General features: G+C 36.8%; 2 long non-coding RNA genes across 2 annotated transcripts; both read right to left on the reverse strand.

Moving 5' to 3' along the window:
• Positions 1 to 53,588: 53,588 nt before the first annotated feature.
• Positions 53,589 to 71,020, reverse strand: LOC146762781 (uncharacterized). The gene is made up of 3 exons (XR_014948591.1): positions 70,917 to 71,020; positions 56,171 to 56,259; positions 53,589 to 53,875 (listed from the first exon to the last, which is right to left on the reverse strand). It is a non-coding gene; the product is annotated as an uncharacterized LOC146762781 (long non-coding RNA).
• A 14,445-nt stretch (positions 71,021 to 85,465) lies between these two features.
• Positions 85,466 to 87,079, reverse strand: LOC146762782 (uncharacterized). The gene is made up of 2 exons (XR_014948589.1): positions 86,415 to 87,079; positions 85,466 to 85,933 (listed from the first exon to the last, which is right to left on the reverse strand). It is a non-coding gene; the product is annotated as an uncharacterized LOC146762782 (long non-coding RNA).
• Between the last annotated feature and the right edge of the window lie 57,100 nt (positions 87,080 to 144,179).

Below are 144,179 nucleotides of genomic sequence, written 5' to 3' on the forward strand. Positions count from 1 at the left end.
ATAAATAGTCATAAATCAAGTATTAATTAATATCTCTTTGCTGACCTTCATGGGCTTCTGTCAGCCTGTTTCTTCAGCTTGTCAAAGTTTCTGGGAACAGCAGACCTGCTTTCCACTAATTTTGTATAATCCGTAAACTTGAATATGGTGTGCTCCATCCCTTCACTGATCTAACCAATGAAAACATTAAACAGTATCAGTCCCCAAAATGCCCCATTAAGAATAGTATCCATACAAGAACTCAACTGTTAAATGCAGAGAAATTAAAAGTGATATCACAAAATCTACTTTTACAATACAGCTCCTGAGAACTAAGGTTTATTTTCTTAATGTTACTGAGCATTTCAGAATGAATGTCAAACAACGAACACAATTGAATATAGAAGCGGGACAGATCTGAAGGTTGGAACTTACACTTATCAGTATCATTAGTATAACTACTACCATTATCACTATTTTCAATGCTAGAATGATTTAGACATACACATTTAACCTCATTCACATCAATATATGCCTGAATTTAAGGAAATGATTCACTATATTAAAAAACAAACAAACAAAATCAACAAAACCTTGAAACATAATTTTTGCAAAATTCAGAGCTCTGATATATATTTGTTGTTTCATCTCCTAATAAAGGATTTGCTCATCTGTGACAGGGATATTAAAGCAATTTACCATAAGTGTTCTTCCCTCCTTTCAAGTTTTATCCAAGCAGCAACCCTTGATTAATATAAATTATCATAGCTCTGTGGTTATAGTAGCCTTTACAATTTTCATTAGAAACCTCAAAAAAGGCAAATTTATAGACAGTTCTGAAATTTTAAAATTATAATAGTCATCCCTTCCTCCATGGACTGAGAGTACAGCAAATGTTAATCATAATACTAAAATTCTACCACAGTAGGTAAATTTTATCATGGAATCACTGCAGTGCTTCAGTGAGGTGAACAGGTAATGCTTCAGCTCAGGGAAACAACTACATTTCCAGCAGTTTCCAAGTACATGCTTCTGAATGTGTTTGGAATGACAAGTAAGGAAGTGTTTTAGGCTCTTATCTCCAGATAATAAAATACAGCCTTGGGAGAAGAAAATCTATTTGCCTTTCTTACTTTCCAGCTAAAATAGATATCTTCCAGGCCCATACAACACAAAATCATTTACATACGCGTATTTTGTATCTTGGTCCACATAAATGAACCTCATATTTTCCATGAGACAAAGTTACTTTAATTTTCTTTTCTTTTTTCTATTTTTTTTTTAAATTTTCCTTCACCCTCCACATACTGCAATGATGCAAAACCCCAAAATTGTCACTGAAGAGCAAACCTCATACAGTTTAAAGAGTTATAATAATGCAGCTTGATTAACAGGTGGAGTAAACTCAGAATAAGAGTTTCATTCCAGAGGCGGCATCTCATATTTCCAATTGCAACATCCTTCATTTGTACATATACATAAAAAGTATACACACTAAGCATATTCCTATTAATGATTGCTTCCATTTTCCTCCTTCCTATTAATCTGTGAGATGTGATTGAAACACTAAGCAGAAGGTATCCAAATACATTCCAGGGCTAACTTTCTTGGTGTTTTATGTTTAAAATTGCTTCAGTGAACAGTTAACACATCCTACTAAACAGCATAATCGTATGTGATGAGAGATTCTTGTAAAAACAAAAATACCTATATGCCTTCAGAAAAGCTACATGTATGATATTTCATTAGCTGTATTTTTAGGCTCTAGCGTATTGGTGGAATATCTCACTTGTCAAATGCTTAACTTTGAAAGGCTGTTTCATCTTACCTTTGAACCCAGTGAGTTTGCACTAAAAGAGCAACTCATTATTATTTTCACTATATACCTGTCTGATGCTTTATCTCCCTACTTCATCTTTTTAATATTGACAAATTACCATGAATCATAACAGATATTCCAAATTGGTGAGATATAGTTTTTAATTCTGTTTATTAATATGTTATAGTAAAAACAAACTGCAAATCTTCTAATCTTTGGAAGACAGAAAGAATCACTTATCTTGGTTCACTGAGAACAGGCTGGAGATTAGCTGTAACCACAACCTATTAAACAAAACCATGAACAATTACTATAGAGTACTAACCAATTGCACGTGTCTAGTCCTTAGCTGCTGAGTTAAAATGCCAAGTTAAAAGATCATCAAGTTAAACACCAAAATGCTTGTTTACAAATGTGGTCTGACATTTCAGGTGACAGGCTCTCCCTCTGGTTCTAAATATTATTTTCATTTCAATCACAGAATTGACAAGAGTCTACCCAATAGTTCATAGGACTTTCCTGAATTTTGATGTGAAAGAAGAGGCTGAAGTTACAAGTGTCTTTTTAGGAGGGATACTTTTAAAGCAATAGGAAAGCAGGACACTCTTAACACAAATACTGGACTCAGAAAGATTAAGATTTGGATCTTTATTTGTTCTTCAAGTGTCTGGAAAGTTGGATTTCCCTATTTAGTATTAATGCTGTTTTACTTTCAGCTGGTAGGATAGAATTTGTACAGAAATAGAAACAGTAGAACTTCTAACACACAGATGCTACTGCACCACCTATAGATCTGTCCCAACTTGTGTCTCTCTCCATCCTGTTTTCTCTTATTCTTTGTGTTGTCTTCCATTTACAAAGATCATGATAGGAAGAATGGAAAGTAAAGATCTGAAAGTGCTGAGGACTGTAAGTGAAGAAAAAACCATTAGCTAAACACAAGTTAGCCTGTTCAAAGATTAATCTCCAAAATATGCTGGGGGACCAGTAGCTGATTGTATTCATTAACCGGTGAGATTTGCCTGAGAAAAATACATTTCTTTTCTACCCTATTGTTGGTTAGCTTTACTGCACTTAAAAGATAGTTGAAGATAGTTGTAAGCTCCAGCACATAATTCCTTTTTAATACCACTACTGGAGAACTCACCATTTGATTTCTTCTTAAGCTGAAAGCAGATCACTGTATTAGGTATTCATGGCTAGTTGCTAGCAATGCTCACTGTGTTTTTTCTATGGTTTTTCTTTCTTTTCTTTTCTTTTCTTTTCTTTCCTTTTCTTTTCTTTTCTTTTCTTTTCTTTTCTTTTCTTTTCTTTTCTTTTCTTTTCTTTTCTTTTCTTTTCTTTTCTTTCTTTTCTTTTCTTTTCTTTTCTTTTCTTTTCTTTTCTTTTCTTTTCTTTTCTTTTCTTTTCTTTTCTTTTCTTTTCTTTTCTTTTCTTTTCCTTTCTTTTCTTTTTTCTTTTTTTTTTCTTTTTTTTTTTTTTTTTTTTTTAAATTGGCTTCTTCAGAAGCATTCAACTTTAATATCTACGAAGAATTAGACCATAACATTGATATTAATACTTGGGAAAAAAAACGCATTTTGCTATATTGTAATTGTGTAGCATGGTTCCTCATGCAATTTTGGTCTGAGCTAACTAACACACTTCCAGACATCATGGTTTGATGACTGCAGAAAAAAGGATAAATATTCCAAAATGGGCACTTTGGACACAGCTTCCATGTTTTGGGATCTGAGGCAGATGAGTTGTACAAACTTCATCAATGCCACACAAGACTCAGAGCCAAGAAACAGCCCTCAGCACCCTTTATTTTTTAGAATAAATGTGTTCTGTAAACTTATTTCTTAGTAATTGGTAGATGTGATGACAATAACAGTCAATTGTTTGGGCATAGCATGGACCAGGGTATTCCTGAGCCCTGGTGCTATGGCTATGGGAACTCCCCACACAGTCATCAGGGCAGGGCCTGACAATCATAGCCTATGCTGTCCTCCCAGACAGAAGCATGAGAGCATGACAGCAAATCCAGCCCTGAATTCCTGGAACCTCAGCAGGACCAACGCTGAGATGTGTGCCCACAGGTGGGGCTGGTTTAGCAATACCCAGAGCTAGGCAGAACTGGACTGTGGGAAGCTAGAGACTGGCCCCAGCGTAGCCTTTCTGAGGCAGTGGCTGACATATGGTCCTCGGCCATGATAGGAGCCCAGTGGGGCTGGACAGGGGCAGTCAGGCTCATTAATGTCCACAAGGCCTTGGCACCAGTTCCACTAGGAGTTTATTCCTGCAAATATTTATTTTTATGAGTAATTCAACAAGTTTTCTTCTTTATAATGTATGAAAACAAAATGGATAGGAAAAGCCACAGCAAAACTGCTGACATTTCTTCATGGCTGTGCAGCCTTCTATTAAAAAAAAGCTATTTATTTTGAATGTGGAAATCTATGAGTTCAAGTAAAGATCACCATAAAGGAGGTGACCCACAAGATACTAAAATTGCCTCTTCTCTCTTCTATTAGCACCTGAAGGCCTCCACCATGAGTGGTTTCCAGAGTGACAGTGAGCGATAGTAGAACCGGAGTAAAACTGACCTTTTTTTATGCACGTGCCATAACTTTTGATTGTCTTACTGAATCAATAACCAATGCCAAAAGCAGCATTTAAAACAATTTATCATGAACTTCCCACAGTGTTGCAGGTATTGGTGATCTCATGAAGTACCCGCATCCAGAACAAAGGAGCAGAAAATTTAGCAGAAAGTATTTGCTAAATCCAGCTCAATAAGGTTGTTTGTTTTGTTTTGTTTTTCTGAAATACTGGTTCTGTTAAATTTCTTACAAGCTAAGGTTTTGGTGCAAGGAGATGATTTGATAATTATTCTTTTGACACTGTATTTGAACTAAGTGAATATATATGAAGGAATATTCTTTGTTACAAAACAAGTGTATAGATTGTTCAAATCATTCTAAGCAGAAGGAATACTAAAGGAACACAGTTCTGCAAAGTATTCTCAGAACTTGTATGTTGCATGCCCTTGCATATTAGTGTTAATATCCAGAGAAAAATTATGCTTGCTGTGCTTTGACTTTAACTCAAATAACCTATCAGTAGCTATAAATTATCACAGAATCATAGAATTATAAAATGACTAAGGATGGAAGGGACCTTAAGGCTCACCCAGTCCCAATACCTGTCCCACAGGCAGTGCCTCCCACCAGCTTAGCTGCCCAGAGTCCAATCCAACCTGACCTTGAGTACCTCCAGGGATGGGGCATCCACAACTTCTCTGGGTAAACTGTTCCAGTGCTTCACCATCCTCTGAGTAAAAAAATCCCTCCAAATCTAAATCTTCCTTCCTTTACTTTAAAATTATTGTTACAGCTGAACCATATCTAAATAAATCATTTCTAAGGGAAAAGTTAATTTACAATAACCTGACACATGTGGCACTAAAATAAGGTAACAATATTCAGAAGTCTCAAGTCAGTGGTAGTAGTTTTGGGTAGAGGTGATGATTTGTCAAGCCGCCTGAATTCCCTCACCATTGCTTATCCCAGGAAGCCCAGCATGGGTCACAGGTAGCATAGTGAGGCTGCCTGACTACACATAGCAACATATTTGCAGAATAAAGGTTGAGTATTGCCACTGACCAGAATTTCAATGCTCACATTACAGTTTCATGACGCTTCATAAGCTAGCACAGAACAAATTCAACAAGGTTTTTTCCTGCTGTCTCCAAGGAACTAGTGAGAAGTAATCCTGTTCTTGGAAGGAGGAGAAAAAGGAGAAACAAAAGAAGGTTTGAGTAATTTTTTTTTTTCTTTTTCATTTTAAAAAAAAAAAAAAAAAAAAAAAAAAAGCAGTAAGGAGCACCATTTTTTTTATTATTTTATTTTTTTATATTTTTTTACTCTCACAGTTCACCTTTAGGCTCAATTACCAGTTTAACCAACCAGGCAAATTCCAATTCTGAAAGTCTCCTAATTCCATTTTGCTTTAGCTTTAGTGCTAATTGAAGCTGCTGCACTTTCTTTGGTTGAGGTGAACTGCTCTACTGAGGTTCCTGTAAGAAAATTGTTCCACTGTTTCCAAAGAAGAGCTGAACCATGCAGAATTTTCTGTAAAACAGAAAATAATAAGCACTATACTAGTTTTGTTAAGTTTCTACATAAAACTGATCCTATACTGAAATACCAATCTGAGAAAGCAGTAACGGGGATCTGGCAGAATTATCTCATGTAAAGAAGTGAATATTAACTATTTAAAACTAAAGTAAGAAGTTTAACTTTCTCTTCTTATTTCTCCTCTTCTGTAAATATATAAATGCATTTCTATTAATGTGGCAAAAGTTATGTCTAAGTAGACGTTAGTAGGCTTAACTGAAAACACTAGAGCATTTCAAACAAAATGGCATATGCATATCTATAGAGGCAAATAGAAATTTATTTACAGTGAAAAAAAACAAAAAAAAAAAAAACCACCAAAAATATTTTTTGCAATTTGAATCATAGAATTTTAGATTGGTTTGGGTTGGAATGGACCATTAAAATAATCTAATTCCAACTCTTTCCTGCCTCAGGCAGGATTTCCAGACACCAACTCAAACTGCCCAGGACCACATCCAGCCTGGCCTTGAACACTCCAGAGGTGGGACACAAACAGCCTCTCCAGGCAAACTGTTCCTGTGCCTCATCATCAACTGAGTAACTAATTTCCTCCTAATAACAAATCTAAATCTCTTCTCTTTTAGTTTAAAATTGTAATTTTCAAATACTGATTTATCCAGTGCTACCTTTACATCTGTAGATGAAAAATATGACAGTTAACATATGTATATGAATTCTTTAATATTAATCATATGTACCTTTTAAGTAGTGAAATGGCACATGTGGCTGATAGTCTTCCCAAATAAAGTTCCAGTGTTATTTCTTTTAAAGCTCATAATTAACACAGATCAAATACCAGAGGATATACTACACTGTTCACTCTACAGAACATTCCTATGTTGATGGGAAGATTGTCTGCTTAGCTGCAGGAGTCTTTTAATTCTGTAACATGTTTTCTGTAAGGAAATAGGTGAGGAGACAATGTTAAGTACTCAAAGAGTTGCACTGAAAGTAGATCAGTCTGGTGTCTTCATTGAATACCTCTGGATCCAAATGCAATACCTAGTGATTACGGGGAATATGTATAAGTGTCTAAGTATTTGTCAGCTATTATTTACCTCGTCAGTATCACTGCTGCAGTCTTTGCGTTCATAGGGAAAGGTACTTCTGGAAATGACATTACAATTGCAGCAAAATTGAAACGGTTCCTGGAAAACACCTCCACATATCTGAGATATCTCAATCCATTTATAACATGTTAAATTATTTCTAGTTGATAGCCTTGCAGAGAAAAAATGCTATTTCCATTGCACAACAGCAATTTCTGATCATCAGGGCAATGCATAAAATAAAAGTTCACCTCAGTGATAGAGATACATTTTCAAATATTCATAACTTTGTGGAAGAAGTATTTTTAGCTATAAAATTCTACACAAGTGTTCTGCCTGCGAGTTCTTCTGTATATATATGAAGAAAGCTGCCCAGTGGATGTATATGAGAAGAAATAAATGTTGTTTTTTTGTGTTTTTTTTTTTTTTTAATAGCATTCCTGGCTCTGCCAGCTACCAGAGATTTGTGGAGATGGGTCAGATTTGTTTGCAAATACACCAGGTGTATCTGGTATTTCATGTCTAACCTTGAACCTTCCTAATCCTGCCATACACAAAAATTCATATAGAAAAGTGCACATACCCTATAGAATCATCTTTTGAAATATGCTTTCCTTCTATTTTTGAAATAGTAACTGCTTTGAGATCAACAGTCCTCAATCTTCCCCACTGCTTTATTGAATCTCTTCTCCTATCTCAGAACTGCAGGAAAAGTAACAAGCCCCTGGAGTTGGAGACTCTAAAATAGATGGCCAAATAGGTATTTTAATCATTTTATAAAAATTTCCTTCCTTTTCCAACTTCAGTACTTTTGTCGCCAAAGATAGAGTGATAAGTGCACATCCCTCAATGAGATCTTTTTGTTCATCCTTCTGTGTTGAGCCTCAACACCTAGATTTCCAACAGCTCAAAGCAGATCTGACACATCTCTTTAATAGGGCGGTGGGACATGACATATGTATGCTACAGCCTTGGGCTGCCTTCTCTAATTGAAGAAATGTCCAGTATAGGGACAAGTATGACAAGGCCTTGCATTGTCAAAAACTTTAAGGAGAATCCTCAGTGATTCAGATTGAACGCTTTTAAACATTTTCAAGCAGCAGCAACAGCTCATCTGTCCTGTAAAAAGACTCTATGCCAACAATAGCATGATTCACATAAGGAATTTCTGATACCCTTGTCAGCACATCTATTAGTATCTAAATTACAACGAGATAAGAATCAGGTTCCTCTATGGATTTGATAGGAAAGAAAAGAGTTTCCCAGTCTTTCCCAAAATGAAGAAAGTATGAAGAGAACATGACAATTAAAAAAGATGATAAAAGTACGTTAAATATCCATCAAAGATTCAGAAAACTGTCATTGGCTCATCTTACTAACATGTCTCCTTTGACAGATACTGTTCTCCTAAAAGAAAAATAAAATACACTTTAGATTTCTCCTGGATAATGATAGTAAGGGTTCATATGATCTAGAGAAATACAATTGTGTTATCAGGACTACAAATTTACTTCCTTCTGAAAAATGTAGCAGGTTTCCTAACACCATGACTGACTCCAAAATTGTTGTTTGGCACTAGGCTCAGCATTTTCATAAGAATTTTAATATTATGCTGTGTTTACTCTGCTGCTATCAGTAAGATCCTCCTCTTCCCCTGAAACTCCATGTTTCAAAGCCTACCTGAAAGTCTAATTTCAGGCAGAAAAGAATTTTTTTTTTCACTATAGATGGTTGATAGGGAAAAAAAATAAAATACTGCCAGTACAAGCTTCTTGTTCTATACTTGCAAATGTCAATATGACAGCACCACAGTGAATATCTTGCCTTCATTTCATGAGCAATTCAGGAGTTCTACTGCAAATACTTTGACACTACACAAAGTCATATTAGAGAATAGGTAAGCATAAATGGGTGGTGACTTTCATCGCTTGTGGGTCTGCAAAATGGATTTGACCCACAAGTTGACAGAAATGAGATGCTCTTCAAAATACATAATTTAGCTATTCAGCATAGAATTGTAAAGATCATTCAGAGTCTCTTGTTCCCATGGTTTATATCCATAGCTAATTCTGATTATTGCATCAGAAAAAGCCTTCTTCCTTCTGGAATCAAGCTCAGATATATGTCACAGAAGTCCAGAATTCTGTTTCCCCCAATCCAACTCTACAAGGAACACATTCCTATCAGGGGGAAACACAGATTTCCTTTGCATTTTAAGCAAGGCACAGGGAAAAAAAAAAAAAAAAAAAAAAAAAAAGGGATCTGGTGAAAACTTGTATCTCAGCTATGTAGACAAGGGAATGTAGGAGATATGTTCACAGTAAGTGCCTGTACTAAGCAAATTGGATGGAAAACACAATTTTATTTGACGGTACCTCTGAGACACCATAGTTTCATTTGACTTATGCCCTGGCTTTTTATTTAATGTTTTCAGACATAGCATGCAGATAGGGGATTTAGGTTCAGTAGAAAAAATTTCTTTCTTCACAAGAAAAAACATTCTGCATTGTTGCAGTAACCTGAAAAATAACTAGGCCCAAAGCACTGTTTTATTTTTCTTTGGTTATTTTGTTTATTTATTTTTGGTTTTTTTTTTCTTTTTTCCATTTCTGAGGATACTCTTGCTTTTTTTTTGTAGTGAACTAATGTCATTATCTGCACAGCACTGACTCAGATTTTAGTCAGGTTTCAAGTTCTTCAGACACACCCAACAAACAACACCTTACACAAAGTGAATAAAAGAAGTAAAGATGTATGGGGTGCGCATACGAAAATATAAGTGATCTCTTAAACCACACAGAGGCATTACATGCTAAAGACAGGGTCTCTGAAGATTTGCAGACTGATAACTTTCTAGCCCTACACCATTCATGAAGAGCTAGCATTCCATACCATGTTAAGGCCAGTAGTCAAGATAAAACCACAACCAATTACTCTCAATTATTGCCTTGATAGCATTTCAAAAGAAGTTCATCAGCGGTGGTTATTCCCAAGTTAGCCAGGTAAACACCCAGAATAAAACAGTCATAACATTACTTTGGATAATACTGGAAACAAGTACTATTTATTGCTATTTCAAAGCTATACTATTACAAATGGAATACATAGTAGATAGAATTATAGGCCCCTTAATCAAGACATTCCATCAAAATACTCTTGCAAAAGAAAGTAAAATTTAACTTTCTTTGTTTCTTTAAGACTTGTTTGGTTCCCATTTACAGAACTTTAAACTATAGTACATAAAAGTATGTGAAAGAAAATGATATATTCAGTTCAGGAGTGGAAACTCAAAAGTCTCTTTTTTTCCAGGCATATTTTCTCTGGTTATCTCTTTCACTTCACAGCATGCCATTTTCTGTCCAAATAAATAGAGGTTATGTAAGAAAAGAATTATCATATTGTGCTCTACGGAAACATCTCTTAATACTAAACAATGGGTATTGTACAAACCAACATGCTACTTAAGCAATGTGGGACGCTAAATCCATTTGGTATCACACAGATCAAACCTGGGTGATTAATCACAGACTTAATAGGAAAGGTAAACAATCCATCCTCATTGCAGAGGAGAAAGCATACATCTTTTTAATCACAATGGGATTACAACATCCCATTCTCCATAGGTGTGCAGTTTTCTGTCATAAGCATCTTCTATGAATCATATGGAGTTATTATTCTTGTTTTAAACTAAATACAGAGCTGAAAATAACCATACAGTATTCAATTTCTGTTTGCTCAGAGAAAATAAATAGTTATTTTATATGCAATTTGGACCACAATATTTCTTTTGCTTGTCTCATTTGGAAACGTTTCTTTTTTTCCAAACATTGCTATCAATATGCTATACATAAAACCACATATCAGTGGCATTTTAGCTTATTAACTAAACAGCAGTTAATTGCACTTGCACAGAAGGACTAGAGTTGAACACACCAGTATCACTATGTTCTATATTTTTGTACCAGTAGACGCAAAGCTCATGTACTGCAACCCTTTGATTTCTGGCAGATTTTCTATTCTAGTCATAACAAATGTAATTGAATTTATTAGAAGGAGAGGAGAGGAGAGGAGAGGAGAGGAGAGGAGAGGAGAGGAGAGGAGAGGAGAGGAGAGGAGAGGAGAGGAGAGGAGAGGAGAGGAGAGGAGAGGAGAGGAGAGGAGAGGAGAGGAGAGGAGAGGAGAGGAGAGGAGAGGAGAGGAGAGGAGAGGAGAGGAGAGGAGAGGAGAGGAGAGGAGAGGAGAGGAGAGGAGAGGAGAGGAGAGGAGAGGAGAGGGTTACTACATTACTATGCTGGAATATTCTTACATTTTGTTACAGGAAAATACACCACAGTGGATCTGACAGCCAGAATCAAGACTGCTGTATGCCCATGGCCCCACAGACAACAAGTACTGTGGTACTGTGGCTGGAGATATATTCCCAGTAGGCACACAGAACACTCATATTCACCACGTCATATAAGCATGTGTCATATTTCTTTGTATCAGATATCCAATTATCATACACGTACGTGTATCTGAGTCTATGTATCAACATACTTCTGCATCTATATGTATATTGAGATCAGATTCTCCTATTTATCCCAGTACAGGATTATTATGCATTTGGAGTAAACAAATTCTATGTTTATACACATATACTGGAAAATATGAAAGAAGGAAATTCTTGGAGATCAGATATGTATTAAACAGCTGGTGAGTTCAAAATAAGCTTTTGTAGAGCAAGAATTCCTGACAGTCTGTTGTCATTTATAACAGAAGTACTTGGTAATTGACTCAGAGGGAGACAATTTCATGTGCTGATTCAGGTAAGAAAAGTGGTAAATGCCAAATCTACCTTTTTGATAATGCAAAGGCAACATTCAATTAGGGTTAGCTGGTTACTGTTCTGCAGGTTCAGCTAACATTGCAATTATTGTTGTTTCATTCTGTTTCAAGTGAGAGAATGTGATGTCTAGTTGTATTTTAAAATGAATCCTTTCTGTCAATTTTGCTTTTCCTGCTTCATAGGTTCCTAATGATGGGTTGTACTGAAGTGTAAAGAAAGAAATATACTGTGTTTGGGAAACAATGCTTCTTCATACAGTAGAATTCAATATTCAATACAGGGTGCATGCAGTTACTCAGACACTATCAAGATACTGAACTGTTTCATGCATTAAAAAAAAAAAACAACAAAAAACACCTAGTACACCTTTTCTAGGGGGTATCTATTGATGATTCCATTTTGCCTTTTTAAAATCAAGTGTAAAACCTGTAGAATAAGTGATAAAGCCTGGAACATACAGAAAAGAAGCCTCTTCAGCATAGCTTAGTACACTCAGATTTAAACATCTGAGTTGGGTTACATTATATTTTCCTTTTTTGAAAGTTTCCTGAGTATACAGCAAAATGAATTCCTTTATGAGCTGCAAAGAGGCTGAGCATTTGTCAAATATAATGTGCCTCAAGAAGGAAACACAACTCCATACATACCAGTGCTCCTCTAATCTGACCTCTTTCTTTTGCAGACAATTCTATCCAATTGTTTGTTTTGATTGTTTTGTTTTCCTTTTCATGTATGAGCCAAGATTATGCCCTTACCTACAGCCAATATTTAGAATAGCTTTCCAGAGATGCCATGTCATTAGCTGGATGCAAATCTAATTAAGTGCAGACAGATCCTTGGGCTAGGAAAAGAGCAGTGTATTTTGTGATTACAAGGTTATAGTTTATTTGGCTTTCCTGCTTGTTATATATTCCATGTCCTCTTGAGTGGCAGTTCTTTAACATTATGTCGATTCAGTAATTTTTCAAACATTTTCATCAGTACAAACTGCATAATTGTTTAGGGGTTTTCTTTTGGATCATAAACGATTATTTATTTGTTTGTTTGTTTATTTTGTAAAATGTTAAGCCTTTTCTATCCTTCTAAACAAGGTTTTGATATTTTCAAGTAAGGTGTCTCATTTATATTGCTCCTTCATTTCGCTGCTGGTAGCATAACAAAATCTAAACTTAATTGTAAGTACTTATCTTGCACAAAACGGATCAATGTGCTCCATTACAAGCATCACATGAGAAAAACAGTCAAGTCTAATTGATTTCAAAGTTATGTGGTACAACAACCATTATAATATTTTCCTTAAATTGGTCTCAGTCAACGTTTACTACTTTCTAAAAAGTAGTCAGGGAGCTAATTACATGCTTCAGTTTTGTTTTTTTATTATTATTATTATTATTATTATTATTATTATTATTTATTATTATTATTATTATTTAAATCACTTGATTCATGCATATTAGAAACAACCTAGAAATATATGGTTTGGATCCATCAAAAAGAATAAGAATCCAAGAGTTTTTCTTCCTGGACTTAAAGTTTCTTTCTGTTTTTGCACTGAATCTTCTTAACCTGTGCTCACACCCAGCCTCGTCAGTCTTACTGCCAGCCCTAACTGTTCCTGAAGTGTGAGGTGGACTTTCATGAGCAGATGATTATATAAAAGTTAAAATAAGATGGTTTTAGAAGAACTAAGTGATTCCACATATTATCTCAAAGACCTGTAGCTCCAGACAGAACAGTTCAAATAATTCATTTTTTTTCTTTGATAAAAATGTAGGTGTTAACCTTTTGAGAAGTCTTTTTTTTCTACAGTGTCAGTAGCAACTCCAACCTGTCAGTTCAGCAGTACTTTACAACTACTGTAGCTCACTTGGTGTGTGATAGAGAAGTGAGCAGCAAGAATGATACTCAGGCTCTTCCAGGGCTGTGAAAAATGTGATATGAGTGGTCAGTTGTAAGTATAGTTCCAAAATATGGTTGAATGAGAACAGCTTCAAGGCGGAGAAGATAATAAATAAAAAAATGATTGCAAAGTGGAAAAGTTCATCTATAATATGAGAATTGGTTCAGGGCACATAGGCTTAACGACTCTCTCTGTCTCAGATGGCCTCAGAGGCATTAGGAAAATCACTTAATCTGTTCCTAGCTATGATATAGAGAGATATAGAGAGAGTAATCTTTTTTCACTTGATTTTTTTCACCTTTCTTTTCCGTTTAGATTTGAAGTTGCTTGTTATTTTTTCTTACATTCCACCTGCATACGTCTTTTAACATTGTCTTCCACAAGTCCCAGATTGATTAAATGATAAAATCTACATAGGGTTTATAAAAGTCTAGACAGATTTTACAGATATAGGCAGACTAGATAAATAGACTGAAAGCAATCTGAACAGCCAAGTTCTGAGAGTTGAGGCCAGTGGCACAAACTCCAGCTGGCAATCAGGCACTAATGGTATCCCCTCTTGGAGAAGAGGCAATAGCAGGGCCAATAGTATTTAGCATCTTTATTAATGATCTTGATAATTGGACAAAGAGCAACCCTAGCAAATTTGCAGATGATTGATATAAAACTGAGAAGAGTAATTGACTATATTGTGTGGGCACACCAATGAGCCAAAATCAGAGCAGTTAGAAGAGACTGCAGCCTGTGAAGGATTCTCACCAGAACAGAGGAAAAGCAAAAGAGGGCCAGACCAGCAGAAGGAAACTACTGTCACTCCTTTCAGCACAGGTTATCTTGCTGAGTATAACCCGCATCAGTAACAAGGTAGGAGGAATATGGGGTAAAACCTAGCCTAGGAGAGGGAAAGAAGTGGTGTTTTCCCTAACTGTGTAAGTATTTTTGTTTTGTTGTTTTTGTTGTTGCTTTAGTTTCTCAAAATTAAAATCAGTATTCGAATATTTATATTAACTGGCAATAAGCTAAGCTAAATTCATCAAAAGCAAGGCTCTCCTGCCTATATCAGTAATTGGTAAGTGATCTTACTGTCTTTATTTTGACCCACATGAGCAATAAGCTAAGCTAAATTCATCAAAAGCAAGGCTCTCCTGCCTATATCAGTAATTGGTAAGTGATCTTACTGTCTTTATTTTGACCCACATGATTTCTCACCCTCCTTCATTCTATTTCTTCTCATCCTGCTGGCAAGGGACAGTGAGTGAGTGACAGTGAGCACTTGGAACAGGCTAAAAATAAGGAGATTTGTGTTAAGAAGAGGGGAGCAATTACCCCCAAAATAAAGAGATTTGTGTTTTGTTTTGCCTTTGTAATTATTAAAAACAAAACAAAACAAAACAAAAACAAGGTTGAGTTTAAGAAGTGGGCATATGTAAATCTAATGAGGTTCAACAAGGCCAAGTGCAAAGTCCTGTACTTGGGTTAGGGCAATCCCAGATATGTGTACAGACTGGGAGAAGAACTGACTGAGAGCAGGCCTGTTGCTCTGTGGGTTCTGGTCAATGAAAAACTAAACAGGAGCCAATAGTATGTGAAAAGACCCAAAGGCCAACAGTATCCTAGGTGGCTTTAAAAGAGGGGAGTAGAGAGGAGGGGAGGAGAGGAGATTGCTTCCATGGAGTATTTTTCTATCTTTCTTTCTTATTCCAATCCCTCATAAAAATGTACAATGCAGTCTTCTCATGAAAACATGCCAACTATGACTTCTCAAATATATGACATTAATCAATGCTAAGATTTTGCTTTCTATATTGCCCTCATCACATCACTGTAGTTCTTTTCTAACAAGAATAATATGCACATTCCCTTTATTTTCCCATTCATTATTTTTAATTTCTTGACTGTTTTGTACTTTTTGTCCTCTGACTCATGCCCATGTCTTGCAGCAGCATTTTCTTTCACTCCCTCTACCCCAATTTTATCTCTGTATTTTCTCCATCCCAATTACTCCTCTGTAATTTTAAAAAAACTCACTGATATATGTATAGAGATTTATTTTTCTTTCTCTCCTTATTTCAGTCTTTTCTATCATCAGTCATCCCTTGAAGTACTTCTACATTTTCTTAAATTCAAGGTCCAATATTATACCATATATATACATATATATATATATATATATGTATATATATATATACAATATATATCTGCCTTCATAATACAAAGCCACCTTTGACTTTTGTGCTTTTTTGTGTTTTGCATTTAGTTGTGATATAGGATCTGTGAGCATTTCAAAGTATTTAAGATCATTGTGAATTTAAGAATGACTGTGAATACAAAATATCTAGAAAAACGAAAAAAAAAAATAAAATAAAAGAATTCCTAGGTATCTGTGGTATTGTGGTATGTGGATGTTAAAGAAAAGTATGTACTGGATGATTACATTTCCAGGGAACTTTGTGATATAAATATGTAACTTCCACTTCCTACTACTTTGTTCTGTGAAAAGCTTTCTGTGTTGTGTAGCACATTTCCCATTAAATCAGATGAAATAATAGTGGTGCATTTGAAATGTGCTCCCTATGAATCACAGAGTGTATTGTTTCTGCCAGCAGCTGACCATCCAATTGGACTGAGCTTTTCTTCTAAGATGAAATCCTCAGTGGGTATTAATCATTAAGGCTTAACTTAAGACAAAAAGAGCTACAATATTTTATACAGGCTGGGTAGCTCTTCTCAAGACAGTTTGCTCTCTCCACAGGCATCCAACACATTCTACCAGCTACACCAGGTGGTCTAAAATCTGACTATCTTGTGTTCGGTCTAAATAAGGACTATTTTTAACTCTTATGTAGGTTTGCATATATTAATAAAAAAAAAAAAAGAAAGAAATTTGAATGTTCCTGCTTTGTGTGCTATATAATAAGTTTAAATATGTATCATATTGCACTAGGCTTGAGTTGAATGTATAATATATTTTAGATGGGAGATTAGGTTAAAATTTATACATTTTTTATTAATAAGTCACTGTTTAAAACCTAAATGCAGTACTGGGATGGAATGTTTACTTCTGCAGGGAAGTGAAATGAAGTTGAAATGCATTATTTTTATATATATTGATATTATCTGCATTCTGTGATTATTGATGGGGGGGGGGGGGAATAAAAGAAAAATTGAGAAAAGGGAAAGGAAGAAGGGCATGCAAATACTGTGGAATGAACAACAAGAAGCAAAGGCAGCTGCAGCCTTCAGAAACTAACCTCTATTCTCTCCAATCTCTGCATCCCTTCTCCTGCAAGCCTATTTTATCTGCTATCAATAGGTGCAACTTTCAGTGCACCCTGCAGGTCTGACAGTGTAGGCAATGATTTTTCAGCTTATTCTTTTTGCATCAATGAATACTTACAAATCTAACATAAATCTAAAACTCTCTTAGTAACGTTGAATTATAATATCAGTATTTTTTAAACAACACATTTACATTAGGTGACTGAAAAATAACCCCATGCAACAAAAGAAAGAAAAAGAAAGGCACTTGCAGCAAGAAAACTGTTTGTGAAGAAGAATGAGGTATGAAAATTCAGGATCCCTAAGTCTGAAGAATGAGACAAAGACAGTTTTAGACTTTGAACAGAGATATGCTTAGTTTATCTAGTGTGCTTTCAATTTCTTTACTGCTATCTCCTGGAGGTAATTGAGTCAATTTCTCCCCTCCTCTATAGGTTTCTATAGGAACAAGAGTGCACACCTAGGCTTCAATGGCTTCTCTGGAGGGATACAGGTCTTACACAGGTCCAGCATAGACCTTGAGCAGCCTAGGGCACACCAGTTACAAACACCACTGCAGACAACATAAAATAGCCACGTAAAGATTGGTTTTGAAGTTCTACACATAGCACATGGAAAACTATTTGATCATATCAAGTCTGTGTAAACTAAAAATGCAAGCTCTCCATAGGGAGTGAAAGCATTTATTTCAGTGCTGACAGATATATTGTATTCTTGAGGCAGGGGTTAAAAACATTAGGGTTTTGTGTTTTGCTTTGTTTTGTTTCTTTCCCAAAATGTATTCTTAAGCAAATCAGGCAAACAACTCACCTTACCAAGCACCATGGGGAAACGAATATAGGGATTCATAAGTACTCTCCTAGTTTGTATGCATGACTCACTGTCTGGTGGCAAAAATCAATTTGCCTCTTTAAAAAGGCCCCCTTGGGGATAGAAGAATGCAGAGCTGTAATGGTTTACTGTCTTGAGTGTCTTTGTCTGATGACAAACAGAACTGGAATTGACAGCAGAGAGTTATACTCAGGAGCTAAAATGATTCATGTGTTGTGACTTTTTCCCTCACCTGGCTTTGCAAAACTGCACCTGCAAAACAGTGAATCTATGTCATTTATGTAGTCACCTCGATTGCATGCATCTCTGGTATTTACAGGCAATGACAGTACCTTGTGTCTCACTAGCTATTTATGTACTCTCGTATCCCATTGCAAATCAAGCCCTCTGCTGTCTCTGTGAACATACGTGCATTCCTAAATATTAGTCTATGCACAGCTGAGAAAGCATTGAGGATGTTTTAACTTGCATGTCACACAATGAAGTATATGGAAGAAAAGATGGGATTGTGCATAGAGTAGAGATTCTGTTAGACACAGACTCAGGAAATACAGGTTTAAATCACATTTAAATTGTTAATCTCCCATATGACTTTTGACACACGTTTTCATTTGTCTATGACTGCTGCCCTTTTACCTGGTCATGCTTCTTTTAATTAAGACATAAATAATTTGAAGTGCTGTTCACTTGTATTGTAGTTAGTGCAAAAGGGTGCTCTCTCTTTCAGACACAAGCTGCTTCTGCATTGCTATTAATAACATTAGTACCTTATCCTGTATAATTTGTATCTTCCAAATATCAGTAGAGCAATTCTAGGTGATATTATACATAATTCTGACCCAGTGCATTAGGATTTTTCTTAAGCTTGTGTATAAATAATATGTGTTGTTTGATTGTTAAAATATGCTTTTAAATCTCAAATAGGGCAGACAAAATCACAGTCTATGAGGAAAAAGAAAAAAAAAAAAGAATTCTTCCTTGTTCAATTGGTAAGTTCTTCCATCACTTGTAGGTTTCTCAATAAAGTGAAAATAAAAATGAAACTTTTGGAAAATCAAAGGAGAAAAGGAAGAAGAAAAGAAAATCTTCCTCTCCATCTCTCAAGATGTATATACTTTTAATTTGTGTAGCCATAAATTTATCATGGCAATGAAAATAACATAAGAAGTATGGTTTAAAAAAAAAGCAGAAAAAAAAAGTTAAAAATCACCTATCCACTCTGAAGACACTGAAGGTGACAAAAATATATCCCAAGATCACATTATGTTCAGAAATAGGCTGTCAGTATACAGATGACAAGTTTTGTTGGCATACTACACAGAAAAAAGAATTCAATCCAGTGCAAGTTAGTACTATGCATAAAGATATTTTGGATTGATTGTGCAAGCAGATGCTCTGAGAATTCAATCAAAAAATGTTTTTTGTCACCACTGTTCAAACAGACAAGCCAGCTTCATTCCCAGTTGAGATGAGAACAGGAATCCATTGCTTACTCTATTAACAATAGACAATTTTTCTAATAATGAATAGATTTTTTCCAGTCCTCTGATGAGATTGCTGAGTGCCAGATGTAGCTGTGTGAATTTATTATTATTATTATTTTTCTCTCTAGTGAGGGAGCAACAGTTTTTGTTCTGAAGAACTTATTTTAAATGCACCTAAAACAGGAGTCAACTTAAATGCTCACTAAACTATATATTCCTACAGTCAATGGTATATGCCTGTTTAACAGTGCAATGTGTATCTTCCGGTTATAGGCTAAGAAAGAAGATGGGAGGTAACAGAAAAAAACAAACAAACAAACAAACAACATCATACAAGAATGGAAATTCACTGGGAATTCACAGAGTCCATGAATCTATAAGTCCAGAGTCCTGTGAGAAACTGCTGGTGAGGTACAGTGACAGCAAAACATTTATATACTAACTTGTCTTTTCTCTGTTTGTAAATTGAAAAACATGCACTGAGAGCAAATGAAAAACAGAACAAGAAGTAAATACAAAAGCCTTTAGATTTATAGAACCCAACTACATTTTCCTAAAGCATACAAAATTCTTTCCTCAAGACTTAAAAATAACCACACAGAACAGAATATCCCAAGTTGGAAAGGGGATTCAAGCATCACTGAGTCCAACTCCTGCCTCCACACAGAGCCATTCAACATCCAAACCCTATGCACTGTCCAAACACTCCTTGAAGTCCAGCATCTCAGGGCTCTGCCCACTGCCCTTGGCAGGCTGTTCCATGCCCACAACCCACTGGTGGAACCCCTGTCCTCAACCTCCAGCTGCCCTCCCCCAGCACAGCTCCATGCTGTTCCCTTGGGCCCTGTCGCTGTCATAAAGAGCAGAGCTCAGTGCTTCCCCTCTGCTCCCTGTGAGGAGCTGCAGCCACCATCAGGCCTCCCCTCAGCTCCTCTGCTCTGGGCTGAGCAAACCAAGGGATCTAAGCTGCTTCTCGTACATCTTGCCCTCTAGACATTTCACCGTCTTCAAAACTGTTCTTTGGATGCTCTGTCTTGGTTTTATATACATATACTGCAGTGCCCAAACCCGCACTCTGTGCTCAAGGTGCAGCAATACAGCGCAGAGCAGTCAATCCCTCCCCTTGCCCAGCTGGCAGTTCCAGCCTGGTGCATCCCAGGTAACAGTTGGCCCCTTCGGCTGCCAGCATGTACAGATCCCTCAGATTCAACTTGCTGTCAGCTGGAAGCCCCAGGCCCCTTTCTGAGGAGCTGCTCTCCAGTTTCTCATCCCTCAGGCAGCAGGTGTATGCCAGGTGCAGACATTTATTTATGCTCTCAAAACCTCTATGGGGTTCTTCTCTTTTACCCTTTTTTTAATTTTTTATAATGTGAGTAAATCCTTGTACTAATTTGTACCACCAGAAATAAAGAAGAAAGGGTCAGGTTGCCCCAGCACTTTGTTCCTAAGCCTGTAGTTTTACCCTTTGAATAAAACTATTATGAGCTGGCATTGCATCATTTTACACGTCTGTTCCTTTGAGAAATCTCAAATGTATGCTAAAGTAGCAAGGTCAGTCACAAACTTATTATGACAGGTTTGCAGAACAAAGCTTTTATTGAAGAAACCCTACTCCTCTAAAAACATTTAATTTTTTTTTTTTTTTAAGACCTTTCTGAGTGTAATGTACTGTCTTCTTGCTTAATAGGCACATCCCATGGCCTTCTGGGCCAGCATAGCTTAGCAGGAAAGGGAGCTGCTGCTGGGAAAAAGCACACAAGAGAGATGAGTTGTAAAAGTGTAATTGACACACACACAGCGAAATATCCCAGAAGACTCAGAAGACCTCCCAGACTTGAAAACATTTACAACCAAGCACAGTGATTTATACCCTGATTCCAGTGAAATTACTCATGAGAACAAGTAATATGCTCAGTAGTAATTAACAAGCCCAATTTTTCTCTGTTATTTACACCATCTCTACAGTCTCTTCACACTGTCAAAGAGGTGTGAAAGAAGAAGGCCTGAGAACAGTGTTTCCTTTCATATTTTTTTTCCTCAAAGATGTTTTTTGTACTATCGAGTCAGCTTTGCAGAAAAAGATGTTGCCAACCAAGTAGAATCAAGTGTGAAACAAATATGTATACTCATGTTCCTTCTTCAGTCATCTCGTCATGTGTTCACTGATGGTTCCCCAATACAGCATAAAACTAACTGAGTTATGGAATTCAAAGTCTAATCAGTAACATTTAAATCCTGAAGTGGGCAAATTTGTCTATTTAGTTCTTTACTTTGTGTTGTTTTGTTTTTGTTTTGGCTATGCTTCTTCTTTTAAAACACATGCACACAAATCCTCAGTTCACAAGACTATCTGTAGTTTGCTGCATTGCCTCAGGTTTCCAGTGTGGTTAGCAAAACAATATTCATAATCACTAACAAGTGTCTCTACTAAAGGATAAATAGCCCCGATATTTTAGTTTTAAATACAATGGTTCGAGGTTCCCTATTCAAAATAATATTCAAGCTTTTGTTGAGCTTTCAAGCTTGTGCTCAATCCTATTAAAGACAATGGGACAAACAGGCACTTAATATCTCATTCGATTTCCCAAAACCAAGCTCTGTTTTAGCTACTTAAATGTGGATTTAAAGCTAAAGCTGCCACAGAATATGAAATATTATAAAATTACATTTCACCCTGTATTCCAAAGGGAGCGTGTATGACAGAATTCATTTAATATTGCATTGTGCTTCCATTACTGGGCAAAATAAGTGAGGAAGTTTGGGCTGAATTCAGACAGTATTTTATGTGCATTTGTAATTGTAGTTTTCAGGAAAGTTTTTTCTCTGCAGATTGTAGTTTTCAGGAAAGTTTTTTCTCTGCAGACTCAGAGAGTTATTTAAATTACAGCAATATCACGTTTTAAAAAAAAGTTTTCTGCCCTCTTTCTTTTTATTCCCAGTCTTTTCTCAGAACTTTGACACAGTTTTACATCGTTTTAGAGTTTGTTTTTTTTTAACTGTTTTTTTTCTGTCATTTTTATGAAGCCTTTTGCTATGATCATATCCACAGTTGTGTATGGTAGATTGACATGACTAATGTACATATGTACAACATCCATTTCAAGAGGAATCTATACAGCATGGTTTTGTCCTCAAGATACTCTGGGATTTACAAACTATTAGTTAGGTCCAAGTAATTCTCTGTTCTTTCGAAGCTCAGTTAGTAACAGATTTCTTTTACAATCTCTTCTTCAAAATACAATTTAATTTTCTCTAGTTAAAATCAACTTCATACATCTCAATATTGAAAACCATGAATAGAGATGGAGAAAAATTAAAACTGAGTATTTTTCAGTAACAAGAAACAAAATCTTTAATTATTGTTCAGCTCTATGGCATGATAACTTATTATTTCACTGCATCCAGGATCAAAAGTAATTTTTGAGATGTTCTCAATTCTAGCCAAGATTTGATAACAATTTTAAATAAATTATAGTCCTTGGTTATTGTCCTAAAAAGAAATCTGGCTTGACAATTTAGTTGTTTTTTACTGATAACTTCTTTCTCCTCACAGTGGATGACCCTAAAGACCTAAATTACCCTAAAGTGTAAAGAGGTCTCATTACACTGCTTATATATGTCAGAACAGTTTTCAGAAGGGAGAAAACTTAGGTTAGTAGCTTCTAGTAACTTCTGACATATAATTTTCTCCATCCTCGTTCTATTCCTTTCACTTTTGCCTCAGAGCCATAGTTTGTGTCCCAGAACTACCACAACGCTGATGCTACCTGAAGACTGAAGGATGGAACACTCAGGCGGAGGTTCAAGAAGGCAAGACTTCCAGGTGTTTTCTGAGTTTGACAAAGATCCACATCATGATAAAGAGTTTAGAAATTACTGTTTAGGGAAAACTGCATCAGGTTATCAAACAGATTCTAGTATAGATAATTCCTGGGAGAAAAAGCCTGCAGGGAAATATGATTTTATGATATTTCAGTTTCCAAGAAATCTCTTGCAGGCAGGACTTCTAACACATTGCATTCTTTCACAAGGTTGGAAAGACTTCACCCCTGCTAAGTCCACACTCCTGGACTTAGACTCCTTGATTCCCATTATTGACTTAAAGGATATTTTTGCTGTAGTACTATGGAAAGAACGTCTTCTCTCAGATTCTGCCCTTATCATTTTTATATATACTTCTATGGGCAGATTTTGGCAAAGACGTTTCAATTTTCCCTTTTCAGTGACCTAATATTATTTCACTTGAAATAATCTGAGTACACTTGGTAGCACAAGATTTTGATAAAAAATGCTGTTTGAAAAAAAAGTATCTTTTATGTCTAAGTCACACTGTCACTTTATATTAACTTTCTTATTCATTTCACCTTTATACTGTCCTCTGTATTCATCCATTTTTAACTAAGTTATCTTTTTTTAGTCTTGAAATAGATTTTAAAGAGAGAGGAGAGCCTGTCTTAGTGTGAAAGAAAGCTATTGCCCTGGCAATTAAAAGCAGCTTGAACTTTTAGTAAGCAGATGAAAATCTTTTAGAACCATGTTCATATTGTAAGCTAAAGAAAATAAGTAATTTTGGTACCACAATGTAGCCTTGTTCAGTGATTAGGCACCCTAAGTGGTTTTCTAGTACCAATAATTCCCTAGGCAGAAATGTTATTTTAAATGAAAATGTACATGATCAAATGAATATAATTTAAACATCATTAAATTTTGTCAGCTTTTTGCACTGTGTTTTAATTTTGAAGCTCTAAATGTGAATTTTCTGTTAATACAAACTGCTACTGCTCCACATTTCAAGAAATACAGTCAGCTAAAAACCACCGAACTAAAATCACTAAAGATTTTAATAATGATACTCAGCATCTCTAGATGCCTGTAGTGACTTGAGTGGGTTTTTTTAGTTATTATTGCTCAACTTTGTTTCACATCTGATAACCAGTTATAGATACTGATCAGCAAGATTTAGTGGTGTTTTATAACATTTCTCCTTTGGCTGTAGCAAGCTGAAGGCATTTAACTAATGTCATAGAGTCACAGAATTGTAGGGATTGGAAGATATCTCTGGAGATCATCTAGCCCAGCCCTCCATATTCAGGAGAGGGAACACATTGTCCCTCCTTGTGGCTTCTGACATCAGATATTTTTGATCACAGTTCCTTAGTTGCCAACAGAAATGATCCCTGAAAATATAATCCCTTCTAGCTTCAGAATCAGTAGACCCTAAACCCTGCTGCTGTGTTTATGTGCTCACTCTGCAAAGGTTTCTAAGTGCACTTCAGAGCACCGAGAGTCCTTACAAGAGCATACTCTGGCTGAATCTGCATATATCAGGAATTACAAACCACAAATGCAGTTTGAAAAGGCTGAAATTCCGAAGCAACATTTAAACATCTGGTATGTCATTACTTCGTAGCACAAGAGAAATCACACATATTGTCCAGTCAAGGTATGGAGAAAGTCAAATCATTAGGAAGATTTCTGTAATGCTGTTCCTTGCTCGTTTTTCCATGACTGTCTGTTATAGACAAAAGGTCAGCTGCAAAAAGATAAACAAAAATTCTAGACAGTTCTACACTGGTCCAAGCCCAGATTAATACTCTGTCAGTAGATCTACTCCCCAAGCCATAATATAATGAATTTAACAGGCCTCTATTCACTATACTAAGAGTTTCTACAGTGGGATTTTAAATTTCAGCATAATAACCTTACAAAGAATCATAGAATCACTGAGTTTGGAAAAGACCTTAAAGATCATTGAGCCCAACAGCAAAAAACCATATTACCCTAACTAACAACCCTCCTCTAAATCATGAGCACTACATCCTAATAGTTTTTAAATACATCCAGGGATGGTCACTTCCCTGGGAAGCCTATTGCTGTGCTTAACAGCCCTTTTTGTAATGAAGTAAATGGTTCCTGATATCCAACCTAAACTTACCCTGGCACAACTTGAGGCCATTTCCCCTCGTCTTGTCACCTGTCAACAGAGAAAAGACTAACCCTGATCTCACTGTAAGCACCTTTCAGATACTAAAAGAGAGCAATAAGGTCTCCCCTCAACCTCCTTTCCCCCAGACTAAACAGCCCCAGCTCCCTCAGCCTCTCCTCACAGGGCATATTCTCCAAGCCCTTCATAAGCCTTGTTGCCATTCTTCGGACCTGCTCCTGCATCTCCATGTCCCTTCTGTACTGAGGTGCCCAAAACTGAACACAGTACTTGAGGTGAGGCCTCACCAATGCCGAGTACAGGGGCAGGATGACTTCCCCAGTCCTGCTCACCACACCATTCCTGATACAAACCGGGATGCCATTGGCCTTCTTGTCCACCTGGGCACACTGCTGGCTCATATTCAGCCAACTGTCCATCAGCATACCAAGGTCCCTTTCCATCAGGGAGCTTTCCAGCCACTCCTCTCCAAGCCTGTAGGGTTCCCTGGGTTTGTTATGACCAAAATGCAGGACACAGCACTTGGCCCTATTGAAATTCATACAGTTTGCCTTGACCCATCAATCCAGTCTATCCAGGTCCCTTTGTAGTGCCCTTCTCCCCTCTGGCAGATCAAAACTCCATCCCAACTTTGTTTCATCTGCAAACGTACTGAGTATGTACTCACTCCCCTCATCAAGATCATTAATAAAGATGATTAAATAGAAGTGGCTCCAGTGCCAAGCCCTGGGGGACACCGCTCATGTCTGGCTGCCAGCTGGATTTAACTCCATGACCACAACTCTTTGGGCCTGGCCACCCAGCAGAGTTTATGCCCATCCAGACCATGGGCAGCCAGCTTCTCCACAAGGATTTTATGGGGGACAGTGTCAAAAGCCTTACTGAAGTCTAGGTAGACTACATCAACATCCTTACCCTCATCCACTAAGTGAGTCACCTTGTCATAAAATGAAATCAGGTTTGTCAAACAGGATCTACCATTCATAAAACCATGCTGACTGGACCTTATCCCCTGGTTGACTTTTAACTGGTTCCATCATGGCTCCTGAGATTATCTGTTACATAACCTTCCAGGCACATAAGATGGAGCAATACAGGATGAGGGTGTAACCATCATTGCTGATGTCAGTCACACCACAAATAATCCCTGGTGCTTTTAACTGATAGTGGGTTGGGTGCAGGGCTCCACTGTTAAGATACTGTAGTTGATGTTCCTTTAATTAAAGCTTTTTATCATCTTTTTATTTCATTCTGATAGGTCTGTAGCTATCAGGATCATCTTTCCAGCTCTTTTAGAAAATGGGCATCACATTTGCCAGTCTCCAGTCTGCTGGGACATCCCCAGTCAGACAGGATTGCCAAGGAATAATGGAGGGTGGCTTGGCAACCACATCTGTCAACTGCCTCCGTACTGTAGGGTGCAATCCATCTGGCCCCATGAACTTGTGAGCATCCAGCAGGCCCAAAACCATCTCATCATAGATCATGCAGGGCTTATTCTGTTCCCCATCCCTACCTACCAGCGCAGGAGGATGTGTTCCCAGGGTGTATCAAGTCTTACTATTAAAGTCTTGAAGAGCTTAAAGTCTACCCACTGGAAGTCCAAGGTGGCAGCTCTGCTGACTCCCATCTGTGGTTTAACAAAGATTTAGAAATGCAGTAATACATGTAAGGATACTACATCCACTTTCATTAGCCTGGCTTTCAGTAAGAAGTTTAACAACAAAAATGCATGAAAATCCCTCCCGTGAAACATGACATCTTCTAATTGCATTAAAGGAAGTTCTATAATTTCTTATTCTTTTTAAAATCAAAATTATTTGAGGTACTGATTTTCTCTTCATTTACTAATAGTTTTCTTGATGATCTTATAAATACTGAATAAAAATAACACATCATACTTCAGGCAGATGATCCCAAATTTTCTCCAGTATTCTGTCTTTCATAGACTTCATTAGCATAGACCAAGTCACCAACTTGCTAAATAAACAGAATATATAGATTACATATGTGTTGTTTTTTTTTTTTCATATGACTTGTTTCATTATGCAGAAAGTACTTAGGACCCATTTCAGCCTTTTCCTCTGCAAGAACAGAATGCTCCAATAAATAATGGCAAACTACAGCCAAAAACCTGTGTCTGTATGAGCTTGTCAAAACAATTAGACTTTTTTGCTTATTATTTTGAGAAAATCCAAGTGAAAAAGAGAAGCTGTGAGCAGTTTCAGAATTCTCAGTCCTTTATTAAGATTGTATAGTGATGTACAAAACAGCTTGTATGATTAGAGCTTTAAACTACCCAAAAAAAAAAAAAAGATTCAATTTATGCAAAGAATAGAAGAAAAAGGATAGTTTTCCAGTAATTATAAGTGGTAGTGTCCATTATTATTATTTAATAATTCATTAAAAAAGCTTGAAATTCTTTCTGGTTTACCTTCCCCACTGCACAGTTGGTAGCAGTACTAGGAAGACATGCTGACTTAGAAAGAGGGCTAGAGGACCCAGCATTTGGTGGTAGGGCTCACCAAAAGAAAGAATCACATAATGTTTCTTTTCCAGAATAGCACAACTGCCCTAGAATCTGCCTCTAGCTCTGAACAGTAGTGTTATGCCTTATAGATGCTCATCTATGCCTAAAATCTCCTGAAGTAAATCTCACTGAAGTAATGACTTCAGTGTTTTTAAGGACTGAGGAGATTTCCATCTCAGAAAATGCATCAAATATTGTTCTGCTGTTGAGTATTATTGCAAAATGCAAACATTAAGAGATAAGACAAAATAATCATAGAATCAGAATGGTTTGGGTTGGAAGGGATTTTTAAAATCACGTAGTTCCAGTCCACTGCTGTAGGCAGGGACACCTCCCCATAGACCAGGTTGTTCAAACCATTTCCCCTTGTTCTGTAGCGACATTCCCTTATAAAAAGTAAATTTATGAAAGAAGATGAGAACAATAAGAACACAGTCTTCTCCATTGTGCTACAAACTCTCTTTCCCCAGCCAGTCTTCTAACACCATTCAAAACCAAACAACTTATGGGTAGCTTGCTTGGCAGGTGGCTGAGCTGCAGCATCCTCACTGAAATAACCCACAGATGTTTGTGCCTTTCCTCCCAGCAGTGACCAGGCTTCAGAGCATTTTTCAAAGTGATCATATAAAGAAGAAGTACTGCATCAAGAATAGATTCTTCTCCTATATGCTTGATGTTTATTTCAGCCATACTACAGCCATTCTGTTCATAAAGGTTGTATACTCATGGCTTTCCTAGTTTAGGTTGTAATTTTAACCAGTTTAGAAGTACTAATATAACATCTGTGCATTATGATAACACTAAAAACTGCAGTACTGTAATCAGTAGGAAACTATGGATTCTAACTTTATCTTAGTCTACCAAATGAATGTAGGAATTTGTTATTTTCTTCCATCCAGAATAGGTAGCATAGATAATTGTTATATTGATTAGGGATAAGGACAGGACATAAAGACATTAAAATGCTTGCCATCAGCTAAACAGAGAATAGCAGTTGAATTGATCGCAGAAAGTAACTTGTGATGGCATGCAATTGCTTAATTAAGTACTGATAACTCAAGCTTCATTTATATCAACTCACTGTCTTAGAAATAATACCTAATTAGAGCAAATTTCTTTCTCTTTGCAGTTGTATGAACCATCTTGTTTAAGAAATCACCATAGAAATGGGAGAAGATTTTGGGAAAAATGGCTGCTGTATGTTGTTAAGAGTATCACAGTAAGAATCACCCAGGTTAAAGAAGAATGAATTCTGATGGAACCAGAACTAGCTTCAGCACACAGTAACCCGAGACTGAATAATCTCTCTTGCACTGAAGAACTGTTAAGAGAGAAGGAGCCCAAAGTAATGAACTAAATGAATACTATGGACAATGTGCATGGGTGGCCATAGAATACTGGAATAATATGATTACATTATAATATTACACATACATATTTAAAAAAAAAAAAGAAAAAGTGATGCTAATTACTAATTAAAGACCTGGAACCTGTGCATGATATCAATGCTATGTAATAAATTGTTTTAGTTTCATCTAGGGACAAATTGTTTTCTTCAGAGTATGTGATATGATGCTATGTTTTGGTTCTAAGAAAAAAACAGTGTTGATGATATACCGATGTTTCTGGTTGCCACTAAGCAGTATTGGACAGAACCAAGGCCATTGCAACTTCTCAGAGAAGGTCTGGGAGTGGAGCAAGGAACTAGAAGGGGGGCAAAATCAGGACAGCTGACTTAAACCGACCAAAGGGATATATCCTACCATATGACATAGTGCAAAAGAGAGTTTTGAAGGACAACGGAGTTCATCTCTCTTCCACTCACTGCAGGGGGCTAGCTGAGCATTCCTCCGTAGGTGGTTGTGAGCAATTGCTTGTGCATCACCAGCTATATACATTCAAATATACATCTATATATTCAAAACTGTATATATTCATAACTATTATCCTTTTCCTTTCTCTATCTTAGTAAATAGTTTTATCTCAGAAAAAAAAAGAAAAAAAATACCATCTGTGAGGCAATATATTATGATAAGGTAACATAAATTTCACACATGCAAATGATTTCTCCTCATCTAGGGCCACAAACTGACCACTAGGTGTGACTTACTGTATTTGTGGCAATGTTTTCATTATTTATCTTGTTTGCAGCTGTTTCCAGACTGTAAAACAGAAATATTTACAGACAGAGAAATAGATAGTATAAAAATTACAGGGCAGCCAATTCCTGCATGAAGATTTTCCTCAGAATAAATTTACCTGAGATTTTGAGAGCTTTTATGACCAAAAAGCTTTTGAATGAACACATGGGGAAGGGGAAAATAAAAGAGCACAGAAACCTGTTAGAAACATTGTGGGACCAAATTTGTGCAAAATATGATTAGAAGATGAAATTTCTTTTTATTCAGGGAAGTGATGGAATAATATTTTGGATTTATTTATTCTGATGTGCTATTCATTGTGGAATAGGTTGGCACCTGCTCATCTCCCCTAAAGGACGGGCTAAATACAATTGTGCTGCTCTCAGGAACCCCAGCAGGAAGATAACCTGTGCCAGCCTATTTTTTGTTGTAACTTATTTTCTCTCACTGGTCAGCAATTTGAAGGCCACTTGAATGGAAAAAAGAAGACAGCAGCTTATTGGCATCTGTTCTGCTGCCATGGTGATTCTTACAGTACAGGTGAATAGTGCATAGAATATCATGGAGGGATACTAGAAGGTAGGAGTAATCTCTTTATATAGAGCAAGAAATAATAGAAGAAAAGTCATGAAGGTCCATAACAGTGAAAAGAAGCAGCAGTTGGTATATCAGAGGACGCACTAGAAGTGAACCAGAGAGGCATAATAGGGATGACTGGCAAATTTATTAAATTGGCTTTATGTCATTTCAAGAAGCTGTTGTGGGATTAGGGACAGGGTTTTTTAGGTTGTTTTTCTCATAAACTCATAGACATAAAAATGCTAGCCAGCTCTAAAAAGGGGCATCAGTCATGCAGGCATTTAGCCAATGCCACCATTGGGCCCTATGAATGTCAGGTACTGTTCAAAAAACTAATTAGTGTGTTTTCCTTCAACATTTTGCTGAAAGAATGTTTCATTACCATGCAAATGCAGTTAACTCACAATGCAGGCTAATTGAATCCTTACAAAACATCCCATGCAAAACCCTTATCTTAACTCACTGAACAATAAATACTAAAGTCACTTTAGAAGATAGAATTGGTTGTAAGTAGCAGGACACAGACGGTCAGAGCATTTAAGGCTTTTATTATTTCAAATACTTTGAGTCCAAAAGTAATTCATCTTGTTACCTCTGTTAACACTGGATTGGCACTCACTGTAATCAGCTGGACTGATAGGTGAAGAGGGAACTCCTCTATCACCTTCAATGGAAACAGCTATCTCTGAACACGTTAAGAGTGACCAATTTTCATCGTAGTGATAGTAATAGAACAAGGGGAAACATTTTTAAACTAAAGAGGGGAGATTTAGATTAGAGGTCAGGTGGAAATTTTTCACTGAGACAGTGGTGAGGTGTGGGAACAGGCTATCCAAAGAAGCTGTAAATGCCTGGTCCTTGGAGGTGTTCAAGGCCAGGTTGGATGGGATCCTTGGCAACCTGATCTAGTGCCTGACATAGTGGTTGGCAGTCCTGCCCACAGCAGGGGAGTTGGAACCAGATGATTTTTCAGGTTCCTTCCAATCCAACCATTCCATGATTCTATGCCCACCTTACAGCTAGGCTTCCACTTGGCAAGTTTCCTGATTCAAGCTATACTGAATCATTGGTCTGAGACCAGCACCTGAGGTGCTAGACAAAGCTACCATGAATACTGCTTAGTTTTCCATGAGGTTCTGGTACCTGATGGACAGAAGTTTACAGCACTACAGCTCTGCTGAATCTAGATTCTGCTTCACATAATGAAAAGGTAGAATACTACATTTCATTTTCATTTGGACAACATGTAGTCACTATCTTCCAGCCAAGAGCAAAATGCGTAAGTACAGATGCAATAGAAGCAAGAAAGAGTCTATATCAGGCAAAAAGCACCATGCAAATATAAGCCTAATTGTACTGCTATTCTGAGCTGTAGGGCTGACATTCAGTACCACTTTACCTCAGTGTCTGCAGTTAATGGAGTTTATACTGATTCCATACAAGCACCAGAAGGCAAGTTCTAGAAATCCACTGTTTCTGAATATGGTATCAAGCTGGATGAAACAAAGGGTGGGAGGTTTTTTCTTGGCATCGGTCATATTTAAAAGTCTCACTATAATTAAAGCAGTAGCTGGATCCTGGAACTGCAGTGAAAACATTATTAATGTCACCACTGTGCCCAAGAGAAAATATTTTTCCCAGTTTCACAATAAAAGCGAACTAGACTTTCAGTCTATGCAAAGATTCAACAGTTTTTCATGTAGAAAACAAATAGTACTGGGATTATTCAAATACAATATTTTTGAGCATAATGATTCACTATCTATAAAATTGTGCAGATTAAACAGATGTGCTTTTAGACAGAAGCAATTTAGAGTCCTTTGAGACAGTAATATCCACTGCAGAGTTTCTTGTTTTGTCCTTGTCTCAAATAGTCTTAGCAATATGTTAGTAGACTCAACCTTGCTGCTGGAACTTGTGCTTACATACATGTACAAAGGAAAATCTTTTAGAGGCCTGATGACAGAACTGGGATGAAAATAGTAATTCTTGTCTACAGTAATTGTTTAAACATAAAATACCTTTTTTATCCAGTATTGAGATGAAAATGTCACCATTCAGAAAATTCTGTAACAATATGAACAAGGAGAAGAACATTAGCTTAGGGAAATCCAAGAACTCAGATTTTATCATTTCTGAAATTTCCTCTCCTACTTAAATAACTTTCTCTATTTTTAACATATTTTTTGTTTGTTTTTTGTTTGGGGGATTTTTGTTTGTTTGTTTGTTTGTTTGTTTTGGTTTTGGTTTTTTTAAAGATTGTTTTGTTTTGTTTTCTGGCTCTGTAAGAGCCTTTTACACTATTGTCTCAAAAGTTTGCTGAAATGGACAAGTTCAGGCAAGTCCTGACCAAGGTTCCAGAAATCCCGTTGTCTAAGGCAAGCCTTAGCCAAGGTTCCCGAAATCCCTAGAAATCCCTTTGTTTGAGGGTGACAGATGGACATGTCCAGGAGCTATGAAAGGGAGATAAGATGCTGATGAATGTCCCTAAAATGGTCTTTTTGTTGTGGCTTATCTCAAGGAAGATGGCAGTCTCTGAGGTACTCACATGACTCAGTCCGAAGCTTCCAGGAATGTCTCGAAGGCTGGATAGAAGTAGGATAAAAAGAGCACGGACAAACCATGAAGTTAGGTTTTCTGACACCCAATGCCTCACTATGGAAACAGGGAGGTTTTATGTCGTCAGATGCCTCACTACATTAATGCCTGTATGCTGAAGAACCTTTTAGGTTTTCTGACCTCAGATTCCTCGGTTGTCTTCCTGCTGCCGCCAACGAACTCTCCTGGGCCTACTGATCGAGACTGCTTCATGAGACCTCGCTACTTCGTAAGACCTCGCTACTCCTTGAGACCCCTCTGCTCCTTTCTACCGATCTGCTACTTTCAGCTTGCCACTCTGCTGCTGCTCTCCCCTATTTTGCCACAGATCAACAAAACAACGCGCAATGGGACACTGCTGAATCCAGGTGGTGACTATTCCCCGCTTTCACACAATTCTTGCCCTTTTTCCTACCTTTTCTATCACCCACTTTCCCATCCCCATCACTCTAACTGTGGTATTCGCTGCTCTCCCTTCCCCATCCCCTCAGTTGTCTATTATTTCTAATAAACTGGTCGTATCAACATTTGAATGTTTTTCTTCTTAATCTCGCACCAGGCATAACATATCAAAAGAACCTTGCCTCACTCCTAAATTGTAGCGAGACAAGCTCAAAATACTGAAATACAACAGTTTTTCTGAAGTATCTGAGCATTTCACTAAGGTTGAAGTGAGGCAGAACTGATCTCTGTTTTATTAGTCCTGTAAACTAAGATGTCTGTGTTTTTGCCTGTAACAAATAGTTTGCTGTGAATTTCCTAATCAGCACTAACGATTCAGTTGCTTATTTGAGAAAGACAAATCTCTTCTACTAATTTATCTGGCTCTTGTTCCTGGTTAGGTTATTTTGCAGCTCTCTTGCAGCTTGTGGCATTGTGTTTTCTCCCCTGAATAATGAAGACATGGAGGGTATTGGTACACCTCCTAGTCTGCTCTGGTGTAGGATGAAAACTTGGAAATTAGAACTACAACCAGGAGCATATTGACTTGATATCCTCATGAAGAAACAGTGTTTTGTGAAGTTCTGCTTTTTCTTGGCTCCTCTGACAGAAATTTGTTTATGAAAATAACAGAAAATGACTGTGGACCTTAAACTCTACTTTCTGAAATTTGGCTGTAACAGAAAAGCACAGTAAGGGTAAGATAAAGAGAAAATGAGACTGTAGGTGGATGCTGTGCAAATGTGAGGAGAAGGATGAACAGAGTGTGGACATGAGAAATGAAAGATCTTATGTGGCTATTGTCAAATAAAACATATTGAAAGAGCATCTTCACTGCTAAGTAAGTGCTTTCCACTGTGCAATAAAATAGGCTCTGATGAATTTGGAAAGAACAAACAGAAAAAAGGGTTTCATTTAGATTAAGGACATTAGAAATATTCATTCTGTCTCCACATCTCATATTTTGAGTTTCTAGAAAAGAGAAACAAAAAAACACCCTAGCTCACCAGAATTAATCTCACTTCACAACTAGAAAGAGGATTTTCTTTGAGATGGAATTGAAGTAAGGACAAAGTAAAATTCAGAACAGCAAGGCAAGCACTCACTACATTTTCTCTATGTGAAACTGTTCCAAAAACTCAGTGGTGCAAGATGCGCAGACTGTGTAAAACACTAAATTATTCATTCTATTTGTATTTAATGGTTCAAAAAACAGAACAAAATAACACACACACACAAACAAAAAACAACAAAACAAAACAGAAGCTGGTAAAATCACACACAAAATTTAATACACCTTTACATTCTTCTTACTTTAGACAGCAGTTGTTTGAACACCTGTATGCAAGCTAAATTATTTGTCACTAATTTTGTCTCCATCCAAGATTAGTGGAAGGGTGTATAGTTTTTCATTCCCATGAGATGCTTAGACTTTCACATACACGCAAGAAAACTGACTTTAATTTCTTGCTTAACAGAACCATTGAGACTGAGAATTCTTAAACAAAGCACATACTAACATGTCTCTTGTTTCCTTAGATTTCCATTGCTCCATTTACTTTTTAGAACTGCATCCCACTCCTATTGAAATGAATAATGAAACTTCCATTGATTTCAATTTGAAAGACTCTTGATAGCATTAATTAACCTCTAACTGTTGAAGAAGGGAAATCAGGGCTGCTTAGTGGAATCAGCAAAAGTTTTGTTCCTGGACCTGTCCTACACTTTTACAAGACTGTTGAAAATGCTGCTTAATGTCAGCTATTTTCTGGTTACAGTCTCAATATACTAGTCATACTATGCCTCTAATTTTGATTTAATCATAATAAAGATAGGACTAAAAAGGCAATTTAGAACATATCCCACCTTTAAAATCCTGTATGTCTTGTAGTAGCAGTCAGGTATCATTTAAACTTTGGAGGGAGTGAGAAAGAAAGAAATTCTAGTCAAGTTCATATTCTGTTTGATAGGAAGTCTCACAGTGTATGAAAGATCACACACTTCAGACACATTTACATCAAGGAACTGGGCTCCTCTGTTCCTGTTTCTGAAATGACTGGTAGGCTATGAATACTAAGACCATTTCTTCAGCTTCCATTGACTACACATCAACTACTTTCCTCCCACGCCTAAGCCAATTTTGTCACTCAGATTATCAGTGGAGCACACGACTGTCCTTTGCTTCTCTACCCATCACTTAAAAGTCCTGTTAACATTTGTTTAGTAACCAGCTCTGCTAACCTTCACCATATTGATGCCTTTTCCGTCCCTTACATGTTAATGATTTTACCTGATCGAGTTGATTGGAAGAAGATTATGATATCAGTGAAACTGTAACCTGAACAGTCACATTAAGAATTTTGTATCAGGCATGCAATATGATAAAGGAAGAGGCTGGGATATTTCAGAAAAGTGAATGGTTCCATAAAAATGCTCTCCAAATCCCAGTCCTGCTTCTCCATTCTTCCCATCATATGTGCTATCCTGTATATTTCTGAAATTGTACCTTCAAATCTGTAATTATTTCTATGGAAAAAAAAAAAAAAAAAAAAAAAAAGTCCTTTGAACAGAGCGCATCTTTGCGAGGTAGCAGAGTACAGCTTCTGTTAGCTAATAAGGAGGCTTTTTATAAGCATATCTAGAGCTCCTTGATTATATATGTTATTTAAAAACTAACAAACAAATAAAAAAGGAACTATGGCTGAAATTTATTTTTTGCCTCTACTTCTTTGGAAAAAAATGCATTCTACATCTCCATGTTTTACATATCCTTCCACTTCCTCAAGGCATATTTAAATAAATTGCAAGGTACAGTGGCACCTGTGATTCACAGAAAGACTATATCGTAAGCACCTGTATTGAATGACTGCAGATTTTTGAAAGTCCTTCATCTCGTCATTGTCCAAATATCCTTTGGATATGATATCCAAATGCTTGTTACCATCATTATCATGATGACTCTATTTCACTTTTCTAAATTCTATTCCCCTTGCAAGCAAATCCTCCAAAGAAGTTAGAAGGAAATACAAGTGAAATGTTTGAAAAAAAAATCTGTCCAATGATAAATTGTTGATTAAGCTGGCAGGTATGTTTTTTTCTAGTCTAAAATTGAAAACTTCATCTTGAAGCATCTGTTTCTGGATGCTATTTTTAAGTCTGTGATTGAAGATATACTTTTGTTAATTTTGTAGGTTTTGCAATAAAAGGGATCAGAATAGGAACAAAAGAACCAAAACTTCCCTTTACTGAAGAATTAACAGAGAAGTAAAATCCAGTCAATGCCTGACTGCATCTGTATTGAACACAGATTGAGAAACTCATGCTTTCAAAACCCCATTTAAGGGGAACATTACCCACAGATGCCTCAGCTGTACTGCTATTATGCAAATACATGCTGACATTAAATTGCTCAAATATCTGAGAACTGCATTGTCCTGCTGACTCCCACAGTACTGTCGTAGAGTGTACCTTTCCATATGAACATTGGTGTAGTTATATTGTGGAAGGTCTTGCAACATACTGAAAAAGGGCAGAATTTGCCCCTTAAAGCATCAGCAAGATTGACATATGTTTTCTCCATCCATTTGGCTACCCTACAATAAACTGCCTAGTGCTCCATCATAGTTTATAACTGATTGGCCAGTAAACAGCTTGTTGATAATAACATATTCTAGCCATCTGATGTTTTGAACAATCCAGTAGCAATCTGCAGCAAAGCTATTTACACTATATTCCCCGCATTGGGCACAGATCCAGATTTTACCACCACCAAAAAGAACAAAGAAGCAGAAGGTCTGTCATAACCTTCAAATTTTGTGAATAGTTTTAAGTATTTCTGAAGCAGTTTGACTTTTAGCAGAAGAAGCCCACATGTAAACTTTTTTTCACTTTCTTTGCTTTGTGCATGACAAAGTTAATACACAGGAAAAGGATGCAAGGACTAATTTCTTAGAAAAGTTAAGCATTTAAAGGATAACAGACTTGGCTGTAGAGAGCTGGTCATTTAAGGAATAGTAGGCACCTCTCTTAATTATGCTCAGTTATCTTAGGCTGATGTTCTGGGCCACATAGAGCCAAGTATCTCAGTCCTGGTCCCCTGACTATTCATATTATGTGGATTAATTCAGTCAGACCACCACATCCTGTCTTTACCATTCAGCCACATATCTTTCTTACAGAATTCAGATAAATGGGAAATCTGGGTTATGCGTAAGTGCATATTTACTTACACACATATAGAGAGAGGACTAGCAGAAAGACACAATAGAGATAAGGGCTTTGCATACGCTCAGGTCAAGAAATATAAATTTGTGTATTAATTGTAAAAAAAAAATAAATAAAAAAATAAAAAAGAAATCTTAAAATAAACTTGAGTAAAACAAGTTTGAACACTACAGTATCTCAAAAATCCTAAGACGTATTCTTCAATAGCTAAAACAGAGAATGTAACTATAGCTGAAAAGCTTAAAGCGTGGAGCGGAAAGCAGCTAGTTATTGCACATATCCAGAGAACATTTTGGTAGGGTGATTCTTGTTTTGCTTTGTTTTGTGTTTTTTGTTTGTTTGTTTGTTTGTTTTTTGTTTTTGTTTTTGCTTGTTTTGTTTTGTGTTGTTTTGTTTTTGCAAGATCTGGAAATTAAGTATTTTCATAGCCATTGTAAGTGTCCTGGCTATTTAGACAAGTAATTGCCTTATACCCTCTCTAATTAAAAAATATTTAAATATTAACTGAAAATAGAAGCATGCAAGTGCTACCTCTGAGAGATGTCCTGGTGGAAGTCAAATTTCTCCTGAGGATGGAAATATTCCTCTGCTCTAGAATATAAGACACCACAGGCAACTACTATGGAGAAAAGCTGAGAGTGTCAGCGTTGATGGGCTGCATTGTGAGACTAATGATCATACCAAGATGGAGATATATCCATAATAGAACATGAGGGTTCTGAGGAACTGCTTTCAAAGCTGTATCTAAATTTAGACACTACCCTTGCTGCAGAAGAGCAGAAAAGAGATTGATAGAATCTACATTTTGTTGTCCATTACAGATCCTCGTTGCCATTTTACAAATGAACATACATTTTCTTTATTAGAAGTGTATATTCTTCATGCAATCATAATGTTTAATAATGATCTGAGTTGTGTTGTTATCAGTCAAATCTCTGTGGATTTAATAGATTTATCTGGCCTTTTGTAATACTGAAAATGAGATTTTTTTCTTTCCCCAAGAGGCTATGATAATGTAATAGTTTAATAGACTACAGATTAGATAAAAATGAAACAGACATAACACCTTTTCAACAATTCTATTGCTAACACTCCTATAGAATTTTCCACAATCCTCTCAGCTAATCTTATTTCTTGAATTTCCTTCTTACAAGAAAGCATAAGAACCCAGTGTCATTAGTTTCCAGGTTGAAGTTCTTTAGTGTAACGATAATAAGGTTCTTCTGGCTAGTAGGAAATGCAATATTTTCCATAAATTAAAATGTATTAAATCACAAGATTCTTGTGTGAAATCGTCATTATTCTGTATTTCAAAGTACTATTGTCTTTCTTGATCATCTTTTTCCCTACTTATTTTATTACGTTCAGACACTATTTAAATTATTATTTGAAGAAATCAAATAATCTGTGAAGATTTTTCCATATACATGGCATAAGAATTTACACTTTTTCTTTCATACTTTTTAAACTGATCTCAGCATTTAATTTCCAACTCACCTTTTGAGTTTTATTTTTACTTTTTGGCAGCATATTGACTATATCCCATAATCACATATCCCAGTTCCGTTTGGTTGTTGTTTTTGTTTTCTTTTAGGTTTTTTTTCCCTCTTTTTGCAGATTTTTCAGCTCAGCTGTTTCATATAGTCTGCCAACATTTTTAAATGGTTGCTTTCATTATTATTTAATGTGTGTTGGTTTCAGCAAATATTGTAACTACAACTGTTGTTTATTATGGGTCTCTTTTTTTTTCCCTGTAGCTAGTAAACTGGCAACATTCCAACCCATTTTTAATTTCCTATAGCTAGAAAACTATGGATACAAGGTCGGCTCACTCTTTCAGAAACTTGACATCATTATTATTTAATATGCTCCTTCAAGAAATTTTGTTGCCTCAGAATTTACGACAGTTTTACAGTTCTACTACTTCATCAGATACAACTATAATTATGTTTAAAATATAAATATTTTGTACAGAGACATTAAAAACCTTCTGAATTTTATTAGCTTCACAGATACTTCCCACTCTGTTGGATAGTATTGTAAGAGAGTGGACTATTACAAATTAGTTATTTTCTCTGAGTTTCTTCAAAATAACTGCATTCAGAAACTAATATTATTCTCAGGATTTCCTAGATAATAATTGTAACTATATAGTTAGGCAAAAGATATGTATAATTAGGTGTAAATTTAACAAAATATAGAATATTTTGCTTTAGCAACTCTGGTTCGAGTTTACTTCTTAAGTTTCAAAAACACAGAGATGAGTGGATTTTCAAAGGACACCAAAGCTTCACCTCAGTCATTAAATCAAACCATATTTAGACAGTGATTCAAGTTCTATCTAAATACTTGGATCTCCAAAGCCAGCAAAGCCTTGGTAGATTTTTCACAGGGCCTGTGATTTTCGGATTTGTCTTCTCTTTTCTTGCTCACACGCAGAATAAGTAGACATTCTTATCAATAATGCACCAAGGAGATTCATGATTTTGTATTTCCTAAACTCTTCTGTTGAGTATGTAGTTCACTATTTGTCCCATTTCTAGATATTGTAAAATAAATTCATTGGCAATTTCACTACATCTTGTTAGGGCTTTCAGTTTCAAAAAGAAAATACTTTTTGGCCATCCTTTCCCTCAACTTCCTCTTCTTTTTATCTTCTATATTCTTCTCTTCATCCAGGACTGAAAATAAGAGAGATCGCAAACACTGTATCATATTTCTAGCTGTGCCTCTGTATTATGAAGAAGAAAAGACATTATCTTTTAGCCTATTAAAAAAGCAAGGCAACCAAGATATTACAGATAGTGTTTTAAAGGTATGTTGATGCAGGCTACAGGATGTCCTGTATTAAGTGGTAGAGATGTAGAACTACTGGAGGATAAAGGTGTTTTTTTTTTAATCATTTGTCACTGATGAACAACCTGGAGTCATCTTATCCAAGACACTGTCTAAAAGCACAGCTGAAAGGCTATGGTCCAGTTCCAATCACTAACCTTGAGAAAAAAAGATAAAACTTTTACTAAAGGGTAATTATCTATTAAATCGAGAAGGATCTTTCTTAAATGAGGATGGCCATCTGACATGAAGTGAATTGTGACTGTTAATTAACTGCCTGATGAGCTGGGACATTCTTAGACCCTAGAATATATTTCAACTACACGATCTTTTCTTTCGTTTAATAAATATAGACAGTGAATGCATTTATGAGAGAGCAGTATATTTTGACAAATTTTGTATAGTATTGTCTTAGCAGTTCTTCCTAATGGGGAGATTTGAGAGAAAGAGAGAAACAAAAAAAAAAAAAAAAAAAAAAGAAAAAAAGAAAGAAAAAAAAAGAAAAAGAAAGAAAAGAAAAACAGATCACACATAAAAGATATTGGACAGATATTACTAATGTACAATGCTTTTCAAGAAGTTATTCAAAGATTACTGTTTTGATGGCCATATTCCATTCTATTTAGAAACAGAAATTAAGTTATTGATAAACTTTTGTATCACAGAATTCATGAATTCATAGTATCTAACTCAGGCATTTTCATTTATTACAATGAAAAATGAGTATTAATTGACTACTACCTTTCTTTTCATCTTTATGATTGCACAATATTTGTAATTTGCTATATCAGCAGCAGCCTGCAATCTGAAATAAAAAGTGGATCATTTTGTATCAGGTAGCATCAGAATCTAAGACATCACCTGTAACCCGCAGTGACAGTTATACCATTATGCAAATTAACAGAACATTCTACGAATTTCAAATTAAAAAGTCTTCATATAGGGGAAAAGTATTCAATCTTCATTTCCATCAGATATTTATCGGACTGGCTTATACTGCAAGCAATTTTTTGAATTATGGATGACTATTTCAATAATTTAGTATCTACACATCTCTAATGAAACAATTAAGTTCTATATGGCTAAAAGAAGTCCTTTCAGACTTCACATGAAGATATAGAACAAGCATATGTTTACACACCAAGAGCATGTCATTATTTGTTTTTATTTTCCACTTTCAGTTCACTAAGCAATGTTCTATTTGCATTGAGAACTGAATTTCTTACAACCCACCCTTTCAGCTACACTGTTTAGCTTTTTTAAAATGTTTTCATCTACAAAATTAACATCAAATTTGTTTACATCAAAACAAGAATTATACAAATTAAATTTATAATGAGATCTACCTTAAAAGAATATTAAGGTAGAAAAGTCAAGTGCTCAGATGAAGAACTACTAAAATTAAGTATGCCTGTGTAATACACGTACACATATATATGCCTCCTTCTTATTAATCTGTGCTGGTGCTAAATGCAAGATCCTCTAAAAACACTTTACCAAATATGAATTTCATAAAGTGTACAGGAATGGTATTCCTTGTAAAGAAATAATTGTAGTTACATACAGATAGATATATATGAATGCAAACAACTGGCAGTCCTGGGACATATGCAAGGTTCAGGATGATTTTATCTGTACTGAGAAAATGTATATGAATTTCATAATATGCTCTAAGTCTAGGGAATTTACTGTACCTGTCAGTGGGTTGAGAATCAAACAGGTACAGGCTGGTTGGCCAGATAATTACCTTGTGTGCTAAGTGCCATAATTATTTTCGATCTCCTCCTGTTCAGTGATCAAATCTAAGGGTATGACTAAGATTTTGGTGAGAATGAGAAGTTCTGTTGGTTTTGATTGTGGTGGTTTCTATCATCTGTTTGTTTGTTTTTTAATAAACAAATTTTACATTATAATTAAGAATTATTGTATCTTTCTAATAATAACATTGGAAATTCAAGTAATCTTCCCAAAATTTAACTTCTACAGTCTCTGATGAATCAAGGACTAGATGGATTAAAAAACATCTCCTGTATTTTGCTGCAGATCCTAATGATTAAATCTAATGCTTCATTTTCCCTCGTGTTTACCTTGTCATTGTTTTCATTTTCATTCAAATTTACTCCAAATATGTAAATACAGTCCCAACACATTAAAAAGCACATATATTTGGAATGTTAAACATTTACTGTACATCAAAAACTGCTCTAAAGTTACTCCCAACAGAGTTTTCCTATCTAAAGTTAATGAGTTTTAATGTACACTTTCCTTGTACCTTGCCTTTCTCTACACATCAGTCTGTTCCTGGCATCTGTCAAGCAAGCAAAATATTCTCTGGGGCTGTCAGTGAAATGACACCTTTCTCCTTTACTGGAGTTGGAAAATAATGCCTATATTTCTCTGAAATTCTCTAGGCAAAGTATGTCTGTCTTATAAAATCCACACCATCTGCCTACACAGACTCTTTAAGACAATGACATATAAAAGATTTTATCTGATCTCTGATGCTAAAGATGCTACTTTAGGTTATCAAACTTCTACTTAGCTGGATGACTTGCCTTGCACACCTGGCATACAAACAAGATGGTTAAATATAACAGTGGCTCGGGTTATTTCACTTAGTATCTGTATTACCACAATCGTTATAATGAAAGGCTCTAGTCTGAGGAGAAAAATGCAATTGAATGTTCAAATGAAGGATGGGACACTTTGGGATAAACTCACTGTTTGGTAGATTACTTTATTAAAACTATATAGATTTTAGCATTTTCAGATATTTTGAAACAAATATTGTAACTGTAGAAAGTATATTTATTATTATGACATATATTTACTCTGAAATCAATCACTGCACAAGGAAGTCCCCAAAGATTTTCATTTGGAAGCTAGGAAACAATGTATGGTTTCACGAACCAAAGAACTCAGAAATGTTGAAAATTATGAATGCCGTCCATTTCAGTGCAATGCATAAGTGAGTTGGTCTCAATTTTCTTTAGTTATATGACCATGAATTGAGTGTTGTAAAGTAATTAATAATAGCCTACAGTATCTACTATAGGGAAGTATTTGACAATGTCTTGTACCACATCTTTGTTTCTCAGTGGAATAGAATACTTTGTGGATGAGTTATTGGCTGGATGGGTTCATTCAAAGAGTTGCAGTCAATGACTTGATATCCAAGTGGAGACGTGGGGTGTTCCTCAGATATTAGGACCAGCATTACTTAACATCTTTGTATGTGACACAGACAGTGTGATTGAAGAACACGATATACAAGTCTGTCAGGACTTACTGAACAAATACAAGGCCAAAGGTGACAGTTTCCTTGACTGCACAATTACCTGAGACCAAATGGGGTATCAACACTATAAGCCAGAATCAAAGCACTAATTCATGGAGTGAAGTAATGTGATTTCCCCAAGTTCGGGACGCAGCCCTCAGCAGGTAAAGTGACATGCACTGTATTTTGGGATCTTTCTGGATTTCCTGGAACCCAGACAAACCATTACCTCTGACTACTACATCGCGATGCTGACTAAGCTGAAAGCTTGAACTTCCAGAGTAAGACCAGAGAAGAAGATAATCTTTCTTCCAGACTCTTGTCTCCCAGACCAGATGTGTTTCCAGAGCTGAGCCATCCCAGGTGCTTATTCTGACACTTTCTCTCATTAAATTTCTTGTAGCTGGTGAGAGCCCAGTCCTCTAATTTGTCAAGATCTCTTTGCAAGGCCTCTCTACCCTGAAGGGATTCAACAGCTCCACCCCTCCTCCCAGTTTAGTGTCATCAGCAAACTTAGTCCTGCATCAAAGTCATTTGTGGGAACATTAACGAGCACCGACAAAAAAATGGAGCACTGTAGAACATCGCTAGTGACTGGCTGCCAGCTTGATGTAACCTCATTTACTGTAACCCCTTGAGCCCAACCTGTCAGTCAGTTGTCCATCCATTGCATTATGCTTTCGTCTAGATGAACCCTGGACATTTTGTCTGGAAGGATACTGTGAGAAACGGAATCAAAATATTTGCTGAAATAAAAAAAAAAAAAAAAGACATTAACTGACTTTCATCTCATGAACTCATGTTGGCTGTGACCAAGGAATGCATTGTCTTTCAGATATTTTTCAGTAATTCCCAGAATGATCTTTTCCATGATCTTATCAGGCACTGAAGTGAAAGTGACAGGTCTGTAATTACCATGGTCTTATTTTTTGCCCATCTTGGGAAAGCGAACAGTATTTGCCATCTTCAGTTAACTGGGACCTCTCTAGATTCCCAAGAGTGATTAAAAATAAGCAGAGGTATCATGATGACATCAGGCAGCTCTTTGAGTATGCTGGAATTAACACCACTGAGCCCCATAGATTTATAAGCATCCAAATGGAGCAGCAAATCCTCCACAAATTTAGAGTTGGCTGGGAGTTTATTCCTACAGTCATAGTCCTTCAAGTCAGGGCTCCAGGGGGCACAGAGTATTGTCCTCACTAGTACTGAGGACTAGTACTAGGTGATGAAGACTTTGAACTTCTCTGCATTGTCTCTGTCCCCATTTCATAGTTTCATAGTTTCATAGTTTCGTGCGGGTTGGAAGGGACCTTAGAGATCATCGAGTCCAGCCCCCGGAATTCGAGCCTCTGTGTAGCAGAGCGGCACTTCTACCACTTGCGCCACAGGGGGGATTCGAACTCCAGGCCCCAGTGTTGCAAGGCGGCGTCTTTAACCACTGCGCCACCGGGGCACATTTGTTTTCATCCTCATCAAGTAGTGAACCAACATTTTCTCCTTTGTCCTCCTTGGTGCTCCTTTGTCTGTGTCAATGGTTTATGGGTTGGTTCAGCCGGGTTCTGTGACTAGTGGGGCAGAGGTATTTCGCAAAATCCACACCTCCAGAAAAGGGAAACAGGGGACCCCAAAATAATTAAAAACAGCAGCAACAATCTAAGGAGAAACAAACTAATTTACTAAATATGGTATTGGAATGAAAGATAACACAGTATCATACAATATAATTAGAATTGAAGCTAATAAATCAAATATAATAAGAGTATCTGAATGCTGTAGACTTTATAGTAATAATGAAGTGATGCACAGAGTCAGGACAGGCAGCAGCAATGAGAGGCGAAGGAGAAGAGATCCAGAAGAGCCTGATCAGGTGACTTTGTCAGGAATTCTATCTCATATCCTCTCTGACCACAAAGACCCCAGGGGAATTTGGTCCTTCTCTTCCGGGCAGGTACCCATAATTGGAACATTAACTCTTTAACTCCCAGTGCACTACATGATGTTATACTGTGGAATACCAGTAACCCAAAATCACAAAACCATGACAGTCTATTAACAAATTTGAGAGGTTTTTTGATTGTCCTCTATAGTACAGGACAGCTTCAACTCAAGACAGACTTTGGCCACACAAACTTTCTACCTGCAATAAAGGAAAGCATCTCTGTAGTCCTTCCTTGTTAACCAACCTGATTTCCAGTGGGATTATGCTCTTTCCAACTAAGATCTAGAAGAGGATCCCCGCTCTGCCAAGCCAGCCTTCTGCCCCACGTACAAAACTTCAAATATTTGAATTTGTATTTTGCCTGCTCCTGGGTTTTTAAATATGGTACCTAAAAAGTGACTCCGACACTTTCAAAAGTAGTTATGTCAAAGATGTCATAGCTCTGGACTAAGACGAGGTTTCTAGTTCCTCTTGATTTTTCCTGACATTGTGTGCATTGGTGTAGAAACACTTCAAATGTCCTTCATTGTACCTAGCACCTTGTAGAACAGACTGAAGGATGTCACTAGCACAGACTCCTTCAAATTTTCTCATACCTTCCCATAGTTTAGCACTGGTTAACTTAGTTTTATCCTTTTCTCCCTCCAAATATAGTTTAAAGCTCTATTGATCAGCTCTGCTAGCTCCTGTGCGAAAATCCTTTTCCCACTCTGGGAGTGCACATGACTATGAGTGAATACGTTCTTTTTGTACTCAAAATGTTTAAAAAATTGATTTTTTATTTTTTATTTTTTTATTCTGTCTTCTTTTTGTACAAATGCTAGAAGCTCAGTAGATGAGAAATGATACATAAGGTCTGAAAGGTCTGAAGTTTGTGCTGATTAAGCTTCATTTCAGATCTGCTGGTACAGCTAAGTGGTCAGACACGTTATTACAAAGTTCCTGATTCAACTTCTTTCATTAGGAAACTTTCAACAGTAACAACGACAACAAACTTTTTGTTTTCCTTTTTTTTCTTCCACCCCCTCTCCCTACAACGCCCACACTGCTGCTGCTAGTTTGCAGACTGCTTTTTCTGAGTATACGTTAGTGGTTCTCACTGCTCCAAACACAAAGCCGTTGACTGGCACCTTAGTAACTAATGTGAATAACTCACAGCATATTGGTTTTGACAGCATAAAATAAAGAATTTGCCCCCCTGCTGTTACTGCCTGAAGGTGCACTTGTTGAAAATAGATAAAAATAGCTTCCAAAGGTGAAACTTTGAGGGGTAAACTCAGCCACTACCTGTAAAAAGGGATAATCTGGAAGGAAGAATGAAACAAAATCTGCAGTATCAAAAATCAAGAATACTGCTTTTTTTGTTTTTCTGTTGTTGTTGCTGTTTTAATTACATGGCCATCTGTCTCAGTTTTACTTGAGATGGTACCAAAATAGTAAGGGCCGTTGTAGAGGAGAGGGTTATAGTAGGGACTGTAGAGCATTTAAATTATTAGATCACAGGGGATCTTCAGAAAAGACTGTAACATTTTTAGACACTAATGCTTTTAACAAGACATCATTTTTTTGCCTTACTGTCTCATATAAAGATCTGATACATATCAAAAATGTAAATATTTAAATACTCTATCAAATACAAAATAAAACTAAGCATGAATGTATTGCTATTCAGTTAGAAGCATCATTAAGTACCATACAAAGCTGCTTCAAAATGAATAAAATCACCAAGCCCAGAGTTTACTTTCATATAGCACATTTAATCTGGAAGAAACTCTAATTGCATCACAGAGGTTATTTTTTGTCTAGCACCTGTCATGGAAGTGGATTTCTATACACTTTCTTAACATTCTATATGGATCACTCAAACAGTGTACGATACCTAATAATGCCTTTGTGCATTGAACTGCAGACATTTCTTCAGCAGAATGCAGTTGCTGTTTAACAATACACAGGAGCATAATGCAAACCTCACTGAAATCAGTGTTAAAATTTCAATAGGAATAATACTCCAGCAGAATGATCTTGATCTTCTGTTTTGTCTTGAGAACAACAACCATCTGTTTCATTTATAACATTTACCAGTCACTGGACCACTTGTTAGGAAAAAAATAAAAATAAAAAAATCTTAACGTAAGAGGTTTTAAATTCTATTTTCTGATCTAATCGTAGAGGATGCCAAATGAGTGTCACAAGCATTAGATATCATTCCCTGGGCGGGCATCAGAGTCTGCTCCAGAGAAGCACCACCTACTACCAGAGTAGCAGCAAAGACCACAAGCCCTCCCCGTAGTTAAAATTCCATCCAGAAATAAATAAATGACAGTTTATCCTTTTATTTACTTATTACCAGTGAGTTAAGAAACTGACAATAAAAATGTTTTTGAAATCTTGTTTTCATTTACTTGAAAGAACCTCTGGTGCCTAAAATGGAGAAAAGTTTGTTGTTCTCAAAATCCTTAGTGTTTTGATAAGATATAATAATAAAAGCAAGAAAGAAAAGGAGAGCAAGGGATTCTGCTCAGCAGCTTATGAAGCAGATTAACTATTATCACATTTGCTTGTCAGATTTTAAGTGTTTCTGTTTCATAACTTGTTGCCACTTCATTTATTTATTTATTTATTTATTTATTTATTTATTTATTTATTTATTTACTGGAGTCACTTATATGTCTGATGATTTCTAAATCATTTTTCATTCAGAACTTGCTCCCAAATCATTTCAGCTTGGCCCAGATCCAGCCACTGTCAAGTACAATTTTTTGCCAAGTATCGGTTTCAGAATGCAGAACATGTCTATCTTTGTACACCAAGTAGGTGAAGGAAGGGGGAAGGTTTTGTTAAAGCTTATCTGATTAGAAATTCATCCAGAAGTGAATTGGTTTCTCACTGAACAACAAATGAAAACAGATAATGATTTATTTCTTTTGTGGGATATATTGCCATTGATAAATAGTATTTGCTTATTTATATCTTCCATCAGTTTTTTAGGTTTATGCCTTTATGTGTTCGTAATCTCTTCCCACAGTGCTATTTTCTTTTTATGTGAATTTGTTGCTTTTCTTTGTGAGGGTTTTTTTGTTTGTTTGTTTTTTTGTTTTGTTTTTTAACATTGAGACCAAGAGGGGTTGTGTTATTTCTTTACTTGTATTATTTATCATGCAAATTTGAAATTTAACAAGTGGAGAAAGATAAGTTGCTCTCTCTGGAGCTTCTGGAAATCCTCCCTACAGTGCTTTGGAATTTAGAAAAAAAAAAATCTAAGCCTTTATTTAGATTTATGTCCATTCAGCCAGTGACAATTTGAATTATCACCTTGGTTAAAAAGAGCACCATGGGGCAACCAGTAATATTACTTATAGGTTATACTGAAAGGTAAGGAGTGGAATTTTTAAATGTTTAAATAACTACAAGGTAGACTGTGGAGCTCTTAGCCATACTGATGAAGTACTAACCACTAGACTAAATCTAGAAACTGTGCTTGAGAATTTGTATAGGTGTTTATTGGTACAGAAAAGACCTCCAAAATCCAGACCAGAAAGTACTTTCTGTTTTACGTCTAGAGGAATGCATAGATATGGAAAACGTTACAACACCTTAAGAGTATCTTTCTTAAGTGGATATTGATAACTTGTGATTTATTTTATCTGACTTTAAACAGTTCAGATCCTTGTTGTCTCTTCAGTTAATGTAAGGACAGAGATGAACTTTCAGAGCTGACATACAATTTTGATTGAAATAAGAGTTGACAGAAAAGTTACTCTACCTGTAGTTGATTTATTCAACTAAATAATTTACGTTGTTTCCTCTTTTTTTTTTTTTTTCCTTTTAATTTCTTTTTCTCTATTTGTTTTTTTCTAATCTGCATTATTTTCTGAGCTTCCTCATCCGACTGCTGGATCTTTTTACCTCTTTTACATAGAATGTAGACATCAGAAAACTCCTTCCAATGCAGAAAGTAATAACGCCAAAATTTTAAGCTACCATTTGACAAACAGAATAGACTATAGCTTTTCTTTACTCTCTGAAGCCTTTTTATTCCCCCAAGATTTCTCTATGGATCTCTTACAACCCAGTAGAGAGGGTTAATGTGGGTTAAAATGTTGTCAATCTATCTTGAGTTTAGGCAGAGAGACGAGCTATTATTTGTTGGATTACTCTAAGGATGGTGAATCTTAAACCAACTTACTCTGAGTTATACATGTTATTTCTGCTACAGGGAATCTGAAACTGCAGAGCAGAAATTAGATTTGGACATAGAAATATGACTGGTATCTGAAAAAAAAAATAAATCTATATATACTGCAAGAATTGAAAATATTAGTATTTTATTTCTTTAAATTTAAAATATTAAGCTGTAAGTCTTCTCATTTAACAAAATATTTTCCAGTACTCAAATACAGAAATGCAACTTCGAATCCACCCATAGGATGATCAATAGCTCTTATTACTAGACAGTGATAGAAGAGAACAGAGCAAATACATAAATCTACTAATACCAAATAAGAGAAATATAGAGAACAGAATTAAATATCTGTTCTCTTCACAAAAGAAATTCAGTACGAAGTTTAAAAAGACATATGTACATATATACACACATACATACAGTTAAGTACATGTAATCTATTATTTTTTTTTATTTTTTTGGTACAGCCATACACAGATGTGTAAAAAAACCCACAAAGCGTATGCAAATAAGCAGTACATTATATTGCCAAATAATTAATGACGTCATGATATTTTAGGAAATCAATTCTAGTTTTCACATGCAAAAGCTAAACAAAAGAAGATCCATTCAGTGTACATCCTTACTAAAGTTCTAGATAATTAGATGTGCATTCTACACTACCTAGGCTGTCAATTTCTTGCATGCTAAGAAAATCATTATTTTCTTTACCCCTTAGTATAACCTTGAATATGAATATCACAGTTGACGATACCTTCTTTTAGGTAATTTTAAGAGAGAAATGAGAGTTTGTAGCAACAGCAATAGAGAGGAAAGAATGAGAAAGATGGAAGGAAATGACAGAAGTGATAGAATTATGCAATTAAGAGTAGAAATAACAAGATGAGATAAAAAGAAAAGTGAATTTAAGATTCAATTTGGGATTGGGATGAGGCTTAGGGAAGCCCAGAGAGATGTGAATATTCAGCAGTGATAAAAATAACAGATCAAAAAGCAAATAGTAGATGGTCAAAAGAGCTGGATTAATTCAAGAGGCAGAACCAGTTAGATCATAGGTATAACATGGCCTATAAGCGGCCCCTGTATAAGTACTGTTGTCCCTGAAATTGCATTGAAACTACTTGTGGGTTATGTAGGTATGAAGGCCAAGAGTGTAAAAATAACACTTCAGAAGAAACTAGACTTGATGTAACATCAGACTTGCTTCCTACTACTCTAACCCCTGCTATCCCCATGCAATCAATAGACTTGAGTCTGCATCACAAAATCATAGAACAGCTTAGGCTGAAAGGGACCTCTGTGGGTCCTCTGGTCCATCCTGTTCAAGCAGAGAAACCAAGATCAACTTGTCTGAGACAATGTCCATACAACTTTTGAAGATCTTCAAGGAGGACACTTTACAATATATCTCAACAAACTGTGTCAGTATTCAGTCACCCACTCAGTAAAGAATATACATATACAGCCCTCTTAGTTCCGCATCTCTCTGCCAGAATGGGACAGCCATGTTCTCTGCTTTAAGGTGCAGCAAGGAGAAAGGTGGACGAGGAAGCACAAGGGTGGTGGGAGAAAGAGAAGTCGACCCTTACCTACCAGACTTTAGGTGGCTATAAATTGAGAAGAAAAGGCTCTGGGGAATAGCTTCCCATTTATCACCTACATTGTTATACAAGGCGCAGTGCTACTTGGTGACATTTTAAATGAAACAGCCACAAGCTATGCACATAAAATGATGAATTGCAGAGCAGGATGAGGTAAAACACCTTGCAAAAAAAAGAACACAGAGACATAGAGAAGGGCTACAAGGAGTTTCCCAAGATGCAAAAAGACAGAGCAGTGCACATTTATGTGCCCTGCTCTTGAGCACCTGTCCACAGGGTAAAGTCTCCTCTTCTAACTACCAATGGAGGTGGCAGTACAGATGCTGTACAGAAAGGACAAACCAGAGCAGCTCAAATCATGAAAAAATACAAAATTTCTTGGCTGGAGCCAGCACCACTGCCCACTGAGGATTTCTTTCTTAGTGAAAAAATAATGACCTGATAGGAATAAATACAGCCTTTAGCTCCTGTAAATCCCCTGGAATTCATTCTGGTTTGTATCACTTCTGGAAAAGAGAATTTGCTTCAAAATGTGGCAGTAAGACTATAGCAAAGCATCTCTTACTGGGGCTACAAACAGGTAGATGCAGCACTGCTCTGGATCTGTTAGTAGAGATGAATAATATAGAGCATCAGCAGAAGATTATAAGATCTTCTTAGAAGCCAAACTCTTTTACAAAGTAAAGGAAAAGGTATCCTTGCCTGTCTTGTCAAATTATGCAGTCAGCATCAGATCTACCAACTTGAGCTAAAGAATGAGACATTGGTGTCATGGTTTCACCTGAGACAGTGTTAATAGCATAGTGATGTTTTAGTTGTTGATAAGTGATGGGAGCACAGCAAGGACCAGTGTGGTCTGGGCCACTCAGCAGGAAAGAGGCACTTCCTTGATGGCTTCTCATTGTGGACGGGAATGGAGCCACGGCATTGCCTGAATTAGAAAACAGGTTATTCCATACTACATATCATGTGGAAGGCAACTAAATTGTGGGGAGTTGACCAAGGGCTGTCCACTGCTCAGTGGTTGCTGGGTGTCAGTTGTTGGGTGTCAGCTGATCGCTAGGTGATGATATACATTGTGTTGCCTTGCTGTTGATAGCCGGACATTGGTCAGTAAGTAGTTATATTTTTGGTTGGGCATCAATCAATAGGTGGCTATTAATTGTGTATTTATATGCATACACATGTTTCCATCATTCCACTTAGAAGGAGTAAGCAAACACCTATGTACTAAGCTGCTTTCCGGATTAAACCACATTTAATAGTGGAGGTTTGCAACTATTTTAACAAAGGACTCTGGTCAGCAAACTTAAAAACATTCACAAGTTTCTACAGTTATATCCTTTACATTCTGAAACTTCAACTCAAGAAAGGAAAAGAATCTGACCTGAGGAAAAAAAAAAAAAACAGATGTCAGAAGCAGCTAGCTATTGCACAAGCAATGCAGTGTAACCTAAAAACTGCACCAAATTAAACTTCTAATTTAGCAGAACTCTGTATTTTAGATCTATCCGTAGTAATTAAGTTTTGAAACTGCAAAGGAGAAATAGATCACTAAACTGAGTGGCACCGCAGTAGAACTCTAATGACAATTTGAAGTTAAGTTGAAAAAGGCTTTAGGGCAAGGTACGGTATTTCTCTCTTTTTAGTTTTCTCTCTCTCTTTCTTTTTGTTTTTTAATTCTTTCCCTGTGATAAATGAGGTGACAAAATAAAGCTAATTTGTTTGTCAGAAGAGATGTCCTGAATAATGAGAAGAATAGGCTTCTGTGTTTACTGCTTTGACCATTTTGATTTATCAGAATTTATAATTTTGTTTTTTCTGTGATCATCCTTTTGAAAGGAATGCATTATTTCACTCTTCTGTCAGAACAGCCATTTAATGAATTTATACAGAACTAATTGCTTAACATTTGATTCAAAATGTAATTAACTTGATGTCAATGTTTTGTTTTGTTTTTTTAGGTATGTAGTACTGGAGCTAGATGTCTGCTTTCTTGTTGCCTAGCTGAGCAACACATTCATATTAACTGTGATATTTTTATTCTTTGGAAAGTGATAATAGAATTATCTGTGTGCTTCTTTACTTTCAACCAGTCATCTGCTTACACATCACAAGATGGTCTAATAATCTGATCAGTAAAATCAGGGGATTTTAAAAGTAGCTGCTTCCTTCGTCTGTCCTTGCTCAAAGTTTCTGCGCAGTGGCTGGGACCCAGGCTGCCAGTTTTCTTCTATAATATGGAAACCTGAAATAAGAAAATATGGAAATATCAAAGGAGAGCATGTTTAAATTATTTGGTTATATTAATCCACAGAGTTTTCTTCTGTGTGTACCAAGTTTCCATTGCTTGGTGCAAGAAATGTGCAGAAGTGTAGACATGGTAATTGTAGTTATTTGACCTAATTCTATCTTGACTTTGAAAATTTCTTTGAAATTTTCTGATATCATTCAAGGAAACTGAGTCTACGTGAATTAACAAGAAAGCAGAGAGAAACTAAAGAAGATGGTCTCTGAGTACTGTTTTTAATTTTTTCTGTTGGAAGTAGCCTTTTTTGGCGGAAGTAATCTCTCAAAGTTTGTGGGTAGGCTGGGGAGGGTTTGGTGCAGGGTCTTTTTAATTTCTTTCTTCTGGGGGTCATGTAGACATTACCTTGAATAAATATGTGAGACAGAGTGCAGGACATTCATTTTGATTGCATCTTTCCTAAAACATTGAGAAAGCCATGATGGTAATTCTTCCAATTAATTTGTGCCTCTTTCCAACATCTAATTTCTGGACTACTCCTAATTCCAATGTTTTCAGGGCTTTGGTTCCTTTTCCTTTTCCACATCTTTTATTTTTTTTATTTTTTATTTTTTTCCTTCACAAGAAGCTTCAAACTTTCCTTTCAGTATCATCATTTTTTTCCTGCAATTTACTTTCTGAATTCTGGTTTTATTTCAACCTGCTGTTGTTTCAATTGTTGTTTCACAGCCTTGTGGCCCCTCTCAGGACCTGCCTCAGCACCTCCATGTCTTTTCCATACTGAAGTGCCCAAAACTGAAAACAGTACTTGAGGTGAGGCCTCACCAATGCTGAGTACAGGGGCAGGATGACTTCCCTAGTCCTGCTCACCACACCATTCCTGATATAAACCAGGATGTCATTGGCCTTCTTGGCCACCTGGGCACACTGCTGGCTCGTATTCAGCTGACTGTCCATCAGCACACCAAGGTCCCTTTCCATCAGGGAGCTTTCCAGCAATTCCTCCCCAGGCCTGTAGGGCTGCCTGGGTTTGTTGTCACCAAAATGCGGGCCCCTTTTAGTAAGATGATGAGGATGTATCTGGAAATTTTATTTTGAAAGTTTTGGAGATTCAATCTACTTCCTTTGCTGCATGGAAACCATATGAAGCGGTTAGATGCCCTCAGACAGCTGTGTGTTCTGATTACCTACACAGCATCGATGTGTTTTGAATAAAGAATATTCAGATATTGTAGGAAGCAGAAGGCTCTATGACTTTGTTTTCTACTGCATCTCAAGCTTGCTGTTTGCATAGTAAAACCAATGATATTCTAAGTACATATTAAAGAAAGAAAAAAAAAAAAGAAAGAAAGAAAAGAAAGAAAAAAATCAATCTAACTCTTTAGATTAAGAAAAAATAAAAATAAAAATCAAATTTCTCCCAGAACTATTCACAGATATCTAGTTAAGGGATTGAAAGTTTACGAATCTCATTATCAGCAATGATTAAGCATGGATGGTTAACCTTGGAGATGAATTTGGAAAGAATGCTAAAGTAGTGATATTTGCCTCTAAATGATCAAACTTGAAAAACAGAGTGTAAAGATAATTTGTTTCCATTCTAAGCAGCTCCAAATGCAGTTTCTCTGCACCTAGCTCTTTTCTCTAGTGTTTCACCAGCAACTTATTTTCAGTTTAACAAATTAATGCAGAGGACACAGACGTGCTTTTCTTCTGTGAATGAAATTAAGTCAATCTCTGTTCAAGTCGGTGAACAGGTGCAAAAGGGATATAGTATTGGATTTCTTAACATCAGATTATCTTTGATACTCAAGAATTAATCAGAATATAATATGAAACTTTATCATGTATGTAATTTAACATATATATAAGCAAAGAATATTCATCAAGATATTCCAAGAGTAGGCAATGCAGTGTTTTTTGGTCATATGGCTTACCCTTTCACAACCACAAAAGCCTGATTTGAAAAAGACTTTGAAAAACTTTTGAAGAGATATTGGTTTTTATCATGTTTATTGACCAAGCAAAATTTATGTTATGACATTGTTAAATAATAAATGGGTCAACCCATGTAATTATTGGCATGCCAGTTTGGGGGTGAAAAAAATAAAATAAAATAAAATAAAATAAAATAAAATAAAATAAAATAAAATAAAATAAAATAAAATAAAATAAAATAAAATAAAATTTTAAAAAAAAAAAAACACCAGCTTTTGCATGAATCAAGTCTTAACTAGTAGCATAATTAACACCAGCTAACATGGATTTTTAGAGAATGAGTGTTGTTAAACTCACCTGTAACAGTGGAATTGGAGCCCTAGTTAATCAAACAAGTAGAATTACTACAAAGCACTCAAGACAAACCTCCTCCATTTTCTGCTTCCCTGTCAAACAAACAAACAAACAAACAATAAATAAATTAATAAACAAATGAATAAGGCAATAGTTAAAATACTTAATGAACTATACTCTTGGGACATGCATGGCATCAATATTCTTCATTTCTGAAAAATGAAATCTTGTTATACCATTTCCATTTAACACAGCCACAAAAAGATGCATGCTTGTGGACTGGACTCAAGTACATGCATTTGGGTTTAACATATAAACTTAATTTAATTCCCTTTTATATCATGGAATAAACATACTTCAAAAATAGTGTAATGTAGATTCATCTATAGGTATGACAAGACAATAACAAGAGCTACTTGGATACTTTTACTTAGCTCCCATGGGTAAAAAAAGAAAAAAACAAAAAAACCACCTTTTTCAGGGGAAAAAAAAAAATCTGAAATATGGATAGGGTTATTTCTACTATATTTTGGGTGTATCTGCTCTAAGTGTGATATGAAGTATGATTCTTTCACATTGCCTTTTTATTTCACAAAATCACAGAATCAAAGAATCACAGGGGTTGGAAAGGACCTGAAGAGGTCATTGACTCCAACCCCACCTGCAAAAGCAGGTATCCAGCAATAGTAGCACAAATAAGAATCCTTATTCTTGGTATGGCAATGGGAGTACGATTGGACTAGATGATCTTGTAGGTCTTGAATATCTACTGAGAAGGAGACTCTACAATCCTCCTGGGCAACCTATTCTAGTGCTCCATCATTTGTGTGGGAGTGTCTTTTGCTTAGATAAACACAATCTCAAAATTAAGCAGCTGCTTTTTATAAATTCTGAGGTATGGTTGGTTTTTTCTTTGTTTGTAGTAGATTATTTTTGTTGTGAAAATTGTTAACTTTCAATTTGAGCATAAATATTTTCATTCTGTGTAAGTTGTTATAGTAAAAAAAAATAAATCACCTTGTATAGGAGTGTGTCAATATTTGTCATTACAGCTAGCATCCAATTGAACTGTCTTGCAAATATGCTTAATTGAAGGATTGAAGGACAATATAGAGCAGCAGAAAATAAGCAGGATACTTCTTATGAACTTAGTGTTTTGTTAACAAAGAAAATTGTAATGCTTTTGACCCTGGTACAAGCCTCAAGGTGGTTTTAGTCATTATTTGGCTGTGAACTGCACATACCATCTTTTTCTGGATACTTATTTTAATGTATTTATAGATACTATCTCTACAGCAATCCGTGTTTTTTATGCCATGCAATGACTCAGAAATATGCTTATGACACAGACTGTCGAGTGGTGTCACGCCATCCACCTTGGTCAGCAGTAAAGTCAAATTCACACATTGCACAGAAAGCGAAATAAATAAAATAAAATAAAATAAAATAAAATAAAATAAAATAAAATAAAATAAAATAAAATAAAATAAAATAAACAATTATGCTTAATTAGCTGGTCAAAAGATCACTTTGCGCTGTCTTTGAATGTCAAAGCATCCACTTTTATTTTTTAGGGGTCCAGACATATTTCCTATCCAGCTTACTAATTTGTACACCATACAGAGAAAGATGATTTCATCTTATAAAAAAACAAAAGAAATATGGAAAAAAAAAAAAAAAGAAAGAAAAATAAATCAGGAAAACAATTTATATTCTAAACTTGAAAAAGATTTCTGCAAACGTATGTGTAGATAATTACTACAACTATAAATATACAGAAAAGCTGAATTTTGACTGTTTATTTTGGTGTAGTACAGAAGAGTAATTCTAGCATGTTTGCAGTACTTTATACAACTTGCAAGTTGTACCAGAAGAGGTTTAAACTAGACATAAGAAAGAACTTTTTCTCTCAGAGCACTGGAATGGCTGCCCAGGGAGGTGGTGGAGTCACTGTCCCTGGCAGTGTTCAAGAGTCGTCTGGATAGGGAGCTACAAGATATAGTTTAGTGATTTGTTGTAGCTATGGTAATGGGAGGGCGATTGGACTAGATGATCTTGTAGGTCTTTTCAAACCTTGTGCTTCTATGATATCATTCTATGATATTATATACTTTCAGCTATAGCCTGGTTTGGAGCTACTTGCATTTTGGTCTGAATCAGTGTGTCTCTGTGGAAGCTTCGGTCTGCAGATCAAGGACTGGGGGAGGAAGAACTATTTAGTATAAGTAGCCAGTCACCAATGAAAAAACAAAGGTAAGTTCAAGTGAAAAAGTTGTTGTCATGTTTTTGGCCCTTACACTGAAATGCATAAGCCCTAGCACTGCAAAACAAAATCTGTTTGTAATTGGTCGGTGAAGAACAAATTAACAGAGTTACACTGTTCAAGTTACACGTGTACAAAAAATGTTGGCTTTCTTTGTTCATTGCTGATTATGCCAAGCACCAGTACATGCTACAATATGTTATATATAGTTCAGACTGTAGGGAAGGAACAAGATGAGCTGCAGACCAGACTGGATCTTTACTGGAGGCTGGATTTCACCTCATCAAACCTCCAATTGCATTTCTAGCAAAAATATGACCTTTATCAAACTGGCTTTTACTTAGGCTTCAATGCAATAGCATGATTTTCACTCACTGTTATGCTCCTTACTATACCAACGCCTATGATAACTTCAAACATGGAATAGATAATAAGAGTAGCTGAAGACCTATCTATGCTAAAGAGCATTATCTCTCAGGGATGATGAAAAAACATCCTCTTTCTACTTCTCTTTGTGTGTGTGTGTGTGTGTGTGTGTGTGTGTGTACTTCAAGAGATTTTTTATATATATATATATATGAAAAGATGTGTTTTATACTATGTAGATTGGATTCATACATTTCTTAGAACTTTCCACACATCTTTGATTTTCTGAATAAATATATGAGACTTTAGTCTTTAGCTCGCAACATTAGGCAGGAATTCTACATCTTAGCCTTTCATACCTAGTTATAATTTTGTTTGTTAACATAATTTCAGTGTACTTCTGAAAAAGGATTTCAATGAAAAATGTGCAGCTTTCAGCCTAGTTACAACTAGCAACTGAACTCAATTTTTTTCTTGTAAACATTCACCAAATAATATTGACAAATTTGTTCTGAAATCTTCTGTTTCTTAAGTGAAGTAATGCCAAGGAATTTATACTTAAGATGTCTTCCATACTTATAATTTACTCAAGATATAAGTTTGTACTTGGTGTACTCACCAACAGGAAATAGGATTCTGGAGGTAGAGTATAATGAAAAACAAGCAAACAAACAAAAAATAGATATACAACCAGAAGTATAACTAAGCTCACTTTCCCACTGTTGTCTTGGCTGTGCTATAGCTCCTAAACTGACTTCAATTTTTATGTACTAAAGAGAAATGTACAGTGCCTATACGTACATATCAAGCACATTTTTCTTTAAGTCAAATTTTATCTTATTTCTATAGTCAGGAAACTGAAATCTGACACTTTAAAAAGTTTGCAATGAGTAACATTTGCTTTACCTTTTGTCTCAATATACTGTAAATGAAGGGGTCAGATGTTATTACTGAGCTGAAATTACATGTATGTTAAAGATGTCAGAAAGGTTTCCATGTTCCAAATTCTTGTTTCTCCCCAGGCTATATCCTTACTTTTTTATGGTTAGAAATATGTACACAGCCCAACTTTTATTTTTGTGCCCAACTCCTTTTCCAGCTGAAAGACATACACCAAAACACACAGTTATAGACAGTTTATGCAAGTATAGGAGCCCAGATCAACAAGATATTCTGTGTGTGATACTAAGTCATTTTGAAAGGGTACTATTAGTAATAATGGACTTCAGATCCAATCCAGAATTTTGACTTACAAGTGTATCATTTGCATTTCTTATTCACCTCAGTAGCTCTGGGTGAATATGGATGTGAATATGAATACTCACCAGCACATACCGGTTTTCAAATATCACTATCAGTGATTCACATAAATACCTCCTTGGAGTTAGAATCAGATCCAAGATTAAATTTTTGTTAGTACACATGTACCCATTTAGTTGTTTCAGACTATTAGAAAACAACTGCGTGTTTGGGAATTTTGGGGGGTTTGAGGTTATTTTGTTGTTGTGTTATTATTGTGTTTTGTTTTCAGTTAAATCCTGTTTTACAAATTAGCTCAAAAAAGATCTATATTTTCTTCAGGGCTGGTCTTTAAAAGACAGTGATTACATTAGGGTTCTGAACACCCCAAGTCAAGTATTCAAAATATTTTGAGCTTTTTTTGCCATACACTGCAGTATTCATACTCATCAGAAAAAAAAAAAGCCATCCATGTAGCAATATTTGTGCTTTGTGATGTCTTTAAGAATATGGTTAAAAAGTCGCAACTAAAAGAAGAGAAAGAAGGGAACCAAGAGTTAATAACTAATACTTCTAACAGTCAAATACTTGTAAAAGTCAAAACTGTCTGCTGCATTAGATTAGATGGTTTAGAAGGCACTAATTTAATGGCCTGCATCCAATGTACTATGTTTCTCATGAGCTGGGCAAGTTTGTTCTCTGGTATACTCTGGAGTGCTTTTTCAGCATGTGAAGAGAGAAATAAATTTTACAGGCATTATATCCTTCCCATAAAATGCCTGAACTACTTCATTTTTATCTGAGCAATGATGCAAGACAGAAGAAGCTGGCCGGTTACACTGCATATGGTATCAGTTCTGAGGAAATCTCTAATTTAGATCCCATCATTATGCCTGAAAATCTATATTTAAGAAGCACTCAGCCATTCTGTGTAAATGTTGATGATAGGCTCAGATCTGACAATTATACTGATATGAGACAGAAGTCTTAGGATGGCCAGTATGGATCCAATGAATATTTAGCCCGGAAGACAGAAGTTAATAGCAACATCCAAAGAGAAGAAGATCCAGGAAATGTAGAAGTATTGTTCAAATCACTGAAATCAAGAAATATGGAAAGGCTTTTAAGAAATTGTCACATTTTTCTTATATATTTTATGCTTTCAACTATAATACTAATAGTTGACTAGGGAGACACTGTAGGAGAAAACATTAAACCTCACATAATTTTTTGAAAAAAAAAACCAAACAACTAAAAACAAAAAAAAAACTTGCATTCAGAAAGACAGACATAAATGGGGAAATAATGACGTGATGTTGGATGAATAGAAGATGGTACTCCTAACACTTTTGTGTCCTTACTTCTCTCTGGGCATCATGGTAAGGCAAGTTTTACTGGCAGGGCTGAGAGCACCAATGCGGGAAATGTTTTCCAGGTGCTTTCCAGTCTTACAGACAGTGGGAGAAATCACGAAGCCACTTAATTAGAAGTCTGTTAAGAGACTGGTTTAGTGTGCCAATGGGTAGCTAGTGTCAACTGCTCTTTACTGAATGAAAAGATCATTTGTAGGGTGGGGATGTGTTGTGAAAGGACTTTGTAAGTGAAACCAAGCAGCTTGTGTTTGAAGTGGCAGAAAAGCAGTAACTAGAAGAGGGAGGTGTAGAAAAAGGTGAAATGGTCAAAATGACAGGCCAGGAAAAAGATCTTCACAGCAGCTGAGCAGGATTGCATTTGTCAAAGTCAGAGAAAAAGAGTGTTGCAGTAACCGAGATGTGAGATATTTCAGCTGTGCAGGCAGATAGCAAAAACCACGTCATAGATATGGTCTGTAAAAAGAATTTGTGAAGCCTAGACATTACCTGAAAGTGAGAATTTAGAAAGTGAATTTAGTCAAATGCAGTGAGTTGATACCGTTCTTCTAGGCATCATCATTACATAAGAAAAAGTAATTTCAGAACAGAAGCAGTTGATTTTTTAATAGCAGATGGGTGTTCATCTCTATAAAGTCCTTCCAGAATATATTGAAATTTGTTGTGTTTTCTTTCTGTTTCTATTTCCTCTGATTGCATTTCCTTTCTTTGTTTTACTTTAAAAGACAGACAGTTTCAAAATAAGAAATATTTGTAGTGTTGGTGCATGACAAAATGCAGTTTTTCAATTAATGTTTTAAGTACAAGCAAACAATTTAAGACAGAGTGCTAATGCTGTAGTGTTTTAGCCTAGAATTGGAACATCAGTTTTATATGCTTTCTGTAAGCAGTAGCATCTGATGCTTAGTACTACAGGAGTTGGTAAATGCTTTAATCAGAGTATGTACCTAATTAACAGTTCACCTGTGTACAAAAGGGATAGACTGCTTTAAACCTGAAGGCCAGTGATTTGAAAATTATTAGGAACCAGCACAGCTGTTTATGCTGAGCAGGAATTTATTTGGATACTAGATCAACTCATTTCACCCGTGTCTTCACAGTGATCAGAGTATCACAGCAAAGACAAAATTTATCAACTGATAAACTATCCAAAATATAGTTACTAATAACTTAAGCTCTTATTATTTTTAAATAAAAACAACAACAACAACAACAAAAAATAATAAAAAAAATGAACACAACCATGGTATGGATTTGCCATAAGGACTAGAAGGGTTTTAGTGACATCTTCAGGAACCTGATACTAGATTTATGTCTTTATGTCTACCATGAGCTGTTACCTTATACTAGAATGTCTCAGAAGCCCTGTTTAGACCAGATATGCATCTATACTTGCCAGACATTTTTCCAAAGGAATATACATATTCATATCTGTATACCAATTTATTCCTTTGTTCCTGAAAAAACAAACCAAAAAACACCAACACAATACCAGTGCAATATAATCAATATATTATTATCTATGTAAGTATTTCTGTTCTTCCCTCACCCTTTCTGTACTGGCCATTGAGAAATAAAGGCCAGAGAATTAAAGAGATTAATGAGAAATGCTGAGGACAATTCTTTTCCTACTGGCAGAAATTTCCTTGGAAAGAATGTTTTACAGTTCTCCCTCAGAATTTCTAATAAGTTTGTTGACCAATGTTACTAAATATTTATTTTTTCATTGGTCAGTTAATTAACAGTTGGAAAAGTGAAATATCTAGGTTAAACTACTTGGTGGCTATTTGTTATATAGAATGACTGATATGTTAGCTAGAGGTAGCAGCCTTGTTTTATGAATGATTTCATTCTAGGAAAAAAAAAACCAAAAACTCAGATATTTTATATTGCTTGAACTCTACTAAGGACATGAGATGCAAAGCTCAGTGCAGAACTCTGACTTCAGATGTGCTTTTGGGAAGAGAACTTTCTTTGCTGTAAATTTTTGGTAAATGGTAAATTTTGCTGTAGTACCCAGGCTACCATTGTACATTATAAATTTATGTGATCAGAAAAAATCTTAACGCGGTTGACTTCCTGGAAGGAAGATCTTTACACTAAGCCAGTAGTCAATGATAACATATTCAATGGAAAGGCACTTTGACAAATTGTTTTATTCTGTTTTGAGACATCTGAATAAAAAAGTTACCTCCAGAGAAGCTCTTCTCAGCTTACATCTCAATGAATATGAGCATTCCAACTTTAGTTGACTAAAATCTGAAATTATTTTTAAACATTTTATTCAGATAAAAAAATGAGTTAGTTAATTAAATGTTAATGAAATGTCAAACAAAAAGGCTATGGATTTATTTTGAATTTAGTAGAATTGTCTGTCATTTCATGGGCCTAAAGATAATATCTGAAGTATGCCCATTGCTCTCAGCCACATACCTATTTATTTCAATTGAAACTACAACTGATAAAAAGAGCACAATAATGCTATTTGATAGAGCAAATTCTCCATTATAAAATATAGTTTCTCAGCAGTCACTGTCACTAGCTAAGCAACTGAACCAGTGATGAACAAGAGTCTGCATGCCACACTCATAAGCATCTGTACAAGCAGAGGTTACCCACTGTCACCATTACTGAAACATGCCACCTATTGCCTCAGTGTGCTCATATCCACTGTGTGGTCTCCATAAACATAAGCAAGTGCTGATTAATGTCAGTGGGTGTAGCTTTAACTACATGGATTAATTCAGTTACTCACCTTTTCTTCATACGCACTTACATGTCAGTCATCATTGTCTCAGACTGCCCCTCTACTGCCATTTGTCAAGTGACAATAAAATGTAATGGAACATTGCTGGGAAGGATCAAGCCCTACTCCCATACCACCAACATCTACCTCTGATATTCTGGGCAAACATAATCAGGGACTTTACTTTTTGAGCAGCCCCTATATATGACAAGGAAATAATTTAACTTTTTCAGATAAGACAGAAAAAAGATTAATTTTCTGCAGGTCAAAAAAAGGAATTTGGCTTACATATTTTGAATCCTCTCGCACTCTTTAATCATTAATTTCACAACTAAAGATCAAATTTGTACTTCTCTGAGGTAGTCATGGGATTTGGATGTATATTCCAGCATTCCACAGTAAATCTTTGTTATTTCCCCATGTAATTTTGTTTAATCACCATGTGTAAAACCAACAGTTCTTTAAGTTTTGGCCAAGAATACAAGACTTTTCCATCTTCTTCCTCTCCCTTCTCTGTGTCCTATGAATTCCACAAGTTGCAGAGAAATGGGGAATAGATGGAAGTCAGACAACCCAGTTCATTCCATTCAGTATGAAGGGAAGAGACATGGTCTCTGTTGCATTAGCTAATACTTGTGTAGAGAGAAGATGTGTCATAATTCAAAGGAGCTGCCTTTTGCATCCTCCTTTTGATCTTCTTTGGTATTTTGGTGAGAGAGAGTAGATTGTTCAGGGTTTTGTTTTCTGGTTTTAAAATCTTACTTATCACACAATTTACGTGTTTTTAAAAAGGGTAATGGAGTAGGGAGCAGAATTTACTCGATTTTCCTTTTTATACTCACAAGTTATTTGACTTTATCTTCAGTCCTTTATTGATCTTTTGACATGAATCTCTCCTGACTTGCTTGACATCTATTGTGAGCAGTGAAATGACTGATCATACCAAGGATAGATAGAAGAGATAGCCTTGAAAATTATTTCAAACATAACATGTTTTGAGAGTGAAATTCCTAATGCAGTTTTAATAAAGTCAATACATACAACCCAGGTTTCATCTGACACTAATATGTTTTTAAATCCTTGGACCTCAGCAACATTACTGTTACTAAAATACTCCAAAAATGTACTTGGCACTCCAGCCTCATGTAGCTGGCAAGTGAGGGTTGTACACGAACCCCTTGGCCTTCATTTTCCTCTGCCTTTTTCAGCAGATGAGTCAACCTTTGAGGCTGGCATTTGCCAGGCACAGATGCCACACTTGGGGTTCCAAGTCCCCAGCAGTAGGATTTTTAGCTGCCCACTGCCATGTGCTACTTTAGATTCCCTGCCTGTAACCTGGAGGGTTTATATATAATTTGCCTGATGCTGCTGCTTTGTCCATTGATATCTGTGAGATGTTCAGTGTTCCCTGGCTAAGATGAAGCCTGTGTCCATCAAGCCCCGTATGCTATGTACACCAGCACTGTCACACAGGAAATTTATGTGCTGGCCAGAAGAGCAATATTCATGCCAAACATGTATGCAAACAGTGGACAGAAGGTTTTTCTGGAGTGGGGGAAGGAAAGGATAGATTGAAATCTGTGAAGTCTTTCCATAAAGTCACACGTTTCAGATGTGTGAATGCAAACCTTTACTTCTCAAATAAATCTTTGTGCTGTGTGCTGGTACAGTAATTCAGATTGCAGATCTAGAAATGTTCTTGAGATAAATATTTTTTAAAAGAAGGTGGTTATTCAACTGCCTGAAGTGCTACATAAAAGGGGGGCAAAAAAGACTTTATAATAAGAAAAAGTATTGATTTTGAAATAGGCAAGCTAGAGAAATAGCCAAAGGTGTCCCTAATGCAGTCCTACAAAACACTCCAAAATATAGAACACCTCTTTGAGTTAACTGGCTTTGTAATTATCACCTCACATGTGGATCTGTTGATAATAGCCACGTTCAATACAAAAACTACTGCAATAACAAGTCAAGATTTTATGGTGTTTTTTTTCAGAGTGTAACCTGGGGGAACAGGGACAAAAGTGTTGTATATTTTACTATTAGCAAATTCTAATATATCAGATATATATAGAGAGAATGACTATGGTGAAATAAAGCATAAGCATATTTTATATCTAAGGACACCAATAAGTAGATTTTTAACAACCTAGATTTTTATCTCATCAATTTGCAAAAATTTTGAGCTTTTTGGTGAATACAGGAAAAGAAAGAACAAAAAATCACTGGAATTGGAGCAGAACTTCCTGTATACAGAGCAACAAAATGACAAAAAGCAGTTTGTAAAGGATAGTGAGAAAGTACTACCAAGAATTAACAGCGTAGAAAACTGAAATACTGCTCTTCTCAATAGTTGCTCAGTTTGGACATCATTTCATTTTCATCTTACTTTTCTAAAACTATTTAAATGATTAGATGTATTTAGCAGTATTGATACAGTACACTCACACGTGAAAATTATGCATCTGGACACAAATAATATATATCATGCACTAATTAGTTAAAAAATAAACAGTAACTCAGTGTGAGAAAAGAAACATCTCTGTTTCTTTGACAGGAACCATGAAACTTCTGGCCACACAAAGAGTAAGTTCCAATACTTGCATTTTCTCTTATGTTCTTAATATGATGTCTGAGTGATGCATTTTCTATAGTACATTGGAGGAAATGTGATTCTATTCCATGATGCAAACAACATAAGATCAAACTACATGTGCTTAGAGAACATTACCCTCTGAACACATCATGAGACCCGTAATATTTTGAATTAAAAAGACTTTCAATAAAATATTCAGTATATAATTTTATACCTGTAGATATAAAATAATTTTTTCTGGTTCAGAAAATGAATATTTATTTAACAGGAATTGTGATCAAAAGCCAAAGACTTCCTTAAGCAGTACTCCATAAGAAACCACATTTGCATGTATTAAATTGACTTTATAGCTTCTTATAACAAAACCATCCTTGCTTTACACGATGATATATTAAAGACATCATGTTCTTATATATATGTAAATATCTTCTGTTCTTCATAAAATCTAATCTGACATTAGATCATATCTTTTATTATTAGCAATTTGTCTTACAGTCATTAATTATGGATTAAGTCTCTAAAAGTAGGCAGAGTTCAAGCACAGAACTTAATGGTGGCCCTCATTTTATGTAGCTTACAAGTAGATCATCTGAATCACATAGACAGATAGAGACAATGGTGGAATACACAGAGTGTAAAATCAGAGATTGGCTTGGTTTGGAAGAGACTTTAAACACCACCTAGCTTTACCCCTCCAGTGGTGACCTTTCACTAGGTCAGACTGCCCAAGGCCCTGTACAACCCATCCTCAAATGTCTCTAGGAAAGGAGCAACCACAGCATCTCTGGGAAAGCTGATCCAGTTCCTTACCACCCCTCACTAAAGAATTTATTTCTCATGTCTTATCTATACATCTTTTACCTTAAAGCTATTGCCCTTGTCCTACCTCCACACTCCCTGATAAGGGATCCCTCACCAGCTTTATTTTAAGCTTCCTTCAGTTACTGGAATGCAGCTATGTGATTTACTTGCTCTGTCTATTTTCCAAGGCAAAAAATCCCAACTATCCCAGGCTCACTTCATAAAAGGGGTGCTCCAGGCTCCTGATAAACTGTGGTTCTCCTCTGGACTCATTCCAACAGCAGGTCCATGTACTTTTTGTGCTGGGGGCCCTGTAGCTGAACTCAATACTCCAGAAGGGTCTTAACAAGAGTAAAGTAGAGGGAGAGAATCCTCCTTCTGGAGAATCCTCCCCCTGACCTTCTGGTCACACTTCTTTTGCTGCAGCACAGGATATGTTTAGCTTTCTGAGTTACTTGTGCTGAGCTTTTAATACATCAACAGTCCCAGGTCATTCTTCTCAGAGCTACTCTCAATCCATTCTCCACCCAGCCTTAACCCAGGTGCAGGACCTTGTGTGTTTGACAGCATGATAGGTGAAGTTCCAATACTGCAGTTTGTATTTTCTATGAATCAGAGGAAAAAAAAAGAGGGGGTGGTGGGGGGGGGAGACTTCAGGGAGGAACTCAATAGGAAGCTTATCATATTCATGTTGTCTTTTCTATTGTCTTTCACTTCAGTTTACATGAGACACACAATGTAAATAAAATCTGTGAAAGGGAATTTGGGAATTTTCAGGACCATTACACAAAATAAATGCATATGGTAGAGCTGCAAGATGAGTATTTGTGAACAGGAAGAAGACACAGGATGTAAATGCTCATCTTGTCCATGCACATCCAACATCTATACTACAAGGAAACACTAATGAATTCAGAAATATTCAGTGTATCTATCTTCAACTGCTATGAGTAAGATTAATGTTCTATGTTCTTGACTGATTATTTTGAAGAGAATAATTATTGCTGTCTGATATATAGTGGTCAAGAAATAGCTTAGTTGGATAATGGGTAGACTATTAAATTTGTATTTTTGTCAGATGAATTATTTGGTGACTCAGCACTCTCAAAAATGCAAATGATCTAACACAAACAACAGGAACTCTTATAAATACTGCCCATTTATCCTCGTGTCCCTATTCTTAGATATCTCATTTTGTAACTTGAAGCTTTAGGTTAGTTTGTAGTTTAGGTATTTTTTAAATACACCTTCTGTCTGCAAAACCATTATCTTGTTTCTTATGACTCATCTTAATTGTGGATATCTCTTAGACAAATGCAATTTGAAATTGCGGTTTTGCCTAATTTACAGCAGGAACGGTATACTTTATACGTCTGGATTTTGTTTAAAGGACATCTGGACAGGGAGATAGGTTTTTCTGTAGGTATGGTAAAGGGAGGATGGTTGGACTAGATGATCTTTCAGGTCCTTTCCAACTTTGTGATTCTATGGTTCTGTGAACTGAGAAGAAAGATGATGAAATAAAAATAAAATAATAATGTAGAATATTGAATGTAAATTTTGGATTGTATGAATCCAATGTAAGGCTGAACCACACAGAATGTTTCGATTATAGTGAAATAAAAGGTTGTTTCAAAATTCCTGAATTTAAAAACAAACCAGGAAATAAATAAATATATATATTTATTTTTATTTTATTTTATTTTATTTTTAAGGTGGTATTTAGCTCTCAAACCAATTATGGCATTTGAAATGTTCCAGTCTTTATAAGGTACTGCAGTACAAGGAATGGAAATTCAGATGGGGATCAGACAAGATAACTGATTAACTGTAACTGATGGATGCATTCTGTGGGAATGAAATGGAGACAGAGACTTCCTAAGAGTGACAAAAGCCCCTAAACTGTGAGAATGAGAAGAGACAACAGCATAAAGCAGCCTAAAACTGGAGCCCATCCAGAGCTGTTTTAAGAGAGCCTTTCAATAAAGTTGTCAGCTGAGAGACTGATTTGTCTGCTATCTTGTACACTTAAAACATATCTAAGCCTTGATTTGCCAACTGGTCCACAGCTGCCATCTGAAGATTTCTCAAAGGATTTTACAAGTCAAAATAACTGTTTAATTTGTAAGTTACCATTCCTATGTTGCTTTGAGATTGCCAAGATTTATGTGTACATTTCAAAACAGCTAAATATTACAACCACCATTTCATAAATAATCTGAATGAAATCAAATCCTGTGACAAAGAGACAATTTACTAAATACTTCTTTAAATCCTGAAAATACTTGAGGATAATGGCTGTAAACAATATATGTTAATCCTGTGGAAAGAAAGAAGTATAATTTAAATATTTTTATAGTGAAAGGACATTTACGACTGATGTTTGAACTACATAATGTTTCTTCAAAGAACTAAGGATACAGGCAAATGAACACTGATCACAAGAGATCTAGCCTTTATGTTGTTGTTGGCTTTTTGGTTTTTTGTTTGTTAGTTTGTTTGTTTTTTTCTTTTTGGTAAAGTAATGAAAAAAACAAAATAAAACATAAATAAATAAAATAAATAAATAAACTAAACTAACTAAAATAAATAAACGAGATAAGTTTATGAAACTAAATACTACATTTCAGTCCAAGTTCAAAAACAGTCTGATGAATTTCTGCTGTTGTTATTTTTAATTCCATAAAGTGAACACTCAAAGTACCATATAGTGAATCATGGAGGAGTTTATCTTGGTGTATAATTCAACCTTTCCACTTTTCCTGAAAATAAATTCTGATCATTACCTCCTTTTGAGTCCTCTTTAAATAATTAGTATTATTGAAATAATTGATTAACCCTAATTGATACTTAGACAGTAGAATACCACAAAACCACTAAACCAAGTTAACAGTGAATTTAAATCAACCTAGAGCAACTTGTTTTTTTCTCCAGTTTCATTTTTATTATCAGTAGTAATCATATTTCTCATGGTATTCTCTTACTAAATCTCCACTTCTGGGAATAATGTTATTACTGAGTTTTCAGATAGTAAGAAAAAGACACTTATGATCTTTCTATTTATTTAGGAATACACTGAAAACTCAAAAACGAACAATAAAAAAAAAAAATCTGAAGATTTGTAAAACTGTTTTTCAAAATTTATTTTTTTAAACACTTTGTGGTGGTAAAGAAATTCTAAGAACTCTTAGCACTTAATTCATGATTTTAAAAATATTGTTTGCTGATATACCTACTTCAATAATAAATTAACAGCTGTTGATATTACTAATTAACAAGCTGAAAATTAGAATATCTATGCCATTAAAAATTTCAGGGTGTCAGATAAAGAGACAGATATCTTTGAGATTATATATGAAAGGTAGTACCTTCAAAAGTATCTTCTGAAAAGTTTCAAGCAGCAGTTTGAAGCTTTTTCTGAAGAGAACAAAAGACACTTTGATCTCCAGATGATGTTTCTATCACTAGTCGCTACAAAGAAAATGATTATACAAATAGCATATCTCATTATTATGACACAGCAGCAGCAGAAGTATTTTAGATGTCTGTTATGACTAAAGAGAAATCAGAAAATGAGAATGTAAAATGTAATTTTTAAAATTTCACTAGAATTTTTCTGGAATTTTAAAAGAGATATTTCTTTTCAAGGCAATTTTTGTCCACGAATTGCATAGAATTTCTCCTTTGAGAAGCAACTTTTATTTCACATCATGTTTGAAAGATCTTGACTTTTTTGACCTACAACCAATTTACATACTGTAGGAGACTACTACGGATAATATTAAAGAACAGCTATGACTCACTCTCAAAATCAAAATAGAAGAGCCAAGGCAAACTTAAGCTCAATTTCAACTCTTCTCCTAAATAGGAAAATGTAGAGAAAAAAATCCACTTAAATCTTTCTCCTAGCTTCTCAAGATTTATGTACAATTCTCATTAATAACAAGATTCGGGCATGTAAATTTCTACATGCTGAGATGAAGATTTACCACTGATGTCTTATTTGTTTTCTTTATCAGACAATTAGTATATTATTAAAAATTCATTGCAGGGTCAATCTCCTGCTGATTTACATAATTAAGTTACCTGCTATCTAGACTAGAACTAGGGCATTTGTCAACCATTTAAGTCTGCAGGCCCCATTCCACCTTCCCACTTGCATTCAACTTTGCAAATTAGACTTTGGAAGAAATATTAATGCAAGTAACAGACTTCATGAGCATCAGTGTTTGCATAATACAACTGAATGTTGCCAGGAACACTTAAATTCCCAGAAGCGTGGTAAAGGAAGTGAACTTACTTACATTACTGGTGTGCTGTTTGTTAGATTGTAGACCAGTTTTACACTTGGCATAATGCCAGTACAAAATCACTTAAGACATACATAATAAACACAGTAACAGTTTTTTTTCTTTTTAGATCTCATGAACCTCTGTTTAATCTGGAATTTCTCTTTTTTTTTTTGCTCTGTTCTGTGTCAACTGAGATTATAATTTCTTAATGAATAATGAAAGATTATATGATGAGAAGGTGTGTATTTTTGAGGTTTTCTAGAACATACAATACCAGTTCAATGATCACTTTCAGTGTTCAATAAGTTCCATTGATTCCTGTTGAGACAAAAAAAAAAAGATTAACAGTAATAACTTTAGAGAACCTTTAGAGACATGCTGAAAAATATAATACATACAACACATATTTTGTGCTACTTGCAAGTAAAAATTTAAATAATTAAGTTTTCTTGGAAAAAAAAAATATGCTTTAAGGACACAGGTTTTTGGGAAACTGTTCTAAGCTTCTGCAATTAAATCTACATTTAGTGGAACTTTTACTATTCATTTCCCATTTGAAGCAGAGTGCCATCAGGAGAACTATACTTGAAGAGATGATCATATTTGAACTAGAGAAAAAAATTCTAAAACAAAGCAAGGAAGTCATTTTTAATTGCAACCTACTTTCTCAATATCTTAAGTACTCCTTGCAAAATTAGTTTAATCTTTCCTGTTGATTGTATGTTTTCTGTAGGAAGCAATTAAATTAATGTCTTGCCATGACCCTCCCTTATGCTGCAGCTTCTGTTATTTCTTTAATGAAATTCTTTATTCTGAACTTAAAAGGGTAAGGTTGCTATCAGACGAAAAATCAAGGAAGATCTGTTTATTTAAGAAGTAGAGAGGGGAAAAGAGTCAAGCTGTAGTATAAATTTGAGAGGGCAAGTAATAGTAACAAAAATAGTACAGCTGTTTCAGGTCTTCCTTTCACATATGTCATTATTACTCTCTCTTTGAGTTTCAATCACTAAGGCCCTCTAAATAAGGTAAAGGCATAAGGAATTTTTCATGAAAAGTCAGAGGCATCCCTTAAAGACATGTCTAGACGACTGTGTATTTGAACTGGCAGGAGGAAATGACTGACACTCTACATAAATACTTTGAAACCCCAGACTTTGACCTGTCATTTGCTAGGAATGCTATTATAATAAGTGACATTCACAGCTAGCTCATATAACATCCAGACAGGCCAATTTTTTTGCTTTACAAATTCTATCTGTGTTGAATTTTAATATGCAATATCTGAAGAAATAATCACAAAAGCATAAGGATCTTGTAATTCTTACTGCTATTGTTGACAAGGACAGGACTATGAATTTTTTAGTCCAAAACTTAGGAACAGCAAAAGTGTCACAAGCGGTAAGTGAAAAGATACCATTTAAAAGTGATGCATTACACTAGGCTGAAAAGAACCTTAGCAGTACAAAGCAATAAAAATTATAAACAGTAAACTTTCCTTTATAAATATAAGCATCAGAAACATGAGAACACGTGTGTAAACTGGTGTGAGGCTTTGTAATATTATTTCCTTTTTCTCAGTAAAATGGTGGCAGTTGTGGGTGGTAGCAGACTTACTCAGAGGTTGCTGATCAAGAATGCACATACTGGCAGGTATATTATTTTCCAAAAACACTGGGTAGTTTATAGCTAGAGATATGCAGTGAATGAATAAAGGACAAATTCTAATTTTGAACAGCAGAGGATAACTTATTTAAAAGCAAAATAATGTCCTTATCCATTTCTCTGATACAGTTTAACACTATAGTTTTAGCTGAATGCTGTCTATGAGAGAATTGTGCAGCTGTTTATGTATGTTTATTGTTACTTTTTTCAGAAGTGTTTTCTAGAAAGTCCAGAAGGGACATTAATTTTCCCAGTGAATTTATGTCCAAAGACCTAACAGATGAACACAAGAAAATCATCATCAATACGTCAGTTCACTTTACTGTGACAAGCACAGCTGAGAATTTAATGCTGTTCATGAGATCAAAATTCCTTCTGGACAAGTGTCTTGTTTCAGCAGTGGGCAATCTCGAAAGCTGAGGCAAAAGTGTAGAACAGTAGACATACAGAGCAAGCATACACTATCTCTCAGTGATCTACAGCCTCAGTAATCCTTTCAGACAGACATAGTTTCATGCTCAGGTAGCATTTGAAGTATCACTTGATGGATGAGGCACAAGAGAGACAAAGGTACAAGTGAATCCTAGATTTGGTTTAGTTTAAAGCACTTTTTGACTTAAGTCTTTGAAAGTACATTCTGATTTTAAATGCTGGTTTCAAAGGGTACCAAAAATAGTGGCCCTCGACAATTGCCAACATGGAAAAGTTCACATCCTCACAGTTTTCTCAGCTGAAGAAAGGGGGATAACAGCATATAACAGTGTTAAAATCCCTGATTTTTTTCTTCTGAGAAAGAGTCATTATCCTTTGTGAAAACATGACATTTAAATACAGCTAAAGAGCTATCAATATAACAAAATGACTGTATCTCATTACAGTTAGAGTTAATTAAGTTAATTTAAGTGTGGTCTGTTCTGATGATAAATGCTTGAATATGGAACTTCTATGGAACACTTTGTAAGTGACTTAAAATGACTATTACATCTGTGACCAGTGTACACTGATGGCACTGGACTTCTGCAATGGCTTAATTAGGATCAGGAACTTCTTGAACACCTGTGGCATGTGTTTTAGCTTCTCTATGATATGAGGGCAGTTAATCTGCACATGCTTGTTTATAATGGACCTCTAGAGTACAACAGCAAACATATGTGCTTCAGGTGAAATTCTGCAACAGAGGCATGTTAAACTGGTGTTTCTGGATTACCTTTAACTACCTATGTGGAGAGATTAAAAATATAAAATGAATAGACTTAAAACATTCCTCAGATTTTATTGCCATTCACAGAAGCTCTCTGATCTTAAAAGTTCAGTTTGTCTTCAATGTTTCTTCAAGTTAGTCATCAGAATTGCAATTAGGGGATTAACCAATTGTGTCCATAGATGATGCCAATAAATGCTGCTTTAGCAGCCATAAAAATGTGTTGCTGATGTTTAATTGAAAGGGAAGGGTAGAGTGCCATTAACCAAGCAGACCTTTAGGAGTAATAAAGACCATCTGCCACGTCAGCAAGCACACTCCAGAGGCAGCATTTCACTGTATCTTAAGAATCAATAACAAATGAAACCCACTGTAATTTAAGATTGTAGAGCAGGCAAGTTTTGCCCTTCCAAGCTATTCACATCAGGAATGCAAGTCTTCAGGAGATAGTTCTGTACAGATACTTACTACTTTTTACAATTCTTTTCCTAATGGAGAACAAAGGTGGTATCTGATTACCTAGTTCAATCTCAAGTATGCATTTTTCATAGGTTTTTAATTAAACTGTTCAAGAATATATGTATTTTAATTATATCAAAGGTATTTCCTTTCTAGATTTTCCATATTCTTGAGCTTAAACAAAGACTCCAGGTCTATTGATTTCTGCAAGTGGCAGCAATGATATTTCTAAACTTACATGTTTACAGCTGAGACTCTTACAGCATCATCAATTCCTCACACTGCCACTCCAAATAACCAAGTAGATTTGTAAACTAACCAACATATTCATATAAACAGAGACAGCCAACTGTCTGTGGTCTGACAAATCATGAAGTGAGCTGTGACATATTCCTGTTTTACAATAAAGAAGTCATCTATCAAATGGTAAATTTTAATGGCTACTACTACCTTTCTCTCAGCAAACATTTGTTCTCCATACCTTCAAAGTGAAATTATATACCAGTTTAAGAAATTAGGGACGGTTTATAGAAGGAAATGTAGCAATCAAGTTTCATGAGCATACATACCATCTTTTAGAAAATATATTTTTAGAAATTGCTTGATTTCAGCCACAGATGTAATTTTACAGACCAGAAGTTTGTTACCAGCTGAAAGAAACCTTCCAAGAGATATAACTGCTATAAATGCCATTCAAAAAGCCTGTAAGAGTATATGCATAACATTTACATGTGAATGACTACTTGTAGTACCTCAAAAACCATTTGAAGGGCAAAGCTAACACTGACAAATTAAAGAAACATGAGCTAAACAGCTATACCAGATACTGTGCTAAATCGGGGCTGAGTCAGAGCTGCTTTGCACAGCTCTGTGGGCACCAAAATGCTCTTGTAACAAGCTTGTACCAAACTCTGAAGCAGTCCTTGCGTATAGGAAAACTATCAGGATGTGCACTGGTATTATAATGTCTCTATAATCATACTTACTCTCTATGAAATAGCAAAAGGGAAGTTTTGAAACTTTTCAGAAGCAAAGTATTTGCAATCAACTTAAATATTCACTGAAGCAATGGGTAGCCAGCGTTTTCCATTTACTACACAAGTACACAAAGCCTGGATTCTGTAACTGGTTACATTTGAGTGAAATAACTATTGTATAAACTTCTAAGTTTTAAATAAGCACATTATTCACACTTGCCAAATAAATTTGATTTACATTCAGTTAATGAGTCACAAGTGTTCTTAACTGAAAAGAATCTGGTCCAGTGTTCCATAAAAGTAAAATGAATACTTTTTCCCTGAGAGTCTGAAGCAATAAAAAGGCATCACACGTCCCAGTCACATATTTTATGTCTTTTAGGTCTTTTCTTTTCTTCCATGGGTTCTTTGTAACATCATCAAAAGAAAGAACAGAAGTTAAAAATAACTCAGAGGAAAAGAAGAAAGTAATCATTGCTGACCAACTTTGCAATTATAAGACAGAAAAAGAAAAAAGAGACTATCAGATAAATTTTCTTTTTTTTTTTTTTTTTTTTTTTTACCCTGGGGAAAGGATTTTAATGTTATACTTCCAAGAGGAAAAAAAGGCTGAGCCAGCGGACTGGTAGTACAATACTTTTTAAGGTTTCCCTGGGGATTCTAGGGAAGAGAAAATAGATGTAATGAGTGGTATGTCTATGTGGAGAAAATGTATAGAATTTTGTCCAAAGCAAACTCAAGTCCAAGCTTCCATCCAGCATGGAAGATTCCTGAATTCAAAAGTAGAAGAATAACAGAAAGAACAGAATCATAGAATCACCGAGGTTGGAAAAGACCTTAAAGATCATCAAGTCCAACAGCAACATAGCCATACTACCCTAACTAATATCCCTTTGCTAAATCAAGTCTATGAGCACCACATCCAAATGTTTTTTAAACACATTCAGGGATGGTGACTCAACCACCTCCCTGGGGAGCCTATTCCAGTGTTTAACTACCCTTTTTGTAAGGAAGTGTTACCTAAAGTCCAACCTAAATGTGCCCTGGCACAACTTGAGACAATTTCTCCTCGTCCTGTCACCAGTGAGAAGAGCCCAACCCCATTCTTGCTTTAAGCACCTTTCAGATACTGGAAGAGAGCAATAATGTCTCCCCTCCGCCTCCTTTTCCCCAGACTAAACAGCCCCAGCTCTCTCAGCCTCTACTCATAGAGCATATACTCCAAGACCTTCACAAGCCTTGTGGTCCTTCTCTGGACCTGCTTCATCACCTCAATGTCCTTCCATACTGAGGTGCCCAAAACTGAACACAGTACTCGAGGTGAGGCCTCACCAGTGTTGAGTACAGGAGCAGGATGACTTCCCTAGTCCTGCTCACCACACCATTCGCGATACAAGCCAGGATGCCATTGGCCTTCTTGGCCATCTGGGCTCACTACTGGCTCATATTCAGCCAACTGTCCATCAGTATGGAACACAGAAAAATTTAGCCACATCAGGGCCTTTAAGAAGCCGTCATGTCTCTGGACATTGAGCCTTTCAGTCTCTTGTTAAAGGAGAAAAGAAACAGTATGATTGAATTTTTAGGAGAGTGCAATATGTTTTTTTGTTGCTTGCTCTAATTCTGCCTTGGAAATACTGGATGCAACTTTTAGGGCCAAAGGAGGAGTATCTGCCTGCAAACTTCCTCTCAATCCATAAATGCATATTACAAAAGTACTGAGGAATGTATATTTCCTTAACATCTGCAAAAATGTGAATATTTTTTGTCAGAGAGATTTACATGGTAGATAAACATCTGTATTACATTACAACGGAACAATGGTTACTTAATCCTGAAAGCCTGTTTCACATCCTTGATTATACAGTGTCCACTGTAGTAAAGATACATATGAAAACTTCTTGTTCATAAGTATTGGAGAGGTTAGGAATGTCTGTGAATCTGATTTTTCAGCTTTAAATATTCAGCAGACCAAATGTCAAGGACAACAATAATCCAGGAGAAAAGGCATTAACAATTGAAATTTCAAAGCTCTGGAGTACACAGAGATTAAATCAAAAGATAGTTTCTCAAATAAATGGGATGAGAAAAAGAAACAGTAAAGTGCAAGAAAGGAAGAAAATCTGTGAAGTTTTGCTATCCAGCTGAATTTTAGAGATGTAGAAAGAACTAAATAAACTGAAAGGCTTTGTGGGATCTTAGAGGATTATTTAGGTTCTTGCTGCCTGATGATAACATTGGTTATGACACTGAGTCATTATAGATATATTGCTGCAATAATATCACAAGATTGCCTGATAAACAGAAATACTGTTTCTGTTGCTGGATGCTGTGCAAGCAGCTTTTTGGTTAGCTGGAAATTAAAGTGAGTCCCACAGAATACAGATCTGGAGGAAACACAGTCAGAGATAAGCAACCTCATGATAAAGAGAATGAAAGAACTTGATTTAAGTTAAAAGAGCAAACAAGCCCATCCATACGTAAACACAAGTAGGCATGCAGTCACACTCAAGAGATTTAATGGAAGAAAGGTGGAGGAGGGAAAATAGGAGGCCACAGTTCAATGGAGATTCTTAATTGATTAGAATGCCCACAGCAGTACGAGACAACTGGAGGAATCAATTAAATATTACAGATGAGTTACGACAAGCATAAAACTCTTAAATAATAAAATGCAAGCAAAGATCTAAAATGAAATTTTAAAAGAACAAAGAAAATGAGATATGTTAGAGGGTTGCTTTGTCCCTTGCACATTCAGATTTTTCTTTCTCCACACGTTGCATTTCTTGGATTTAATAGCGCACTTCTTTGTGAAAATTAAAAGAGCACATTTTAATAACTGAAATGTTCAATATGATCATCACGTTCAAGAGTGTCAGGAAGAGGCGTACTGCTTTTTCTAGCTCAGTCTCCTCTGGTCACAGGAGGAGGAAAAACTTTCAAATGAAATATGGTTTAACAAATTTACATAATAAGATTCTGCATTACCCCCTCACACAGAAGCCATAAATTGGTTCAAGCTTGCTATAAGTTATCCTAACATAGTTATATACTAACCACTGACATTTTCACTAGAAGTAACTCATTGTAAGATTTTATAAACATTCATGAATCTCATGGAGGACTGGCAAGCATTTCTAACTCAAGAAGAAAGGCACAGGAGACAGTAAGCAAGCTGTGTTGAGATATTATACACACAAATTAATTTCATCATCTTGCAGAAGACTTCTGGGGACATCTGAAAAACTGTTTTAAATAATATTGGGTCACATAGATGGATGTGGGTAGGTTTGGAGTTGTTTTCAAGGGAAATGGGACAAGCACAGAAACATATATTTAGTTATGCTTCCTCTATGATAATGCAAAACACGAACAGTTTATCTCAGAAATTTTGTCCACTGTCTGCACAAGACTATCAGCTTGGTTTCACTGTGTACTTATCACAGAGCATTTCATATGTCACTGTGAAATTCCAAGGCATTTTCTCTATCATGTTGCAATAACTTACATTGATAAATGTATACTTTGTTTCATTTATTTACCCCAAGAATTTGAAGAGTGTATTAGAAGCTACATTCAACTTTTGGTGGTTATTAGCTCATATGAAGAGAGAATTTGGAAATGTTTTTAATTGCATCGCAAAATCTTTAGCCGGAGTGAATTGATGGGGTCAGCTATTTAAAAAGGACACTGTCAGAATACTTCAAATACTCACTCTGATCAAAATTTGTGTGAAATTTCACTCCACTTTTATCAATTCTCAGTTAACTTGACTTAAGGGAAAAACAGCTTTAAATTTCAGTAAAGAAATCCTGAAGTTGTTCAAGTGTTTAGTCACAATTAAGGTCACATGAAAAATGTCACCCTCTCCCCCTTCAGTCTTAATGCAGAAACAGCCTTTTCGGGGGAAATTTCAGCTGATGTCTCATCAAGTACTTTATGGAAAGTAAATATGAAACTTCACCACTATGCCACGCTCATAAATATCTGTACCAGTAACAGTGATCCACTGTCTGTTTTTTTCTCTATTGAAACGCACCACCCACTGCCTCACTGTGCCCAAATCCACAGTTTGGTACCATAAATGTTCATCCATTATCTATGAATGTCAGTGGGTGTCATTTCCTCTGCATGGAGGAATTCAGTTATGCACCTTTGCTTCATATGGACTTCCATGTCAGATACCATTTTGCCAGACTGCCACTCTGCTGTCATCTGTTGCAAAGCAACAAAATGTAATGGGATACTCGTTGGAATTTTCAGCTTTTACTGCCATACCACCAATAACCACCTCTGACACTGTGGGGCAAAATAATAAAACAGGGGGCATTATTTTCAGAGTAGCCCTTGTAATTGTGTACATATTAGTATCTGAATGCCAGAAAGTTCTCACTCCAACAAAATGAGTATGCTGATATACTGGGAAAAGTTAATCCACTGGACTGTTACTGCTTACCCACATCTCAGCTGTTAAAAACTATGATTTCAGTCAGTCACCAAAGCTCTGTCTTTGATAAACTTTTTGAATGATTCCAGATACAAAAAGTACAAGCTTTGTTTTCAAGATACTGCAATTCTGCCAAAGACTACATATGGAAGGAGGAACTTCAACTATTTCCTTCTGCCAAAACTCAGATTTGCCTTCCTCAGAGTACACTAACAAATGTGATATTCTCCACACTAATTCTTTTTTTTTTTTTTTCTTCCCCTGTCTCTTTCTATCTATACAAACACATCAACAAGGACATCAAGAATGACACAGACATGCATACTTTGTTTCCATTTTCTTTTCTTCAAAGATTTCCAGGGGAAAAATATAAATCTCTATTACATTTCATTTTATTTTCAATCTTTTCCTCAGCTGGGTAGCTGGTATTCTTGCCTGTGAAATGAACAGCAATATAAATTCTACTTCATACTGCTAATCTTCCTATGGTAAAACTTTCCTGTTTCCTGATTTACTAGTGTGTTCAAACATCATAGTGCATATGATTCATAATTGATTTATTGAAGCCATGGATAAATTATTTATTTTTAATATGCAAAATTTCTTATTCTTGGATAAAGATGTTCAGATGTGTACCGCAGAAATTAAGATGAAAAAAAAAAAAAAAAAGAAAAAGAAAAAAAGAAAAAAGAAAGAAAGAAAAAAAAAAGAGAGAAAAGGGAAGGGAAGGGAAGGGAAGGGAAGGGAAGGGAAGGGAAGGGAAGGGAAGGGAAGGGAAGGGAAGGGAAGGGAAGGGAAGGGAAGGGAAGGGAAGGGAAGGGAAGGGAAGGGAAGGGAAGGGAAGGGAAGGGAAGGGAAGGGAAGGGAAGGGAAGGGAAGGGAAGGGAAGGGAAGGGAAGGGAAGGGAAGGGAAGGGAAGGGAAGGGAAGGGAAGGGAAGGGAAGGAAAGGAAAGGAAAGGAAAGGAAAGGAAAGGAAAGGAAAGGAAAGGAAAGGAAAGGAAAGGAAAGGAAAGGAAAGGAAAGGAAAGGAAAGGAAAGGAAAGGAAAGGAAAGGAAAGGAAAGGAAAGGAAAAAAGAAGAAAAGAAGAAAAGAAGAGAAAAGAAGAGAAAAGAAGAGAAAAGAAGAGAAAAGAAGAGAAAAGAAAAGAAAAGAAAAGAAAAGAAAAGAAAAGAAAAGAAAAGAAAAGAAAAGAAAAGAAAAGAAAAGAAAAGAAAAGAAAAGAAAAGAAAAGAAAAGAAAAGAAAGGAAAAGAAAAAAACAACCCTGTAATTGTCAAAAGAAATCCTCAGAAATCTTGGCCAGTTGTGGGGTGGAACTCTCCTAATCCACACAATGTGGATTAGTTACACTTTGTTATTTCCTCATGATGATGCATGTGGTGAAAATGTGTATATTTTCCACTTAAAATTTTGTTTTTGTTTGGTTGATTGCTTTTGTGTGTGTGTGTGCATGTGCTTTGTTTTGTTTTGTTTTGTTCCTTTTGGAAGTGAAAGAAAGATAACAAGTCATAAAGCAGACAACCACTGAACCATATGTAATAAACAAATATTTTTGTGACAATAACAGTAGAAGCATTGAAAAGCCAGCATTATTACAATTAGTAATGTCTGGTATAAGGAAAGTGTTGCTCAACCATGTGAAAGACCACTGAACCAAGCCACATAAGTATTACAGGCACTGCAGACAAAGAGCTCAGCATCATTCAGACAGGTAACAGAGCATAGTTACCAGTCTATGAGTGTTTTCAATATTCAGGACCTCATTAGCTCAGTTATTCCTGAAGGTCAAGCTCTAGAAACAGCCAAAGATACAGATAATGAAGATTTTTTCATGGAATCATGGAATCACATGAAAAAAGGACCCACAAGATCATCTTGTCCAACTGTCCTCCCATTACCATAACTACAGAAAACCACTAAACCATATATTGTAGCCCCTCAGCCAGATGCCTCTTGAACACTGCCAGGGACGGTGACTCCACCACCTCCCTGGGCAGGCCATTTCAGTGCTTGACCACTCTGAAAGAAAAAGTTTTTCCTTATGTCTAATCTAAACTTCCTCTGGTACAACTTGCAGCCATTTCCTCAGGTCTTGTTTGTTGCTTGTGTAAAGAGGCCAAGCCCCTCCTCATCACAACCTCCCTTCAGGAAGTTGTAGAGTGCAGTGAGGTCTCCCTTGAGCCTCCTCTTCTCCAGACTAAACAATCTCAGCTCCCTCAGCTCCAGACTTGAGCTCCAGACCCCTCACCAGCTTCGCTGCCTTTTGAACATGCTCCAGAGCCCCAGTGTCTTTCTTGTAGTGAGGAGACCAAAACTGAACACAATACTCTAGGTCCAGCCTCACCAGTGCTGAGTACAGGGAGATGATTACCACTCTTCTTCTACTGGTCACACTATTTCTTATACCAGCCAGGAATATACTGTGAGAGCCCATGTCAAAGGCTTTGCTGAAGTCTAGGTAGACTAGGTAGACATCAACAGCCTTTCCCTCATTTACCAGTCTAGTCACCCAGTCGTAGAAGGAAGTGAGGCTGGTCAAGCATGACCTGCCCTTCATGAACCCCTGCTGGCTGGGCCTGATCCCCTGGATGCCATGCCCATGCCGTGTGATTTCACCTAAGACGATTCAACAATGCACAGGCGAATTGCTGAGCTAGTGCTTTTATTTTTATTCTAAAAATTGATTATTGTCCTCCTGGTTTATGTCAGTTCTTGAAATCTAAGCTTTCTTTTGTGAAGGAGTTTCATTTCTTAAGTAAGGACTTGTAGCTAATAAGCTATACTAGAGGGGGATCTCTTATGAACATTTTTACTGTTTAGAAAAGAAATTGCACAAAGCTTAATGTCTTAAAGGCAAGAAATTAAAAAGAGTGAATATGCTTCGTTATGAGACCATGTGCTGAAAAGAAGTCAGTATTGCATCTTGCCCTCCGTAAAACTAGGTACCCAGGTATCTGATTATAGAGGGTGGCCAGCAGCCACATTCTGTAGCTTTTCCTTATAAAGAATCCCAGCAGCCCATACATTCACCTTGAAGTCTAGGTTAGGTGTTGTGCATGTTTGATATCACAGATACAATTTTAGTCTTTTGTTTGTCCATTATAAAAGATGAAAGAATAACTACTTTCTTTATTGGAGAATCCTGAAGGTTGTGAGTTAGCCAGACATTGCATTATGAAAACCGAAATAAGACATGGATGCACCCTATGAACTTCTAACTGTAGATTTAGTCTCTTAATTTTACCTCTTTTGTTTGCTCTGTAAAATCTTTTTTTTTTTTTTTTTTTTTTTTTTTTCACCCCCTTAGATGACCTCCAGATGCTTTGAATGACTATTTCCTCATGCTGACTCTGGATAATAGTTCTGCTTCTCAAATCTCTTGCTGGCACATGTTGTTATTAAAAGATGATTTATATGGTAGAGCACAGTTTCAGCAGTGTAGGACAAGGCCAATTCTTGGTCAGAGCTTTGGGAAGAAGCCTGGAGAACTTGAAATGGATGATGTTTTCACATGCAATTTGTTCAAGTTAATGGGTTTATTTCCACAGTCAATGGGTAAGATGTTTTAAGCGACGTTTATGCACTGAGCTGCGAGGCTGCCAAGGTTATTGCATTTTTCTTGTATTATTTTTGTATATATTATATATATTATGTATAATTAATCTCTAATCCCAGAATTGATAGCTATATCCTCCAGCTGATAACCTGCTGATCATCAGGAGTTCAATGTGTAGGAACATGAAGGTCAAAAAATCTAAGGATGTCTTCTTCTGGAAGATTATTCCTGGTATATTCATTGAATGGAAATATTCACCTACAGGCTAAAGAGATTATCAAACAAATCTTTTCCAAGTTTCTGAAAAAAAAAAAAAAAGAATAAAAAAGTGTTAGATTAAATGTGCAAGTCACACAAAGCACAGTATAAGCCTGTATTGTCTCATTTTTTTCCTTTCTATTTTTATACGGTTATCCAAAAACATGTGCTAACTAAAGAGAAAATACTAATAATAATAATAATAATAATTATTATTATAAAAATAAAAATAATAATAATATATGAAAGAAATGACAACTTTTGAGAAGATTTATATGTCACTTTCAGCAACCAGTTTCCCTGTTGTTTCCTGAATAACTCAATTACTACTCCCAGCTCATACCAGGAATGTAATCCCTTTGCTTGCCTGAATATACAAACCCTTCCCACACAGACTCAAAATTTAAGATAAGGATCAGGTGATTTGAAGCATTTATCTTGTCTGTTGACAAAGACTTTCCAAACTATTTTCCCCACCCCCACCCCCTCGCCACGACAACTATACTATACCTAGTAGTATACAATTTTAATCCACCATAAACATATGGTAAAATCAACTATAGACTGAAATAGAAGCTTAACTCTTCTAAGGGAGATACATGCATTACATCAACCTGTTTTCACTGTACTGTCAAAAAGGTGACTAAAACACAATTCATTCAGAACAAGAGACAATGGGCACAAGCTGCAACACATGAAATTCTTCCTAAATGCAAGAAAATGCTCCTAGTTTGAAGGTTACTGACCACACACTTGTTGCCCAGAGAGACTGCATCACTGAAGATGTTCCTACTGGATATGTATCTTGAACAGTCTGTTGAAGGTGACCCCTACATGAGCAGGGGAGGGTTGACTTTATGATTTTCAGAAGTGGTTTCCCACCTCAGCCGTTCTGTGACTTTGTGAAAATATTTAGAATCCATTAACCTTAAGACTGTATCAAAGCCCAGTTGAAAGAGCTGCTTCTAAAGAAACATAAATCAAACACCCTCTTCTACTGTTCCTCAAGATGTGTTTCCATACTCACAGAAGTACCCTTTGACCAATTAATTTTTCACTACTTAAGGCAAAGACAATGCACAATAGTTTATTGAAGTCACTTTAAAAGAGTGATTGTACATATTCAGACAAGCCACAGCTCTCCAAACAAACAAACAAACAAACAAACAAAATAGCCAAGGATTTTGATTTTGGCATAGATGTAACAAGTTTTCCCAGTGTATTGTCCAAACATGAGGAAGAAGTGGAAGTGTCTTCTTTTACCTTTGTAAAGGGACTTTGTGCTATCAGGAATATTTTGAATCCAGTAAGCAAAATATCACAGAATTAACTCTCAAGGACAGATGATGACCTTGTCTTATGCTTCTGACAATCTGAGTTCTCTGCAATGTTCCCCATGGGACTCAGCCCTATATAGCATCAGCTCTAGTGTCATCAGATTCTTAGGTGTCATTTCAAATTTTCATCATGTTTTCAGTACAAATGTTACTTGCTTCTTCATTTGGATGGTGTGGATAAGGATGCTTAGCTACCTGTTTAAAAAAAAAAACAAAACACAAAGAAAACTACATGAATGAAAAGCACATAAAAGAGGGTGATATACTTTTTGCTGGAATTCAGACAACAAGCACCAGCTTTTCATTCTTTTCTTCCAAATTCAATTCTAAAATTTATTACAATTGAATTACAGATGCCAAATCACATTTATCAGAAACATCAAAGCTCCATACATTCGATTTTAACCATTAGCTCAATAAGCAATATTTTGTAGAATAAGTTCTAATTCTATTCCAGACAAATTGCAGACTTCATTACATACAGTGTTTTGGTATATTTTATCCTTCCTTTGTATTTTGTTTTTTGTCTTTCCCTCTTTATTGCAATGCATCTCACTCTCCTCTAATTTATGTATAGTTGTGCCCAGCCTCAAAACATCGTTAAGTTGATAGGTCACATTTTAAATTAAGTTTGTCAAGTAAAAGTGTAATTTAGATCCAATAAAACAGTTATTACCACTTTTAATTAGGAAAAGATGGAGTCAGGTCTGTCTGAGGCATAACCATGCAGAGAGCCATCTACATGTTTTTTCATTCAAGTCGAGTCACTGATTATTGTAGTACGTCTATTCAAATTCAGCTGAGGGTGCATTCTTCTGTCAGCAGAACAAACCTCAATTAAAGTAAAGAAAGATATTTGGAAATTATAGTTTCAAGTATTCAGCAGATCTTGAGTCTTAGTTGATTGTAATGGTGCTGTCTCAGATTTAATAAATGGCAGAGTCCCATTTGAAAGTGGTTACAGATGAATTTTGCAACATCCAAGATCAAGCAATTGGGAGAAACACTAATATTGAACAGTCTAAAAGCAACGGATTCTTTCCCCTCCATTTGGTTAGTCACACCTGTCAGTCACTGAACAACAATGTATTATGTGTTCCTACCTGTCAGTTTAAAAGGTAAACACAGACACAACTTTAAGTCTCCACTGAAAAGAGAGATACAAGAGGAATAGAAGGCTTAAATACGGGTGTGGTACAGAATGTACAGGATGTAACTGGATATAGTAGAATGTAGCTGTCAAATTTACAAAACATCTACGCATGATAAATCTGCTTCTGATGAGAGTTACTGATCCTCTTAATTGTGTCAGCTCATTGACTGTTTACTGAGGAAACGAATAGAGATACTTTTTAAATGTACACTAATTTATAAAGTGATGTAGTGTTTGTTTGGGAGACTGGCTCTGGTGCCCTGTGCACAGATTTCAGATTAATGCAGCTGAACAGAGTTTAGGAGTGTAAACCCTGAGTCAAGCATGGTAGAGAGAACGAGGCCTGTGCTAGTCTTACTCAGTTGTTATACGCAATGTCTTTTTGTTGTATTCCACAAAATTATTTTCTGCTTGTTTTTGCAGAACAAAATACGTGTGTATGTTTGTATACAGAGAGAAGGAGAGTGTACTTTCTAAAGTTGTTTCAAAGGACTGAGTGGTAAATGTCAGTATTTTGAAAACCTATGTATTTTTTGTATATCTTCAGTCACCAGATATTCTTGTTATCTCATATTTTCCATACAGTTGCTTCTTAAAGTATTAGAGTGGCAGGGTTATGTGCTAAAGCAGTTCATCTGTAATGGGAAGTGATCAGCTCACCTCTATAATTGCTTTTCTAGAGCTTCAGGCACAGATTTGCCATGAACCTTTAATCCCCTCTCATACACTATCCACTATGCCTTGTATCCTGCTTTATTCCTGTGCCATAGGTACAATTCATTTTCTCAGCATTGTATACCAACTTCTTGGCCCTAAACTCGTACACACTGTATGTGGTAAATCAGCAACAAGCAGAATTGTTTCCCGGGAGTCCAGGATAGTATGATTTTTTTTTTTCCAAAGTAAAATCATGTGTCCTCCTGGGAAGCATATGCCCTGATACTGGGAGAGATCCCATACATGGGACCACTTTAATATACTCCTCTTCTTGCTGAATGTAAAAAAAAAAAAAAACCAAAAAAAAAACAAAAAACCAACAACAAACAACAACCCACAGACAAACAAGCAGGAAAAAAAAACCAACAAAAAAACAGACAAACAAATAAATAAATCATAGATTTTTCTTTCTTAGAGTGGTCAAGATCATATCCCCGCAGATAAATATACAAAGAATATAGCATACAGTGATATTCTAATATTCAACAGTTCACAGATTAAAGGGACCATCCTCATGTTTTCATGGATAATATGTAGTCATTATTTTGTGTGTATCTTATGTATCTTTGCTTTAACAGATCATTTTTACTCTTTGTTGAATTTTTGAGGGTTTTGTTTTAGATTGTTTTTTGGAGGGATAAGGAATTGGGCTTGGGATTCTTTATGTTGTTAACACCTGTGCTAAAAATGTCATGAAATTAAACAAAGCCAGGAAATATTCCTGAATCTGGAACCAGATCATCTGTCATACTGCTATAACTGTCCCTAGCACAGTTTTGGTTTGTACCAATTAGAGCTTTCTCAGATAATTTCAAGGCACAATTTGGGAGTTAGACAAAAGCTAGACCCATTCCCAGTAGGTAGTTTGGATGCAGTTACTCTATCTTGGAGGCTATGAGAGTTTAGTGCAGATACTAGCAGTTGCTTGCCAGTTAGCTTATGTGCCAAGAAACAATGCCCTAAATACATCTATATCTAGCATGTCTAGTCTGAGCTAGACATATAACAAGGAATTCCACTATTTACTCTTGACTTATTCTAACTACATATTTTTCAAATTGTTTCAAATCTACTGTCAAGTATATTTTTTAATATATTTCATGTTCTCTAATCCTTGTTTACTCTGTTCATGTAATTGCTAACCTACATAAGCAGAAGAAGAAGATAGCTGCAGCATTAAAAAATAGTTGAATGGCCAGATCTGAAACTAACATAGCAGAAAACTAAAGCCAGATGAGATACCTTTAATTAAATAAAGTGAATTCACTATGTTATTATTGTTAGCAAAAAATGTAATGAGAAATTGTTCAGACATGTAACATGTGAGGATATGTACAACTTATCAGGATAAACAATTACATTTATTAAAAGACACAGTAAATGCCTACAGATAAGTATGTGCCTATAAAAGCATGCTAGCACATAGCTAGTTATGGTAATTCAGTCAGAAGATATTTGAGGCACTTTATTCAAAATATGCTTTCTGAAATTCTGCCTTCAGATATATTAATTTGGAGGACAGCCAGTCTCTCTGATCCTATTAACCACATTTGAAAACTTTCATATGGCTGGAAAAATATAAGAGCCATACCAGACTTCAGAATAATAATGAGAACTCTGTGAGTAATTCACCATCAAAGAATTATAGTCTTCTACAACTAGACCAGCACTTCAGGAGATGAAGGTAGCCTGCTAACTCTGACCCGAGCAGTTCCAAGTATCTCCATTTCTTTCACAACTGGGTGCGTTTAATGCACTTCGAGCCAAGATCTCTCTGTTGATAGGTGTATCCCCAGTATGGAAATGTTTCTTGAACAGCTGAGAAATCAAGAGTTGCTCACCATGCCCAGAATTCATATGTTCACAATACATGAAAAAACGAGTATGTCCACAGCTTGAGTATGAATATTAAGCAATGCACATACTTTCCACTGCACTCATCACAGATCTTTCCATCTGCTATACTGCTCTCTATTGAAATAAGGGATTGTGTATTTTGTCAGACACAAATCATAAAATAGAATAACAGTGAACATTTCTAAGTATAATCTACTTCACTGTTCTTCCCATCACCTCTCAGTTCCACCAGAAAAACGTCGAAGTTTATACTCACATATACAAAGGGCAGAATGGACCACTAGATAATTTCTTGTATATTAAAAAAAACACATCTCTGCCAGGCCCCATAACATGTACGTGGCTGATATGTAGCTTGATTTAAAAGGCTGAGATCCATAAGCATCCAGTCTTAATAGGAAAGCACACAGAGAAAGAACCTAGTAATTCTCTGATGAATTAATTCCAGAAGCTCATCACCCTTATTGTTTAAACTTTTGATCTTTTGTACTTATTTTTAATTTGAATGTGGATGGCATCACTGTAGCTTCAGTTTTTAGCCCAGCATTTGTATGCCTCCCTCCATTTAAGCATGCTGACTTTGCTCTACTAGCTGCCACTGGTAAACAGAAATATGAAAGAAAGACCCTGACCCTGTGATTTCAACAGGATTTAGTGAAAGTAGAAACTGAGCTGTTTAAAAAGGAAATAAATAAATAAATAAATAAATAAATACATAAAAGATAAAAATAAAAGAATGAAAATAATAGAAGTTCACCCATTCAAGCACAAATATCTTCAATAATTAGCAATAACAGCAAGGGGAATACAATTACAGGCAGACCAAATTGCTTTTTATTTAAATGTTCTCTTTTTAAAATGTATCCCAGTGTGAAAGTCCCTCTTTAAATTAGTGAGAGCATGCATAATCTCAATGTCTCCACTGGGGGTTGTAGGAATATATGTTCTCTCACTTGCTTAGTTGTGCATTTAGGGGATTAGAACAAAATTATACAGCCCTGGGTATTTTATAATGACAGATATCAATAGTAATTTAGCTAATTGAGTGTATTCCAGCTTTATTTTAATTTACTGGTGTTTTTCACTTTATTCTTCGTTATTTAGTTCTGCCTGCACATTCTATTACAACTATAAACCTTGACCCTGCAAACTCTTGCTCATAGAGGAAGACTTTTCTTGCCATATGAGGAAAGAGTTATATAAGTAGATCTGTAATCATCAGAGAACACTTAAGAAACTGGGGCAAAGAAATGCCTGTCTCAGTTTCTAGAACTTTTTAATCTACCAAGAAAACCAAGAACTGTTTCAGTAAAAAATAGATTACTTTTAAAAATAATTTAAAAAACAAAACATAGTTCTGCTCATTTCATTCATTTTTGAGTTCTGTTTTTCTGTATAATAGAACATTAAACAGCTTGAGTGAAAATGCTGTTATCTTCCATGTTTGTCATCAGTTGAAGAAATCTACTGCTTATTGAAATTTACTGTTTTTGCCAAGTTCTGATTTTAAAAATAATTAAATATATATATATCCCTGTTCTGGGGATTTACTGAGTACTCTGAACACATTGCAACTCACATGAAGGTAACGATAACATCTAATCGATGTTACCATAGACTTGCAGGACAATCAAGGCTGGGGAAAAACAAAATGAAACAAAACAAAAAAATTCATCTTTATAGTGTACATTTAGACAGCATTAGTTGCTTTTCTTCTTGAAAAAAAAAGACTATAAGAAAGAGATTTCATCTCTTGCTACAGTTACTATTTGAAGAATCATAGAATAGTTTGGATTGGAAGGGGACCTCAAGGATTATCAAGCTCCAACCCCCCTGCCACAGGCAGGGCTGCCAACCTCCATATCTAATACTAGACCAGGCTGCCCAGGGCCCCATGCCTGAGTACTTCACAATTTTTTCTTCTGTAGGGAACTAAAAGTCTCTCTTGTCACGGTAGAGCAAACAACCACAAGTCTGTTCTTCCTGTAGTCTTGACTACTTGCATTTTCAAACCACACCAACAAACAAACAAAAAAGCCTAGCCTATTCAAATATAAGTTTTTCTTAGTGTTTCTGTGTGATTCGGTTTGATTTTCTTAAGTGATTCTGTGATTTTTCCTAATAAACTGAAGATACAGCTCAGCTATGTCTCTGTGACGAAATTGGTTAGCACATTTGACTGTTAACCAAAAGGATGGGGAGGGGTTCAAGCCCATTCAGGTGCTGGGAGTGATGTCTTTTGATGTTTTAAAGAGATACATTGAACTATGCACTGGAAGGAATCCAGTGAAGAACCACAAAGTTGATTAAAAGACCAATTCAAGACCCAGATGATGCAGGAGAATGGGGAGCTGCGGCTGTAGTCAGGCCATAATACTTACCTGTTGCTTCTTCATGGCCACTTTGCCTTGCCTCTGTGTGGGGTCCCTCCTGCAGGATGCTGTCCTTCCCAAACTGATCCCATGTGGGCTTCCCACAGGCTGCAGCTATCCCAGCACTGCTCCAACACAGCTCCATACCATAGGGTCCATCCTTCAGGAGTTGCTCCACATGGGTCCCTATGGGCAGCAGCTCCCACAGTCCTCTTGCCCCACTCACAGACTCCACTCACACTCCATGGGCTGCAGCTCTGGCCTGGGGCTGCTCTTTTCCTGCTCTTCTGCAGCACTGGTTTTGGTGTCTGCTGGGTTGCTTCTCTCATGTTTCTCACTTCTCTCTCCCAGCTGCTGTAGCACAGCAGTTTTCCTTTCTTAAATCTTCTCTCCCAGAGTCACAACCATTGTTGCTCTTGGTTCAGCTCTAGCAGCAGCAGCAGCATGTCCTTTTTGCAGCAGCTGGACTTCTCTCACAGAGGCCACCCCTACAGCTCCCTTAGACTACCAAAACCTTGCTGCATAAGCCCATACAGAGTCTCACTGATAGTACTATACCAAATAGCCACGTTGTGTATGGGTTTCTGTGTGTACTATCAACTGCTATCAATATTTAACCACTTCCTTCTCAGAGCAAAAGACTTCTTATTGTGACTTAACTGTTTACTACAAGAAATTGTATATATGCTTTAGAAGTGATTCACTTTACTTGCTTCATTTGCCCTGCTGACAAGTCCTTCAGGGCTTGACTTCCCCATCACAGCAGTCAAAATTCCATGAACCTATAAAAAATCCTATTAGCTGTATCAACCTTTCATACACCTTTCAACAAACCTGGAACTGTTAAGAGTGTAAGGTGTTTAATGTATCCTTGATGTGCTCCTCTGATAGTCTAATAAGGCACAAGACTCTCTGACAAACCTCGAAAAGAAAACTGGAACATGATTTTTAGTATTGTTGCACTACACAATACTGTAGTAGTTTTATCACTGTAGTGCAAAGTGGGATCCTTTGCACATTTAATTCTACTAAAACAGTACCGGGACCGAGATTTTACGAGTTTTTTACTTACAGATAAATTAGGCTGTTGAAGTCCAAATACTTAATTGCAGGTAGAGTCCACATTGTTAGGAACATGGTTAATTTTCTACCAGTAGATCCAGGACACAATCAGGAACTATATCGAAGTTTTACAGAATCTTGTCAATATAGTTTTGCCTGGATCCTGCTGAACTTTGGAAGAAACATAGTTCATAAGTGACGTACAACAGTTAACATGTCAATAATATGAATAGCTTGACACTGCACTACATTTCATCTCTCTAACATTGTTGGCAGCATCTTGAAAAAAATGATCCTAAAGAAAAACAGTAGACTGCCATGCACAGTACTGAAAAGGAAAAGAGCAAACAGATGCATTTTGAGACCCAGAGAGTCTTCCACTGCAGGATGAAAGGTTTGTAGAGCTTTTAGATCACAGTCCTGTCATGCACTGAATAACTTCTCCCCCAAATCCAGGCAGTGCAGGCATGTAGTTTATCATTCTGTAAGTTGTAATAAATCAGTACAGGATTGTTTCCTACAGTATATTCTCAAGTGTTTTATCCAGTCTAGTATTAAATTATTCAACTGATGGTCTTCTAGTACCTCCTTGGGGAGATTACTACAGTCTAATGGACCTCACAGAAAGTTTTTCTGTTGTGAAGTCTGCATTTTTCTTAGCTAATTTTCATTCCATTAATCCAAGTAATGATTCCTTGAACCTCTGTAAACAAATTATTTGATTCCTCTGTGTTTACTCAATCCAAATCTGTTAAGACAGATGTTAGTTACACCCTGTAGAAGCCATTGCCTGTCCAGTGGTACATACTCTAGCCTTTTCATTCTTTCTTCACAGTACATCCTTCCCTTCACTTCCTTAGGTTATTTTTCACTTGAGTCCCTTGACATGATAATGGATTGTAAGTCAGTGACTTAGGAGTAATCTTGAAATCACATTCTTAAGTATGCTAATAATATGGGCTAACCACAAAATCTTGCTCAGTATGTCTTCTCATCATACTCATTTTATCATCCACAATAGGGATGATTTGAATGATTAATGTGCTTAATAAAAACAAACCAGTGTTTGGAGAAGTCTTATTAAGGACTGCATGATTTAATGAGACTATTTCATAATATCAAGTTTATCTCATTACTTTTCTGAGATGGACCAGATTGACCAGCATGTTATTTAGTCATGACCTGTTAAGCAACATGACTAGATGGCACCAGAAAAAAATTGCTAATTATTTTCTGAGGAAGGTACTTGAACTTGGTTTGCCTACATGTGCCAGGTCTGAATCTTACTAAAGTCCAGATGCTATTTCTAAAATTTAGAGCTTTCTAAGATAAGATTTCAAGCTAAAATTCAAATGAATCAAAAATCTCTGTCATGTAGCACCTTCACAGGCATACTTGTGGTGAACATGGTGTATGTGGAGAATGTGGTGTTCCCCAAAGTCAGTGCTTGGGCCTGTCCTCTTCAATATCTTGACTGATGACCTGGATGAGAGCATTGAGTGCACACAGTAAGTTTGCAAATGACACCAAGTTGGCTGGAAGTGTTGATCTGCCTGGGGGTAATGAGGCCCTAGAGGGATCTGGACAGGCTGGAGAGCTGGGCTGAAGCCAATGGGATGAGGTTCAACAAGACCAAATGCCGAGTCCTGCACTTTTGCGACAACAACCCCAAGCAGCATTACAGGCTTGGGGCACAGTGGCTGGAAGACTGTGTAGAGGAAATGGACCTGGGGGTACTGATCGATACTTGGCTGAACATGAGCCAGCAGAGTGCCCAGGTGTCCAAGAAGGTCAATGGCATCCTGGCTTGCATCAGAAACAGTACTGCCAGAAAGAACAGTGAAGTGACTGTGCCCCTGTACTCAGCTCTGGTGAGGCCACTCCTCTAATACTTTGTCCAGTTTTGGGCCCCTCACTGTAAGAAAGACATTGGGGCTCTGGAGCATGTTCAAAGAAGGACAACAAAGCTGGTGAGGGCTCTGGAGCATAGGCCGTATGAGGAGAGACTGAGGGAGCTGGGAATGTTCAGTCTGGAGAAGAGGAGGCTTGGGGGAGTCCTTATTGCTTTCTATAACTACCTGAAGAAAGGTTGTAGTGAGATGGAGGTCGGCCTCTTCTCTTGTGCAACTGGTGATAAGACTAGAGGGAATGGCTTCAAGCTGTGCCAGGGGAGGTTCAGGCTGGACGCTAGGAAATACTTCTCTGAAAGAGTGGTCAGGCAGTGGAATGGGCTGCCCAGGGAGGTGGTGGAATCATGGACCCTGGAGATGTTCAAGGAACATTTGGACAATGAGTTGAAAGACATGGTTAGGTGAGAGCTATTGGTGATGGGTGGATGGTTGGACTGGATGATCCTGTCCATCTTTTCCAGCCTTGGTGAATCTGTGATTCTGTGATTCCGTGACTTTGAGTCATAGGAGTATATAGGAATATTTATATGTGATTTTAATTTTCATTCAGGAACTTAAATTTAATTCAAGTTTATAAACAATTGATCTAACACCTTCTCATCACTTTCTAGCTTAATAACTTCTCAAAATTATAGGTGAACAAAATAAAATAAAATTTTACTCTTTATTTAAGTCATTAAAATATAAATTAATATAAGTGCAATAGAATATAGATTTTTAAATTGAAAATTACAATGTTTCTATCAATCTTTTTTACCAAATTTATTTTATAATTTGACATTTTTTTTTTGTAATAAATCTGAGCTTCACAGATTGTATTAACTAATAAACCTTGAAGCAATGTGCATAGACTCTAAGTGGTATAAACTGAAGTCAACTTCTGTTTCTGTTCTGTCGACTTACTTAATCATCTCACTCCTAAGACAGGAAGAAGTAAGAATGAAGTTTAGGACACTGTGACATTTGTTGGGCCTATCTTGAAGTATATTCTAACATTTCAGTATTACCAGGTCAAGATTCATCGGAGCATGCCATACTTTTCTAATCTACTTCCTATGCTCTGTAGAGGTAATGGGTACTTCCTATGCTCTGTAGAGGTAATGGGACTAGCAAGCAGACTTCAGGGCTTATCCACACAGAAGTAGATATGACACAAAAACCAACAGATGGCCATCTCTGCAGTGGCAGCTTCTTTTGGTAAACTTCTATCTTTCATGAAGCATTCACTTCTCTTTTCACAAGGAAGTCTACAATTTGTAATTATAGAAATGTAAACTAAACTTCTGTTTTTTTCCTAATAATTATGTTGGAAATGCCACTGACTGCACATAGCCAAAGCTAAAACACTAACTCCTTTTAAATGTGCAATAGGAAATAGATTATTCATGTCTAACTCCAATGAAAATATATATTATTTAAACTCTACTTGGAAAATTATATGATGGCATCATCGTAAACAGCTGTGTGCCCTTATTGTATGCCTGTCTTACTACATATCATAACTCATCATGTTATAGTTTCTTAGCATTTTTTCCAACCTTTTTTTTCCCCACTCAGACATGATTGAAGTAGGGGAAAAATGCCAACTCGTTGCAGCTTGTTATGAAACTTCAACGGTTTGCTTTCCCTCAAATTAGCTGAAAGGATTACAAGCACCACATGCTGCTTTGTGCACCCACATCCTTCTGTGAGCACCTGCTAGCTGATGGGTGCTTTTCCCACTCAGGTTTGATTGTCATGAAGAAAGCTAGCAATGTTAAAGGGTTCACTGGAAACTACAGTTTTGTTTTGCTTTATTTGGCAGTTTTGTCACAATAGATGAAAACTAAATAAAGTAGCTGTTTTTAAGTAGTTTGTATTAAACCATTCCATAAAAGAACAGGATGACATTTAATTTAAACCAGTAGATCTTCTCCAATAGTCTCTGGCAGCAGCCAGAGACAGTGCAAGTGCTAAAAATGTTGCAGTAGTTTATGAAATAGTCTTAAATGGAGTTCTTTCTAACTTAAAAAAAATACCATTCTTTTATATAATTGAAATGCAGTCCCTACACATTCCAACACGTACATTTTAAATTGTCCACATTAATATTCCTCTAAATGTATTTCATTTTTTCTTCTTTTTTTTTCTTTTTTTTCTCTTTTCTTATTTTTCTTTTTTCTGTTTTTTTTTTTCTTCTTTCCTTTTTCTTTTTGCTTTTCTTTTTCATTCTTTGTTTTTCTTCGTCATAGAATGTCTTGGATTGGAAAAGGTCATCCAATTTCAGTGCCTCAGGCATGGAGAATGCCTGGTTTCCCAGAGAGCCATTTTTTTTCCTTTCTTTCATCTCTCTTTTGTCTCTTTTTCTTTACATCTCTCTCTTCCTTTACATCTCTCTCTTTACATCACTCTGTCTCTTTCTTTTCCTTCCTTCCTTCCTTCCTTCCTTCCTTCCTTCCTTCCTTCCTTCCTTCCTTCCTTCCTTCCTTCCTTCCTTCCTTCCTTCCTTCCTTCCTTCCTTCCTTCCTTCCTTCCTTCCTTCCTTCCTTCCTTCCTTCCTTCCTTCCTTCCTTCCTTCCTTCCTTCCTTCCTTCCTTCCTTCCTTCCTTCCTTCCTTCCTTCCTTCCTTCCTTCCTTCCTTCCTTCCTTCCTTCCTTCCTTCCTTCCTCCCTTCCTCCCTTCCTCCCTTCCTCCCTTCCTCCCTTCCTCCCTTCCTCCCTTCCTCCCTTCCTCCCTTCCTCCCTTCCTCCCTCCCTCCCTCCCTCCCTCCCTCCCTCCCTCCCTCCCTCCCTCCCTCCCTCCCTCCCTCCCTCCCTCCCTCCCTCCCTCCCTCCCTCCCTTCCTCCCTTCCTCCCTTCCTCCCTTCCTCCCTTCCTCCCTTCCTCCCTTCCTCCCTTCCTCCCTTCCTCCCTTCCTCCCTTCCTCCCTCCCTCCCTCCCTCCCTCCCTTCCTCCCTTCCTCCCTTCCTCCCTTCCTCCCTTCCTCCCTTCCTCCCTTCCTCCCTTCCTCCCTCCCTCCCTCCCTCCCTCCCTCCCTCCCTCCCTCCCTCCCTCCCTCCCTCCCTCCCTCCCTCCCTCCCTCCCTCCCTCCCTCCCTCCCTCCCTCCCTCCCTCCCTTCCTCCCTTCCTCCCTTCCTCCCTTCCTCCCTTCCTCCCTTCCTCCCTTCCTCCCTTCCTCCCTTCCTCCCTTCCTCCCTTCCTCCCTTCCTCCCTTCCTCCCTTCCTCCCTTCCTCCCTTCCTCCCTTCCTCCCTTCCTCCCTTCCTCCCTTCCTCCCTTCCTTCCTTCCTTCCTTCCTTCCTTCCTTCCTTCCTTCCTTCCTTCCTTCCTTCCTTCCTTCCTTCCTTCCTTCCTTCTTCTCTCTTTTCTCTCTTTTCTCTCTTTTCTCTCTTTTCTCTCTTTGTTTTTTTCATTCTTTTCTTTCTTTCTACTCTTTGATAAGCTATGATATATTGTGAGAGATGCAGGACAACTTTGCATAGTATGAAAATGTCTGCATTTGGTACTAGTTGTACCTGAGCATATCTATAGGTACTAATGATGATGATGATGATGTTGACAGAGTATCAGTCTTCTTAAAATCACCTTGGAAGTCATACGACCTTGTTGATACAGCTGTCTGAAGTAAGTCCTTTGGAGAGACAAGATTTACGTGTTCAGCCAGAAGATCATAGATCAAATTCTTCTTGACTTCCAGCTCAGAGAATGGGCAAAGATCCTCGCACATATCATCTGCATCCAGCAGGGTAGACATACCCTAAATGACCCTATTTGTTCACAGAAATATTATGAAGGTAGAATTCTGATGATTTGTGTAGAAATAGCAGCAAAATTTACAACTGTACATATTAGAGCTCTGATATTTTCATCTCATTAGGATGACTTGTTTGAAAATCTTAAATCAAAGATTTTTTCCCTACTTGGGCCTGCACTTTGGAGTGCAGATCACTGTCAGGAAATAATATGAAAAAAATTAAACCTCTCACAATCAATATTACTTACAGATCCAACTCTCAGCGTATTTGTTGTTGTTGTTATTGTTTTTGTTGTCTTTAATGTCCTAAAGAGAAACCAATGAATTAGATTTATCAAGTGGAAAGCCTTGTAACTGTGTGATAGCCGGAATTCTACCTGTCTATATTAATTTTTTGAACTAGACAGGGAATTTAGTTAATGTAGCATTAACCTAGTTAGAGGTGTACCCTAATCCTGTGCATGAAATTAGGAAGGAAAACTACATGAAAAAGACCTGAAATCTGTAAGTACAAACAGTCTTCAGAAAATGTCACCACTGGGAATTTTAAATGCATCTTTTCTGTCTTTTGTTATTTAAATCAACTATATCAGATGAAACTGATCTGCACTGGGAAATGGAAAATATTATGGAAAATTATAAACAGCTGTGGGAGCTGTTCACTGATGGCTAGGCTATGTAATCTTAGAATTCATTATCTCCATTAGCATATTGTGGCATGCTCCTCCTTGCAAGCCAATGGTAGGGAGAATCTACATCCCTTTTTGGATGCTGAGGGCAACTTGGTGACCAAAGATCAGGATAAGGCTGAGGTACTTAATGCCTTTTTTGCCTCAGCCTTCAATACTAAGACTTGTTACTCCCTGGGAACACAGCCCCCTGTGCTGATAGATAGGGATGGGGAACAGAATAAGCCCTGAATGTTCCATGAAGAGATGGTTTTGGGCTTGCTCCAGAAGCTGGATGCTCACAAGTGCATGGGGCCAGATGGACTGCACTCTACAGTGTTGAGGGAGTTGACAGATGTGGTTGCCAAGCCACCCTCCATCATTCTTCAGCAGTCCTGGCTAACTGGGGATGTCCCAGCGGACCGGAGACTGGCAAATGTGATGCCCATCTTCAAAAAGAGCTGGAAAGATAATTCTGTTAGCTACAGACCTATCAGAATGAAATAAAAAGATGATAAAAAACTTTAATTAAAGGAACTTCAACTATAGTCTCTTAAGAGTGGGGGCTCTGCACCCAAACCTCTGTCAGTTAAATGCACCAGGGACTTGGGATTATTTGTGGTGTGATCAACTCATCAGCAGTGATGCAAGAGGATGGTTACACCCTCATCCAGTATTGCTCCGTCCTGGGTGCCCAGGAAGGTTATGGAACAGATAATCTTGAGACCCATCATAGACTAGTTAAAGGTCAACCAGGGGATAAGGCCTAGTCAGCATGGGTTTATGAATGATAGATCCTGTCTGACAAACCTGATTTCATTTTATGACAAGGTGACTTACTTAGTGGATGAGGGTAAGGCTGTCGATGTGGTCTACCTCGACTTCAGTAAGGCCTTTGACACTGTCCCCCATAACATCCTTGTGGAGAAGCTGTCTGCCCATGGTTTGAATGGGCATACATTCTGCTGGATGAAACACTGGCTGGGTGGCCAGGCCCAAAGAGTTGTAGTCAGTGGAATTAAATCCAGCTGGCAGCCAGACATGAGCAGTGTCCCCCAGGGCTTGGTACTGGGGCTCCTTCTATTTAACATCTTTATCAAGGATCTTGATGAGGGGAGTGAGTACACCCTCAGTAAGTTTGTAGACAACACCAAGTTGGGAGGGAGTGCTGGTCTGTCTGAGGAGAGAAGGGCACTACAGAGGGACCTGGATAGAATGGATTGATGGGCCAAGGCAAACTGTATGAGTTTCCCAAGTGTCAGGTCCTGCATTTTGGTCACAACAACCCAAGGCAACCCTCCAGGCTTGGAGAGGAGTGGCTGGAAGGCTGCCTGGTGGAAAGGGATCTTGGTGTGCTGATGGACAGTCGGCTGAATATGAGCCAGCAGTGTGCCCAGGTGACCACTTCTTTACAGAAAGGGTTGTTAAGCACTGGAATAGGCTCCCCAGGGAGGTACCTGAGTCACCATCCCTGGCTGTGTTTAAAAACCATTTGGATGTGGTGCTCATGGATGTGATTTTACAGAGTGTTGATTGTTAGGGCAGTATGGTTAGGTTGCTGTTGCGCTTAATGATCTTTATGGTCTTTTCCAACCTGAGTGATTCTATGACTTTACAATGCAGTAATGTTCTCCAGTGCCCAAGGCACAGCCATTTCCAGCATTTCTGGCTATCCAGCTGTTGAGGTGAAAAAAGATACTGAAGTTGAGTTTGGCTTCTGTACAACTTGTGTGGGGTCTATGTATGTATCAAGCACTTACCCTAACACTCAGTAGTCATCCTATTCTTGATTTCTACTAACTAAAGAGAATAGGCCATGCCATATGGTGATATAGCCCACTTAGGGTCTGAATTGACCCTCCTCTGTCTATTGTCCTGAATTATGTACAACAACCTGAAAAAGCGGCTGCAACAAGGATGGTGTCAGTCTTTTCTGAGACAATAAGTGGTAGAACAGGATGGAATAGTCTCAGGATCATCAAGGAGTTTTAGATTGGACATTAGGAAGAATTTCTTCAGGGGCAGGTGTCAAGTATTGGAATGTGCTGCCAAGGAAGTTGTGGAGTCATCACTGAGGTTATAGAGAGACATTTGGACATGGAACTAAGGGACGTAGTTTAGTGATGAGACTCAGTAGATCAGGCTGATAGTCGGACTTTATGATCCTGAAGGTCCTTTTCAGCCCAGATGATTCTTTGATTCTATGATTAAAACTTAGTCCCAAGTTCTTAAAATGCAATGAGATATGAGCAAATGCAGCCTGCAAGATGACTGTTGAAACAGGAATCTGATTTAATGATATTTTTATGTTCTGTTCATTTAGGAAAACTTTTCTGCATAACACTCACCTAAGTTCATCTGGAATTATACTTTAATGCTGTGAGTGCTTTCACATAGACCAATAAACTAAACATCCTCATTATCCACATGTCTTGCAGATTCTCACACTTTCATTAATTAGCAAAGAGGTCAGTTTGATGGAAGAGAAAGATAAATCCTATTAGGTCTCACCACCCACCATTGCAAAAAAATCAGAACTGAAGATTCAAAGCTGCATCTTTAATTTAATTGCATCTCACATTTAAATAACATAAAAATGTTGATTAGCAACAGATCCTCTTAAATCACTTGGCTCATATCTTTGTGGTGTCATTGCTGCAGCCCCATTATCACATAAGTAAGGCCACTTCAGACTTGAATAAAGATTTATAGACCAGGCAAGAAGAGTATAAAGAAATAATGAGCTCATGAGCCCTTTCCCAGACAGAATCTGAACTTTTCATCTTCATGTTTGGGATAAAGTTCATTAAGACCAAGTGTCAGGTTCTGCACTTTGGCTGCAACAGTCCCACACAGTGCTTCAGGCTTGGGGCAGAATAGTTGGAAGACTGTGAAAAGGAAACAGAACTGGAGGTATTAGTTGATGCTCTGTTGAACATGAGCCAGCAGTGTGCCAGCTGGACAAGAAAGCCAGTGGCATTCTGGTTTCTATCAGAAACAGTGGTATGAGCAGGAGCAAGGAGGTGATCATCCTTCTGTATTCAGCCCTGGTGAGGCTGCACCTGGAGTACTGTGTTCAGTTTTGGGCCTCTCACTGAAAGACAGTGAGGTCTTGGAGTGTTCTTAGAGAAAGGAAACAAAACTGTGAGGGACCTGGAGCAAAAGTCTTACGAGAAGAAGCTGAGGAGCTTGGACTGATCAGTCTAGAGAAGAGGATGCTCAGGGATGACCTTATCATTCTCTACAACTACATGAAGGGAGGCTGTGGTGAGAGGGGATTGGCCTATTTTCACATGTAACTAGCAATAGGACTAGAGAGAATGGTCTCAAGTTGTGCCAGAGAAGATTCAGGTTGGATGTTAGGAAATATTTATTTTCCAGGAGAGTAGTCAGGTTCTGAAACAGGCTGCCCAGGGAGGTGGTGGAGTCACCATCCCTGGAGGTGTTCATGGAGCATTTACATGTTGTACTAAAACGACATGGTTTAGTGTGGAATAATGGTGATAGGTAGATGGTTGGACAGGATAATCTTAGGGGTCTTTTCCAGCCTTGGTGATTCTATGAGTCTACGTCTGATATTCTCATTTCTACTAATTTTCAGAAAATAACAGTATTCTGTAGCACCAAACAATGACATTGTCCAAGGGCAGGAGATCAAGGAGACGGGATCTAACTTATGCAAGGATACAAGTAGTTGCAGAACAAAGAGAGGGAAGGAGAGAGGCATAAGTCCAGGAGCATTAGGACAAAGACTATCAGTATGTATAGATCTGAGATTTCAAAATGACCTTGTACTTACACATCTATTTTCTTTGATTGTAATTAATCATAGGCATAAAACCCGTCAGGAGGTTTTTCGAACAATTTTACAACATTCTCTGTAGATTAGCCTATAGAGAAAAATTCTTGCTTCACTATTGTAGTTATACTTATCACAAATAAAGAGGGTGAGGGGTACAATAAACGGAAGAGTCCAATCAAAATCCAATCTGTAGATAACGATCTTAGGAGTTACATACCCATTCAGATGCCAGTTAAAAACTCCTGTGCCACAGCTGAGGCAATGATGTTTATCACTACCATTGCCCTGCTGGAAAAAAAAAATAAAAAAATAGTAGTGGTAGGTAGTACAAAGAAAGCTGCAAAATCCTATGAATAATAAAATACAACCTTTATGTAAAGGTGAATTGACATCAAAACAATCTGAAGGAAATAAGGAAGTTTAGCTTAACTGAAGGCATTGGATGCTGTCAATTTTTCAATAATAAAATCCCTGTTAAGAAAAAAAAAAAAAAGTGTACTGCAGATGTAGGTATAGAAAATATAATATTGCATGCATTTTAAAGTTTTCAAGAGGTATGTGTCTAAATTAAGGTAAATAGTAAGACAAGCTATTGCTGAACCCGTGGTAAATATGGTAACAAGTCTGCAGATAACTAGATAAACATTTACTATTATCATAAGTCCAAAGAATTAGTAGCACAAACATCTTTCTACCACGTATGGAGATATGAATTCTGTTTCTTAACAGAACTGGTCATGCACTTGCATGTGCTACAGTGCTAATTTTCATGTTCCAATCTTATAAATCTCATGCCATTTTGCCATGCCAGAAACAAAGTTGACAGAGTTGACAGATCAGACTATAACCTGTGACTCATATTCTGACATGAACATGCAAAATGTAAAAAAAAAATTAAAAAAATACCAATTTCCATCTATATATATAATATAGATAATAAAACTTCTATTGTGAGAGCAGACAAAACATAAGTCCCATTTTAAAATAATGTGGATTTATAAGATGTTAATGTCTAAAGTATCAAAAGATTAAATTTGGGAAACTCTCCTATGAAGTATTGTACAAATCATCTTGTTATCTGTGACCCTTGCTTTGACACCACCACTTTAAACACTTTGTAATTATCTGAGTTGCAGCAAAAATAAAAAAATCAAATAGCACATATATGAAACCTTTATGACCTATTACCCTATATCAACTGAGATTTTACCCTTACTGTTACATCTTATTTTGTTCACAAAACAACAGGATGGTTGAGGTTAGCAGGGACCTCTAGAGTCTGTCTATGCCTCATTCCCATCTTCAACTGATAAACTAGAGCAGGTTGCCAATTTTGGTTTCCAGTCAGATTTGGAATATCTTAAGAGGTGGAGATTCCAGAACATCTCTAGGAAGTCCATGCTTGACTAATATAACAGTAAAAACTTTCCCTTATTCAGATTAAATATTGCATATTGTGAAATTTGCCCGTTATCTCTTGTTCTGTTGTTGCATATCACTAGTACAAATCAGTCTTTGCCTTTTTTATTCCCTCCCATTAGGTATTTACACATTGTTAAGATTCGTCTGAGCTGAACAGTCCCAACTCCCTCAGTATTCCCTCATATGGAAGATATAGCAGGTCCTTAATCATCTCAGCACTCCTTCTGTAATCTACCCAGCTCACTTATACTATCTCGTAGCTTGAATCATAGAATCTCAAGGTTTGAAAGGACTTATAAGATCATCTAGTCCAACTATCCTCTCATTACCATTGCTACCACAAGCTACTAAACCATGTCTCATAACTCCTCCTCTGTGGTAGTTTCCATGGAAATAAAGAGATGACAATACTTTCAGAGTAAGCAACATACATCTACATCTTCACAGTATTCAGATGTCAAAGGTCCCACATAAGCCCAAGGAATGAAAGATATTACTGAATAGCTACGGCTTCCATCTACCTATACTCATGCTGTCAGCCTAGACATGAATACGTATGATTCTGGATCAATTACAGTTATGGAGTCAATACCAGAGGATGCATTATAAAAGAAAATTTAAAGGCAACAAGAGAAAAGGTACAGTTATGATGAGGTGGATAGTAAATGTAATCCAGCAGAAATTACAGAGTACCTAACACTTCCTGTAGATACTTGGAGAGGAACTGATAATATATGGAGTCACATTTATGATAGATAAGGTTAATCCATTGTTACATATACCTTTTTCTATTGGTGATTTTAAAAAGATGTTAGAGTTAGTAGGCCAAACTTAGCTGCCCAACTCATGAATTCCTAAAGATAGAAGTAAGAGTGACCAAATCTTGGAAATGATGTGGATGAGGAAGACAGAGTACTTGGAAGTAGCTTACTTGTACAAATATACAGAGAATGAATAGCTGACAGGTATGGATTATTAATGGAGCTGAATGATCAGAAATGTGATGATGTTGTTAACAGTAACAGAAGAAAAAAGAGCAGAGGTGAAAGCAATGACAAGGCAGGACAGCAGATCACACATGGCCATGTTAAACTGAAATTGTCAGCAATCTAACACGAAGATGTCAGGACTTCACATCACCTTGCTAAACCAAGCAGAGGGAGACAAATCCAAAGTAAGAAGCCGGGTCAAAATATCAGAGTCATAGGTATTAAGCGTATAAGGGTAAAGCTACTTTAAAAGGTATATATAACGTGTGATAATTAAATATGTATTAACTTAATCAGAATCATAAGAGACAAATCATTCCTTTCTCATGTGAATAAGAAATGATTGAAAGGAATTAAAATGTAGATTAAGGGCAGCAAAAAAGCATTCATGTTTTAGAGAGACTTCAAATTACACAGTTAACCACTGAGACCAATGTTTAAGAAACATAAAAATATAACAACATGAAGCTGAGAAGGGGTTACACAAAGGTTGAACATATCTGTTAGCTGTAAAAAAACCAAATATATTTAACTTCCAGGAATTCATATTTAAAAGTGAAAAGGTGGATCCATTATTCATATTTTCTATTTCTTTAAGACGTTTTGATTCCTTTACTAGAATAACACCAACACTAGAAGCATTCAATCATCCCTCCTCTTCCCATTTTTCTGTGCATTAGTTCATTACTTGTGGATGGTGGATTCTTTGTGAATTGGCTCAGATGTCCTTTCACCTGAGAATTACGGCGTTCCAGGGTAGAATGTTCAACTTTGGATGGTCCCAGTCTTTCTGGTCCTATAATTTTAACTGGCTTCTATGTTATTTCTGTCTGCATTCAGGTCTTAATGTTTCCTCTTCCATTGCTCTTCCACTGCAAACAAATAATCTCTTGGTTTGACAGAAAGCTTATTTTGGGGACTTTAGCATAGAGCCTTGAAAAGATACTTGTTCTATCATTTAATGTTTTTACTAATATTATTGAATTGGTATTTATGGGATCTGCTCTGTTGGTAGGACCAGTCCTTTAAGAAGACCAGAAGAATCAAATATAAGGAAGTTACACATAAACACCTCTATGTGAATATGGAAAAAAAGCCAAAGGGAAGAGAGTGCATATTTTCACATTGTATAATAAATTTGAAATAAAATATACTTATTTATAAATACAAATACTAGTAGTTAAGCAAAACAAAGCAAAACAAAAACAAACAAAACAAACAAAAAAAAAAGAAAAATAAATAACCTGCTTCTGTTCTGAGTAGCAAAGGATTTACCACTGTATTAATTATGATAGTTTTATGAAATCCAATATTCAGTATCCAGCAGTAACCAGTACTGTGTAGACTCTGGTTATAACAACCAACGTACTGATTCATGCCATAGAACACCTCAAGAAGAAATTTATGTTGTGATTTTTAAGAGCAATTTTATTATAACTTAACATTTAAAACATAACACATTTATCCTGTGTATTTGCCGAATTCACTACAAATTGTTTATTATTCTTGGAGGAATTTCTTTTTATTGTGGGAAAGAAAATGCCCCGAAGGGCCAAAGAAACTGAGTAGAATGTAGAATGTAGAAACATTCGATCTCATTAAGCAATGAAAATTGTCAGTGTAATGCAGGAATAAAAGAATATGACATTACTAGTCTTATTTACACAGGTGATTAGAAAGAGATAAAGTAGCTGGACCAGACAGCTAATAAATACAGCATTAAAAACACAGCATATTCTGCCTTATTTTCTTCTGACCTATTTTTCTCTCCCATAATTGCCTTACACTTATAATCCGAGTTCATGCACTGACTGTATCCGTTATTCTGACTTTAGTATCTCCTAGTTATTTGTTAAATTTAGTAAGAATTTGTTGATTAGATTTGTTTTAGTTACTCTTGAGAGCCCTGAGGGGTTGAGAGAGATGAGCAGATCCTACAGTAGGACCTACACATGTTCTCTATCTCATTAAGGAGTGAAAATTGCTGGGTTAAGAGAAGTAAAAAGAAGTGTTATTTTTATTTACACCGATCTTACAAATGCCAAGACATGGTTTTTTATTGTTTTTAACTGGTTTTATTTTGAGTTAACTCTTTAATATAACAAATAACCTCAAACGAGCTGAGGTTTTCTACAAACCAACAAAATGGAGTACTTCTCAGTAGATAAGGTTTACACCCTTAATAAAATTAAAATAATGGCATTACAGTATCTTATTTTTTTTCCTTGTATTTTTACTTTTTAAAATTAATTGCCCGTAATAAATGTTTCTCATAAATGTATTTCTGAAGTCTAGATGTTCAAAATATTAAGCTTTGGTTTTAAAAAATCTGTAAAATAATTTTAGAGAAATAAAGAAGATTTCCATTGTTAACAACAAAAGAAAACACACCAATATTTGTTCTCCCAAACATTTACCATACTTTACTATGTTTCTTAAATGCATGTATTCAAAACATTTGGCCTCCAGTTTCTGCTGCCACTCTCAGAATAGAGTGCCTGTGTTGTTATGTTTTTTATGCATTCTTTGTGTAAAATTGATCGCTTCCACATATTTTGTGCTATGCCACCCCTTCTAAACCAGGAAAGTGGAGATGTGCCTTTTGTCAGTTCATTCATAGTTATGCTGTAATTTTTAAAAGAATGTTAAATTATTATTCCAATTCCAGTAATTGCCATTGAGAAAAACATATTAAGATGTTTTGTTTTTTTTTTCCACAGCTGCAATTATTTCCTTTTTTTTCAGTCCCTTTCTACTTTGTCATTATCTGTTAACTATTATTAGATATTAACTAGATAAAAACATTAATACATACAGATGAGATTTTTTTCCTCTTTGGGTATAAGTATTTTATCTGCCCTGGGATTTTAAATTTAAATTTCTGTCATATAAGGGCCTATCTGAGAGTAATGTCTCCTATATTATGATGGCTGCTTCATATTTTATTATGTTCATGCACAAAATTAGAAGCAGATGGTGGTGGTATGGCAGTAGAGGACTAAACTTTTCACCAGTACCCCATTACATGTTGCTGTGTCACAGGTGGCAGCAGAGGGGCAGTCTGACACAATGATGTCTGATATGAAAGTTTGTATAAAGCAAAGGTGTGTAATCAGATTCTTCCATGGAGAAAAAATGGCACCCATTGACATTTCTCTACACTTGGTGAATATTCATGGAGAGCAAACAGTAGATGTGAGCACTCTGAGGCAGTGAGTGGTGCATTTCAGCAGTGATGATAGTGATGCAAAAGACAAATCGTGTTCTGGCTGGTTATATACATACTGTGTAAGGTAAAGCATCTCAATCAGTTCATCTGCACAAATCTGCTAATGTTGTTGACAGCATTAAAAACAGTATTTTGTAGCTGAGAATTTGTTCTATCAAATAGTGTTATCGTATCTGTAGTAGTAGTTTCCACAGAAACATGTAGGAGGCATTTCTTTAAGTGCCACTCATGTCTCTTCATTCTGAAATATCCTTAAGTCTGTTATATATGTATTCAGATACAGGGTTGGTTTCCAGTATGCTTCTACCTGATGACAGGTAGGTGAGGCCTTTCCTCAAGCAATCACAATCAAAACTGCAGATTCACTTTCTTGCAGATGATAGGGATATTCTGTTCTATGCATAAGAACAGGGTACAAAAATCCATAATGCATCCGTCTTCTGAACAGCTTCCACACTGCAATGCAAACAGAAGCTATTGGAACTACTGAGAAAGCAATCCTCATTTGTAGTGAAAGTGGATATAAAAACCTATATGTTGGTAATGCTAGGCTTTCATTCTAACCCATCTTTCTATTATGTAGAAACTTACTAGTTAAAATGTTATCAACTTATGAATGCATTACAGTGTTGTATTCAGTCGTATACAGAAGGCTTACAGAAGCATAAAATGAAATTTCTTTAAGAAAAACCCAACCCCTGGAGCTAAGTCTAAATATCACAACTGAAAGGTGAAGATTTTTTTTTGTGGAGAACCAGGGAAAATCACTGCTTAATGCCTCAATTTTATAGATTGGTTGCAAAAAGTAGTAAGAGAGGAGTTTTACCAAGTGAGGAAGTTAGCTGTGGTCAATGGAGTAATTCATTAACTTACAGTTAGACAACTGTCATGCAGTAGACATTCAAAAAGATGTCAGGGCCTTGTCATTAAAGACAACAAATAAAGCAACTTCAATAATGTCAAAGTACTTTCTGCTGAGGTGTTGGATCAAACATAGAGCTTGATCAGAGCCAGTGTTTTGAATTCTAGCACTGACTCCTTTCCCACAAATTCTGAACATCTCATTCCCTTCAGGCAACCTTGGTTATCACCTGAACTGTGAGCTCATGGAAAGATAAGCACAGAGAAGCTGCCCAGAAGCCAGGCATTTCTCACAGCCTAGTAGCTACTGGCAAGACTCGTCCTTTTGCTACAGAAAGGCATTTGTCCAGGTGAGGTTTTCTTCCATGACATATATTAGCAGGTACCATTTACAGTTACTGAGAGGCAACATGTTTGTCAAGAACAAATACACAGAAGATAAGTAAGGGCATTCTATTAAAAACTAACCATGCATCCATGCTGTAAGACTATTAACAGTCTTTGAGATCTAATTTAGCAAATGTTATCTGTGCTTGCCTAAAAAAGGAGATCACAAAATTGGTTTTCTTTTGAAAAATATACTGCCTCATTTATTTTTTGATCCATGTCTATAGGAATTTGCATTCCATTGTCCCTACTACTGTCTGACATGTACCATAATACAATCATATCCCTTTAGTTTTGTTCCATTTCCTCTGATGCCACCTCTGAATTATCCCTTTTGTACCTCTAGTCTGTGGTCTCTGAGCCTCTAAAATGTGGCTTTGCCAATTCTACCACCCCCAAGGCTTGTCAGGTTAAAGATTAATGAGTAGACTTTACCCAGAGGCTTTACAAAGGTTAAACATAATTACAAATGGGTATTTTATGCAGTGTTGAATATGTGAAAGCAACTCAGAACAACAATGAAAAAAAAGAAAGGAAAAAAAGTAATGAAGTAATGAAACTTAAGGGATTTAAGTCAAGCATTTAGATAGTCTGGGAAAAAAAGAAAAAAAAAATTAACATAAAAACAAATAAGTTAGGGAGTTCTACCCTTTGTTCCAAAGATGGTGATAAAAACAAAAACACCATATGGCAGAAATTAGACAGCACCTCAAGCTTGCAACATCACTGCCTCCTAAATTCTGTTTTATTTTCAGTTAACTAAAATGTTAGATGAACAGTAAGAATATGGAAAGAAACAAAGATCTAAAATTCTTAACAAAACTTTGCTTTGCTAAATTTGCATATTTGACTCTTTGTTTAGGAAAAAATAACATTTCCCCTGTAGGCAAAACATAACCTCTGAAAACATCACCACCTTGAAAGATTGCTTAGCCTAACTGTCTGATGAAGGAATTATGTTGGCTGATTTTCTTAATTTCATCTTTTTTATCAACTTACAAAACTAATACAGGCCTAAGTTAATTTGTAATACCATTTTATTGTACTAGGGAAATAGTCTGAGTTTCAGAAATGCTAAAATCCATGAAATTCATTTGAAGCTACTGAAAAATTTATTGGAGTCTATCTTCAGGAACTTTAGTGGTTTGCTTTCTTGTTTTTAAATATTTGAGTGTAGCTGTTAGATGGAGATTTTTAAAAAATAATAATAAATAATTGAAAAATCACTTCTCAGACTAAACAATCTCAGCTCCCACAGCCACTTCTCATAAGACTTTAGCTCCAGAACCCTCACAGCTTTGTTGCCTTTCTCTAAAAGCACTCCAGGACCACAATGTCTTTCTTGTAGTGAAAGGCCCATAACTGAACACAGTACTCCTGGGTGCAGCTTCACCAGGGCTGAGTACAGACGGATGTTCACCTCCCTGCTCCTGCTTGCCACACTGTTTCTGATGTAAGCCAAAATGCCTTTGGCTGCCTTGGCCACCTGGGCACACTGCTGGCTCGTGATCAGCAGAGCATCGACCAGTACCTCTAGGTCTGTTTCCTCTTCACAGTCTTCCAGCTACTCTGTCCCAAGCCTGAAGCACTGTGTGGGGTTGTTGCAGCAAAAGTGCAGAACCCAGCTCTTGGTCTTATTGAACTTCACCTCACTGAACTCAACCCCGCTATGCAGCTCTGTAGGGCCTTCCTTCTCACAGGCAGACCGAGACTTTGTCCAAACTTGGTGTCTTCTGCACACTTACTGAGAGCGCATTCAGTGTCCTTATCCAGGTCATCAATAAAGTTATCAAACAGGACAGGCTGGGGCATGTACAGCCCCTTGGGAACAACACTCATGACTGGTCGCCAACTGGATTTAATTACATTCACTAATGGGAGATGTATATAAACTTTGAAAATATTAGTCTACCTGCTCTTTTTAGTCTTACTGGGAAAAGGTCAAACCTGATTCTCACTAGATGACTTTTGTGTAAAAAACAAACAAACAAACAGAAAACATTCCATTTATTAACTGTATCACTGTAAAAGAATATGAAAAGGAACACATGGAACTACTGAAGTTTTAGAATTCTCTCTGCAAATTACCTCAGCCCAGATGTTTTCTATGTTTATCTGGATTTCTGAAGTTAGCATTTCTAATATACATGTCCTATTTTCTTTTGAAATTCTTTCTTTTCTCAGAATCTGAGAACAATATCAATTTAAACTTTATTCTAATCATGTACTAGTTCAGCTTCTTCATCAAGGAGCATCTGAACTGACAATATTTAAAATGTTGCATTTGACCATTAAGAAACTTGGCTTTGTACTTGACACAGAAAATGTGTTTGATTTGATTGATAACCAGTAACGAGTAATAGAAATATAAGAAAATGTAAAACAATTGAATAATCTTTAGACTAGAAAGAAAATAAATCATAGAATCATAGAATCACCAAGGTTGGAAAAGACCTAAAAGATCATCTAGTCCAACCACTCAGATATTACCAATAACTCCCACTAAACCATGTCTCTCAACACAACATCCAGTCTTTCCTTGAACACCCCCAGGGTCGGTGACTCCACCACCTCCCTGGGCAGTCCATTCCAGTGCCTGACCTCTCTTACTGAGAAATAATACTTCCAAATGTCAATTAAATTCCTAATTAGAAATAAATTGTAATTTACAAAAACTATTTCATAGCTTTTTTTGTTTGTTTTACATCTGCATCATCTTTATATATCCAAGGCGAAAGGGCCAAGTTCCCTCTTGCAGTTTAACCAGACTTTTGAGTTTTTATACTGGAATTACAGCTATTATATCACGTCTCTCTTGCCACTATTAGGCAAGGATTTCTAAGTCCAGGTCATACTTTTTCTTTCTTACACTGCATAAGACTATCCCCACCACTTTGGAGATGAGGGAGAGCCGGGGACAATAAATAAATAAAGAAAATATAAATGAAATCCTATGTTGGCTAGTAATTCAACAGAGACTATTCTGGAGTTACATAGACGTTTCTTATTTCCCATCCAATAAAAGATCAATGGAATTCTTTCTTACTTTCTGAAGGGCAAACATTTGTCATGAAAGTAGATCCCCATCAGCTTCAATGATACATCTTGTATGTTTGATACCCGCAGCCAAATATTTGCACTATTACAAAATTATCCATGCACATACAGATTTGCAGGACAGCCACCTTGTGTTTACATCTGATCTGTTTTAACTTCATTAAGCAGTGTTAAAATTCTTGTTCTTTTGCCAAGCTTCCACACACATAACTCTGTATAAGGTTCATAGGAAGGAAAATAAATTTAAATGTAATCTTTCTCACTCATGGGCTTTTTATACTGTTGAGTTTGCATTCATCCAAGATGTAAATAACAGACTAGTAGATCAGTTAACATGAGAATATAGTCTTATATAGAATACGTAGATAATGCATGTTTTTTACAGGAAAGTAGAGCATGGCATAGCCTAGGCACTGATGCAAGGGAACAGAGCGGAGACAGAAATTGTGTCATTTTACTTGAAGTTACTCTGCTACTGCCTTCAGTAGGCATGAGATGCAGTTTTGAATATTTTTTTAGCTGTGTTCTCCACTCATGCTTGCGAATAGAAAAAAACAGAAAGTGGAAATGTTTAGATTCTTAAGAACCATGCAGACAAACATTTGGAGAAAATGTAGAAAGACTGAGTATAATATATTGTTTTCTCTAAGGGGAATAGTCCACTTTTCTCTAAGGATAATAATACTGAGAAAGAAATTCTAGTTCAGGACTCTTAATTCTGTCTCTATCTTAGGGCATCTTTTTGTGTCACAGTCTACACCTGAGTAAGTACAGATACACAGCAATATAACACTCTCCTTCAGTACAACTTAGTAATAATTGCAAGCCAGTAGCCTGGACTAAAAAGCATTCATGAGACAATGACTGTATTACATTTTTAGTAGAATGCACTCATTTGATTTTGTGGTTTTTACTACTATGTCTGCATATATCTTGATGTCTTGGATATTTCCAACCAAGAGACACAGAAAACAGAAGATAATTGATTATTTTATTGAATTTTAAATCTGTGTGGCATACTAAAATTGCTTCAGTTTTCAGCTGACTGTAATACAAGAATGATGAAAAAGACCAGATGGATCTACTGTTGAAGAAAACACACCTGTATATCTAATCAAAGCCTGACATTGAATGGCTTGAATTTCATGAGAACTGTCTCAATAGTCAACATACAAAAGCGCTCTCAAACCTTGGATGTAGGGGTAATGTTGCACTCATATGTACATCCATCAGGACATAACTTGGGCTTCAAAAAAAAAAAATAAATAAATAAATAAATAAAAATCAAGAAGACTTTAAAAGACAGTGAATAATAAGTGTCACTCCTTTTTATCTCTCTCTAGCATGTGTTTTATTTGAGTTGCCTTCTAACAAGCCTGATGGATAATAATGCCTTACATTAATATGGATTAATATCTTCTACCACTTTCTTCTGGCTTTTATGTTGTTCTTTTTCCACACAATTTTTTTTTCTCTCACTGAAAATATGTATATGGAGCAAATGATAGCTATTCTCTGTGGCAAAAACATGAAGAAAATCTGAGTGTATTTGAGGGTACATTGATTTCTCAGTACCAAAAATATTAAACAGAATATCCCTGCATTTAATGAACACTAAATTTGTAGCTGCAGAAGAAGGGAAAATATGCACCATGAAACCCTCAGATTCTGTGTGTATCCTGAGTGCTCAGGCTATGAAAACTTATGCAGAAAACTGATATGCATGCTGATACATTTAAAGAATCTATCTGAATTATCAAATGGAGAAATGGAAACCACAAGGATGACAAACTGGGTTAAACTAACTACCCAACAGTTTGTCTCCAACTATAGCCTAGTAGCAGATGCCTATAGACAGGAGTAAAATAGGTCAAGCATAGAATGACACTTTCTCAGCCTCCAGCAATTTGTGGCTCATGGATTTCCTGATCCAGAAATGTCATTTTGAAGTGGTGTTTGGGGCCAAACAAAAAAGGGTAGGGGATAAAAGTTGAAGGTCCTTACAATTTAATGCTTTTACTGAGCCTATTATGAAGAATTTATATTAAGATTGCAAGAAACAGTTTTGATTCCGTTTTCTTGTTGATCATTTACTAAAAAAAATATAGTTATTGTAGACCGTAAAATCTAGTGCTAATTTGTACTACTTACATTACTGATGTATTACTCCTGTGTTTTTGCATTAAGAAATACAAAAAGCAGTGAAAGAAATCTGAAAAGGCATGGATGTTCCAGTGTTAGAACACTGATAGCCACAAAGCATTTAACAGTGTTCACCCAATCACTGTAAATTTACCTAAGAGGGGTCCTGGAATCAGCTTCTTGGAGCAGTCATCACCCTCCCACCAAGGTTGTACTGAAGAATGTTTAGTGAAGTGTGAAGTTGCAGGCTTACTCTATGCTTGGAAAAAAAAAACCAAAAAAAAACCCACAACAGTATCATTAATGCTAATGAACAGAGTTTAATGGGAAACAGATTTCATCTACAGAAATTATGTCCTGTTGAGATTACAAATTGGAGCGACAAAGTTATATGAGAGTACATACTTTGCCCAAGTAGCTCATCACATTCTGATTAACACATTGGCTCTATTAGAAAAAGAGAAAAAAAAGAAAAAGAAAAAGAAAAAGAAAAAGAAGAAAAAAAAAAGTGTCACATTATGAATGGAATAAAAATGGTTGATATTAAAGCTAAATGATAAGTTATCATCTACTAGGAATGTTTTTAATCAGATCCCACTGTGATCTATTCTTGGTTCCACATTAGTCGATATCACTATCAATGAACTGGAATAAAATATCATTGCTGGTAAGGTCTGTAAACTACACAAAATCAGTGAAGCGATAAATAAGGATAAGGACAGGTCAGCTCTACAGAGTGATCAGGTTCACTTTGCAAGATGAGACCATCTGAGCAGCACGCCTTTTAAAATAATCAGATTCAAGGACAAGCATCTGTAAAAGCGGAATTTAGGTCAGACTTGCAGGAAGGATTAATCGGATATTAAAATGTGCAGTTTCTGAAGTCATAAACAGATGATGTTTCAAGCATGAGCTCCTGATAACAGTGAAACACCTGAAAGGCCAAGTCATATTCATATTCATAAATAAGAAATAATACTGAGAGTAAGCATGAACAGATTATCCCTCTGTCTATCCATTAGCGACGTTAATGAAAGAATAAGTTGCTAAAGCTCTAGAAAAGTTTCATCTGAAAAAGTGGATGTTGACAAATTGGAAGTGTTTAGTTAAGAACATCCAGAGCTACCTGAGACCTAAGAGCCAAAGAGTGCACAGTCCCTTAGGAGAGCATAGGCAAGTTTATGAATTTATTTGATTGCTACATATATCAGGGAAATATTTCTGAGTTTAAAAAAAAAAAAAAAAAAAAAGCCATGCCTAGAAAAACAAAATAAAAAATTTATATTAGCAATAAATTATTTTTAAAAATGAAAGAAATCAATCAGTGGAATAATTAATTCAGTATACTGGAGTCTGTGCTACTTGAATGCCCTGTATTTTCTAAAAGGTATTTTTCAGTTCCACCAAAGCTTGCAGACTTGATGCAGGAACAAATACTTACATTCACTGTTACATGTTATGAAGGATGTCAGAGTAGATGCTCACAAAAATCTGAGCATGAATGATCCATAATGTTATAGCTAAAAACAAAAAAGCAAGCAAACGGAGAGAGGGAGATGTATGAAAATGAGCCAAGACTACAAGAAAGAAGGTAAAATAGAAGTCTTTTCCTAAAATAAGATCAAGAAAGACTGCCATCTTAACATTGATGAGGCATATCCAGGACGATCATTTAAATACTTCTAAACTTTGTAGATCTCTTCAGTTCCAAGCAAAGATAGCAGCAGAGAGATTGTTGTTAAGCACATCCTGACGACATAAGGGTAGAAGAGAATTCATGTGCTGCAAAATTCACTGCTGTAAAGCTTTGGGCAAACTTTGCTACTGTGGAAAACAAGGGTAAAATCAATGTCCAAACATCGCTAGTGGCTGATGACCCTAAGCTATCAGTACAAGTAAAAAGCAACAGTGATCCACATCAGAGCATAAGGAGAATTAATTACAAGCAGGACTGACTCTGCACAGCTCTGTGGTTAGATAAATATTGTGCACAGTTGCAGCATTTACTCATTCACTCACTTCATCACACGACACTGACCTTAGGTATGCACAAAGATGCCTAGGGTCTCAGGTGGCCTCCACAATAGGTGTAGAAATGCTTTCCTTAAAAGGCAAGCTGCTTCTGACACTCAGAGCTTCTCAACCAGTAGATGGTCATCAAGCAAACATGGCACCCTCACAGCAAGTCTAGATCAGCTTTGTGTGTATCTGATGCTTTTATCTTCTGTATTGTTGCTGTGATTTTGATTCTAACTAGTGGAATGCTTAGATACGTTCATATATGATCTATATATTCCTCAACCAGAGAAAAAAATAAAAATCATCATTTTGATTTGGAAGACATATATATACATATATTTCTTCTTCTTTCTATTTTTTTTTTTAATGAGATTATTATGACTGCACATAGGCAATCTAATGAAATCTAGCATTTGTTTGTTTTTCACTATTATTACCTCCAAGTCAAGAATACAATTTTCTGATAGCTTATTAGTCTCAGCTAAAAAATGTAGAATTCCACATAATAGTCTGCAAAATTGTTCTAGTATGGATTATCTTTGATGATATTTACTTAACATACCCAGTACAGGTCAAGAGCTTATAATGAGAAAGTGACCTGATTCCAAATTACATTCTGAGCAGCAGAGCACTGTGTACATTGGGCTGCATTGTGGGTTTGCGTAGACTTTCTCTAACAGCAATGTTTCGACCAATCAATGTTTTCAACAGCTGCTAATTAGCACTATTCTGGGCTGGACTACATTATTAGCTGGCACTGCAGTACTGTTCTGTTTAGCTTGTTTTTGCAAAAAGAAGTGTTCTAAATTACAAGTGCAGATGCTGCCTAGTAAAAATTTTCAAAGGATTTGTACGTTGGTGTACCCATGGCAAATAAAGCCAGGTTAAAATCTGTCCTGTTTATAGCTGCAATATATAAAGGTCAAGAAGGACCACGAGTCTTAGAGAAACCGGTTTGCTCATAACTGGACAAACACTAGTCATGGCAGGTGTTTTAGACAGACAGTAAAACTCTCTGAGCATGACCCCATTTCTCAGTGCAATCATAAATTTGAGAACAGTGCCCCAACTTCTGCCTCAATATAACCTGAAGTGTCTGCTACATCCTACCATGGAAACATACATATCAAGCCTGCTGTTGATGGTTAGTGTCATGATCAAGAAGGCAAGAACTTTATGTGAGACATTCAGATGAAGTGGTCATTATTTTCAGGACACAGATAAGTCTGTTCCATTATCAGTGTATCTCTAGAGGTTTTCAACCTGGAAGAGTGTATGCGTTCAGCACCCAGAAAGGGAGTGACTGACATCACTGTCAGCCTGCAGTTCAACTACCAGTCCTCCTGGTAGAGCAGTTACCAGTAATTCATGGCCCTTTGGTGTCTAACTAAATATATGTGATTAGCACTTGTTCTTTAACATTTCAGATGGTGAACTTACTCTTCCTTTCCATGTTCAACTTTTATTTCAGAGATAGGTCAAAGTCAACATTGGCAAGGCTTTTTATAAAGGTAAAGAAAATATATTTGTTCCATGGCATAGTTTCTTAGTGTCTCTAGTGTGGCTTGATGTGTGGTCTCCTTTTATTTTAAACAAAGACCAGTCTTGAGTATCTCACAGGTATCTCTGTTAATGCAATTTGAAAAACAATATCTGCCTCTATAATACAATAAAACTGACCTATAGCCCAGTCTGTTTCAGCTAGCTGCTACTTTGACGTATCCATGCAGTGTCCTCCTCTTTAATTAATAATGCTGCTGCCTCAAATTATGAAAGTTACTCTTTTGCACATATGTTAATGTTGTTAAATTGGGTTTTTATAAGTCCTTAAAGTTTCAAGCTTAAGAAATGCACAGAGCATTTTCAATCACAGGCCTAATCTATTTACATGCATAAGAGCTGGAAGATTTTTCATGCAAGTAGTCGTAGTTTTAGACTTTCATTATTTCTGCTTGAGCGGAAAGCAATAAATATGTCTTGAGACAAGGGAGAAAGTTAATAAAAATCTGTCCTTTCCTCTTTGTGCTAGACCCTGCTTAAAACTAACTTGTCTTTCATGAGCAAATTAATTGGATTAGCTCTGCTTCAGCCATAGAGGACAGCAGTCTGTGTCACAAACATGTTTGTATAATGAACCATCACTGCTCTGGTATACTAGGGAAAGGATCCTGAAATCTTTTTCAAGCAAGTATTATTAATAGTATAACATAAACACTGCAGTTCAGTGTGTGGGACATGTTCTAACTTTACCTACACAATTAAAAAATTTTTAAAAATTAAAAATAATTTAAAAAAAATCACCTGTGAAGTAATTATTGGGAAAAAAAAAAAGAAGTTCTGTACAGGGTATGAAGGTACAGAAAGGTGACTTATCCACAGCTTGTTAGGGGGCAGGACCTACCATCACAAAATACTAAATGCTGTATCTGGAGGAACTGTCATTGAAAATTTCACTGTGATTTGATTAGAAGGGAATAAAGCATTTTTAAGAGAAAGGAGATTCTCCTTTCTAGGTAGAGAGCAGAGTAACCAAAATTGTTTTTTTCTTGAAAAAAAAGATACAATTCCTATCTATTTATCATCCTCTTCTGCACCATGTTGATACCAATCTCAGATTATCATCTAGTCATTTTGCACCCAAAGTTGCCATTCATTGTAAATGTAAATGGTTTTATCTATCTCATAACATTTATCTAAAGCTTTAAGATTTACAGCATTCACTGATGATCAGTCATGTAAAGATATTCTTTGTATTTCTTCTGACTGTTTGTACAACGCTTCAACTTAGAATGGGTTGCTGAGTGCTACTGTAGCAATTAAATTAATAAGAACCAAAACAATTATACAGTTAGATGGTATACTGAATTAGGTAGTTGAAGTTTGTAAAGACTTTAATAAATGATGTGTCCTTTAGAAATTGCAGCTTTCTTTTGTTTCACTTTTGCTGGTTGTGCTAAGGCAGATATTGATATTGAAATGCATTTAAATGCTTACTTTCTGGGATATTGCTACTCTATGTCCTACATGGACCATTTGCCACAGAACCTTATCTGTTGTTTTGCTTAAATGTTCAATATCCACAATACTTAATTAGACACAATTGTAATTTTTCTTAATTGAAGTTCCAGGAAAAATGTTAAGAAGAGGTACAACTTATCCCTTAGTGGTCAGTGTAAGATGGCTGGTGAAATGAATGATAAGGACTAATGTCCTCTTCTAAACCTGTAGGCCCCCTAGCCATGGCAATCTTTCTGCTTGGGAAGCTGATTTCACAGTTATTGCTAGCAATTATTGCTATTTTATGTGCTTCTGCTACAGTGGGGGCTGAAGTTATTTATTAAAACCAGAACTTCTCAGTCTGAGAACTGTGCAAATATCCACCAAGAAGTAATCCCAAGAGGTGTTCCAAGGAAATTTCAACTACAAACTAAGGAACATGAGGAGCGTTTATCATTACCCTGAGCATCCTGCGGTTATAGATTTGCAGCTGCTGTTGGATGAGAGGGAGGTTGTTACATTTACACTTGAACTAACGATTCACTGAGGGCACTATTCAATTGTAGACTTCTGCATCCAAAACAACAGCTCCAGAGATGTTTGGGGTTGGGCCTGAAAGCTAGGTCACTCTTTGAATAATCCTTCTATATGGTGATAAACTGCAATTTCTTACATACTTGCTTGCATTGGTTCTTTTTTTCTTCCCTCTTTCTTCCTACATTGTTTGTGAAAAAAAAGTAATAGGACATGAATTACTAGAATTTGTAATGTAAGTCTTCCCACTTGCTGGAACTAGGAACACCTTTCAGTTATGAGAGGCATAAATCCTTATTAACTATTAACTACTGCTATAGGTAGCATAGAATTATTCAAGCAATAAAAGAGTTTATTTTTTCCCTCGGTTAGTTGCAAATGAGTCTATAGGGAAACCAGGAGTTCTGTTAAGCTCATTTCATACCTGTAGCAATAGCTTTAAAAACTAATCCTGGATATGTTTATACATTTTTAATAGAACCCCAATTTTACCTACAATATCCTCTAGTGGCTTCAACTGCTGCAGCATCCTTCTGAACAGCTTTTCACATAATAGGCTCAGCAGGTTCAACACATGATTATCTTTTTCTCAGGTTCAATATCGTCTTTTTTCCCTTCGTTATACACCGACAAGGGGACTACACACAGGTTCTGTGTGGTGCATGGCTCGTACATGAACGTGCAAGCAATGTGGAATCAATGTTCTGGCGGAATCTAGTATTCAAGGAATTTAATTGAATTATTGAAATTCAGGGTTGAACCCCTGGGACATTGATCCAGTATTGTCAGCTTCAAATCCAAAGCATGCTGGCTGCTTGATAATATGCTCATAGAATTTGCAGTGGAAGAGGTGGTGAAAATCAAAGCCTGTGACAGTATAGCTAACTGACAGAAAACAGAGGAACTGTTGCTGAATACATTTAAAAATAAATCAATATAGACTGGCCTGATTAAACAATTCTGGCAATGCATTGTGCTGGCATGGCTGCTGACTTACCAATTTAAGAGCAGGCTGAGGACTCATGGTATCTGGAAAGCTGGAGAGGCCTGCACTGGGGCGATGCATTTAGCTTCCAAGACAGATATTTGCTCATCTGTTTTCCTTGCCAGAGGCTAGAAACCATTGTTGCAGCTGCCAAATGAAACAAAGAGAGATTAAAAGAGAAACAAAATGATAAAATAATACTTGCAAAAAGCTTAGAAAGAAAAACAGAGGAGATGGCTTTCATTTAAATTGACACAAGTGCAAATGCTTATTTTTCCCACATATTAGAAGTTCATTTAGAATTTGAGGCTGGGGTCAATTAAAAAAATAAATAAATAAATAGAGAGAGAGAGAGTGATGAAGGGTTTTAAAATCTTTCTGCAAAACAATGCTCAGCCATCACACCTCTCCTGAATGCTAAGTCGTGTCCTTCCTCAAGTGGAACTGCTGGAAGGAGGAGACAAAGCAGAGACAGCTGCAGGACTGTTCTGCCCTTCTTGCGGGTTGTTTCTTTCATTGCTCTCTTTTACCAGTCCACCTGCTTTGTTCAATTTATCATTGTCTTCTTCCTTTGACACAGAACCTGAGAACACTTGGCAAAGCTGGACTGAACGGCTGTCACTTTAACTTCTGCAAGAGGAGGGCAGCTTTATAGCCTTTCTGCAGCGTTATTCTCTTTGCTGGGAATAAACAATAGATTTTTCATCCAGCACTGCAATGTTCTGAAGGTCTCAGACTTCCTTTCTTTGCCAGTATGGCTGGCATAAGTCAGCATTAGTATCAACAACTCAAAGCCTTCACGGCTGAGTCCTCCAAGGGACCTGGCACGTTCCATCCCAATGGAGTCACAGGCCTTCATCAGGCTAAGCCCCAGTGCATGTCAGACCACTCATGGGCATTAGAGCCTTCCCTTCTGACCCCAGAGAGAGCCAAGATCATCCAGCATTGCACTGGATCATAGCCTAACAGGACTGCAGAGCAAGTAGCTACATTATGTCAAGAAGATGAAGAATAAAGAGGAAGTCAGTGAGGTACGCTCTGGGCATCTTTCACCTTCTGAAGAGCTCTGTTGAATAGAAGTGGACTGCTGAATGGTGAACAGTCATACAAAATTTGCTAGCTAATTGACTTCAGTATTAAGGTATTATGGTTTAGGCAGGCTGGCAGCTAAGAACCACACAGCTATTGCTTTACACCCCTTCCAGAGGGATGAGAAGAGAATCAGAAACAAAAAGTAAAACCTATGGGTTGGGATAAGTAACAGGAAAGAAAAGGGAGAGGTCAGGGGGAGTGAAATGACAAGAATGCACAAAAAAAGTGATGCATAATGCAATTGCCTAGCAACTAATACTCAGCCAAAACCCAAGCAACAGTGTCTCCCCTAGTCAGCTTCTTCCACTTTTATTGCTGAGCATGACATCATATGGTATGGAATACACTTTTGGCTAGTTTGATTCAGCTGTTCTAGTTCTTTGCCTTCCCACCTTCCACACCACCAGTCTCTTCATTGGCAGGACAAAAGGAGAATCTAAAAGTCCTTACTGCAAACAATGCTTTGCAAGAGCTAAAATAATATTATATTATCAACAACATTTTCATTATAAGCCCAAAGCACAGCACCATACCAGATAATCTCTCTAACACAGGTGAAATCAGGATATCTATTCAATAATTACTCTTCATTCTAAAATATAGAGTATACAGGATATTATTGGGACACTAGAAATTGTCCTATTATCTAAGGGATATCCTGAAAATCTAGACTTATTCTTCCACAGCCATAATATGTAAGCAACGGTATTCATGACTTCTGCATTTAGTAAACAAACCAGGTATCACTTATCTTGTAGCCCACTCACTCCTCTTTTTGTTGCATTATCACTCCACCTACAAACATATTGCCTTGACAGCTGCAATCTAAATTACAGGTAACAATTAGCATTGGATCAGTGTGTACCTCTATTCTCAAAACAGAACAGCTCATGAAGAGCTCCTAAGGCTCTTGCATCCATGTGAGTTTTACCTTAATTTATTAAGGTTTGTGACAGTGTGCATTTTTTTCCTTTGTTGCACCTGATGTCTCCTATTCACTCATCCTTAGCTCTGAGATCTCCATGTGGTTAATCTCAAGTCAAAAGCTAAGTATTCTCTCTACCTTAGGATGTAACATCATGTAATATTCTAATGGTCTCTGATCAGAGTCCCTCACTCAAGGCTTTTCCAACTCAGTATCATGTAGGTGTTGCTCTGCACCCAAGATATCAAAAGTCCACAGTAACTCTATAGCAAGAAATTGTCCTGCATTTTTTCCAGGATGTTCTTGTCACTGCTTTTCAAGTAAAAGTACCAGAAAACTGAAAATATCTTAAAATCCACTGACTTCAGAATGTATTTCCCAACAGTTTTCTACATTTATCATCCTTTGTTTGTTTGTCTGCTTCATCCCACTCCATTCATATTTTACATTTATGAATTCAGAATAAACTAATTTATTAGAAAAATGACACTCCATAAATGCTGACATAACAGAAGACAGAAGAAGCAATGTTGAAAATGTTTCAAAATAAATAATGAGAGCTATGTCTAGGGGGACTAGTCTGAACAGAACTGGCAAAGTGCTTGTTTTGCTGGCAACATTAGTGTTATGCCAATATAAAAACAGGCAGTTTTGGCATTAAGAATGCTGAAAAGTCATCAGACAGGTAAAGTATTTAGCTTTTATGACTTGTAGGACATGTCCATACAACTACTGCATTAAACAGTCGATGTCTGTTGTCTGGCCATAATTAGAAACAAGACCACAAAGGCAGCACCCCCACAGACAGCAGGCCTATCTTTCTCTGAAGGCAATCATAGAATCATAGAATAACTTGGGTTGGAAGGGACCTCAAAGATCATCAAGTTTCAGCCCCCACCACCACAGTCAGGGCCACCAACATGTAGATTTGGTACTAGACCAGACTGCCCTGGGCCCCATCCAACCTGGTCTTATGGGTATGTATCCAACCTGGTCTAACATAATGCACACTGCATATTTGGGTCAGCTTCAGACCACGCCTCAGTCCATTCTTTTACCCAAACCACATGTCAGAAAACATGCTAACTATGAGCTGGCACAAGTAATTGTTCGCACAGGGCAAAGAAAGGGCTTTGCCTGCTTCCCCTCTATCCATGTGGTCCTTTCTTCTACTGACCTAAGTAAAGAAACTGAGAAACATTCTTGAACACAAGTACTCTTGTAATTGTGTGGACACAGCCTATATTTCAAAGTTTCAAAGCATTAAAACAACAATAATTATAGTGATAATGATAATGATAATTGACAAAAAACAACTGCCTTCAAGTAATTTATTTATTTTTTTTTCTTTTTTTCCTACAGATCTCTCAGGAAGGAGAGATTTGTACCTTTTGTTTGAGTATGCAGTGGTTCTGTGCTGATGGACAGCTAAGCACCACCACATTTCTCTTTCTCTCCTCCTCAAAAGTACAGGGGAAGAAAGTAATGATGAAAAATGCTTTGAGTTGAGTTAAGGACAAGGAGAACTCTCACCAATTACTGTCATAAGCATAAAAGACTTAGCGTAAAGTGATTAATATGATTTATTGCAAACTAGAGCAGTGAGAAACTAAAAGCAAAATAAAACCACCTTCTGCCTACCCACCCACTTCTACCTCCTCCCCCTAAATGATGCAGGAAAATGGGGAATAGGGACTGTGGTCAGTCTATAACACTTATTTCTGATGTTCCTTCATGGTCATTCTGCCCCTGCTCCATATGTGGTCCCTCCCACAGAATGCCATCCTTGTCAAACTAATCCTGTGTGGGCTTCCCACAGCCTGCAGGTCTCCTATCACTAATCCAACATGGCCTCATGCTTCACACAGGTGTCCACAGGCTGCAGTTCTGGCCTGAATCACAGAATCACAGAATGACCCGGGTTGGAAGGGACCTCAAGGATCATGTAGTTCCAACCCCCCTGCCTAGCAGGGCCACCCCCCCTGCCTAGCAGGGACTGGGGTGCTCCTGCACGGTATCTATGGGCCGTGCCTCCTTCAGGCCTCATCCACTGCTGCTTCATGGGCTCCTCCATGGATACTCATGGATATCTGCTCTGTGTGGTGCACAAGGGCTTCAGGGGGACAGCCTGCTCCTCCATGGACCTCCCCTGGGCTGCAAGGAGGTTCTGCTCCATACCTGGTGCAACTCCTGCCCTACTTCTGCACTGACCTTGGTGTCAGCTGGACTGTTTCACATTTCTCACTCCTCTCTCCCAGCAGCTGTTGCACAGGAGCTTTCTCCTTTCTCAAATCTGCTCTCACAGAGCACAACCATTGTCACTCATGGCTCAGCTCTGACAGTGGTGTGCCCCTTTTGGAACAGCTGGCTGTGATCTGATGTGGGGAAACTGCTGGGTTCTGCACACAGAGGGCGCCCCTGCAGCCCCCTTACATCCCAGCTATCACAACCTTTCCTTGAAAACATAACACATAGTCACATCCATTAGAGAACCTTCTCTCTTTTTTTTTCCTTTCCTCAGTAAGGACAAGTGCTAAAGCTAAGTGAAATCAGTGGAAACTCTCCTAAAGTCTGCAATGCGATATGGGTCCAATGCTCTTGGTCTTTTTTTTCTCTCTTCATCATTTTTCTTTTTATCTTTGTTCCTCTTTCCCTTTTCCTCTATCAACAGATTGCTAACTTCATTAATAAAAATAATTTCACAATTAGTGCATTCAAGTAAAAAACAGCAAAATAAACACAAATGTGAATAACTGTAATTAAAAAATATATATAATATATGTTGAACTGTAAAAGTTATTTGCTGAGGAAGCAGTCACTTTCTGTTTAGAAGAAGAAAAGAAACTTTGTTTCTGGAGAAAGATGCATTAAAGTCTTTCCTGCATACTTAGAATATTCTGTGGTCTACATGGAACTCATTAATGTAGTCCACACACAGAAATCCTAGGAGGTCTCCAGTATGCCAGCATAGTGCTGTAGATCTCAGAAAGAAAAATAAAATAAAATGCAGTCTAAGAGGATTCTCGAGACTGGCAAAGTATTACAGCAACATGCTGTTTATTTCACAAATACAATTTCTTTTTTACACTCCAGGAGGGAAAAGGGAGAAAAAGAAGAAGAAAAAAAATAAATAAATCTTTGTTTTAAGTTGGCTGGTCTCAAGTGCTGGTAACTGCAAAGGAAAATGAACTCCCCCTTTCCTACTTCTGCACGGCAGCACAGAGGGAAATTACCTGGGAATGTGAATCATTTCTATGCTGCTTTTGCTGAAATGAGAGTGCTGCTGCAGGGGAGTCTGTACCAAGCAGAGCTATGTGGAATATCCAAACCAAAATTTAAAATACCTAGGACACGTGTCATTGCAGCTCATGTGAGTGTAGAGGAACTGCAGTGTTCTCTGCTAACTCTGTTAAATCCAGCAGCACTTTATCAGCAGTAGGATTAGATTTTCAGCACACAGCCGTAGTATACCTTGTTTTGAAGCACTTGTTTTGCCTTCAGAGTTTTTAACTGGTTTAGCTGCATGCTCAGAAGAATTCTTCTGGATTTCTTTTACTTAGATATTTTCCAGGTTGGTATTGACATGAGAAATCAAGTAGTGGGCTGACAGGCAGTTGCCAAAGAGAGAAACCCAGAGTGCTTTTGAGTTGACAGGCTTCCACACACAGTCTACCCATATCCTTGTTCCTTGCCCAACTAACCTCTAACATGTTAGGGAAGCCGGGACATGGATTAGAAAAAAGCAATGGTAAACTCTTCCCAGTTGCTCAGATTGGAATAATCTTTTCCTTCAAAGATGCAATTGCATATCATGAAAGCAATTTTAGGGGTCCTAAAGTCAGAGTGCAGAAAGGGAACATTTTGCAGGGGAAGGAGCGCCAGGAGAGGGGGTGGTGGTGAGGCAGGCAGAGATAGATGGTGTCCACCCCAGGAAGGGCACAGTCCCATGGTACCCAGCCAGGTCAGTAGAGAAGGAATGGGGCTGGATGGCCACACAGTGAGGTGTCCCTCAGCTCTGTCAAGCAGCCTCCAGGGTAGGCAGGGACACACATGGGGCCCAGAAAGTAAACATGGATATATATATGTATACAAGTGTATATTCATATGTATCACTGATAAGCATCTTGCAAACCAAGTTAGCTCTTTTCCATTTAAGAATATCTAGAGCAAATTCTGCCTTTTCTGGTTCATAGCCTTTTACTAGTTTCAGTATTGCTCTTACACAGTTCATTCGGTTACTTCGATTGCAACATACTAGATGTGTATGGATGAAGACTTGTGTCTTTTTAAAATCAGCGTCTCTATTTGTCTTGGTTTTATTTTCCTTCTTCCAGCATGTGGTCCCTTGGTTTGGGACACTACCCACATCACTGACTGCAGCTCTCCTTCATCATAATCAGTCACGTTATCAAAATTCCTATCACTGAAAGCATTATGCGTTAAAACCAGATCAGTTTCTTTCCACCACTACTTCAATCATAAGATTTTTATATAATACATTTTTACAATATCTATGACATATTTATTATGCCCCATTTATGTCAAAATTGTCCCTAAGGTTTACTGAGCTTTCTTTTTCTTTTGCATCTTCTTTCCTCCTCTATGCAAAGAGACCAGATGTAGTCTCAGTTTTCATTCTGTTAGGCTAAACAAACTGATGAGCTTTGGTCGCATTCAGTCATTCCATTCTTACAGCAATACTACTTTCCAGATATCTCTACCAGATATCTCACCCCTGCAATGTATAATTAATGCTTAATGCCTTAGTTTTGTAAAAGCTTCACTTGATACATCTGAGAATTGTATTTCCATTTTTTATTGCCACTTACACCTAGGTGGTGCATAATAATTCTTTGAATGACTAATATCCCTAGGTCTTCCCGTTTTAACCAGTGGGCCTTAAGATGATTGAAGAAATTCTCATTGCTCCCTATGTTCATTACCTCACATTTCAAACTAATTAAATCACATACTTTGCCCCAGTTCTCAGGGCTATCCATTTCTTCTCATGCATTATTCTGGTCATCCTCCATATAGTTAATATCTACTATATTGGTACTTCTTGAAAAAAGTTTGTCATTATATTCTTTCTTTTTTCATATCTACTCGGGATATTGCTGATATTCTCAGTAGCATTGGGTCTGATTTTTGAGGAATCACAGCCAATATTTCATTTCTCTCTTTAGGATGATTTTTTTATAGTTCTCACTGTAGTTCCTCTCATCCATGCTGTGATCTAGTGCTAATCCACCTTTTATTCCAAGTACGTAATAATTTTCCATGTGCAATGAATCCAAGTAGGTTAAGTACCAAATAAATCTCTTCAGACAAGTTCTGTTACCAAAGTTTAGTCAGACACAATAGACTTGCTGTTTCACAGGTCGTTGTATCCCCTCTTTCATTTATCACCATGTTTAAGTATTATTCAAAAGTTGTACTTAAGCTTCATATACAAGTCGGTAAGATTATGGGGTTTTATTGAGCTATCTCTAATCCTTTTCTCAGCAAGTATTGGTCTGCTCTAGCTGTACAATGCAGAAACCAAAATCTATAGTCACTGCTTCCAAATGTGCAGTTTTATAAGAGAGAAAGAAGGCAATGTGGTTGCCTGGTCCCAGCCCACGGGGCTCAGATGTCTCAACAGACCATGCTGAGCAGTAATATTTCACATGAAAGCAGTCTCGGCAGTACTAGGCCTTCGAAGGGTGAGCTGTGTGTAAGCAGATCTTGCCATTTCATGCAAGGGATCAGGTTTTCCAAACAGACTCAGCCGCCCCTACTGCTCTTGACTGAATCTCCTAGGAAACAGCAAACTGAAGCTGTGTTATCTTTTCCCTGGAGCCTATCCTTCCTCAGGTCCTACAAGCAGCCATAAGCAAGCAGCCACAGTAATACGGCCCCCAGTGTGTACCAAGCTGCCTGGAGAGATGCTGGAAGCACTATGCAGGGTGACACTTGGACTAAAGATTTACCCACAGATAACCACTGATGTGGGATTTGTGTCTGCAGGGGATGATATCACCCTGTACAGGCAGGGAAGAGAAACAGAAAGTGGAAAACAACTAGGGAAAGACAGGTAATGGAAGCAAAGCTCTGTAGGAGGCAGCAGAGCTGTGTGCAAGTGGTACACAGTGAGCAGACAGCATCAATTCCAGAAATTTCTTTTCAGAAAAATGAAGCTCTCTTGAAACTTTTCTGTCTGCATTTGGATTAAACTCATTTTTTCCAAAGCATTTTTGAAAAATATGAGCCTATTTATTAGTGATCTGACATTTTGTTTTGGGCTTGGAATATTTTCATGCATGATAGAGTGAAATAAACATATAAGAAACATTTTAATCATGCTCTTATATATAAAATCCATAACATAAGTTACATACACAATTAAAATATACTAGATAGTATTGATATGATGTTACAAGAAGGCAATGTCAGTTTTTAATCTTCATTTTGAAAATCCTTGATTTGCTGATAAACACCAATGTAATTGTCATAGACATAGATCTTTTCTCCATGCCCATTAAAAACAACAGGGCCAAATGAGAATTATCCAACTCTTTTACTTTCTGTGTGCTCACCCACAATTTCCGAATTTATTCTAATTATTCATTAGATGACTATAATCCAGACTCTCCCAATGCCAAACTCATTTGGCTTCTGAGTGAGGTGTAAAAAAATCCACACGTAATACAAAGGCCCTGTCTAAAAATTATAAACTAAGCCACACTTGCTGCAAACAGGCTGACGCTAGTTTCGTCTAACTGGCAGAGTGTGTCTTTACCTAAGCAAGGATCTATCCCAGTCCATAAAATTATCCATGTGTGTAACTGCTGATGGGGTTAGAACAGCGGAGTCAAATGACTTATAAATGGAGCTCACAGATGGCAAAATTGTTCAAAGAAGATTCTTCTGATACACTGGTGTGGTGCTGACTCTGAAGTACGTAAGTATTGAAACTTTAAAGAGGGTCAGAGACATAGAATAAAGGGGTGCTGGGCTTTCAAACTTTGCACCCTGACTGTGGTGGCATTTCTGGCAGCACACATCATCGACCAGACTGAGTTTATGCAGTAGGTACAGGCACTCTAACTGAATACATACAGAATATGCAGGTGTCCGGAGTTAGAATAAAGGATCCAGTAGTGCTAGATTGTATTTTGTCTTCTGCATTTCAATCCAAGACCTGAAGATATCTTCCAGAGTGGGTTCTGTTTTAGAAAGGCTAATGAGGGATTCTCCAAAACAAGCAATGAATATTGTTAGGGAAATTAGAGCAGTATGTATTAGAGAATAAGGGATGACTGTTCTTGCAAAAAATAGTTTTGCAACAAAGCACTACAACCATTTTCCTGAAAATACAGTTACCAAAAAGAAAAATAGCATGAAGATGCACAGTGATTTAAAGATGCTTTTGTATCTGATTAAATTTACTACAAATTCCCCTAGGATCTGCTTAGCTTTCTGGTCTCTTTAGTTTCAAAGATAAACAAATGGAATTGATAATTTAACAGTCCACGTGATTTTCTTTTCAGAAGAAGTAACATCACATATAACAACTGAAGGCTTTGTAACATTTTAAAAATATTAATAAATTTGGTAGGCAGAGAAAGCAATGTCCATGAGCTCCTTCTCATTACCATAAACCTTTATGCTAAAAAATAAAAAATAAATAAATTAGCGTGTGCAGTGCTGGAAATATTTCTGCACTTTCAGTTCAAGTCACAAAATATATATTTCCTCATTTATCCTCACTATCTTAACAAACAAAATCTCAGTAATATGTGAAAAGCATTCATGCATGAGTTGTGCAAACATAGCACAAAATAGCAAGATTTGCAATGTTCCAGGCAAGTATTTTGTCAGCTTCTTCTGTTTGCATGTTGTTTAGAGTGTTAGGTGTTTAAATTCTGTGATAATAGGCTCTACACAGAAAATAAAAGCTAAGATACTATCTAGCTATCTTGCTGAGAGATAGGTAGATACAACTTCTGTTTATTTATGTTTTGAGAAGCATTTGTACTTTTCAGGCCTTTGCTGACTATTCAGTTAAGAGCAGAATTTATCAACCTTCCCCATTTCTGGTGTGTATTATGTTATAGATTTTTTATTTTGATAACTAGTAGGTATTTGAAAGGGAAGTCATATCTTTAGACCCAGGCAAAAGGGTCAAGACTTAAAGTTTGAAGTACAGAACATGACTTCTCAAAGATTTTTGGCTTGTTGTTGTAAGAGAAGAAATTACTTTTTTGTGTGTATGTGTCTGGAAAAAGCATGAATACAGGCCATGAGTGGATAGAGAACAGCAATGCAGAGAAGGAATTAGGCATACTGGTGGATAGAAAATTCCATGTGAGCCAACAATGTGTGCAATGTGACCTCAGAAAGCCAGTTGTTACCTAAGCATCAAAAGAGGGATAGAAGGGTGAAGAAAGGGATTGTTCCTCCCCACTCTGCTCCTGTGAGGCACTTCATCCAGGCCTGGGGACCCCAGCACAAGAAAGATGTGGAGCTGTTGGAGTGGGTACAGAGGAGAGCCACAAATATGATTAGAGGACTGAAGCACCTCTACTATGAAGACAGGCTGAAGCTTGGGGTTTTAAGCTAAAAAAGTGTAGACTTAGAAGAGACATCAACCTGATCCCATAGCTGGCAATTCTAACCACAGCAGGGGTAGGTGCTCTTTTGGGTCCCTTATAACTAAAACTAATCTATTAATACTTGATTATTTTTCTACTAGTGTTGGTAATAGCCAAGTTTTCATAGGATGAAGTTTAAAAATAACCAGAGAGCTCAAAGGTATGGTTAGTCATACAAGTCTAAATTTGATTCTGTTCTTAGCCTGAATCTTGAACACTGATTATTGAGGGGTGGTCAGCAGGGATAGGGAGGTGATCGTCCCTCTCTACTCTGCTCTTGTGAGGCCCCATCTGGAGTACTGTGTCCAGGTGTGGAGCCCTCAGTACAAAAAAGATATGGAGATTTTGGAAAGGGTCCAGAGGAGGGCCACGAAGATGATCAGGGGGCTGGAGCACCTCCCCTATGAGGACAGGCTGAGGGAGTTGGGTTTGTTCAGCCTGGAGAAGAGAAGGTTGCGGGGTGACCTCATTGCAGCCTTTCAGTACCTGAAGGGAACTTACTCCCAGGAGGGGAGTAAACTCTTCGAAAGGGCTGACAATAGCAGGACACGGGGAAATGATTTTAAGTTGAAGGAGGGAAGATTTAGGTTGGATGTTAGGGGAAAGTTCTTTACTAGAAGGGTGGTTAGGTCCTGGAACAGGCTGCCCAGTGAGGTTGTGGATGCCCCGTCCTTGGAGGTGTTCAAGACCAGGTTGGACAGGGCCCTGGGCAACCTGATCTAGTAAATGTGTATGTTTGGTGGCCCTGCCAGGCAGGGGGGTTGGAACTACATGATCCTTGAGGTCCCTTCCAACCCGGGTAATTCTGTGATTCTGTGATTCTGTGATTCTGTGATTATTAAACAGTAATCCAACGTATAGGAAATATGCTTACATCTTTGGTAAAGTTTTTACACATTGTAGAGAATATAGCAATGTATCAGGCTGCTATATGCAGGTGTTGCTTAATATCTAAACCTTTGGACTGTATCTTCATTGAAAAAAAATATTTCTGCCAGTGGAATATCTGCTAACAAAAGTAGCCCCCCTAGTCTAAAATCTATCAGATAAGATCATTAACTTTTATCTTTACAGTTCTCTGACTTCAAGATAGCTAAATAAGGCCACCCTCTGGCCACGGTTCATCTCCTGATAAAAACTTCAGTGATTTTTGTACTTGAATCAAATTTTACGGGAAGATAACTAATACATGGTAAGTCATGCCTTTCATCAGCTTGCTTAAGGCAGCTATTAGGCTAGCGTAAAAAGCAGCATGATGGCCTAAAGACAGAAGAAAGGCAATTTTTTGTAAGGAGGCGATATCCTTTTATATTTTATTGCTATCAGATATACCAACAAGCAAAATAAACAAAACAAACAAAAAACAGTCAACTATTTAAACAAAAGTTAGAATCACAAGCCTACCGTGACCTGAAGCTATTGAGTCTGGGAAGCTGCCTGTTTTGTTGGCCTAATGAAAGATATTCTGCTTTTCTAAGAAATCTGCTCTACCTATAAGAAGTCTTGTTAGTTCAGATGTCTTCCCAATCTTTGCAATACAAACAGAGCTGTTGAGTGTTTTCTCCATTTCAGTTATACCAAAATATCTTTTTGCCTTATCTTTTGTCTAACACTATGCAGTACATCTTGCTGCTACTGTAGTCAAGATGTTTTTCTATCTCTTCTGGAAATTATTCATATCCAAAACTTAGATCTAACATCTTTCTTCTGATATAAGCTTATGCTAAGCAATGTCTTCACATTTCCCAAAATTGCGTGTGCCTGTAGCCTCATGTAATCTTTGATCATGTTGAAAGAATGAATCCATTGTGCTTGTTTATTAGCCCCAGTGACTGCATTCAGTACATGGGTGGAAACATCCTCTTCAGCATGTTAATTACAAATGCACACTAGGGGTTCCTTTGTGTTCTGAGAGAATACAGTTCTTTGATTACACGAGACCTAAGTGTCATTTCAGAATATCAGCATTAATATCTCATTCCTACAGATCCACCAGGTAGAATTAAAATTAGGAAGAGGGGTTATAACTTGTCAAACTAGGTTTCTAATTAATGGCGTTACTTGTGTTACAACAACTACTTGCTCTTTCATGGGCTGAATTGTGTTCCAAAAGAGAAATGCTAATTATATGATTCTGATGATGAAATGTGGAATTTTGAAAATCTACCAGAATGAATTTACAGACAAATATGACATCTATTTAAAATGTTCAAAACTTGTTAGAATAAGTAGAAAATACTGAGTTTACTCCAGAGATGTTTTGAATCTTTCTGCAAAATGTTCATCACTGTACATGATATCAGATTCTTGTGTAGGCGTAATGTAATAGAAATAACACACTTGTACAGAATGAACAATCTTTTACATATAAGAATTTTTTTGTCCATTTTTTTATTTCTTTATTATTTTTGTTTGTGTGTGTTTGTTTTTGTTTTGTTTTTTTTTTTTTTTTTTTTATGTATACGTATGGAGTGAGCTGAAACTCCCAGTTATTGAGTATTATAATTACTGTTTGCCTTGGTACTATTCAAAACAGCGCTGTTTTTTTACCTTACTTTGTAAGAAAGATGTGTGATAAAATCCCTTCATGGTTAGGATTGATCTTCCCTAAATTAGGCATCTAAAATTTAGTTGTCAAAGTACAGCCTAATTCTCTTGCTCTTCCCCTAAAGTTAATGGAGAGCAATAGAAATCTCCAGGCTGGTGCTCAACCTCAGAGAAAAATATAGTACAGACAGGATGAATTCCTCTCTGCAGATGTTTCTGTCTCTCCATTAACTGTAAAAAGACCTCAGGTTGACGAGCTCAGGCTTTAACAAGACACCTTCAGTATGCATAGTAAACATTCCTTCACAGATCTACATAATTACTGTCAAGTCGCTATTTACAACATGCTTTCCCTGTGAAACCTATAGGTCTTACAGACAATGGCTAAGCTATTAGTGAGCTCATACTTTTTGTGGTGTAATTTGTTTGTTTTGTTGTAACCCCTCACTTAGTCCCTTATGGATGCTCTTTACATATATAAGTATTTTGTCAATTCAAGCACAAATTGTGACTGTGCTGAATATGGCAGTGCCAGGATTTCTTTTCCTCCCTTAAATATAATAAAATGCTATTTTATACAGTGTGTTATCCTCTACATATCATTCTATAAGTTAAAACAAAAGCAAAAACAAACAAAAAAAAAAAACTTCAAAGAACAGAAGTAGACTGATCAAACATCTCTAGCAGTATGATCAGCTTGCTCAGATCTGGGGGGCTGGGGAGTGGGGGGAGGAAATAAAAAAAATTACAATGTAAAATGATCCTTTCAATAAAAATTGCGTTTTTATGGTTTCCTATTAGAGACTTCCCTTAAAACTAATTATATAAAAATTCTACATTCTCTGCCTTTCTCATCAGTAATCTCACAACCTCCAAATCTGTGAAAATAAATGCTTAGTCAGTGTGTAAATCGAGGACAATTATCATTATGACCACACAGTAATATGAAAATAATTAGACCACTGCTAGCAGCAAAAGTATAAATCAAATTGGTTTGTAATAGGAACATTAATAATTTGTTAAAGATACAATCTATTGCATGTGAAGACAGGAAAGCAGCTGAGCTGAGTTGCTTTGCTAAAGATACTGCTTGTTTTGAAATAAGGAGCACAAAGTTCAATGTATGTGCATCAGTGATAATCTATGGGTGATTGTGTTCAAGAGAATTTACAACCTATTCCAAATGCGTGAACTCAGTGGAACTGGGAAATCGAATGGCTGAGTGGTATTTATTATGCTACCCTTATCTTTGCCAATGTGGAGGGAAGGAGTGGGACAGTTCACTTTGCCTCCAGGCATCCAGTAATGAGCCAACCGGTGGTGCATTAGGAAGTAGTGGGCAAGTGGCATTATCATCAGGTGCATTTTTAGTAGCAGAGTCAAGTAGCACTGGGAGCATTATAAGTAGTGCAGACGAGTGCTAGAGCATTGGTATTACAGCACAGAATGTACAATGGCAGAAAAGCTTTGAAAATGTAACAAGTAGAGTTAGACCCAAAACATCCATTTTAAATACCACCAAACTTTGAAGAGTAGCAGCTCCATACTCAAACTTTCTCTTTGGCTCCTAGGGATCACCCTAATAGGTGAAGCCTAATTCTCGAATCTAAAATCTCCCAGATCCTAGAAAATCCTGGATACATTTCTGATAACAAGTAACACATTCCAGATTCTGTCTGACCACAACAAATAGTGTAGCTGAATGGCACAATAGACTTTTCAAAAAAGAATCATTTGGCACAATAACTGTAGTAGGTATGGCATCAAGGTAATATTCACTGTAAAATCTGACAATTATGAAAGAATTTTAAATGATAGATGATATTCAAATCCTTCCAGATAATACCTGGAAAGACTTCTAACAATGTCAGATATTATCTTAAAACCTTACACCGTGGGGTTCATAGGTTATTGGAAGGCTCTGAAAAAGGGAAGGCTTTTTCACCCACAAATTAACAACCTAACCCCCAGTGAATTTTTACAGTTTGGTCAGTTGAGACTTGCCCTAAAAGAAATACATGCTAGTGGGAAAGTTGCAGCATATGGACTATATTTAATACCCTGTCTTTCCCCTAGCCTCACCCAAACACTTCTCTTTTATACATATTCTTCTAGGATCAACCACCCTAACATACCAGAGGTTGTCTCCAGCATTTCACTTTGGTGATGTAAATTTTGGGAATCAGGAAGTGGAGAGCTGTGTCCTACATTAATTTCTCTCCTTTAGAGTGATGATAGTTAATGAGTTGAGGGAATCAGGATATTTCTCCACTGTCAGCGTACAACCAACAGAAGCAACAGGTGATTAATATGAAGTCTAAACTGTCCTTCTTTCAGCTCTAGATGAGCAGTGAAATCACACTAACGCTGGAAATAATTTGTGTGTTCTGAATGGGAGATGTGAAGAAAGTTCAGGTTCCTCTGCAGTCCACATTTCCAAGTCCACACAAAATCACATAGCTTCAAAATGTTTTTGCTCAGGTACCCCTAACCTATGCAGATTACATGGCAGTTTAGAAATAAAGTGAAAAATAGATGAAGCATCTATATAAAGTCCTCCACGTGAAACATTATGAAGACTGTGTACAGTGAAGAAGTGTACAGTGAAGAAGTGTATTATGAAGAAGTGCACAGTGGTCTCTTTCTGAGCTGGCTACTGCAGAGAGAAGAAAGAATCATAGAATCATAGAATTGCTCAGGTTGGAAAAGACCTTAAAGATCATCAAGTCCAAGTAGACAAAATGGGAGTTAAGCAACTGAAAATTCCACTGAAAACTGGATGGAAAGCATTTTTATCCATAGGCTTTGATGATAGCACTTACCTGTTTATACCTGAATTAAAGCTCTGCACATGGTAAAGAGGGTTCAGTGTTTGCATTGATAAATCCAGAGCAAATAATTCAGACATTCAAATTTATTACCTTATGAAGACAATCCCCTGTGACTGGTGAATAAAAGACTTTGATTTTGGCATTAGTTATACTGGAAAATGAAAATATTGCCAGCATCTTCCATTAGCAGCATGGAAAGATTTGTTTCCTTTGGCGAACAAAAGAGTATGCTATCAACATTATTTATGTCAGTGGAGCATGGAAATATTTCTCCAGCCTTAGAAAGCTCAAGCCAATGAGCAGCTAGAAATTGAACTCTTAGCCGTCTAAGTGTGAATGAGAGAATCAAATCTGTAAGTGTTACAAAAATGGACAAAGTATGTTGAACCAAATCTGAAAGGTAGCCATAATATAGTAACAGAATTTATTAAAATTTCTGAAGCAATAAAAGGATTCCACATTATTCTTTTTTTCATAATTCCCAGTATTGGAAGTGTGTAAAATACATAAATACTTGTATTTTTTTAGAGGAAATCTTCAATCTGGTTGCAATCGTATTTCCTACTTTTCTTGAAGTTTTAGTTATTTTCAGTTAAATAAAACAAGCAGAGGAAGCAGTTCTATCATCTGAGATTGTCTAGGTATTAATGAAAGAACTCTGTATTAGTAGGTATTGTGTTTTGAGCAAATTCTCTGTACTTTTAAAGAAAACTCATGAGAAAAGAATTTCTAAGAAAGATTTAATTGAGTTTACTGCTTCTCTTCTGCTTTATATTTGACATATTTGCTCTGACTGTTTACGGGAGGGACCAGTGCTCTTGCAGTGGCTAGCAGATACTAAAATCCAGGTTGTCTGGATCTGTGACTTGTAACAAAGTGAGCTGGTCTGGCAACAAATGTAGAAATAAATGCCAAGATAACTTATGTTCTTCTCATGTGGAACTATCATTCATGGTATATATGCTACTTCTTGTTTAGGTATAGGTCAGAAGTGAAAACATACTGCATCTCTTGTAAAAGTGGTACACAGCAGCAGTGCCTGTATAGATTCGTGTCTGGGCAAGGTGACTGCTTCTGCTCAAACAACTCACATCAATTTTTATGAGATATTGTCTCTCTCCTAGAATTGTAGATGTTGTTGCTGTTATTCAGTTATTTTCCACATTTGTGCTGCCTGTCTATCTGTTTCTGCTGATACCAGTCAATTACTGCTAGTTTGTTACTATGCAAAATTGAGATCCTCCTCTGAACCTCAAAGGATATTATTCAGAACCTAAAGCGTGTCCCATGAGAAGTTCAGTGTTTTGTAATATTCACCATATTCTGAATGAAGTTTATAGAGAAACATTACCTGGGACACAGAAATAACTGAAGTTTACTGAGAGTTTTCTAAATGCCTGACAAGAGTGCTGAAGCTTTCCAATTTTCCATTAGGAAAACAAATGTCTAAGATATAAATCACTCACGAGAAGGATCTACAGTTTTCATTGATTAAAAAGGGAGAGCAGAGGGCTGATGCTGATTGAGAATTCAGTTGAGTGGGTATTTGTATTTGTAAGATGAGGATCACATATGTTTTGATTTGATACAAGGATGCTGGTTGGTAATGCGTTCCAAAACGACAAATATACCTAGATTCAGATTAAGATATGTTGGTTTGAATAAGACAAACAAGTACAACATTCAAATAGAAGTGAGAGAACAAACTAATGGAATGTATTTCAATACATTTGTTGTGATCCCAGTTATTTTCATAACATATTTGTATGTTCTTTCAAAGTCTTTAACAGCATCACATACTCCTGGTGTAGAAGGCTGATAGCAACCCTACTATTTTCTCCCACAGTTTTACCTGCTTTCTCCTTTTGGTATCTATAATTGTTTACAGATTTTTGTCTTTTTGGATAGAGGGCAGGCTCTGCTCCAGTTGGTGCTGAAACTTACATTTGGTAACAAGCATCCACATGGTGAAAGAGAGTGAATATTTAACTCACAGCAATGTGCTCCCTCTGTGGGGCATTGATATAGGCTCTCTCTCTCTACCTGGTTGCCCATGTTCGGGAAATATTTAGAGGCTTTATTTATTTATTTAAGGCATTAAAATCAATACTGCTGAAAAAGTTCAAAAGTAATCATCCTGGGAGAAATGACTAAAAGACGAATGGAGGAGACAGGCATTAAAGACAAACACAAAAGGCTTGTTTCCTTGAGAAGGAAGGCTGAAAATATTTCAGTGCATCATCCCAAACTGAAGAATTTCTCTTTGAGTGACAGAGATATAAATCTGCATTTGTCTGAGCTCCTGATGTTTCTTATGAGATTTTTAGTATCAATGTCCTGTTTCTTTTATTGTCTGGGATCCTCCACTAAGCTCTATTCTCTGGATTGTACCACAGGCGGAGAACACTGCTCAAACTAATGTGCCATGGGACTGCCGGAGCATTGGGAAGACTAACCCAGAGGAGGGAATTACACTGTATTAGGTATGCAAATTAACCCTTCTCAAGAGGAAGTCCAGGGAGGCTAAATTATATTGTTCTACCAAATGTTTTCTGATATTCCCATTGCCAAAAAATTATGTTGAGATTTCAGCTTTGCAACTCACAGCTTGAAATGAAAACATTTCCCAGAAGACAAAAGTTTCATATTTCTGAAAAGGGTTAGATAATATGAGAACTTTATGTACACCTCAATGTTTTATAGTAAGCAATCATCTCCTGTTCTGGGATGTATGTCCTCTGAAGTTCTCTTCATTAGTTTTAGGGCTTGGTCACATTTTTTTAATATTGATTAATATGTGTGTTGTTTGGAGGGGATTTTTGTTTTGTTTTGTTGGTTTTTTTTCTACTTAGCAATATGTTTGTGATGTCTTTTAATATCAGAAGACAATCATAAATTTATTTTATCAGTAATTATTATCCATGCAGTAAAGAAAGGTCTGGACAGAAAAATCTGGAGTAGGATAGGAAAGAGCAATATATCTTCTGTGTTTTTTAACAGTAATATGTTTCTGATTGGTAGAGCATGCAAAAGAGTAAAAAAAAAATTGTGACCGAAAATATGCCAGGTAGGCAGAAAAAAGAAAGCTAGTACATTAAGGCTGAGTGAACTGAGTTTGTTCAGCCTTGAGAAAAGAAGACTCAGAGGGTATCTGATTAACGTTTATAAATATCTTATGTGTGAGAGTCAAAGAGACACGGCCAACCTTCTACTTCTCTGGAGATATTCAAGACCCATAGAGATGCCTATCTGTGCAGCCTGGTGAAGGGAGCCTGCTTTGCAGGGGGGTTGGACTTGATGACCCCTGGAGGTCCCTTCAAGCCTCTACAGTTTTGTGATTCTGTGATTCCCAGAATACTGAGTAATTCAACCACAGTCTTAAATTCAGTAAATTAAGGACTTGGTAAGTATAGTTGAGAAGAGAGATATTCTTCTTTTCTCTTCATTTTAATATATGTCTAGTCCAAGGTCCATTATAATCAGTCAGAGTCTCTTCATTAACTTCACTGAAATTTGGGTCATGTCATTAAAACCCAAGGACAAATAAAGAGGCGTTGTCATTTCTGTTCTAATGCAGTGTATGTGAGGTTTTGCTGGGTCTTTCATTGTAAATGCCTTTTTGTGAAATCCTGAGATGTAAATTTGGGCACTAGCATCTTCAGCACCTTGTTTGATCTCCAATACCATGCTGTGATTTAAAAAGAGGCAGTTTGTAAAGTGCACTCGCAGCTGACTCAGACAGGCCTTTATAGTATTGATTGCACTGAATGTTTGTTTTATGTACTGTTCACTACTGTAATCCTAGATATATTGAAAGTGGGATCAGGGATCAGAATAAAATGATGTGACATTGTTTAGAAAAAGGATATACCCATACCAGATCTTTGTAATTACAGTGCAGGGAAGTTTGATGATGCCATTACAGCATTAATTCACTCTCTGTAACAGTTCAAGTTAAAAGCAGCAAAAGGATCATCTTTAGTAGCAGGAAAAAAGAAAAGAAAAAAAAAAAAAAAAAGAAAGAAAAAAAAAAAGGAAAAAAAACCACCCACCTTATTTTCAGACTTTAAGATGATTCTTTAGTGTGGATCACCAACACTTATCGTTGATTTGTTTAGACAGATGTCTAGAATAGTTCAAAACTACACCACTGCTCTTGCATAACAAAGTCCATGGCATTAATTCTGTATGTTATTTCATTAGAGGAGATGTTCTTTTTCAGCCATACGCAGCATGTAACATGTACTCACACCATGAAGGATGCCACTTTTAAGTCTCTTATCACTTATCACTATAGCTGGACACTGAACTTTGAAAACCTCAACCTCCAGCATGAATCTTTTTTCCTTTTTTTGTTTTTCCCCATCAAAATCGGGGTGCTTTAACAATACTTCTGATATACTTATTTGCCCCCAAGTTGTTGTAGATAAACTAACATCTGCCAATATATAGTGGATTTCTTTCATTCTCCTCCAACATTATGTTTAGCACAAGGAGCCTGGGTTTAAAATGACATATTTCAAGCAGTCAGAAAAGGTGTATCATCAAGAAGCAGAAATTGACCATATGTCTATACTGAACTAATGCTTACTGTGCTCATCAGGGGAGGAACTTCATCCTGAGTGTGTAGTCGGGTGCTTATACAACTGATTGATACCTTGTCTGCAAATAGGGTGGGATGCACATCCTCAGTGCCTCCCAAGATGCACATCCTCTTGTTGTGAGCCTTCTGGTGGAGACAGCAGAGATAGATAGAAATTCTCTGCTAGAGCTATTAAATAAGCTAAAATGGTTGGAGAAGGTAGAGTAAGTGCTTGCAGCATTCACAGAGCTAGTTTTAGTGTAATATTATTCAACTCTTCTAGGATTTATAGCTGTTGAACCACAAATATTCCCCCCTGTGGACAGAGTTCTGTCAATATACCGATTCATTTGGGAGATCCTTAAAATCATTAGGGAAGTTTTGTGATTGATATACCCTCAGGAATCGCTGTGTTTTACCACTGTGATTTACAGCATGAGGTGAATTTACATGGGATAAGCCAAACGCTGTTTAAAGCTCAATCACTTGAAATTAACTAACCTGTTAATTCCTGACTGATCTATGCCTAACTCTTTTGCAGTGCCTCGGATGGTTTTTCTTCATGATCAAGAAATATGGGCTGAAATCCTATACTCAAAGGGGGTGTGGGGGTGGGGTGGGGAGGGAAAATGCAGTAAAATGCAGTAATTGCATAGGGGTAAATTATGTTGTGAAAACAAGGAGCTGTACATGCTGAAATGCCACTACTTTACTACTTTAAAGTGAATGTCATATCCTTATGCACAGCAGCCAGTTGTACAAACAAATGAAAGAATATATATTTTAAAGAGGAACAGCTCATGCACCTGTCTGATGTCACTAAATAAAAAACAGCCCAGTTATCCTGAAATTATTAAGTTTGCTTTTTGTTTTGTCGAAGTAATCATTAACAAATAATTGTCTTGCTAAAAAAAAAAAACCTGTGTGTGGTTGCTGCTGTCCAAATTCTGAAAATTGTTCAAATCCCAGATTACTGCTTTACATTAAGTAAATCACTGAAACACAGAATGGCCTGGGTTGGAAGGGACCTCAATGATCATGAAGTTCCAACACCACCACCACAGGCAGGGCCACCAACTTCCACATTTAATATTTAGACCTGGCCTTGAACACCTCCAGGGATGGGGAATCTGCCTCTCTGGGCAGCCTGTTCCAGCACCTCACCACTCTTATAGTAAAGAACTTCCTCTGATATCCAACCTAAATCTTCCCTCCTTCAACTTAAAGACATTTCCCGTTGTCCTGCTGTTATCTACCCTTTCAAAGCACTGAATTTAACTGCTTAAAGCATTAGAGTTCAGGAGGGAGAACAAACTAAGTACAATATGCTAAAACAGCCCTGAACAATGGGAGTCTTCACACTGCCAGCAGCTGTGGGCTATAGTCCTGCTTCTGTAGTACTGGAAGCTGGTCCTGGCACACCTGGGTCTAGATACACATACTCTATCCTCATGCTCCAGTCACCTGCATCATCCTTACATCTGCACTGAGCCCACTTTTTCCCAAGTCTCTGAGGAGGAAGGGGAAAAGGTTTGGTTTCAAGATCCTGATATGCTGTCAGTGACCTCACCCACATTTACTGCTGCCTTCTGGATCAGGAAGTAGGGACTGAAATCCTGTACTGACTGAAACTAAGCAACAGCACAAGTGTGATATCCTATTACTTGTTTGGGGAAAGACAGATACACACACTCCAGGCGGCCCAATCTGGCAGTGAGCCCCAACCCCTGGGAAGACAAAGAGCTTATCAGTGCCTCAATCACCTTCCCAATTTGCTATGCAAATACTCTCTCCTAGATGCTGCCTGACAGCCTCTTCACTGCGCTTCTGCTGCAGGCTCCCCCCAGGGACACTGCACCTGTTACAGGGGACCAGAGGTTTGCTTCAATCCTTCCCTTCTCACAAACTGCCATAAGGCAGCACAGAGATGCAGA

This window comes from Coturnix japonica, chromosome 1 (assembly GCF_054131305.1).
Source record: "Coturnix japonica strain WE chromosome 1, WE-NBRP24, whole genome shotgun sequence".
Taxonomy (NCBI): Eukaryota; Metazoa; Chordata; class Aves; order Galliformes; family Phasianidae; genus Coturnix; species Coturnix japonica.